The sequence below is a fragment of the Mytilus edulis genome, chromosome 3 (assembly GCF_963676685.1).
Source record: "Mytilus edulis chromosome 3, xbMytEdul2.2, whole genome shotgun sequence".
Taxonomy (NCBI): Eukaryota; Metazoa; Mollusca; class Bivalvia; order Mytilida; family Mytilidae; genus Mytilus; species Mytilus edulis.
The window spans coordinates 54,749,492-54,891,376 of NC_092346.1; the positions used below are offsets into that span (position 1 = coordinate 54,749,492).

General features: G+C 32.2%; 6 protein-coding genes and 3 long non-coding RNA genes across 10 annotated transcripts; 4 read left to right on the plus strand and 5 right to left on the minus strand.

The window, feature by feature from the left end:
- Positions 1–11,209: 11,209 nt before the first annotated feature.
- LOC139516866 (vam6/Vps39-like protein) lies at positions 11,210–47,226 on the minus strand. The gene is made up of 26 exons (XM_071307244.1): positions 47,020–47,226; positions 42,872–42,946; positions 42,486–42,553; positions 41,390–41,432; positions 40,980–41,074; positions 37,675–37,746; positions 35,997–36,032; positions 35,313–35,405; positions 34,598–34,781; positions 33,948–34,068; positions 33,549–33,666; positions 32,902–33,031; positions 32,002–32,144; positions 31,434–31,580; positions 30,209–30,350; positions 29,688–29,774; positions 28,877–28,950; positions 28,170–28,268; positions 27,674–27,791; positions 27,103–27,231; positions 25,779–25,881; positions 25,515–25,560; positions 24,448–24,597; positions 21,944–22,078; positions 19,034–19,125; positions 11,210–11,540 (listed from the first exon to the last, which is right to left on the minus strand). The coding sequence occupies exons 1-26, from the start codon at positions 47,090–47,092 to the stop codon at positions 11,462–11,464; spliced, it is 2,652 nt and encodes an 883-aa protein (XP_071163345.1). The 5' UTR covers positions 47,093–47,226; the 3' UTR covers positions 11,210–11,461.
- Positions 47,227–52,989: 5,763 nt separating this feature from the next.
- On the minus strand, positions 52,990–73,002 carry LOC139516867 (DDB1- and CUL4-associated factor 5-like). Its single transcript, XM_071307245.1, has 9 exons — positions 72,611–73,002; positions 69,711–69,854; positions 66,208–66,244; positions 64,989–65,128; positions 58,377–58,506; positions 57,558–57,771; positions 57,073–57,139; positions 56,361–56,479; positions 52,990–54,819 (listed from the first exon to the last, which is right to left on the minus strand). Exons 1-9 carry the CDS (start codon positions 72,837–72,839, stop codon positions 53,695–53,697), a joined length of 2,205 nt encoding a protein of 734 aa, XP_071163346.1. The 5' UTR covers positions 72,840–73,002; the 3' UTR covers positions 52,990–53,694.
- Positions 73,003–87,802: 14,800 nt separating this feature from the next.
- Positions 87,803–106,915, minus strand: LOC139516875 (uncharacterized). Of its 2 annotated transcripts, none has more exons than XM_071307296.1 (5): positions 106,802–106,912; positions 100,605–100,678; positions 89,858–90,933; positions 89,147–89,320; positions 87,803–88,183 (listed from the first exon to the last, which is right to left on the minus strand). In XM_071307296.1, the coding sequence occupies exons 3-4, from the start codon at positions 90,920–90,922 to the stop codon at positions 89,309–89,311; spliced, it is 1,077 nt and encodes a 358-aa protein (XP_071163397.1). In that variant the 5' UTR covers positions 90,923–90,933; positions 100,605–100,678; positions 106,802–106,912; the 3' UTR covers positions 87,803–88,183; positions 89,147–89,308. The 2 variants fall into 2 exon arrangements, with proteins under 2 accessions (XP_071163397.1, XP_071163396.1); XM_071307295.1 differs by having other exon boundaries at positions 88,026–88,183; positions 88,985–89,320; positions 106,802–106,915.
- On the minus strand, positions 92,898–93,359 carry LOC139515319 (uncharacterized). Its single transcript, XM_071304886.1, has one exon. The coding sequence runs from the start codon at positions 93,357–93,359 to the stop codon at positions 92,898–92,900; it is 462 nt and encodes a 153-aa protein (XP_071160987.1).
- LOC139516874 (uncharacterized) lies at positions 103,203–106,220 on the minus strand. The gene has a single exon (XM_071307294.1). It carries the CDS (start codon positions 105,462–105,464, stop codon positions 104,154–104,156), a length of 1,311 nt encoding a protein of 436 aa, XP_071163395.1. The 5' UTR covers positions 105,465–106,220; the 3' UTR covers positions 103,203–104,153.
- Positions 106,916–106,950: 35 nt separating the features above from the next.
- On the plus strand, positions 106,951–108,932 carry LOC139516876 (uncharacterized). Its single transcript, XM_071307297.1, has 2 exons — positions 106,951–107,191; positions 108,736–108,932. The coding sequence occupies exons 1-2, from the start codon at positions 107,002–107,004 to the stop codon at positions 108,846–108,848; spliced, it is 303 nt and encodes a 100-aa protein (XP_071163398.1). The 5' UTR covers positions 106,951–107,001; the 3' UTR covers positions 108,849–108,932.
- A 2,652-nt stretch (positions 108,933–111,584) lies between these two features.
- On the plus strand, positions 111,585–113,501 carry LOC139516877 (uncharacterized). Its single transcript, XR_011663036.1, has 2 exons — positions 111,585–111,722; positions 113,005–113,501. It is a non-coding gene; the product is annotated as an uncharacterized lncRNA (long non-coding RNA).
- A 9,459-nt stretch (positions 113,502–122,960) lies between these two features.
- On the plus strand, positions 122,961–125,412 carry LOC139516878 (uncharacterized). The gene is made up of 4 exons (XR_011663037.1): positions 122,961–123,735; positions 124,092–124,159; positions 124,464–124,526; positions 125,100–125,412. It is a non-coding gene; the product is annotated as an uncharacterized lncRNA (long non-coding RNA).
- Positions 125,413–126,628: 1,216 nt separating this feature from the next.
- On the plus strand, positions 126,629–139,147 carry LOC139516868 (uncharacterized). Its single transcript, XR_011663035.1, has 3 exons — positions 126,629–126,717; positions 131,471–131,534; positions 138,212–139,147. It is a non-coding gene; the product is annotated as an uncharacterized lncRNA (long non-coding RNA).
- The last annotated feature ends 2,738 nt before the right edge of the window (positions 139,148–141,885 follow it).

Genomic DNA, 141,885 nt, shown 5'->3' on the forward strand with positions numbered 1-141,885 from the left:
CTCATAAATCGAAAATAAACTGACAACGCCATGGCTAAAAATGAAAAGGACAAACAGAAAAACAATAGTTCACACGACACAACATAGAAAACTAAAGAATAAACAACAAGAACCCCACCAAAAACTAAGGGTGATCTCAGGTGCTCCGAAGGGATGATTTCATCTTCACAAGTTGGAACTCTTGATTTAATAGCTTCCTTGTGAGCAACAACCCTCTATCTAGAAAATCATGATAGGAAATGCAAGCACGGTAATATCGTCTCAATTGGGAGATATATACACCGTATGCAGGTGCTGCTGGAATGTTGCTACTTAGAAATAGAAAGTTCACAATTGGAAAGCTGAAATCATCTCTTTTGTCGTAAAGTTTTGTTTTCAATCGACCCTCATTGTCAATTTCTAGATGTAAGTCAAGATATGAGGCCGACTTAACTGTATCTGTTGTATCCTTTGTCTGTAGTTCAATGGGATAGATGCGTTCGACATAGTCACCAAATTTTGAATTATTTAGTGAAAGAACATCATCTATTTAGCGCAAAGTAGAGTTAAAGGATATTGCTAGCTTCTTATCTTTCTTCCTAAGAAGTTCCTGTATGAAGTCAGCTTCATAATAATAAAGAAACAAGTCGGCAAGAAGAGGGGCACAATTCGTTCCCATTGGAATGCCGATAGTCTTTGAAAAACACGTCCTCCGAACGTAACAAATATGTTGTCAATCAAGAAATCAAGCATCTTGATAATGTCAATTTCAGAGAATTTTTTGTTTGAATCAAAGGGATCCATTTCAAAGAAGGATTTATCCCTTCCTAAGACAAGATACTTGTATCTTCGTTGGTCATGTTTTTTTTATGAAACAAAGCAATACCAACTTTTTCAATTTGTCTTTTAGTTTGGAATGTGGAATACTTGTTTACAGTGTGGAAAAATCAAATGTTTTAATACTATTACAAGATGAAAGAGAGTTAGATTGTATGTACTAGATCTTTGGAATTTTTAAGCATCTACATCTGATTCACGCCACCTCTAGAACAGGCAGTTTCACAATAACTTTGAAGCCCGTCTTTGATTGCTGATAAAATAGATGTTAATAATTTAGAAAGAGGTTTCGTGGAGCACTTGGAAGACCCAGAAACATACCGTTGTTTGTAAGGACACTTATGCAGTGTAGATATCCAATACAGTGATGTCATGTTCAACGATTCCACTCAAATTCTCATATATTTTATTTATAACATACTAAAACGTACTATACTATATCCAATTTTACGAGCTCATTTTACAAAACGTCTAAAGTAACAATGTCTAAAATAATAAATTAAAAACGCATGGAATCGATTATATGTATTAACATTTCGCCGTGTATTTTTGTCTAGACGTCATCTAATGAAACATCGAGATGACTTCCGAAGACTGCCGACGGACATATAAGCCGATATCAACGTAAATATGTCCGGATAGCCACTACGTGCAATTGAACTTTTCTACGTCTGTTTGATTTTATATAGGTTAGCAGTATATTCAACATTGTCATAAAGCGCGGAGGTTTGGCTATCCACAAAACCAGGTTCAACCCACCATTTTTTCTTAAAATGTCCTGTATCAGGTCAGGAATATGGCAGTTGTTATCTAATGGTTCGTTTCTATGTATGTTGCATTGTTGTTTGTTTTTTGTTGCACCTAACATGCTAAGTGTTCTATTGTTTCGTTGTTTTCCCCTTTTAGTTGAGGTGTTTCCATCGATTTTAGTTTGTAATCGATATTTGTTTTCTCTCAATCGTTTTATGACTTTGATCAGCGGTATACTACTGTGCCTTAATTTAACATCTATTTTTATTAATTTTACCTGTATTTGAAAATCATTTTTTGTCGATTGAATTAGTAAATTAAATGGTTCATCGTTTCACTTTCAATGTTGACATTTTTTTTAACTTCAAATAGCTAAATACACGCGTAACCACCTCCAGCTATGAGATTACATTGAAGGTCACATGAATACGGATTTTATGCAAGTGAAAAATTCAATAGTGCTGTTTTTCTTTAGCTTATTTTGACGAAATTGAACTTAATCGAATACTAAAGGTGAATTATTATTTCACTTTCATTAATGATTGAACAAACAAATAACAAAAATCATATTGTGATATTTTATATTTCACGTAGCTAATGCCCCTTTTAAGGAGGTGTCGCTCAACTTTTAAAAAATAGATGTAAGTCTTGAAATAATTCAGGATTTAAAAGAAAAAATGCCAACCATTTTAACAATTGTCTGTTAAATCTTTCCTGTTGTTTTTAATATACTTCCTGATGAAGGTTTAGTGCCAGTGCCAGTTTCACGAGTTTGCTTTAGCGTCCAATGTCAAATATTGACAATGAGGGTACATTGGATAGGAATGCAGTCTTGCAACAGGCAACCTTGGTTACTGCATTGGACTTCTAAAGGTTCCTGATTCGATTCCCGTTCCGGGATGAAAATTTCAGAAACTGAATTTTCGGTTCTCCCTTGACACCATTTGCGAGTATGGTCTTGAGGAAACGGTGATAGTCCGTCGAAAGGGGACGATAAATGGCTGACCCGTGTTAAGAAAGAGCCATATCTCTTGCACGTAAAAGACACCCTTGTAGATTTCGAAAAAAGTAGGCTAATGCCGCTACAAGGCAGAACTCGCACCCGCAAAATGGAAAGGGATTAATATAAGTTGCAAAACTTGTTTCCCAATCCACTATAAATAAATATGTTTAAACTAACAGGCAACCTACACACCATCGCACTCAAATGTTCTTTACAGTCTTCCGTACACACTCTCTCTCACACTACACGAGGCATCACGGATTTAACGTTCACATTCTGACCAAAACAGCCGGCAAACGGACGCTACACTTTGGAAAGCGTTTTACTGTCGGTTGGAAGAAGACCAAGGGAAGACTTCAATTCCCCATTCAAACATTGGGAGGTATTGACAAAGACTATACAATATATAATCATAATGTTGTTGTTTAATGATTTCTTTTTATTCAATAAAACAACAATTTTCCTGAAACAAGTAAGGCTTATTGTTTTATCGTTTGAATTATTTTGCATTTGTCATCTCGGGTCTTTTTTTAAACCAAAATATCATCAAGGATATGTATAGTGACACTATACAAACCCTTGATATCATCATTATTTTTTTCTTTTTCTCTGTAAAGAAAAAGAATCAAATGCATTCATTAACCATGTCCAAAACCTTACTGTGTCTACATTCTTTTTTTTCAACACAGTGTGACTTACACAATTGTACCGCGATTTCGCGGGCATCTTCTAGTTTGTTCTATTCAAGTAGATTTAGACGGACCTTCATCGAGTTTGGTCATATGCTGTGATACGTAACAATACAGAATAAAGTCGACTATTAAAGGGACACATTTAGTTCCAATTGGAATACCTATTGTTTGTATACAACTGTCAACTAACTTTATTGCCGAAATTTATTGATTGTTGGTTTTTTAACGTGCAGGGGCAAATATTTCTTTCATGCATGTCAAAGACAAAGATACATTAACAATAAATACAATAGGTAGTTACTTAAACAGAGGCCGTCCGGGATGGAGGACAGAGAAAAGTTAGACTGACACTGGAAAATGATTGTATATGTTATAAAGGTAGAAATATTTTGCCTTGCATCAGGCCACATAAAAAAAACCTTCAACGATTGTTGCAATGTTTTTTAACGTGCAGTGCGCGATATATACTTTCGTTGAAAGGCATCACCGATGCCGATAAACTTGGTCTCCGGTTATCCATGGCAAAAAAATCCCTATGATTTGTAACTCATATGAAGCCTTTCTTTGAACTGAGAAAGATAAATATGTTCGATGCACTTATAAGAACTGTGATGAGAAGATCAAAACTGTAAATTTTCTCTGCGATAACATCATGTTCGTTACTAGTAGTTAAATCCGTAGAACAACATAAATGATCACAAATGTTTTGAAAATACTGCAATCGACGTGAATTTTGGTGGATTTCAAGAAAAATGTATGCACCAATTCAACGAATATACTGTTGGTATTATAACGATAAAGTGTGTATAGTATACAATAAAATGTTATCTAACGTTTTATGTTTAATTATAGTTGATTACAACCAATGCGTCACAGGATAGATTGTCTAGCATTTCTTAGTACTTGGATCTCTTAAAATGTGTAATTGTTCGGATGCTTCTTACATTTTGTTGAGTAGATGATTAGGGTTATTTTCTTATGCTTACATGGTTATTACTATATATTTAGATACATAACCTTCAGGAAACATCCGATCAAATTAAGAATAATGTATACAACTTTTAAAACTCTGTATAGATCTGCATATGTTTATTGTTTGCAGATGGCAATCTTTTTTACAGTACTTGAGCAAACACTTGTACAAAAAAGCAAGTGAGCTAACTAAGTCCTACTTTACAAGCATTTGAAAATTAGCTCTAATAGGTGATGGACTTAATTTTAGCTGACACCAGAGTGACCAGACTGCATTCTGTTTTCGTGTATAATGTATTAGTCCCAGTTGTCACATTTATATTTGATGCGCTGCTGGTTACTAGTATACAGTTTACGGTTCAGAAATAGAAAACAGAAACAACTTTTGCAACGTTACGTTCTCTGCTATAGAATTAGGGATTTGATTTTGAAAAAGCCATGCATATAGATGATAAAAAAGTGACGGTACTTTGTAAGATAGGAGGATTGGGTTTATCATTGTTATATACATAAAAATTATATACATTCATGGATCTACAATCTGTCGATACTTGGCATTGCACAAGGTCATGTTTTTCTTTGACTGTTTGTGGCGTCTTACACTAAATCAATTGGATGTTGGATGTGTACTGATTGATAATTTAGTCTTAGATGCATAATTTTTTTAATTAGTTGTTAGTGGCTTTGAACTAGCTGTCAGTAACAGCGAGTACTCTCTGAGTTGTACTTATAGTGGGGGGGGGGGGGGGGGGGGTGTCTATAGTCTTTTTGTTGTTGCGATGTACAAGTACCTGGCCACGTCCACTTGTATTTGTAGTATTTCTATTTTTATCCATCTGATGAGTTGAGCCTTTTTCAACTGATTTTTATAGTTCGTTCTTATGTTGTATACTGTAACACCACTGTCCAAGGTTAGTGGAGGGTTGGGATCCCGCTAACATGTTTAACCCCGCCACATTCTGTATGTATGTGCCTGTCAAAAGTCAGGAGCCTGTAATTAAGTGGTTGTCGATTGTTTATGTGTTACCTATTTGTTTTTCGTTCATTTTTTGTACATAAATTAGGCCGGTTTTTTTTTGTTTGAATTGTTTTACATTGGGTTTTTTCGGGGCCTATTATAGCTGACTATGCGGTATGGGCTTTGCTCATTGTTGAAGTCCGTACGGTGACCTATAGTTTTTTTTTTTGTGTATGAAGAGTTGTCTCATTGGCAATAATACCACATCTTCTTTTTTATATTTATCAAACTAGAGTGTCTAGTCAAGTAGTCAAACGTTTGTGAAAGTTGTTTTGGGTAAGCATGTTTGATAGATGTTTAAAAAAAATGTTTAGGTGGCACAACATACTTAGCTTTCTCGTATAATGTTCGTGACTATCGCAAGTGTTTTGCCATCATGGTTTTTCCAGTCTATTTACTATACATGTAAACTGTGAAGGCATTCAATCACGTAATTATACTGGGTTTTGCTGCTGCTGCTGAACTTTAAATCCCCAATGCTACCATCCAACCAACAGCTTGTTTCAAATGTGTAATTGTACTGCTGGTTAACTTCCAGTCCTCAATGGAACCATCCAACTAAAAGTTTATTTCCACTGGTGAAATATCATTTAGCAATGGTACGTACCATCCAATAAACGACTTGTTTCCAATGGTTCTGGTGCCGATTATGAACTATCGGTCCTCAGTGATAGCATCCAATCAACAGCTTGTTTTCACGGGGATATTGTGCTGCTGGTGAACTATCAGTTCTCAATGAAAACGTCCAACCAAAAGCTTGTTCCACTGGTGAACTATCAGTTCTCAATGGTACTATCCAATAAACGACTTGTTTCCAATGGTAGTGGTGCCGTTTATGAACTATCCGTCTGTCCATCAATCATTCCGGCAAATAAGGTTTCCTCGCTGTTTTCTTCATGCTTGAAAATATTGATTTGATATTTGGTGTATTGTTTTATTATGACAAGTTACAGGTCAAGTTTGATTTTCACGATTTTAGCTTTTTTCCTTGTTCAGTTAAAGCCTTTTCCCTAGAATTAAATTTTTGATTAAATACTTATTGATTACTAGTATTAGATTGCTGTTCAAATGGAAATATCTAATTTTTTACAAGATTTGTAAAAGAGATTGTTTTAAGATAAATGACATTTTGGATTTTTTCCCTTTTCTTTGGTAAATTGTCTGAAGAATTCAGTGGTAGTTTTGTTTGTTATTTTATAAAGATTACACCATGACAAGTTATAGATCAAGTTAGAATTTCGTTCCATTACAATGAAATTGTATCCGGGAGTGGACTATGCTTGCCATGCAATACTCACATCAGGCTTGTTTCCACTTGGTTGTGGTGCTCCTGGTCAACTATCAGTGCTTTAAGGTACTATCCAACCAACAGTTTGCTTCCACTTGGTTATGGCGCTGCTGGTCAACTATCAGTCCTCAATGGTACTATCCAACAAACAGTTTGCGTCCACTTGGTTGTGGTGCTGCTGGTCAACTATCAGTCCACAATGGTACTATCCAACAAACAGTTTGCTTCCACTTGGTTATGGCGCTGCTGGTCAACTATCAGTCCTCAATGGTACTATCCAACAAACAGTTTGCGTCCACTTGGTTGTGGTGCTGCTGGTCAACTATCAGTCCTCAATAATACTATCCAACTAGCAGTCTGCTTCCACTTGGTTTTGGTGCTGCTGGTCAACTATCAGTCCTCAATGGCACTATCCAATCAACAGTTTGCTTCCACTTGGTTGTGGCGCTGCTGGTCAACTATCAGTCCTCAATGGTACTATCCAAACAACATTTAATTTTGCTTCCACTTGGTTATGGCGCTGCTGGTCAACTATCAGTGCTTTAAGGTACTATCCAACCAACAGTTTGCTTCCACTTGGTTGTGGCGCTGCTGGTCAACTATCAGTCCTCAATGGTACTATCCAAACAACAGTTTGCTTCCACTTGGTTATGGCGCTGCTGGTCAACTATCAGTGCTTTAAGGTACTATCCAACCAACAGTTTGCTTCCACTTGGTTGTGGCGCTGCTGGTGAACTATCAGTCCTCAATGGTACTATCCAAACAACAGTTTGCTTCCACTTGGTTGTGGCGCTGCTGGTCAACTATCAGTGCTTTAAGGTACTATCCAACCAACAGTTTGCTTCCACTTGGTTGTGGCGCTGCTGGTGAACTATCAGTCCTCAATGGTACTATCCAAACAACAGTTTACTTCCACTTGGTTGTGGTGCTGCTGGTCAACTATCAGTGCTTTAAGGTACTATCCAACCAACAGTTTGCTTCCACTTGGTTGTGGCGCTGCTGGTGAACTATCAGTCCTCAATGGTACTATCCAACCAACAGTTTGCTTCCACTTGGTTGTGGCGCTGCTGGTCAACTATCAGTCCTCAATGGTACTATCCAAACAACAGTTTGCTTCCACTTGGTTGTGGCGCTGCTGGTGAACTATCAGTCCTCAATGGTACTATCCAAACAACAGTTTGCTTCCACTTGGTTGTGGCGCTGCTGGTCAACTATCAGTCCTCAATGGTACTATCCAAACAACAGTTTGCTTCCACTTGGTTGTGGCGCTGCTGGTCAACTATCAGTCCTCAATGGTACTATCCAACCAACAGTTTGCTTCCACTTGGTTGTGGTGCTGCTGGTCAACTATCAGTGCTTTAAGGTACTATCCAACCAACAGTTTGCTTCCACTTGGTTGTGTCGCTGCTGGTCAACTATCAGTGCTTTAAGGTACTATCCAACCAACAGTTTGCTTCCACTTGGTTGTGGTGCTGCTGGTCAACTATCAGTGCTTTAAGGTACTATCCAACCAACAGTTTGCTTCCACTTGGTTGTGTCGCTGCTGGTCAACTATCAGTTCTTAATGGTACTATTCAACCAACAGTTTGCTTCCTCTTGGTTGTGGCGCTGCTGGTCAACTATCAGTCCTCAATGGTACTATACAACGAACAGTTTGCTTCCACTTGGTTATGGCGCTGCTGGTCAACTATCAGTCCTCACTGGTACTATCAATCAAACAGCTTGTTTCTACACAGTTGTGGTGTTGCTGGTCAACTATCAGTACTTAATGGTACTATCCAACCAACAGTTTGCTTTCACTTGGTTGTGGCGCTGCTGTTCAACTATCAGTGCTTTAAGGTACTTTCCAACCAACAGCTTGCTTCCACTTGGTTGTGGTGCCGCTGTTCAACTATCAGTGCTTAAAGGTACTATCCAACCAACAGTTTGCTTCCACTTGGTTGTGGTGCTGCTGGTCAACTATCAGTACTCAACGGTACCATTTAACTAACAGCTTGTTTCCACTGGGTTGTGGGGCTTCTGGTGAAATATCAGTCCCCAATGGAACTATCCAATCAACGTATTGCTATGCTGTTTTGCTATGATACTGTTACTGTATATTCAGTTTATAAAAATGGGTTTGTATCAAAACTAAGTAAGTGACTTCTCCTGGCAAAACTAAAGACATTAGTATTCTGTTAGGTCCTTTCTAAGGATGGATGATTTGAACATCCTGTAGTATATACCAGTGGTGCATTTCAAAGTAAGGATATGTTAATTTATATCATTATGAACACTACTTTTTACAAGATTGATACACTGAGACTGAATCTCAACATGCTAGTTCACAAGGGAAAAATCACAAGGTAATAGTCAAAATGAAGCCAGGCTCATTATTTGAACTCTTGAAATGACCTGTTTTGGATCTTACTCCTAAATACTGTGTACTTAGAAGAGATGATGATGGTAGATGGATTTTTAATGTTCAGTGGCAAATTAAATGCATATTCAGGAAATGAACATTTAAATTGGACATTAACCTTGCTTTGTACTAGACTGACACACTGAGGTGGTTTTTGAATGTGCTAGTTAACAAGACAAGAGTCTGCAGGATAACATCACCTTCCCTTGTGATTCACTCTTACTCAAAATCAAAAAGTCTTTGCTTTTACTCCTAATGCAAAGGGCTCAAGTAAAGAATCAGCAAATACCAATTTTCTAGTATTTGGTTAGGTAAGGCTGGGGATAGAAATCATAATCTAGCATTCTTTTAGGTTAGCACACTTTAAATACACCATGGAGGCAGCTAGGTGCTTTTTAAATTTGATACTCTTCTCTTTTGTATTTATATGGATTGAAATAATATTCATGAGTATTCCATACATGTATCACACATTATAAAATTGGTATTCTTCATTTAAATAGGGTTAAGGTCTTTTTACATGATTACAGTTTAGGTAAGGTATCGGGTATCTAGTTAGTGTTCAAAAAGTCTTTTTTGGTTGTTTCAGCAATCAAGTGGTTACACATAATGTATACATTTTGGATACATATTTGTTCAGAATATGCTATCTAATATCTACCATTATGTTATCCTTCTCCATACAATATTCTGAAGTCCTTCGTTTTTTTTTCATTATCGAATGCCAAGCACTTAGCTGAGAAGCAGCACATGCTAGATTTAAAGTCTTGTTTTAGAAATAACATCAATTTCATACTTGAGAGCAGTAATTATAGGCCACATTGAATATATATAGTCGAATTATGTAAATATGCAATGGTGTAGATTCCATCAAGATGACAGAGGCAGCTAAAAGAGCAGCTTTTTATAAATTAGGAGTCTAACTTGGTCAAAGGCATATCATTATATCTATGACGAAAATAAACACACCTGTTACATAATTTAATAGATCCCTATGATTGAAATAAGAAAATTGATAGGATTTTATTGATAGTCAATAGACACCTGACTCAGCAGATTCAGAAATCAAGCTATAATATGGGATTAAGGAAACCATGATCTTTTTTTTTCATTGATTGTAGCTGTAAATAACATATTATGATATAAATTTAACTATATGACCAGAAGGATAGGATTGGATTGGAATCTTTTTTGGTGAATGAGGTAGCATATTACATTCTTTGGCTCAACTGTAGTGCAAATAACATTTTGAGAAATCAGGAAGGATCAAATGCTTTAAAAGCCGATGACCAATTGAATATTAAAGCAAAGAAGTAAGATGAGATATAGGTTCTCAAGATCATCTTGTTTGAATAAATGATGTCAGGCATGCATCATGTTGGGGGCTTTTAAAGCCAACTATGCTGTATGGGGTTTTCTCATTGTTGAAGACTGTATGGCCTATAATTGCTTAACACAACCTCATTTTAATTCTGACATTGGCAATAATATCACATCTCCTCATTTTGATATTTATATATTTCCCAAACAGTACCTTAAAAGGTACCATCTACTGTATCAATGATTAAGATTCTGAAGGGGTTAAAATTATATTCATTTTCATTAGTAAAACAGTACTTTGAAATGATAATTTCTGAAATTTAATCATTTTATATTATTTGCTTTATAATTCGGTGAAAATGAGAGGATTTAATATAAGAAGATTCACCAAGCAGGACAATGACACTAGTAAATTACACTTATACTTGTAGGGAATTTTTTTATTGACTTTAGTTCCAATGCTTTTAGTTAACATTTGTAGATATGAACAAATAATCAATAATAATTGTAATAGGCATATTATGGGTCCCTATATATAAACTAGCTCATATTGCAAATGTAAGTTCACAAAATATCATGTGATTTCATTTGTACAATGTATAACAAAATACAAGATGAATGATTATGATCATAATCTAAGATTTAACACCTGTTCACATGTAAATGTATAGACATGTATTGACTGATAGCTTGGGGTTTGACATCTTAACAAATCTTTCATGCATATTCAAGACAAAATATATATATGGTGTAGTGGCAGATTGATGGGGTAGGGGGCAGGTCCCCTCATCAAGATACATATATTTTTTAATGTACAGTTTTTTTTAAATGTTGCTTTCTCAGCTTTGAGTAGTTTGGAACGCTCCCTTCTTTTTTTTCCAAAATCCTGGACTTGCATTCAGTGGATGAATTTTAGGTTGTTGAACTTCTAGCAAAAGAGATCATAAGATTGCATAAGAGATTTTTTTATTATAAATAGAATCATACGTCAGTGTAAATATTACATAATACATTAAAAGCCATACATGTAATTTATATATATCACATGGTTAATCAACCATACAGAATTACTTTGCATTTGTAATCCATAAAATGTCATCTATAATTGGAACTTTCACATCCTGTTATATCTATAATGATTAGTCTCACAGAATGTTGAATCCTTTCAATCTAAGTCCTTAATATGATTAGCCATCTGTCGTCAATCTTCTGGACATTTATTAGGATCTTTACAGCAATAATAGTGAACAATCACACCATTGGGATATCTCACAAATGCACTGAAAAACAAAGAATAGATAATTAGTAGAAAAGTAAAATAATCAATTGTTATTATAAAATGATATATTTATGATTGCATTGAGATTTTTTTATGAGTAGTTTGGCACTTTCTTCTCCTGTTACTATGCATATAGAAATATTATGGTGATGTTAGCTATCTGTTGTTGAACAGGTCAATTACGTTAATCATTTTTACTCTAGCAAATTATTTATGCGTTTATAAATAATTCATTAACAAATAAACTGCATGAATATTTTAAAATAAAACTTTAGAACAAACAATAATTCATATCCAAAAAAATAACTTTCTCTTAAAACAGATCTTTAGAATATAATAACAGGGCAATTAACAAAAATCAGACCCCAAAAAACCCATATGATTTTTGCATAAGTATCATCTTCTCAAAACTTTTTTTTGAGATATATGCTATAGTCTATCTCAAGTTATTTTTCTATAATTATTGATTTTACTTTATTAAAGTTTACAATAGTTTCACATGCATCCAATAGTTGAAATGAATCTAATCATTTGAATGAATTTCATGTAATTAGACAAACATAACATGTCAGGAAGATTGAGCACCTACTATTGAATAAACAAACAAATTGTTTTAACAATAATTGGTAAATTTTTACAGTCAAATAACAAGGCATCATAAAGTAATGTTGAAGGAAGGTAAAATAGGGATATTTTTACTCCAAAGTCAAGAGGTTTGACCTCTTTTTCAGAAAATATTGGAAAATATGTTTGAAAGCTCTCAATCATTTATATGGAGAAATAACGCCTGTTAATTTTTGAATAGCACAATATGCAAACATCAAAAATATGAATAAGAAGATGTGGTATGAGTGCCAATGCGGCATCTCTCCATCCTATATGGATGAATTTTGGGGTGCATATACATGCTTTTAAACAATACCCAAATAGTGGACAACATGGTGATAATATAATGTAGCTATATTATAAAGCTATAAACTATGTAAATAAATCTATAAACTTCTGAACATGTTGTATAATTCAACCTTGATATTTACATGTAATACACATTTATTAAGTCTGTTCAGAGGATGTGTATTTCCCAGGAGTTATAAAATAACAATAAGTAAGCAATTTTCCATCCCAGTTAATCCAACAATTCTCATTCAGAAGCTGCCAGTCTACTACTGTTTTGTATACCTTAACAACACAGACAGGTTAATGTCCTGAGAATGGCTTGGAGCTACAGATGACCATGTGTGGTCATTATCTGGACATAAAAATCAATGATAACTGTATAAGTATTCTACACAGTGTTGTATGCAAGACTTGTCAATGTTATACAGTAGCTGTCAACTTCAGGCATATACTTGACAGTATTTCATTTCATACAACTTCCTCATCTTACAATTAACAGATTTTAACTAATTGAACTACTGAAGACAGAGATCAGAAAAAATACAGTAGTCTATATGATTGCCTAAGTAAAAAGTAAAATATAATTTCTTCAATATCCCTTGCCATGTATGTAAAGTAAAAGTCATTGTATACAGTCACAAACTAAAATTTGAAGGTTAACCAAATTTTTCATATCAGATTATGACACAATGCTTATCTTTGCTAGCGAAGATGCACAAAAACCACAATGCTAAAACAATAGTCAGCATGTAATTTTGCAAGAGTTAACATTTATAATAAAAAAGCAGTTATAATAAGCTTTTTTGGTCAAATTTACCAGACCAACCATTTGAGGTTAGAAAGAGGGTCAACCAAAATAGCATTACCCTTCTTCTATGGTTTTACTACTCAGCTAATACACTATACATGGGCCCATCCTGTTACTTATTACATGTGTGTTTAAAACTATTTGTATTTATTTCTTTTTGATAACTGCACATTTCTTATGTACTGAGACTTATTGGTAACCAAGGATTTATACTTATTATTTTGTAAGTCCAGGTAAAATCCAATGATAAAATTCAAATGACAATATACAGATGTCATCTATGTTATTTTAGGTATGCAACAAATATAGATTTAATCATTAGTCATAGGCAGGGACATTTATTGTAAAATTTTCTGTTCAAACTTTTTCTTATGAAACATATGCAGCATCTGCATTTTTTTTTTACATGGACTCATTTTTCAAAAACTGGATAATTGGTTATCGTATATAGTTATCAAGTTTATTCAGTTGATCTAAAGTTACACTTTAAGTTTTGCAGGAGTTTTTAGGCTTTATATAGGTAAACGGACAGAAAGTCACAGGTTATATATACCTACAATTCTTCGATAGGGACTTTCCTTTTTGAATTTACTCAGATTTCAGTATTTTTGTAATTTTACTTTTTAGTGCAACTTTTCAGAGGTTGTCTGTCCTATAGTCCTCACATTTGGTTATGACATCAAGTTTAAATGCATTTATTCAAATATTTTTGCATGTGTTAGGCCTTTGAAATTTTTAAATGCATATTACATAACATCTTGTGAATAAAACTTCAACAGTCTCTGTCTAGGAAGAGTGTCTAAGAGCTCTATTAATATATATGGTATAATTCTTGGCCATGTTGTGTAGAATCATAAGTATGGCTTGCCCGTTTTAATACTCTTACCAAATATAGACTAACTCTATATGGTGCAGTAAGTTACTGGTAATCTCTTTCTTAACCTCTTGTTCAAGGTGCATAAACATTAACAGACTCTAAACTTGAATTAAACCCAATTATAATGCTAGAACATGCCGTGCTCCTCACAGATAAAAATACATCTACCTGTTTATTTTACCTGTTTGTTTACATTTCCTCCTTCTCAATAATGCATATATAAATACAAGATAATAAACCTGAATAGAAATATAACCTTCAAGCCAAATATCTGAGTCACAACCCAGCTATAAAATGTAATTGCCTTATTGATTTTACCCAGCTATAATGGGATGGTTAGTCAAACATAATTTTCAGAAGTCAGTTGCTTTAAAAGCCATAAAAACAGGTTGTAACACTCAATAGCAGTTATTTGTGGTAGTTATTATAGAACCTTGATTAAACCACAATAATGAACTATTTATCACTCGGTGGAGCTTAATTCAGAACATAATTGATTCTGTGAAATTGGTTAAACATTTCCTGTAATTTACATAGAAATTAAACAAGATGATATTTAAGTAATTAATGATGCTTTCATTTTTTTTCAAAGTTATCTTAACCCAGATCTCAGAAAATTCTGAGAATAAGCAAGGTTGATTGGATTATTAAAACCATATATGTTCTTTATATGAAAAAAACATCTTGTGAAATAAATGAATGAAATCGACAAATCTTAGTCATCCTGTAATTTCTATTATTAAACAAGAGCAAAGCAAATTCGTAAGAACTAATGGAGTAAATGATGATTATTTGTTAAAAATGAGAATGCTAAACTAATGTTCTATGTACATCAATAACATTCAAACTGTTTCTATGCATCCGCAAAAATACATAAAATGTGTTTTAATGTTACAATTTATCATAAACACCAATTTCTTATTTTCTCTGTCATATTTCACTTTCTATATTAACCAATCGAAAGCTGATCCAAAAATAAAATCAATATAAATACAAGTATATTGCATTTTGCTTTCAATATATTAGCTATATATTACACATATGCCTAAATTGCTTTTGCATACCATTTCTTAATTCATAATGTCTTTCAATGGATACTCTTTAAGTGTGCCTTTTTTAACAACTAAGTAGTTTTGTGATCATGCCTTAGAACTTTCCATATATACATATATATTTGTTTCTCAATTAAAGAAAAGACATGTACATTAAACTCCATTCAACCTGCAGTGTGCACAATTACAAATAAACCCCATTCATGCACATCTTAATGGATTTATTTCTGTAATAATCATTGAAGTTCATTAACTCATCTTAGTTGAATCCAGGGTTTTTCTCCTTACATAGATCAATAATTTGACATTACTGTCTGACAGAACTATTGTTATATTGTGTACATCTTCATAGGCATTGCATTTCAGTTGATTTATTATATGTCTGTGTGTAGACATACATTCTATAGTTAGCTGGAAGAAGAGACAATACAAACTTTGGTTGCAGAATAAGGGAAGTAACCCACATCTAAATTTGGTCTTTTCTATTGAAAGTTGCTAATACATTGTTCAAATTTCAAGGTTTTTCTAAATTTTCATAAATATCAAAAGATAACCAATCTAAAAACACAGGCTTTTCCCAGTTTTAACGAAGAAATGCAATCCTTTATAATTTAACTAGTTTCAAAGTATTGCCAAACAAGAAAAGGTATGCCAAAACAGGGGAACAAAAATCATTTTTAAAGGGCAATTACTACTTGAGTCTTCTGAAAATTTCCGCTATTTGACCTAATTGTAGGTCTTGTTATGCTGATAAATTTTTCTGTTTATAGTTTTTCTTTATCTACTAGAGTTTTTGGTCAAAAATTAGAAAAATAAACATATACATGAATGGATGTTCCCTTAGGGACAATAGCTCTTTAGGAGTTACTGACAATTTCAGATAAGTTGAATGTTTTGTGGATCTGGTAATACCGATCTTATTCTATGTCTAAAGATATACTCTATTTATTCATTTCAAAGGTAATTGGAAAAAATGGTAAAAAATAATCATTTTAAAAAGGAGCAAAAACTTCAATAAGCAATATATCGTGTTAGGGGTCATCCATAATTGTCAACCATTTTCCAAAGTGTACAAAGCATACACTTTTTCAATCCCCCACCCTCCCTCAAAAAGTGTACATCAACCATTTTCAGATTTCAAGAGAAGGCGCAATCATTTTTGATAAAAAAAAATATCCTGTCTATCATAGTATAGTTTAATATAGAAATTTGCATTGAAAAAAAACTGAAACATATCTGACTGTTTTATAAAGTGATTAAACTAGAGGCTCTCAAGAGCCTGTATCGCTCACCTGACTCTACTTGGGTTTTTGAAATCATATAAAAACAGATAAAATTTGGCTACACAGTAAAAACACTTGGCCAGCACCTCATAAAGAAAGGACTATGCATGCTATGTTTGATTTCATTCAATTCCGTGGTTCTTTAGAAGAAGACTTTTGTATGCATTTCCCATAGGGTCCTATGTTAAACTAAGCCCCCCGCTGGCAGCCATCTTGGATGATGGATCGGAGACAAAGTAACAACACTTGGTCAGCATCTCATAAGGAACATTCATGCTATGTTCGGTTTCATTCCATTTAGTGGTTCTCTAAAAGATGTAATTTGTATGCATTTCCCATAGGGTCCTATGTTAAACTAAGCCCCCCGCTGGAGACGATCTTGGATGATGGATCAGCTACAAAGTAACAACACTTGGTCAGCACCTCATAAGAAACATTTATGCCATGTTTGGTTTCATTCCATTTAGTTGTTCTCTAAAAGAAGTCATTTGTATGCATTTCCCATAGGGTCCTATGTTAAACTAAGTCCCCCACTGGCGGCTATCTTGGATGATGGATCGGCTACAAAGTAACAACACTTGGTCAGCACCTCATAAGGAACATTTATGCCATGTTTGGTTTCATTCTATTCAGTGGTTATCTAGAAGAAGTCATTTGTATGCATTTCCGATAGGGTCCTATGTTAAACTAAGTCCCCCGCTGGTAGCCATCTTGGATGATGGATCGGCTACAAAGTAACAACACTTGGTCAGCACCTCATAAGGAACATTTATGCCATGTTTGGTTTCATTCTATTCAGTGGTTCTCTAGAAGAAGTAATTTGTATGCATTTCCCATAGGGTCCTATGTTAAACTAAGTCCCCCGCTGGTAGCCATCTTGGATGATGGATCGGCTACAAAGTAACAACACTTGGTCAACACCTCATAAGGAACATTCATGTCATGCTTGGTTTCATTCCATTTAGTCATTTGTATGCATTTCCCATAGGGTCCTATGTTAAACTAAGTCCCCCGCTGGCGGCCATCTTGGATGATGGATCAGCTACAAAGTAACAACACTTGGTCAGCACCTCATAAGGAACATTCATGTCATGTTTGGTTTTATTCCATTCAGTGGTTCTCTAGAAGAAGTCATTTGTATGCATTTCCCATAGGGTCCTATGTTAAACTAAGTCCTCCACTGGCGGCCGTCTTGGATGATGGATCGGCTACAAAGTAACAACACTTGGTCAGCACCTCATAAGGAACATTTATGCCATGTTTGGTTTCATTCTATTCAGTGGTTCTCTAGAAGAAGTCATTTGTATGCATTTCCCATAGGGTCCTATGTTAAACTAAGTCCCCCGCTGGTAGCCATCTTGGATGATGGATCGGCTACAAAGTAACAACACTTGGTCAACACCTCATAAGGAACATTCATGTCATGCTTGGTTTCATTCCATTTAGTCATTTGTATGCATTTCCCATAGGGTCCTATGTTAAACTAAGTCCCCCGCTGGCGGCCATCTTGGATGATGGATCAGCTACAAAGTAACAACACTTGGTCAGCACCTCATAAGGAACATTCATGTCATGATTGGTTTTATTCCATTCAGTGGTTCTCTAGAAGAAGTCATTTGTATGCATTTCCCATAGGGTCCTATGTTAAACTAAGTCCTCCGCTCTCGGCCATCTTGGATGATGGATCGGCTACAAAGTAACAACACTTGGTCAGCACCTCATAAGGAACATTCATGCCATGTTTTATTTCATTCAATTCAATGGTTCTCTAGAAGAAGTTCAAAATGTAAAAAGTTAACAACGACGACGACGGACAACAGACGACGGACGCCAAGTGATGAGAAAAGCTCACTTGGCCCTTCGGGCCAGGTGAGCTAAAAAAAGGGTACCATAAAAATGTTGATTTTTTAACCCCTCCCCCCAAGTGTACCTTTTGTACACTTTAGAAAATAGTTGACAATTATGGATAACCCCTTAGTAGATCTTGACATTCAGAATATTTTGTCCTATCAAATTTTCTCTTTAAATTTGATAGAACATTTAACCTCTATGGTCCATTTTAACTTTGCAATCATATTGGATACACCAAAGATGTTTTTTGCCAAGTTTGGTTCAGTTTGGCCCAATAATTTCACTGTTATCAATAGCAGATGACTAACAAGTTGAAGGTAAATGATTCAGTATTATAACCAACATAAGTATTGCAGTCGTCTATGCTGTTATGAAAATGAAAATATGTTTCCTTCTATAAGATCGTGTATTTTATTACTAACAATTTATGTGTCTGTTCTGAACCAAATATAAGAATTCAGCTAAGAGGTTATATATTATTCAGGAAAACAATTCATGTTGCAAACATATTGACTGCTTTATCAATACATTTTTTGTATTTACTATAACTTTTAACCACCCTCCTTTCTACAAACTGTCACATGATTTGTTGAAGTAGTGAAACACAGTAAGAAAATTACATGTGAATTGATTTGGTTTGCATGGATAAAAGGTTGAGACAATTACGTAATCTGTTCCAAAATTTTTGATATCAGGTGACAAAATTAACGTATGAGAAACAATTACCTGTTTCCTAGTCTCTTCTTGCAAACTTTACATATTTTCTCATCATTTACAACTACTTTAGCTTTTTGGTAAAACATTCTTTGTTCATGAACCTGAAACAAAGACAAATAATTTTGTTTTTAAATATGTATATATATAATATATATACAACTCGTCTAAACATCAACCCAACAATGTTAGATCTGTAAATGTGCTTTCGCAAATTTTTGGTTCTTCCCTCGCCGGGATTCAAACCCATGTTACTGTGATATCGTGACACCAAATCGCCTGCACTGCAGCCGTCCCGCTAGACCACACGACCACCTGGGCTCTCAATAAAAGAGCTTTCGCTGGCCGTGTGTTACCTTTCCTCGTCAGTTTTAATCTAGCGGCGTACTACAGTACATGATATATAAAGCATGAAGATGTATATATATATAATTTTCATTGAAAGTAACATTTAATGCATATGTAGTACTGAACAGTACACAAAAGATCAATTCATTATCTTTTCTGTTTTTATTCTCATTAAAACATCAGGAAGAAAATTTTTATGATATTTTTTATTTTCTCTGACCAGTCTAAAAGATTCATTTGATAAAACAAATTGCAACGCGATCAGAATTTTGAATTGGACTGCAATAGGTTACTTTCAAGTTACAGGAATAACATACAATTGTCATCACATTATTTTTGCCATACTTGATGCAGACAACATAGAATATTCAACATTTCAATGTACCGTTTATAAAATCAATATATTCCAGTTTGATGAAAACTGAATATCTGAGTGAATTTTCCAAGTCCAAGGACCATAACTCTGCCCAAAAAATCATCAGACCAAAACATTGATTGATTGATTGTTGGTTGCTTTACGCCGCATTAGCACAAAAAGGCTATAACCAAAACAAAATTTAAACTTAATCTGTAACTTGTCATGTTAAAACAATATATTTAATATAAAATCAATATCTACAAGCTCAAAAAAAGTGTGGAAAACTGATTTGCTAGACTGATAGATGGACAGGCAGACAGAAGACGGACATAATGCAAACCATAAGTCCACTTCGAACTTGTCGGTTGAGGACTTATAGAGATCATCTAGTTTTAAGTTCATTTTAAAAACCTATTCTACCCTAAAAGCAATTATTGAGATCTTTTAATAAGACAAAAAGAAAAAAAATATATTACATGTATTGATTATTTCAGAAAATTACATTTCCAGGATTTAAATACTTTAAATTTTACTGTTGAAAGTGGAAAAATATTGTATTGCACTAGAAATTTGTGGTAGACTAAATGATCTAATGATTTTATACAATATGCAGACAAATTTAATCCTTCTTTTCAGATAGTCTGCAAAAAGGTTGCCTTTTCTGTGACTTCACTGTAGAAATTTGAGAGAAAAGCAATTCATAATTAAATTTTGACCTATATAAAGAACTGAGATTAAATGAAACAAACGATAAATAAATAAAAATAATCAACAGGTCAGGAAAAAATAAATTAGCTAAGAATCAGAGAATCTATGTTTATCAAACTTACAAAGGGAACTTTGGTTACAGACAACAGATTTTTCTTTATCTTAATCTAAACCATACTTTATAAACTGATCTAATTACCAAAACTTGATATGAAACACCAGAAAAGAAGTCAAGGTTATATAGCTGATGTCAAATATGCACTTACAATTATATTGATTCTTTAGAGCATATATAGTTAACCTAGCTATAACTTATAATTACTGAGAAACTGAATGTATCCTAGTAATTTTTGTGAACCAAAGAGCCATAAAATTGAGGTCAAGGTCAAAGGAACTCTGACATGCATTTTCACTTTAAATTGAGCATAAACAATTGATATAATTGATCCATTACTCGAAGATTAAGATGTAACTACTTACAAGTACTTTAAAATGTGAATTACATAACTATGAAAATAATTGATTGTTGATGGATAAATGTCAAGTGGAAAATATTGCATGCATAATTTTGAAAGGAAGGTGTTAACATAAAAATCATTTAGGTTAATATTTTGAAAAGGTGAGTCAATAAGGAGGACAGGTTTTTTTTGCCACTGGGAAAAGGGGGCACTCAATTAATTAGGTCAGAAACGTTGGTTTGCAACAAGACATATAACAATTTGAATCCCTCAAAGATTTTTTCAGAGTTGTTAAATTGTAAGGTGCTTAGATTTTTGAGTTATTTTCTCTTTACAGATAGACATGGTTGTGTATGCCTACATCTTCCACAGCATAAAGATAAAACCCTTTACACAGTTGTTACTTTACGACAGAAGCAACTCAGGTTACCATTTTCTGCACCCTCTATCCAAAATCAATTTATTCTAATAGGACAAATACAGTATTTTTATAAGTCGAAGCGTGCAAAATTACTGTAAAAAAGTTTGGCTGTTCCCGTTTCCTCCTCAAGGAGTCTGTGCATTGCAGTTCATATTTGATAAGTTTAAAAACTACGAGCAGGGTAAATATATGTTGTTTCATAAAAATATATAATAAGAGTTTATGATAGCTGCTTAACTGTATATATTTTAAGGATAACGATGGAAATAAAGTAAATACAAACAGTAAGTTCGTGCGCATGTGTCAAACATATTTTGTGCTCATTAGAACACGGCTTTGTTTACAAAGCGTAAAAAGGACGTCATATTAGAATGTCCATTATCAAGATAAATTTGTTTTTAAATACCCTTCACATAATTCATGTACAGTAATAGTACATATTATAATGATTCCATTGACCATCAACTCTGCAAATAACATGTATTTTGTATAAATTCTTTAATTTTAAAGTTAAGACATAAATTCTTCCTTTTTAAATGATAATACAAATTGATGTCTAGATAAAAAAATATAATATTCATACATTACAGACGGCAATAAACTGAAATTATGCATACTCAAATTCTTACCTGTAGATTTTCAGCATATAACATACTTTTTAACACTTGACAATCTCTCTTTATTGTTGCTTGGTGTTCCATTACTTTTTCTAAATATCTCAATATTTCAGCAACAGGAGTACTTGTGGGTAATAGTTCTAAAGTCTGAAAATAACCTTGAAATATTAGGAGAGAAGTCTACATTCTTAAAACTACCATTTTTGGAAGACAGTAAGAGACAGGTAAAACTATTCACTCTTATCCCAAATCAAATGCTTTAGAAACATGGAGATCCTCACAGCACACAGCTGCTGAAAACTGACAATTTTCTAAAAGACAAAGAGTAAAAGAAAGCTGAAATTGCTAAACAGGAAATATTATTGTGAAAACATGTACACAATTTTGTTTAGGGGCCAGCTGAAGCCCACTGGTGTAAGATTTTCTTGCTGCATTGAAGTCCCATTGGTGGCCTTGTGCTGATGCTTACTCCTTTGGATGAGTTTTTTTCCTCTTTGAAACATTTTCTTTTTCCATTCATAATTTTATATAATATTACCAAAATTAAAATACTGTGAATTCATTATTGTTCCTGTACTAATCTAAATAAATTAATTTAAATATTTAAGTTTTGGGATACTTTGTTGCAGCAAGTCTTAACTCAATATTACTTTTATCTTGATGCAGATGTTCATGGAATGATATTTCTAGCGAAACAATATGGCATATTATCTTACCTCCTATACATTTATAGGAATATGATTGGTTAAAAGCGTCAGTGTGGAGACTGTTTAATTTCCATATAAGGTTAGAAGGGAGGCAGAGCTTATTTCAACACACGGTTAGTAGTGGAGTCACGACTTTGGCACTAATTGATTATTTTAATGTATTGAAGGTTCTGTTTAATATTGTGATATCAAGGTTGTTGATATTAAATTGTTATTGCTGACATCAGTATTTTTGTGCAGACCAATGGAAGTAGGTTATTAAAACTGAACACTTAAACACTTTAATATAACTAGAGGCTCTAAAGAGCCTTTGTCGCTCACCTTGGTCTATGTGCAAGCAGCATATTAAACAAAGGACACATATTATAGACGAAAACAGAATTCATGATAAAATTGTGTTTTGGTGATGATGATGTGTTTGTCAATCTCATTTTACTGAACATTCTTGCTGTTTACAATTTTCTCTATCTATAATGAACTTGGTTCAGAAGTTTCAAAGGAAAACATTTTGTAAAAGTTTACAAAAATTTACATAATTTACGAAAATTGTTTAAAATTTACTATAGAGTAATAACTCCTTAAGGGGTCAATTGACTGTTTTGGTAAAGTTGACTTTTTGTAGATCTTACTTTGCTATACATATTAAATTGCTGTTTACAGTTTATCTCTATCTATAATAATATTTAAAATAATAACAAAAAACTGCAAAATTTTTCTTAAAATTACCAATTCAGGGGCAGCAACCCAACAACTGGTTGCCTGATTTGTCTAAAAATTTCAGGACTGTTAGATCTTGACTTTATGAACAATTTTACTACTATCAGATTTGCTCTAAATGCTTTGGTCTCGGATATATTAGCCAAAAGCTGCATTTTACCCCTATGTACTTTTTTTAGCCATGTTGGCCATCTTGGTTATTGGGCTGGGTCATCGGACACATTTTTTAAACTAGAAACCCGAATGATTATTGTGGTCAATTTTGGTTAAATTTGTTTCAGACGGAAGATTTTTTTTTTTTATAAAGATTTCTAAAATTTTGAAAAATTGTTAAAATTGACTATAAAGGGCACTAACTCCTTAAGGGATCAACTGACAATTTTGGTCATGTTGACTTATTTGTAGATCTTACTTTGCTGAACATTATTGCTGTAAACAGTTTATCTGCAACCCAACAACAGAATGTCCAATTTATCTGAAAATTTCAGGGCAAATAGATCTTGACCTGATAAACAATTTAAATTCTTGTTAGATTTGCTCTTAATGCTTTGGTTTCAGAGATATAAGCCAAAATCTACATTTTACCCCTATGTTCTATTTTTAGCCATGGCTTGGTTGGTTGGTCGGGTCAATGGACACATTTTCCACCAGATACTCCAATGATGATTTTGGCCAAGTTTGGTTAAATTTGTCCCAGTAGTTTCAGAGGAGAAGATTTTTGTAAAAGTAATGAGAATAGCTCACTTGGCCATTTGGGCTAGGTGAGCTTAAAATAAGAAGATGTGGTATGATTGCAAATGAGACAATTTTTGTCTAAATTCGACAAATGAAGATAGTTAGTAAGATAAATTCGTTACATAGTGTGTAGGGGAGAAGGGCCCAATAATCTGCATGGACACTAGATGTGCCAATGTTACTTCAAACAATACCAAATATCATCTATACACTATTAATGCTGTCCCTTAAGCTACCCTTACCAAATATTTAAACAAATCGTTGACATGGACATCACTGACAGTTCTGAAATCAGCAGGTCTAAGTCTCATCTTCACATATAAACAAGACAAAAACCTTTAGCTCAGTGATACTTACTTTAGAGACATCAATTTTAGCAGCATGTTCCTGTAACAGTCTGAAGGCTGCTGTCATATTTTGTTGAGGCTTAATGCCCTGACTAGCTGACATTCCTAATGAAGATGATGGAGGAGGTTGAAGATACATTTTTAATAAATAATAATACACCTGTAAATAGATAAAATAAAAATAGGTAAGAATTGATGATTCTCATATCCAACCAGGTGCTCCGCAGGGCGCAGCTTTATACAACCACAGAAGTCGAACCCTGAACATCAGAACAATTGAAATACAAATACACAACTTTCTGTCCTGAAACTAGATATATGCTGTTTTTGGCCCCTTTGGGCCCCTAATTCTTAAACCTTTTGGACCATAACTCCCCAAATCAATCCCAAGCTGCCTTTTGTGGTTATTAACATTGTGTTAAAATTTTATTGATTTCTTTTTACTCATTCAAAAGTTATTATTCGGAAACAATCTGTCTTCGGACGACGCTGACGACGACGTGATACCAATATACGACCAAAAAACTATTAATCAAGGATCACCACAGAAAAAAATTTCAAGTGCAGAGCTAATAAAGTAATTGTTTTATCTTAATTTAAGACTACAGAAAAGTTAATTATTGTCTTTTATTAATATGCATTTGAACTAATTAAGAATTGGTTTCTAGACTTATTTTGATAATTTTAAAAATTTAAGGTTCATTCTGAGAGAATCAAGTTTGATGCTTGAAATTCAAGTCTTGTGCAATAACTCAGGGATAGTGGAGCACCACTCTGAATGGCCTGTGGTGCTCCTTGATGGATGATAGTCCTGAAATTAGCATTTTGGACTTATAGTTACATTCTATTATGTGTTGAACTAGCTTTGGTCATTTATAAAGTAAAAAGAACTAAAATTATCATAAATGTTGCAAAGAAAAGAGTTTCAAAATCTTTCATTCTAATAAAAGATTAACTAATGAATAAATATTGAAATCTGAATATTTAAACATTGTTTTGACAGAGATATACATTAAGTTGAAGTCAAGTGTATAAAAATAATAATCAAAATCAAAAATAGATAAAAATCAAACTTACATCTTTATTTCCTTCACGCCCTCTGTCAAAATAATTCAAACAGTACCTAAAAAATAGAGGATTAAAGCAAAATTTATATGTGTATTCAGAATAAAAAAAGTTAGGATAACTTTTAACAAATGATTCTAACTCGCCTCATGATAGTAAACAGGCATTTTTACGTTTTCCTTACTAATTATTTATTTGGTATTTGAATCACTATTTCAGACTATTTCTTTATAACTGGAGAATCAATGTATATCTATTGAAAATTGCAATTGTTACCTTTTGGCTAGAGTATCATCTCTTAAAATATGAACATAAATTCCTAATGCTTGTTCATGTCTGTCTAATCTACCCAGTAATATGGCTCTTTCTTCATAAAAACCTAAAACAAAGCAAACATAGAAAACATAAATCTTTCAAACAAGTTATCCAAAGTCCTCAATAGCAACAAAATCAACTTTCTTATATTAAGTTATAAAAGTATAAATTGTATGTTAATATGTTTTGAATTTACAAAAAAATAAAATTTCCTTGTCAAAAAGGGACATAAAGATACTACCACTGCATCAAGAGTGATACCATAGCATTCACTAGATACTTTTAATTTTTAAGGTGACTCAGGTGTCTTCCTTTATCTTGGATTTTGAAGTAGCAGATAACAGTTGGTCTAGATCTTTAACGACATGAGCAAATTTTGAGAGAAGTATTTACTTCATGTGAACTACGTTTAATAAAAATATGTGTTTTATCATATTTACAGCTGTAACTTCTAAAATACACCATGTTTGTATTTGATTAATTTTTGTTTAGAAATTTGCCAAATAAGAGGAGATAACTCTGGGCCCAGTTGTTCAAAAGTGTCGTTAAGCTAACAACTAGTTAAGCCTAACAACTCGTTAAGTTTTAATATTGTTGTTAGTTAATTTCTGTGTTAAATTATGTTGTTCAAAAAATATATAACGACTGTGTTAACTAACAACTTGTTAAAAAATTTAACAACTGATTAATTAAACGTTTTCCCATAATTCCCCAAAATTCCTCCACTTCCTGTTTAACAATGGCTGAACAACAAACCCCCAACAAGAAACTAGCTTAACGACACCTTTGAACAACTGGGCCCAGATTGTAGGGGAGTTAACCCAGACAAAGCAAATTTTACAATAGAAAGTGTTGTGAATTTTCCTATTTCAATATATAGCAAGAAAACAAGTTTGGTGACCCCATATTTTTTTTCTTATCTGAAAGCATATTGAAGAGCTATCTTCTCACATTTTTATATTAAAATTCAATGGTGAAGTTTCTTTTTATCACACAACATTGGATTTTCCATGCATAATCTATACAAAATCTGGCAATTTTGCACAACCTGTTGCGTGAAAAAAAAGTCCAGTGACCCATACATTTTATAATATTTTTGAAAAAAAAGCATGATAAAAACTTCATTTTGACAAATTTAAAAAAGTTCTATGGATTTTTAGTAAGACAACCACCTTAAATTTATAACATAAGGCTAACTGAGCTTTAATTTTTTTTTCTTTCAATTCAAATTCAATTCAAAACACATTATGCCTAGAGTTATCTTAAATAACTTTGATATACGAACCATCTATTGGAAACCTAGTAAGAAGTCTTTCTGGCATATAATATTGAGAACGCTCCAAGTAATCTATTAGTTTTCTTCTATATTCTCCAAGCTTGTCAGGTTCTTGGCCTGCTTTGGATGGTAGATGTCCTGAATGAAAATATACATGATTATGTTTAGATTTCCAAAGTTATTTTCACAAAATATCACAGCTAATATTAATATAAACAATAAATTGCCTTGCCCTCTTACAAGTTACTTTAACAAGTAAATTACTCAGGTCCATCTTACAGAAACACCCCAAAACATCAAAGATATTTTAAAGTCTAAACATGCTTATTCAAAAACACAATATCCCAACAACATCATTGTTGACAGAATGTCAACAAATCTGTTAATTGTGACTGATAAACACAAAACCTCCTAAAGTTCTTATATCCCTTGTGAATTTCTGATCTAAAGGGGTACATAAATTACCATCCAAAAGTCCTACATGATTAACCGTCCTAAAGTTACAGTCTAAAATCCCCACATGAATTACCGTCCTTAAGTCTGCAATGAATAACCTTCCTTAAAGTCTCACATGATTTACCTTCTGGCAGTGACTGTAAATATTCTGTCATCAATACTTGTACTTTCTCTCTGAGGGACTGAGCTAACATATTATGAAATTCTGGTGTCACATCTCCACATTCCGTTATTATATGTTCCTGTGGATAAAAAGATAAAATTTTATCACACAAGAAATCATCAATGAAATAGAAGTTCAACTGTTTTTTCTTAATGTATGTCACTAGAAAACGTGTAGGATTTTTAGAATAACAAACGAGAAATCTGCTTAAAAATTATGGTCACAAAAATGGCTGTACGCCACAGCAATAAAGCAATAAAAAGTTTAATAAACTACATAATGAGTTTGTAAAATACTGATGGCCTACTTAAAAAAAAATTAAACTTAACTGATATTTACATTGGTTTGAATGTTGTAAATATTCCTATAAAGCAAACTGGGCATTACAATTTTTTTTCTCATAAAATTCTATTACTAATGTTTAAATACTAAATAATGTATATATTATATGACAAACCAAATAAGCAATGGCAAGGTCTTTAGAAATCTTTTCTAAATACTCCAAAACTTTAAATCTTGGCAAGGTTTCCACTTCTGGTAAATCTTCAGTAAATATCTATATCAAACAAAATACTTAATGAAATTATATAGTTATTCTCATACCAATAAAATTTACCTAGATAAATGTACAGGTAAAAGAAACACCATTTACTTGTACACAATTTTCCACATTACAATATATTACTGGTATATTAATGTCAGTTTTATTAACAAAGCTTTGAAATAATCCTTTCTTCCATGTTATTTTTTGAAAATAATGTTGAAGAGAATTATATATACTGTACTTAGATCTACTTAAATGTATTTGTTATGATTTTGAAATTCACATTATTATAAATTTTAAAGACTGCACACACCGTAATAATCCTATATGACAGCCATGTTGACCTTGCAAGGAACACATATACCAAACATAGTTACCATATTACACATAGTAAGTGAGAAATTCACATAACAAAAAAAACTTAAGCTTTTTTTCAAGCAGTCGCTGAACCATGAAAAATAGTTTCCTGACGAAGGACAAGGTATGAAGCCTTCAGGTCCTCTAAATATAAAGCTTAATACAAAAAGTTTATGCTGCTGCCAGATTGTAATCCCTATGTCTCACATTCTGCATATTTTGTTCCAAGCATGACAGTAAAAATAATAATTGACCAAATTTACCTTTAAGCCATCTTCTGGATGTTCTTTCAACACCCATTCAGCGTATTCAAATATTAGTTTTAAATGATCAGCACCTACAAATACAAACAAATACAATGCAAGATCTTATAGAATAAATAAATAAAACAAAGGCTGTCAGATTGACAGCAAATCAGATCTTCCTCATTAGTCAAAAATAAACTGACAACACCATGGCTAAAAAAGAAATGTTTTAAACATAACTTAATATTATCAACATATTGCAAAGTATACCTAGACAAAGTGATGCCCCTGCTCTCCACTGAAGTAACTGTATTATAACAAAGTCAATGTAGGACAGCTTAAACCCGAAAAATAAACAAAGTTCAACTATCTTCCAAAAGAGCAATTATTAATAAATAAAATCAAAATCTTGACAACATGCATACCTTCAATATATGTTCAAACAGCCAGCAAAGTGAGAACTTCCTAGGATCAAAAATGTAGGAGGAGTTATATGGAAACACTCTTATTATGCAAGTAATACTCCCAAAAATGACAAAGTTCAACTATCTACCATAAGAGCAAATAAAAAAAGATAAAAACCTTGACCACATGCACACCCACAATAAACAGACAGCAAAGTTAAAACTTCCTAGGATTCAAACTGAAGGAGAAGTTATGTGGAATGACTGTATACCAATAATAGGAAAGATGGACTGAATAGGAAGGATGGACGGACAGGAGTAAAACAATATACCCTCCAACTTGAGGGGGCATACAAAACTCAATTAGTTTTTGTTCATACTCTGATAATACTTCAAACTATCTTAAACTTTCCATGATTTAATACCTAAATGCTGTAAATATTGCACTGTCCTGTCATGGCCTTTGAGAGGTGAGTTTGGTCTGGCAGCTTGTTTCATCAATAAATGTAAAGCTAGAAATAGAAATAAAAATTGTTAATTTTTTCTATCAATAATAAAATATCCAAATTAATTTCAGATTTTATGTTGCTGATTCATATTTGATTTTTTTTGATTGTGCACTTCTAATGCTCTGTATTTATGTGTTATCTCACTGATGATTGGAACAAATCTCTAGCAATTAAAAAATAATGTATGACAAATTCCATTTGCAAAAAAATAAGTTTGAGCAATTATCAAAATTGAGTTTATTAAGGTAAGGTAAAAAAAAAAAAACACCCCAAGAAATGGACAGTGATACAAAATAAACTCTGGAATAAATTCATAAGCAGAAGAATAACATTTCCAAATGTGATTGAATTTTTTTTAAGTTAATGGTAAATTTTGCTAAAACAATATCCTACAGTGAATTTTTATTTATAAGGAAATTGAAATTAATTTCAATTACCCTTTTCATGTAATCCTTTCTTTTCATAAAGAATGATTAGTTCACTAAATTTTTCCTTTTTCTTGAGTATTTTTTCACTCTCTTCCACATGGCAGCTATTGTCTTTCAATCTTAACAAAGGTGCCACCAAAGCATCATTTGTCTGTAAATATAAAATAAAACTTTGACTTTAAAATATAATGTATTAGTATAAATGTCACAAAATGAGAAACTGCAGGTACTCTATAACACCAAAAATAGTATACATATAAAGAGGGTTGTCATTCAGTAAAACAGATTAAACCTAAATTTGATTCAATCATATTCTCCAAACTTATGTTTGACTACTTTTCAAATTTTCTTTCAAAATGAATCATAAAAAAATGTCAAGCTATAGACACTTTTATTAAATAGGAGTTCCAAAAGGTGTACCCTTTTAGGTCGAAATATCACATTTAAAATTGTCTCAGGTAACTAGTCACTTGTAGGCAATCTATACGATTCTTAACTGATCTGATTCTTGTTTTTTAAAGGTAACACACTTGAAAGAGTTTATTACCTTTGAACCTCTACAAACTATAAGTAGGAAAATCAAGCTTCTCAATAATTCATATTAGTGTTGGTCACAAATTGCCTTATAAATCCAATGAAATTCTTCCTGTTAATTGTGTTGTTAAAATATCTTGAAATTTTTATATTTTTGTCAACAGGTCAAATATAAAATTGAGAAAGGAAATGGGGAATGTGTCAAAGCGACAACAACCCTACCATAGAGCAGACAACAGCCGAAGGCCACCAATGGGTCTTCAATGTAGCGAAAACTCCCGCACCTAAAGGCAGTCTTCAGCTGGCCCCTTAAAAACATGTATACTAGTACAGTGATAATGGACGTCATACTAAACTTTGAATTATACACAAGAAACTAAAATTAAAAATTATACAAGACTAACAAAGGCCAGAGGATCCTGACTTGGGACAGGCGCAAAATTGCGGCGAGGTTAAACATGTTTATTAGATCTCAACCCTCCCCCTATACCTCTAGCCAATGTAGAAAAGTAAACTCATAACAATACGCACAATAAAATTCAGTTCAAGAGATGTCCGAGTCCGATGTCAGAAGATGTAACCAAAGAAAAGAAATAAAATGACAATAATATATAAATAACAAGTATATATTTTGTCTAAATTTATGAAAATTAAATGAGACAAAACTATTTTTTGGGTATCCCCTTTAAATTGTACTAACCTGAATGTAGCATTTAAGTAGCGTTGTATCAATGATTTGACTCAGCTGTTTCTTAGATTTGATTGTAGTGTTGCCTTCTTGAATAGCAATAGTACTCAGTTCTTTATTTGATTCTTTGGAAATATCACTAAGTAGTTCATTCCTTTTCTGAAATCAGTCAAATTTAGTAAGTATGTGTGAACAAATGTATCATAAAATAGGGCCGATAAAATATAATGCATTGTTTCCTCTAATTACATAGACTACTGAAATGTCATCAAAATAATTAGACTTAAAAAGTTATTGAAATGGAAACAAGACAGGAATATTTAAGAAATTACTTTCCATTTAAATCAAACATATGAAATTTACACAGATCGTTGATTTCATTCGTTTTATTGATTTGCATCATACTGCAAAAAGTTGTTTTAAGAGGTTGTCAATCTTTAAGACTTTTAAGGAGCTTGTTTTTCCAGAGAAAAGAGTGCAAAAAAATGTTTCTCAGATTAACAGACTTATTATGGACAAATACAGTGATTGTAATTAGCCCCTTCTCCAACGTGGGGTTATAATAAGTATGTTAACTTACTTGAGTGAGATAATCCTGTAGTGCTGACAAAGCTTTTTCTAACTCCCCTCCTTCTAAATCTGGAGGCTTTTTAGGATATTCAAGCTGTTTCCTGAATTCATGAGGTAACAAGTTGGGATACAGTCCAATAACATGTGACGGATCTGAAATAAAGTAACATTAGTTTTTGTTGTTACATTGGTTGCAATGAAGTACTGGAATTACCCATACAAAATAAAACAGAAATTTAATATGTAAAATAAATCTTGAAGTTTCTCTCCTCTGACGTCATTCAACAAAAGGTGGTGTGAAGGTAGCTGCATCAAAACAAATTGAGAACTCCTTGAAAAGATATAGTACATTGCATTTCTAACTTTGTTTATACACAAAGTAGATGTTATAAAAAGAATAACTTATCTAAGATTTCAATGTAAAAACTATTCAACTTTTCACCTCATTATTATCCAAATAATTTCTGATAATATCAATAAAATTTCATTCAAACTAGTTTTACAGTGATGCCAGTGTATCATACTTGTTTTCTATCACTTCAAACGTGTTATAATTGCATTCATTTTTATCACAGAATGCAGACAGGATAATAAAAAAATGGTCATTTTACATGAAAAAGTATATCTACTTCATGATAAACTTGTATTAATTCACGATTAGAATTATGTGGTTAATTTATTGAGCAGTTCTGATAATTTTTCAGTCAGAAGCCACCAAATTTAATAAATCTCGTAAAGTCTCGTGGAGTCTGAGATTTTATCAATTTTCTACTGAAAAGCCTATAAGATTCATTTCCAGTTAGATATACATTGTACTGTTCCCAGAATCAATCATAAGAATAAAGCCAATTTTATTTGTTCAACCCTATAATTATCAAGGAATAAAACAAACCATCACATTCCTTATTACCTGTGCCAAGTTTAACAAATATCTGCATTGATTCTTCAAATCTGTGTTGACAGAATAAATCAAAGGCATACAAATTCTTTATATTATGTACTCTCTTCTGTTTTTCTTCATCCTGCTCGTCTGTCATTTCCTAAATACAAAATTTTATTATAGTATCAACAATATACATTACTTTAAGTCCATCCACTTTTATCAAACTTAACTAGAAACAGTAAAATTAACAAGAGGTAACACATTATCATCCGTTGTTTGAAATAATTTATAAACTTGAGATAGCCATTTCTTGAAAATCATGTTACAAGGTACCAATGGGAACAGGCAATTTTAGAATTTCACTGAGATTTCACTGTACTTGACATCTAACCATAGTGGAAAATGCCTTCCTCGTGTCCAATTAATGTCTTTTTGGAACAGACCTAAGGTAATGAGATTGAGATCTAACAAAAATTATAGACTTTCGAATTCATGCACATATCAGTAAATTATCTATGTCACTATGCTTATGTAATAAAAGTAAGAACTGATTGTTTGATGACGTCATTTACGCCCATTGACCCAAGGTTGGCTGGTGTTACTCGTTCATAAAAAACCAACTTGACATTGGTGTATTTGGTTCATTTTCTACAAGAATTCTGTTGAATACTTACAGCTAAACGTAAAGCCAGTTCAAATTCATGGTTTTCTAACAACTGTCTTATCTGATATGCTATAGGCATGGGACATATCCTCCATATAAAGTTTATAGAAGCTACATAAATGTTGCCACTGAAAAATAATTTTTGCCCTCATAACGATATGCTATATTATTTTCTGTGAAGTATATGAATATCCTTTAAAGATGAATTCTATGATTTTTGCAAATAAATGCCTATTTGAAACAATGCTGTTTTTTTTTTCATAACATTGCTCATATCTTATCATGTATAAACGTTTAAACATTAGCAGAATATTAAATATATTGAAGTATTCATTATTTCCACATTTAACATTTTTTTTCCTTCTAAGTACTGATGGTACATGCTTATTTTTAACAACAGAATAGTTACCTCCCTTGGCATATGAATTTTGCATGTTGCAGTTCCTTCTGTTGTATCAACAATTTAGTTTCTATAGTTCTAACTTCAATAAACTTTGGAAGAATGCCAATAATATATGGAGGATTGTTTTCTGTAAAAAACAAAAAATCAACATTTTAGTACTTCAGTATAAAGGTGACAGATGTTAATCAAAGTTTTAAAATTCAACTGTTTCCAGTGGATTAATATCATACCACGCTTGATGTAGTTGTGAAATCAATAGTTTTACAATAAAATATGTTTGTGTGTTTGTCTTTTTTCTTTTGGCCATGGCATTATCTGTTCATCTTCAACTTATGACCTTTCATTGTTCCAAATGGTATAGTTTGGTTTGTCAATTTTAATGGAATTCCCCTTTTTTAATTGACCTTGGAGTTTTTGTTAATGATTTTCTCCTTTTATAACATTGATTCATCAACTTCCCGCTATATTTTTGTTACATTGAAAGCGTTTACATCTTTAATTTAACTTGTCTTCCTTGTACCATTTCTTTTCCATACATCCATCTAATTATAATCAAACTATTTATACTGATATTATAGTCCAGTTTAAAACCTAAGTATGTAAAATTTCTATGAGTGTATGTATATTGACATGAAACAATCTATGTTGATATGTACCTATTTGTGTTGGAATTCCAGTCCAGTTAATAGGATTTTTCTGCGTCGGCTGGCCCTCAGAGTCTATGAGTATTGACATATTATCCCTTCCAAGCATTAATCTATCATTTGCTACTTTGGTTATCACAGGTTCATGTTGAGTGTTGCCAAGGGGAAATAACTCCTTGATATCGCCTGAGTTTATCTACAATAGCATTAAAACTAAGTTTGCAGCTTTGTTATCAGTTTTTTTATTTTATACAATTAACATAAGAGATAAGATTGTTTTTTCAAATAAATAATATATGTTTAAACCACATCTATAATTTACTCATGAGATATGTGTATTTATCAATGTGTACAGTTACTTATATGTTTTTTATTTTCTAAACTGCATGCTTTTCAACTCACCAACACTTAAAGGTTTTGTTCTAACCAAGTTAACTTAACAGGTTTTTTCTACTACTTATTGAATAAAACACTCCAAATTCAAAAATGTGAATTTAAGTGTCAGGTTTACTTTGTACAAATTGTGACTTGGATGAAAAGTTGTGTCATTAGCACTCATACCACATCTTCTTATATAAAATGATTTTTATCATCAAAGAATATAAAAGACAGTTGGTAATATTTCATTGACAGTGTCTCAAATTGGCTTTCTATTCTATATATGGAAAGTACTCAACAGCATTAACTAAAAGACTGTATACTTTTAGAAAAAACAGTAGCCACTTACTTTGACTAGAAAATAGTCTCTTCTAAATCCAACACATATAGATTCTTTACACCAACACATACATCGGGGTACATCATATAAGTTCATCTCAGTCTGAAAAATGACAAAAATTTTATTATCTTAATTTTCTTTCAAATGACAAATTTTTAATAGGCTTTTTCTTAATCAAACATGCTGATAGACCCTTATATTGTACCACTGATTTGTGATCTGAGAAAATGTATTTGTGCAATGTGATGTATAATGCATGGCATCAATTCTGAACATCATGGCATAAAGGTTAATCAGTTGTTATTACTTCAATCACCTTACCATGCAATGAACATTTTGATTTTCTTACTCCAAATCATTTGTTGTCTGCTGGTTTTGTTAAAGTTAAGTGATCTGATCTTTAAATGGAAGCAAACTGACAAGGTGTTTTTTCAGACATAAGAAAGATGAGAAATGTTTTGATGCCTACAAAATTGACTAAACCACATTACAATAGCTTGTCTGTTAAAGTCAGATGATCTGTTCCTGCACATTTTGAACTCTTTATTTACTCTTCTACTTGACTTTTTGGGATAGTTGATGTTGGTTTAAATGTGTCATCATGTGCAGTATCTGGTTTTTTTTTCTTTCTATCTACTACGGTAATATTATTTTTAAAAATTATATTGCTTGAAACATTTTACAGTGACTTACCAGATCTTGAAAATTCCTGTTTTTCCAGAAGCTCACCTATCAAGATATTTCAGAATTATTCATAACAACATAAAGCTACTTTCAATCACAGTTTCATTTTGGTGTATTACAGGTATTACTATATAATTAAAGAAGAAGGTATAATAAGGCAACTTTTTAGGCACCTTTAATTCAAATATCAAAAAAGTATCATAAATCTACCGATTTCATTCTTCATATCCAGGTGTGTTGATAAGTCGTTATCCTAAGGCTATTTTTTTCTTATTTTTTCTGTAGACTTAGCTTTCATTTTTTATTACCATGCATTGTCAAGCTTGGTAACTCATAATTGTTTCTCAGTAACTCAATGTACCATGCTGTCCCATACTGAACCTTCTGACCTTGTTTGTTTACATTCAAATGTCAATGGCGTCAAAATCGCGTGATGTCAAATCGTTCTACCCAATCAAATTGCTCTACTGTCAATTAGGGTTTTTTTCAGTCTATGGCAATTACATTATTTCTTTGTGGGATATTGCTTTAAACTAGTTTGCAATAATTTGGGGTTTTATTCAACAGGAAACCTCATTTTTTGCCATCCCTTTCGACATCAAAGGAATTTTGTATGAATATTTACCTACAGTCATGATGGTCAGAATATTTATCTTTTTATAATGAATAAAAAAAAAATCTATGAAAAATAAATGTAAATTGTTTTTTATTAACCTTCTCTATATTCCTGTACAAAATTATGACATGGACATCGTTTTTTCATATAGTGTTCCTTTCATTTTGGTTGGGCTTTTTTCGCGGGAAAATCGCGAAAGACGTAAGGAGCATGTCGTTTTAAAATTCCTAAAAATACGATTTGCTTGACCTGTATTGACTGCCACCAGACTGATGATGCTGAATGGAATGTACACAAAGCAATGGAGGCCTGAAGTGGGATTTTGTGAAGTTCTAGAATGTTTTTAGACATTTGGAAGTCGGGATAGAAACAGGCATTAGAAAATTGGCATTTTTTAGCTATAATTGAGAACAACAATGAAAACTTACCTTAAGAAATGTTTTTTTTATTAAAAAGTGCAGAAAAAACGTATTCTGCACTGTTTTGCTACGTCGGAAGTAGCGTAGTGACGTCAATGTGTAGTTTCCCCATGTGTTAAGTTCAAACACAAATACCTAACGAAATGACAAGATGACCGATTTTAGACTACGGTAGAATATGTTCAAAAGATATCAGTCTATTAGACATCAGTTTTAAAATACTTTTGAATTGTGTCTTCCATGTTTGAATTAAGGCTTCAAATCTTGCATTTCATGATAAACTGCAAAAACTGTCAAATTTTGAGATCTTGCCAAGGGATTAATCAAACAGATATTTTGTGACAAGCTGTCTGACATATACAAAGATATAAAAATGACTGCCCTCATGGCAATACAAATCAACATTATTTTAGTATAATAATATAACATTGACTACAGATGTAACCAAATATACCATACAAATTCACCAGTGGAACATTGTTTCCAAAAGTCGTGGTGTTTTCATCATGTTAACATGTTCTTACTATTTTGAAAGTTTTGTCATACAATAAAAGAATTTAAAATTATGAAATAACCATACACTTCATACATTTGCTATCCATTTTGTTGTATACATATTCTTCTAAATCTAAAAGACTATTGAAATACATACTTGCAGTTTTCTTTTGACAGAGACACACATTCTCAACACATGATTTTCTTCTCCACTCAAACTCTTTTGAGTCTGTGAAAGGAAATAGTAAATATTATATACACAGTCTGGCAGACAGGTCAGATCAAGGAGACTTAACTCTTGGCTATTAGCGTCACATGCTGTCAGATTGTAGGGTATAAAATTAATTCATTCCTCATCCTGTACTTCAAATAATAATCACACCCAATAAATTACTAATAAAAGACATTATTAAGTATGTATAACTTAATTTCTGTATTTTTATGCATAAGAAGTTTGGATTTTTGTTTCTGGCAATGGTGAAAACCTAATGTTGGCCAGTAAAAGTCAACTGAGCCTTGTCAGACAGACCAACATATCTTACAATCATTCTATACACCAAGTAGTAAACTTGTTATTTATAATAATTGATAAAATGGCTTAAATAGAGGTAGAGCAGGCAAAGCTAAAAAATGTAACCAAGTATTATTGATAATTCTATTTTTATTCTATTTTTTATTTCAATATTAAAGTTTACCAGAGCGTTCTTGTGATGTTATAATCAGCAGCAACCTTGCTGACAATATGAATAATATTAAAAAGTTCCATCTCTCAATATGTGCCACTAATTTTACCACTGTGCATTGAAACTTACCTGCAGTTAGTTTATACATGTATTAACTAAAGAGAAAAGTTGAGTTCTATCAATAGTCTTTGAATAGAACAGGAAGATATTTCTTTAAAGGGAAAATTCGCAAAAAAATAAAAATTTGATATTATGTTCATCCTAAATAAATAAGCATATTCTCAAAATATTAAAGCTTTATTTGTCTAGATAACTGAGTTATTAGATTTTTAAAATCGACTCTAGATTCTCGGCAAGACGCCATCTTGAAAACTAATGACCACGGATATCTAATTACCACAAAGTCCTAGTACACGGCATGACATGTCCGTTAATCAGTGTTAATATGACTTGTCAAGCTGATGGATTTTCTACCCGACCAAGTAATGTAAGCTGAAGAAGTCTACATAGTTTTCAAGATCATCAAATCAAGTAATGCTTCACTAAGATTGATAAGAATAATTTAAAAAATACTTTAAAAAACATCTTAATTTTTTAAGAGGGTTTTAAAATATTCAACGTACAATGCTGAGGTCAGGTTAAAAAGCTGTAAATGACATAATATCGTACAATGGTTTTAGCTGGTCAATAAATTTACATTTTTGGCACCCAGATACAGTATCAAGTATTGTATGAATTATGCTATAATAATGTTAAAGTAGTCTCAATAAAAGTGAAAAAAAAGTCCGGCGATACTTATTATAAACTGAGATTTATCTCCTATGTAAAAGTTTTTTTAAATGCTTTTTTTTCTAACGTATATTTTTAGTTTATTTTGGGTTTTTACCTAACTTGACCCTCGTTCAAAAACTTGTCTTCTTGTAATCAGCATGGCTTAATTCAGGTAATTACCGGGGTATTGTAAATGTGACATATTCGGGTATTCTAACGGTCGACTTCCTGGGAGGCTTGTTTAATTTAATACACAATGAACAAGGTCAATGAATCACTTGCGTGATCGCGAGTGAACCAGGTGTGCACAGGTAAAATTTATAAAATATACCATAGCAATATAAAACTGTACGTGATATACGGCCTGTGTACAAAATCTAACAATTTTTTTAAGAGTGATTGTAAGAATACGTATAGATTATCCCAATGTTATCTAATTTCAATTTTACTTTTATTTATATTTCAGCACCTATTCTTCCGTTTTTATATATAATTTTTGGTCCCGTTATTTTATATAAGTAATTCGTCTAGTTTTTATCCTCACATATGTGACTTCATTTTCACTCTAGAAAACAGTGGTATATTTTGAAATGAATGCCCTTTTATTTTAATAACTGTTCATTCATTTTACATGTGAAATAAGAATATCAATTTGTAAACTTCGGACTATACAAATGCAGAATATACTGTGCAGGTTTGCTTTCGTCTAACGAGTCATATAAAAACAAGCACGCTCAAATCAAAATATAAAAATATGTGAGTAAAAGTTAACTTGAACAGCAAAATTAACAACCTTTGATCTCGAGTGTATTGGTAATAAATGTATGTATTTTTATAGTATAGCTCCTTCCATAATCCAAATGATATCAGATAATTATTTTTCATAAGATTAACCCTTCCGACCTCACTTAAATCTGAGACTGTGTTGTAGTAGTCTCAGCTAAAATCTAATGCCAAACGCTAGAAGTAAAAATGTAATACAGGTACACCTTTCTTTGATCATGGCTTTCAAATGTCTAAATTTAAGTGTTCCCGTTCATTTTTGTCTTTATAAGACAATTAAAATGCTTTTGTAAAACTAGTTCTATTTTCCCTTTTTAAAAAACATAAATAAATCATAAGAGTGTATATAATTTTATTCCGAAAACCAAGGATTTGTATAGTGAGACACTATACAAATCCTTGCTTTAACCGGTTCATTTTTTTAGTTTAGTTACTTATTTGAATTCAAATCAAATAATAGCATCACATATAATTAAATAATTCCACGGCGATTCACTTGTATTTGTCAACACCTTGAAAATGTATTTTAATTTGTGTATTAAACGCGACCTCCAGTCTTATAATCCACTGATCCGAATAGACAGTCGCACCTGGCACGGAGTGCCCTAGAGGCCAAGCTAATTAACAATCTGCAAATAACCTTTTACCTTCACAAGTATTGTCGGAGAATAATACACACATCGCATCAACCTAGATAATAACGTAGATAGTAAAAGGTCAATAAGCGTAACCTATATATTGTCGTAACAGTTTAAAGTTATATACTTCAATTTATTCACTTTATGAGTATGAAAAAGCATATATTAAAGCAAAATAATAATAATAAAAATATCTTGTGCTGTCTACAAAAATAAATCGAAATATTTAGGGAAATATAGAAAAATTATCTCATGAACGTGTACAACTGCACGTCTGTGCGTTTTATTTTCTTATTATCGGATGGTTATTAGATATAGCATAAGTCATCGGCGCGCTTACGATTACGTTAAAATATAGTTAAACACCAAGACTTTTAATGATTGTATTTTAAATCCCGGCATGCAAAAACCAGGAGAAAACGTCACGACCTACAGGAAGTAGTTAATATTTTTTCATTAATTATTGAATTTCTCCTTTATTACTGCACATATAGCGATAAAACTTTGTGAATATATATATTATGTCATAATGAACATATTTAAACCATAAGTAAAAAATCGTGAATTTTCCCTTTAATAATTCATACCTGTACATCCAAAGCAAACAAGTTTGCTCCTCTGGTTTTGTTGATACATGTGATGAGGTTAAAGCTCTGCAGATCATGGACACTGACTACATTATCTAAAATAAATGGAAAATAAAGATGCAACTTGTAAATAAACTGAAATTCAAAATATGTTAAATCAAACTGTACAAGACGAATTGTGCCTTATTTACATGTTATGAAAAAATCTTTACATTCATTTAAAAAAAGATATTCAGTTCATGTGTGTTCTGCATTTTGTAAAAAATTATATGTCTTTTATCTTAAGTTATGGTTCCAGTTTCACTTTGTCATTATTTGTTATATGAATCTATTTCCCCTTTCGATATAATGTTCCTGAATACCCATTGATATTTCCACCTGGTTTAAATTGTAAAAAGTGTTAACAATACCTGAAAGACTAATCAGAATATGGAGCTGTGGAACAGCAGACAGCTGTAAAAGTAAAGAAGTAAGACTTAATATAATTACACTCTTGTTTACCAAGAGCCAGTTCTGAGGTCTAAACTATAACTTTGACAGCAGTTCCAATTATAATTCGATATGTTTTTTGTGTACTTGTATATATACTCTTCTTTAGTTCTATGGAAATATATCCCTTTCCGAACCCATTGTATAAAAAAATTTAATCAACGTGTGGTTGCCGGTGATCTCAGAGAATGATTGGCTGAGTCAAAGGGTCATCTCCTTTCTCAGCTCCCTGAAATGATCAAAATGTTCTAACAGGTGTTAAAGAATTGACAACTTCGTGGAAAGTGGAAGGCACTCGAAGGGGATTTTGGTTTAGAAAAGAAGGTTTATCTTTTAATCATTAGACAAACAGATTATTACATAGTAACGCGTGCATTATCGGATTTATCCAATCTCAATAGTTAATTATAAATTTTAAAGTCCTCGCCGAGGCTCGGACTTTAAAATTGATAATTTAACTATCTCGATTGAATAAATCTGATAATCCACTTGTATCAATGTAATAATCTATATTAGTCTATTAGAAATTGATTACCTTTTTTTTGTTCAGTATCTTATATTATGTGATATAACAGACCAAACATTTGGACCCTTAAACAAAACAAAATCAACTTATTACTTTAATTTCAATACCAAATATTTCTTGTCTTCCAAGGAAAAGATATGTTGCCTACCATTTAAAAATAATATAAGGCATTGGTCCATTAATGCACAGTTTTTACAAAATTAAACATGAGTAAAAACCTTTCCTAAAGAGATATTCCATTTCGAATAATGACAACTCCCTACATTTGTAAAACCTGAGGTTGGATGTAAACCTTTAAGCACTCTGAAATTGGATCATTTCTGTAGTTCTTAGTAGCTCGTCTTCCATGTGTAAAGGTCATAGACTGTCATTATATGTCACATCCACCTTTTTCATTGTTAATTTGTCCTTCATATAAACAAATCCAATTCAACAGGGAGCTGACACTTTTTTTTGCCTGTCTTAATTCAGAATGAGATTAGTTTTTTTACCTGTGTAATTGGCTTTTTGGCAAAATTTTTGTTTGATCTTTCCAATTGTACATCAAACTTTGATTCACCTGAAATATAAACAAATAATTATGAACAACCGATATAATCAAAATAATCAGAAAAAAAAGGATTGAAATAATACATCCAGCTTACAATATTGTTCAAATTTAGATACAAGAGTCTTGGTCATGGTAGGTTAATATAGACTAGAGTGATACTTTTTTTGAGTTTCAATCAATGCATGACACCTAGATTAAATATAGACATTTTGTCTATGGATACAATATAATACAAAGTGTCATTGGTTGACTGCTAAAAAAGTAAAATAAATGTAAAATTATAATATTTTGTAAATATTTTAGCAAGCAAATTTAAATGATATTTACCAGCCGCTCCAGATTTTCTTTTGATTCTATACTGTAACAAGTGGCTCTCTTTTGTACCAACAAGTAAAATGTCATCTAAAATAGTGGGAAAAAAAAAAATTATATCACTAACTGCTTGTGAAACAGGTCATAAAGATGCTCTTTCATCCTCTTGTAAAAATGAGTGTAAACAGGAGAAACCTGACAAAGTCATGTAGTTACTATTTGAACAATGTCTCAATATCGTAGTTTGATAATAAATTAGAAATCATTATGGTAGATACAATCATAACAATGTTACGATTAAAACCAGCTTAAAGTACTCACAATGGATTTTGAAGTTTGATAGTCATAGATTCATCATTCGAACGCATTTTCGTCATAATTGATATAAATTGCCATCAAAAACTTTCAATAATTTCTATTAAAATATAAAACTTTATTCAAAACGTTCAGAGATGTCTTCACCAGTTAAACAGGTTCCTGAACTGTGCGCTACACATGCATGAAAGTATTCTTATGACTATTTATAGACCCTGATAAAAAACTTAAAATACGAAATCATTTAGAATCATATATCTCTTACTAATGGAATTTAAACCGAAAAATTATAATTTCCTGATGAATCCGGACTCGTTTTGAATTTATCATCCACGTGTCACTTCCAGTTTTCATTTCATTTTAAAAGCATGCGCATTAATACATATACAAACTCGTGACTTGCGATTTGGAACAAGAACATTTATTAAATAATAATTAAACGACCTAGATGGTTCTCCATTTTTTTATGAGAGAACAGTATCAAATATCAGTTTCATAACGGTAACATATAGAACAAGAGTGCACAGTTTAAAATGTCTCGCCTTCTTTCCTAATCATTGTCATTGATATTATGTTGATAGTCCTAAATATAAAGCTTTATTACAAATGTCACATAAATCTAACCAAGAAAACTAAACATTGACCAATGGCCCATGAAAATGAGGTCAAGGTCAAATGAACCATGCCACGCAGGCATGTACAGCTAACAATTTTTCCGTACAACAAATAATGTTGATCTATCACTTATAGTTTAAGAAAAACAGACCAAAACACAAAAATTAACATTGAGCAATGAACTGTGAAAATGAGGTCAAGGTCAATTAAACCTGCGCGACTGACAAATAGATCATAAAAAATTTCCATACATCAGTAACCCTACCGTCACTACTTTTTTCGGCTTAAAATAGCCTACCCTAAAGATCTTATTGTCATTTTTCATTAAGCACTGTTGAAGTCAGAATGTTGCTCCCAATAGACTCAATGTAAAAAAAACCTATAAAATACAAAAAATCCCTACATGTACCTACCTACCCTAACTTTTTTTCAGATGTAACGGGAACCATACATACTTTTTTATTTGGCCTGACCACCAAAACTTAACCTTGTTCATTGATCCATGAAATGAGGTCAAGATCAAGTGAAAACTGTCTGACCAGCATGAGGACCTTGCAAGGTACGCACATACCTAATATAGTTATCTATTACTTACAGAAATGTATAATAAGAGAGAATTTAACATTACAAAAAAATCTTAACTTTTTTTTCAAGTAGTCACTGAACCATGAAAATAAGGTCAAAGACATTGGACATGTGACTGACAGAAAATTCGTAACATGGGGCATCCATATACAAAGTATGAAGCATCTAGGTCTTCCACCTTCTTAAATATAAAGCTTTTAAAAAGTTAGCTAATGCCGTCACTGTATCTGCCGGATTACTATCCCTATGTCGAGCTTTCTGCAACAAAAGTTGCAGGCTCAACAAGAACTCCACTTCAGTTCTCCTTCGAAAATAGTGGAATAAATTACTTTTGGAGTGTCAAGAACTCGTTGGAAGTACTTGATAAATTGCATGCTTATATTGGTGATTTTGAATCTGTTCAAAATTTGATTTTTCTACCCTGTATACCACATTGCCTCACATTCTCATTAAGAAAAAATTCACACACCTAATTAAATGGGCATTCAAAAAATCAGAATGTGAATATATATGTTCAAACTCTTTTAGGTCATTTTTTAGTAGCAATAAACAAAAAAACTATGTTAATTGGACATGCTTTGATACTATATATGCCCTTGAATTTTTACTAGATAACATTTTTGTTCGCTTTGGGGATTCTGTATATCGTCAGATTATCGGAATTCCAATGGGGACTAACTGTGCACCACTTATTGCGGACCTGTTTTTGTATTGTTATGAGTTACAATTTATGACAAAAATAAGCAAAGACCCATCGAAACAACATCTGATAAACAAATTTAATAATACTTTTAGATATTTGGATGATATTTTGGCTCTCAATAATGACGACTTCAGTATGTATATTAATGAAATTTATCCTGTTGAACTTACTTTAAATAAAGCTAATACTAACAATGACCACTGCCCTTTTCTCGATCTTGATATCTATATCACTAATGGAAAGCTGAATACTAAAATTTATGATAAAAGAGACGATTTTTCATTTCCTATCGTTAATTATCCGTTTTTAGATGGTGACGTTCCCTTGTCACCATCTTACGGTGTTTATATATCTCAACTTGTATGATTCGCTCGTGTATGTAACAATGTTTTAGATTTTAACGAGAGAAATTTATGTATTACTGAAAAATTATTACACCAGGGTTTTCGATATCACAAACTAGTCAAAACATTTACTAAATTTTATCATCGGTATAAAGACATCATTCGTAAATATAGCTCAACATGCAGACTTCTAATACTTTCAGGTATTTCACATCCGATTTTTTATGGAAATATTCTTTATAAAGCACAAAGGTGTCAGTATTCACCTCAGAAACTTACAAAACCTTTGAATAGACTTATTAAGAAGGGATATAATTACGATACTGTTGTCAAGTCATTAAAGATTGCATATTTTGGCGTTAATATTGAGTCACTGATAAGGTCTTTGCATCGGAACTAAACACATTTATTCTAAAAACAGTTGTTGGCATGACACGGGTTATGTTCTTCTCATATATGTTATGATGGTATGATACTAAACCCCTAACGGGAAGGATTGTGCCTGATGTTCATATGATGAAATCATAATCTTTCAGTCAGTTTAATTGAAGTCTGGAGCTAGCATGTCAGTTAACTGCTAGTAGTCTGTTGTTATTTATGTATTATTGTCATTTTGTTTATTTTCTTTGGTTACATCTTCTGACATCAGACTCGGACTTCTCTTGAACTGAATTTTGATGTGCGTATTGTTATGCGTTTACTTTTCTACATTGGTTAGAGGTATAGGGGGAGGGTTGAGATCTCACAAACATGTTTAACCCCGCCGCATTTTTGCGCCTGTCCCAAGTCAGGAGCCTCTGGCCTTTGTTAGTCTTGTATTATTTTAATTTTAGTTTCTTGTGTACAATTTGGAAATTAGTATGGCGTTCATTATCACTGGACTAGTATATATTTGTTTAGGGGCCAGCTGAAGGACGCCTCCGGGTGCGGGAATTTCTCGCTACATTGAATACCTGTTGGTGACCCTCTGCTGTTGTTTTTTATTTGGTTGGGTTGTTGTCTCTTTGACACATTCCCCATTTCCATTCTCAATTCTATTATATGAAAGAAATAGAATTATCCGAATTCAGAAAACTCTCGCATTTATCAAAACTGGGGAATTCCCTCCGATGTGTTTCTAAATTTATAAAAACACTAAATATATATACTGCTTAATTCTGATTTTCTGTGTTGTTAAAAACATGCATATAAGTCAAGGGAAATATCAAACATAAAGATTATGAGAAGAACATTACAGGAAAGTTGTTTAAGTTCAATCCTTTTGCTTGTTTTTACCTTTTCATAAGAATCTGAGATTTTGCTGAATGTTTAGAATAAAACGGTTGATGTGAGGGCATAGAGCCCTGAGTCAATGGTATAAGTCTACAGATTGCTTGAAAGCAGATATCAAAGCAGTCTGTAGACTTAAAAATTGCACTCATCACGTACTCTTTATCAAATTCATATAAATACATTTAGGGGGAATATGAAGTGAATGTGTTTATTTAAATCTGAAAGTTATTTTTGTAAGTATTGTGAAGATTCATCTTAAAATTAACTAAACATGTCACACTGTCAATAAATATTGAACAGGAAATCCCAGGAAATAAATCATGTCATACCATGGCACGTTATAGATTCGATTTTTAACGGTAGTTTTTCAAGAAGTGATATGGCCTCATATGCGTCGTGCATCACGACGATTTATGGCACAAATATACAGTGAATCTATGGCATTTTGTTGCAAAATTCAGCTAAAAAAACATCTACTGCTACTTTTCATGTGATAATCATTTCAAGTCTCCAACAGAGAAGAGTTCTCAAATCACTAAAAACCAAAAGTAACCATCTTGAACATAGACAAGAACGGTCTAAATTGGCTTAACACATACATTTAGACAAATGAGTGTCTGGAGTCAGTTTCACAAAAAAAAACTTAAGACTAAGATTTATCTTATAAATTTTCAAGTATACTGAATTGTTCATGACTTACGATCAATCTTAGTTGTAAGATTTTTTTTGGGAAAACCGACTCCTTGAGAGGGGTCCTTTAATTCTTTATTCATAAATTTTATAAGCCATTTTATCTATTCTTAATTTGGCCAATATTTGGGAAACCCTGAGAGGATAAAGGATCCCTATAGTTTTTATTAAGTCTGTGAGTCCGTCGGACAGTCAATAATATTTACAAGCGCAAAAACTCCAAAACTCAAAGGTATATATAGGAGGCCAGAGAAATTTTGTACAGCTTTTTTGCATATGTAAATGTGCATATGTTTAATTTTTTCATAATTATATTTTGCTCATAATAAGGGGACAACAATTTGATATTCTGGGGAGGGGGGGGGGGGGGGGGGGGGGGGGGGCAGGAGGATTTTGAAAATGAATATAAACTCAGCCTTGATAATCACAAAAAATGAATGGTTTTTGTTCTGTGGTAGTTTGAAAATAAATTACCTGACTTGCAATCACAGTATTGAAAAAATAAATAACTCAGTAGGTCTAATTGAAAGTATAGGATGGCATCAGATTCTTCATAAATTCATCTTCTTTTTTTTTAAATCGGGAAACACTTCCCTAATCTTTTAATAATAAAAGTATAAATATTATTTAAATATACTGGAAACGTCTGAAAATTAGTTTCATTTAACTTTAGGTATATTTACTCAGGAACACTTACCTCACTTTTATTACAGGGCAGTAACTACAATGTAGGAAATTTCAAAACCAAACGCTCAACTCCATATCAAATTGTGATCACAAGGAATGCCTTGCAAGAAGGAAGTTATGTTCTCCCTCAGACGTAGCCCCTGATTTTTCGGGATCAATGTTTCTTTTTTATTTGTCTTTTGTTCATTGATTGCCCTTCTGTATCCTGTTAGTGTTGTATTCCTTTTGTAATTTAGTAATTTTGTTCTTAACTTGATCATGATTTAAAAAAAAAACCAGAAGCCACAGACTTAACTATGTGAATAACATGTTTGCTTTTAATGCATATTGGTCTTTTGGTGTTGTCCTTAGAAACTTAAGTCTTACACTGAATTAATACATTTTGCTTTGAGACCAAAATATGGTCAAAAAATTATTAAAATAGAACTTGCATTTTCAGATTAAGAAAGGGGGTATGGGGAACACCCAAAAAGCATGATTTTTCATCATTTGTTCTATAGCTTTTTGGGCCTTCAGTTGCTCCAAAACCCATAAAAAAAATTTGTTTGCCAATACTTTTAAAAAAGGTTAGATACAACCAAACTTTAATACTGTGTATGTATAGAATACATGTATATATGCAGTTGGGAATAAAGAAGATTCATTTCTCAGAGGATGATGATTAATTCTGATTAAATGGTACATAATGACTTGACTATACATGTATTATTTATAATAAACAAATAATTTAAAAATTGTATGTTTTCGAATATTATAAATATAGTTGTGAAAATAAATAGATGAATAATCAGTCCCTTGCTTTAATGAAAATGAAAAATCTTACTTCAATAGTGCAGAAAAAAGATAACCTGTCCGTTCCCAAAAATAAATAACTGATCCAAAACAAATCCTCCTGCCCCCCCCCCCCCCCCCCCTTTTGAAATTCCTTTTATAATAACAAAAGCTTCAAAAATATTGGTAGGAGGCTAAAGTTAAAAGAGGTGCTAAAAACATTGCCCAAAACAAAATGTTTTCTCCTTTGATCATTTGGTAGTGAGAACATTTTTACATATTTTCTATACATGTACTGATTAGAAAATTGTGAGGTTTTTATGCTTACAATGCGATTTGATTGATTGATTGATTTTTTTAAACACCACTTTAAGCACTATTGCAGTCAGTTTTTATTGGTGGAGGATGTTAGAGTGACTGGAACGAACCTGCGTCATTTGGTAGGAAAACTGACAATCCTAAGTTCATAAGTCAATTACAATTAGAGACGAATGCACCTACCATGTGTGTGATTTGAACTAAGAACCTCAGTGTTGACAGGGTAGTGATACAGTAGTTTGACTACTTATACCCCTCTGGTCCTGTGGTAGGTTGGACATGGTATTCTATACATGTACTAATTAGAAATTGTGAGGTACTGCAGATGCTTATAATGTGAACATATAGTCATATAACTTGTTACATGTATAATGTATGTGGAACTTTCAAGTGTTTAATAAAAATTTTGTATAGATTGTATTGGTTAATTCAACTTTTTCATATAACCTATATTTGTAGGTAGCTTTATTGTGATACCAACTTGATTCAGTCATGAATAGATTGTATACATCCTTTTATTGACTTTTTTGATGAAATAATCACATTGCTTCATATTACCCATGCAACATCGACTTGCACCGAAATTTCTTAGTTTTGAGATCATCCACTTATTGTTTGTTCTATGACTAGACTCACCTTTGTTTGAAATCTTGTCTTTGGTTAATATTAAATAAGTTTTTTTACTAAAAATTAAGTCCTGTCATTTTTGTTAAAATCTCTTTAAGCTTGTAATTGTATAATAGAATGAAATTCAAAACAGTGTGGCTGTGGCCATTGATTGACACATCAAATTCATCCATTGACTGGGACAATTTACGTGAACGTATGTCTGTAACGACCACTGTTAACGACATTTAAACTGTGGGGTCACTCACCAAAGGTTTCTTAACGCCTTTAATTATAAAATAATTCGAAAAACTAATCAGGAATAACCTTTATGTTTTGATTTATATAATTGGTATAAATCAAACATCGTGTTATTTCTGATTAATTTTTCGAATTACTTTATTAAGGTGTTGAGAACCTTTGGTGACCCCATAGTTTTAGTGAGCAGTGGTCATTACATACAAACGTTCACCTAAATTTTCCCAGTCAATGGATGAATTTAATGTGTCAATCAATGGCCACAGCCACATTGTTTTGAATTTCATTCTAATTTAGCATGCTGAGCATCATTTGTCAATGTAAAGGAAACTGAGTTCCATAAATTTTTATCTTGTGTGTCTTTTATTTTTGTTGTCGTGTACTTTAATACTTATATTTCACTTTGTGCTTTGATGATGCACAAGTTGACATGTAATGACCATTATCGTTTTGGCTCATAATCATAAGAAAATAAGCTTTTTTATTAAGCACCTCTTAGACTACTCTATTACACAGTTTTAGTTAAACATTCTGTCATTAACTATGAATTATGTCCTTCAATTTTCCTCAGGGTGAAGAAGGGGTGAAACTTCACATTTTTTTTATAACATGTTCTGTACTACATTCCTATAAAAAAAAAGTCTACAGTGGTTTATTTTGTTGATAATGCATTATAACAAAGCAGCTTTATACTAAAATATTCTACATTTAAAAAATGTCTACCTTAAACCTAGAACTGTGAGAATTAAGTTATGGCATCCATTAATTTTAAATCAAATTTTGCTTGTAATGTAAATCTCTTTTTTTTCTGATATTGCAATTTATTTTTCTTCAAATATAAAACTTCTTCAAGGACTTCCATCTTAAAATTAACAAAATATCCATGATATCAAGTCAAAGTTTCTCGTACAACCTGTTTATTAGTGTACTAAAACTATTAAGAACCAGATACAGCAATTGATTCAATATATATAGGAAAAAGTTATGAAGCAGCATTAAAATATTTTTTGGCAAGTTTTTGCTTACAGTTATAGGATTTTGAGCACAAAAAATAGAAAAGAAAAAAAATAATGGTCAACTGTTTTCTACTTATTGTGCCTTTTATGGCAGATATAAGTCTTTTCCTAGCTGCTTACCCCTAAATCATATCTATGGAATCAGGATACATCTACTCAAAAAGATTCTGCTTTGAAGTTTCAAAAAATATACTGAAAATGGATCAATCAAATCCAAAAATTCCTTCTTTTGACTTGGGTTTTAATCAATTCTAAAGCAGATAAATATACCAAATTACATGTAGAAACTTATATATAAATCCAATATTAGGCAATACCATTCTGCCAAAAAAAGGTCCATGTTAGTAAAGAATATCATTGTAACTGTCTATGTATACCATCAAGTCATTGCAACATGAAGAATTCCTGTTCAAGATGAACAATTAAACCCGACATTATGACCTTTACTCGACACATAACCATGTTTCTTTGGACCAATTGGGCTAAAAGATTATACTCTGAGGTTTAAATAAAACTGACTCTTTAATTCATTTCATGATTTTAATATTTTCTAGAATCTTTTATGAAGCATACTTTACTAAAATTTTACACAAATATAAAAAATTCTACTTGAATTTGTACTTAAATTATAAAGTATTAACAAAATCATATTGTACAAAATACTGTTTACTAGTATATGTTATAAATGCTGTTATCCCAACAGAACTACATCACAATTTTTCTTTACGGTTTCAACATTAATGATCCACATTACATATTTAATGTAAAAAAATAGAAAACTGGCTTTGGAAAGGAAAAAAAGGTCCTGTACATGCATGAAATATTTGCCACTGTAGTGACTGGATGTCAAGCAACCAACAATCAATTGATGAAGAAAACTTGAAAGATTTTTTTTTTAAATCTGGATAATCATAATTTTAGTGAATATGGCCACTATTGTACATTAAATTGAAATACAAGTTTTAACAAATACTTGTGGTAAAATATTTAAATGACAAACAATTTTAAGACTATTTTAGTGATAACAACTGGTTTGCTGGCCTGTAAGTCAATTTAGGTGATGGGAATAAGAAGTAACTTTTTTTCTAAAGTTTTAAGGGCCAAAAAGAGGTGCATACTATGTATGACTGTATTTTATATAGACCATAGGACTGTATACCATAAATGCATATTTTTTTATTTTCCTTTATTTTGTGCAAAATACATATTGGAACCACAGAAAAAACCTGATAAGTCTGTTACCATTCTATCCACCGTGAAATTGTTTTTCTAACAAAAATTTGACTGATAATATATATGTAGATTATGGTTTGCATATGTTCAAACCCTTGTCAAATTTATTTTGAATAATTTTATCAAATCAGTCAAACCAAAAATAAGTAACTGAACAACTTTGAGATTAAAGAGCTTCATAAGTGCATGATACAGAAGTCTTGAACTCTTTATAAGATCGAGAAGAATATTTTGAACAGATAGCATAGGAACATCTACATTGAAAACTTTACTATAGTAACTTTAAAGTTGTATCTACTATGGATTCATCATTTTTCTAAGGACACTAATTTTTGTGAATTTTCTAGGGATAGGTATATTGAGATTTCAAATGTCCAATAAAAAACAATTTTTTACAAGGCTTGCCAATCTAATCAAGGAAAATTGCACGTATTGGTAGCCTCGAAAATAAACAAAATCCACAGTAAATGGATCCCAATATAAATGCCTTACAGTATTTCTGATAACATTTATTCAACATGCACATCTTCATTTCACACATCTATAAATGCCAATGCAAATGCATACCAAATTTTATTAAATTTCATCTGTTTAAACTGTAAGTTTCCTAAAACAAGTGTTGATAAAATCATAAAAACCTGCATTTTATGACTAATGAAACTAAATTTGAAAACTATTTACAACTGTTAGCATTTCTATAACAGACAAAAATATATAACATTTATATAAGTTAGTGTATTTTTAATGAGAAAAATACATATTGGATTCAATAAATGCCTGAACATATTAACTAAAATGGTTGACAATTGCTAACATATAGATTTCATTAAACAAAACAAAAACAAAAAATATAACTTAACAAACAGGTTTATAATTCTGATGAAAAATAAAACAATAACATAAGTTAGGATTTATTAAAGATCATTAAAGCCACATCACAAAGTACAGACCGAAGAATTTTCTTTCAACTGGTGATAATTGTATAGATTAAAGAACTTTAGCTATTTATTGGAGGGGGAAAATATAATAATATGTACATCTAATTTCAAGTCTTGCAGACCAGTCTGAATTTAAACAATTATTTCAATCTGCACTCAGTACAAATCATACATAATGTCTTATTTCTCAGATCCATTCCTACTCTATTCTTATTTCGAAATGAAAAATATCATTTATATTACTTAATGTGTAATTCAAATTTTGGACAAAAAATGAGGCCTCATCATACCTTTGTTTTAGATGAAAAAATACTAAACACTTATTTCATTACTATTTTTTATAATGTATTAGTACAAATTGATCATGTTGATAGAATATGAATGACAGCTGAGATTATAAGTACTACTTTATATTCTCCTAACAATATTACAACGTACATACATGTATGATAATGAAAGACAAATGGCATAAAATAATGATTTCATTTTAATTATCTTCAGTTTTACTGTGACTTCGATACTTTCTTGAAGCAGTTTTATTTTTTAATCTTTTGAATCCATTTTGCTGGCCATTAACTTCAGGTTCATTATTTTTGGGACCTTCACCATTTTCTACATTTTCAAAACAGTCTGAAGACGCACTAGCCAAGGATTTTGAACACGATGGCTGATTTTCTGCTTCATGCAAGTATGGTCCCATATCCTCTGCACTGTTTTTACGTTTATTATTTTCTTCACATTTTGAATTTTCAGTTAAATTTTCACATGCTGCATTTTTATGAATACTGTTTTTCTCGTTTTCTTCTAAACTTTCAGTATCATTTATATCTGAATCACTATTTAAAGCACTATCTCTCAACAGTTTTAATCTTTTTAACTGTAAGCGATTTCTCTGTCTATGAGCAGACAGCATATTTAGTGAGTGACCTTGAACTTGTTCCCTATTAGTAGAACTCTCACTTGCTGTGTTTTTGTCTTTTTCACTGTCACTAGAATCTGAACTGTATGTGACCAAAGGTCTCTTTCTTTTAGTCTTTCCATTAAGTTTTCTTTGCTTGCATCTTTCTTTTATCAGCTTTTCTATAATCTTCCCACCTTGAAGAGAATTATTTTCAGGGTCTGAATCATTGTCCGAACTACTGGAAATCTCACTGTATTGGTCAGCATGACCATCAAGAGACCTAGAATTAGCAGCACTAGCAAAGGTCACAGAAAAAGAATTAACAGATGAATCCTCCTGACCATTTTCTTGGTTAAGAGTACTTGAAGTTCTGTTTTGTGTAACATGCCCTGGATCATGACTATCTGAATCTGAGAAATCAGAATCGTGTATATTTTCAATTCTATCCAATAATTCTCCATCACTACTAGCAAAGTCTTCACTGGAACTGAACCCCTCCAGTTCTCTTTGTACTAATGAATCAAAGAAAGCTAGCATTCGAGGATCTTCCTCTACTGATTGGCTGGAATAATCATGTGTCATCACATGACCAGTTTGTAATACAAGGTTAATATATTCTTCATGTGAGTAAGCAGGTCTAACTGAATTCTTCTTGACAGAATGGGAATCTATTCCTCCTTCTGATGTCGGCACTGGAAATGGACTCCATACCTGTGAAAAGTTAGTAATCAGGTAAAGAACAAAGTAAGCATTCAGCTCATTTAAAACCTTATCCAAATTATTTTAGCTACTGAGGATTCATATATTTGGTGGTTCCAATTTTCATAGATTTAAGTAGAATTGTATTTTCATGGATATTGAATTTCATGATTTTGCCAGTTTGCATGAAAGCCTATAGAAAATTCATACTTTGTTGAATAAGGTTAATATTTACCCACAAAATAAACAAAAATTGGTTTCCCATACAGTAATGAATAGACAGTATTTAATATGGCAACTGTGTTAATTAAATTATCATGTGAACCATATGCTCCTCTACTCCCTTGAACCAAGCAATCTAAACATTAAATTTAACATAAAGCATGAAGAATTTATATATTAAGTTTAACTGAAATCAATTCAGTGATTATGAAAATAATGCAAACTGCTAACAAATCAGTTTTATACAACTGATTCCCTGAATGTATGAACATTGTATTTATGAGGATAAAAAAAATACATCAAACGCTGTCTCATGTCCACTTTGCCTATTAGGTAAGTGGTTGCAAAAAAAGTTATTTAAAGCTCTGACTAATAGACAGAAGATGTCCTCTAACTGGGACTAACAGTTAAACAGCAGGGATACCAACTTATAGACAGAAGATGTCCTCTAACTAGGACTAACAGTTAAACAGCAGGGATACCAACTTATAGACAGAAGATGTCCTCTAACTGGGACTAACAGTTAAACAGCAGGGATACCAACTTATAGACAGAAGATGTCCTCTAACTGGGACTAACAGTTAAACAGCAGGGATACCAACTTATAGACAGAAGATGTTCTCTAACTGGGACTAACAGTTAAACAGCAGGGATACCAACTTATAGACAGAAGATGTCCTCTAACTAGGACTAACAGTTAAACAGCAGGGATACCAACTTATAGACAGAAGATGTCCTCTAACTGGGACTAACAGTTAAACAGCAGGAATACCAACTTATAGACAGAAGATGTCCTCTAACTGGGACTAACAGTTAAACAGCAGGGATACCAACTTATAGACAGAAGATGTCCTCTAACTGGGACTAACAGTTAAACAGCAGGGATACCAACTTATCTTATAGACAGAAGATGTCCTCTAACTGGGACTAACAGTTAAACAGCAGGGATACCAACTTATAGACAGAAGATGTCCTCTAACTGGGACTAACAGTTAAACAGCAGGGATACCAACTTATAGACAGAAGATGTCCTCTAACTGGGACTAACAGTACTAGTTAAACAGCAGGGATACCAACTTATAGACAGAAGATGTCCTCTAACTGGGACTAACAGTTAAACAGCAGGGATACCAACTTATAGACAGAAGATGTCCTCTAACTGGGACTAACAGTTAAACAGCAGGGATACCAACTTAAAGAAATGCACTGTCACTTCAAATGAAACATCTTTGGTTTTGATTTGAAATTAACGATTGGAATTTTGAAAACAAGGATTGAAATTAATTATAAAATCTGTCATTCATTAACAATTATTTTTTAATAAAATTTACCTTGATAGATTTTTCAACACCAGAAGATAAGATCAGATGATTGGCTGCATTAAATCTCACTTGATTTACAATAGATCTATGTCCCTGTAATACCATGTGTGCATCGTTTACAAACTGCCCTTAAAAAAAAGATAATCTTTCAAAATAGGCTGCTTTATGTAAAAATCATACAGTATTCAATTCAAAATATGGCTGTATCGATCCTTGATAAAAAGTTAGTTGTTGAGATTATTTTAAATGTAAATTTTAACTAAAATATGGAATATAGATTCTGGCTTCTCCTTTTATCATAATATTTATTGATTGATTGGTGTTTGGTGCCACTTTTAAAACTAAAAAAAAAAGAGCTATTTCATGGCATTTATAATTATTATTGTTGGAGGATGCTGGAGTGCCCAGATCGATAAAATGGTAAAAAGATCAGCAAACCTATATTTAAAACTTGATGCAGTCTTAATACCACTTCAAGAAGTTTCTGGCCTTTTTCAAGACCAAGAACATTCAATAAATACTATTTCTCTTTTATTTCAATTATCATAATTTTGTCTTATGCATGTTCGTCCATTATCAATTCTTTTCAAAGGCAATGTGTACCAAAATATTTCTGTATCAAAGTATTAGGTTAATGTTACATCCCTTAAAATTCATAAAGACAAAAATCAAATTTGTAATCAACGATTAAAAGTTCTTTTAAGCATCATTCCTGACTTACTTTTTGATAAATCATCAGGTATCTTCCACATGTATAGATTACAGTCATCAGATCCAGACAGTACATACTGTAAAAATGGAAAAAAATAAATGCAAGGCATAGAGAAATGCAAATTTTAAAGTCCTTCTACTTATTGAAATATAATGCTAAATATGAAACTAAGGCCATGGTCACCTCACATATATTAAATATGCACCTTTAACTCACTAATTTAGCTATGACAATAAGGTTTACAACCAAAGCCAATTGTAATCAACTTCTTAAACAACTGGGAATTTTTATAATATTACATTTAAAGACACATTTTTGAAAACTTGGTAATTCAAAACATTTTCTATTCATTCTCATTTAAATAAACCTAACTTATAAGTATAATATTTGATGAATATGGGAAAGTGCCTACAGTTTATATAGACAGAAGATTAATCTTAAATACTTCAAACCTTCCAAAAATTTGGGGCACAATCAACCAACTTAATATTTACCTGATCTCTATCTCCAGCAAATGAGCAGCTTTTCATTGTACAAGAGTTGTAATATCCAGCATGGTCAAATTCACATAGAGGAAAGGGACTTTTTATGTCATATAAAACTGGAGGAAGACGTCTTCTTAGTGCTAACAGTCTGTCTCCCATCTTACTGATACAGACACTCATACAACTCTGCTGTACTAAACCACTACCATATCTCAATAAACAACTGAAAATAAATTATCATACTTAATATATTAAAAGAAATGTTTTAATCATTTTCAAGTGTTATATTTCCTTGTTATATTAACAAGTTACTATTTTCATGATTCACCTGTAGTTATGAATGACAAGTTTAGTAAACTATTTGGTCATCCTATAGGCTATAAGTAGATGTAACTCATGAAAAATATATGGGGAATGTGTCCATGGGACACAGATGATGCCTCTACTTGCATATCATATAAAGCTATAAAGGGACATAACTGAAGAACAGTAAAAGTTACACTACCTAAATTTTTACTAGATCTGAGTTTTGTGCTTAATAAGTAGTGTATAAGTTTCATAACATTCAGTTGAGGTAAACTTAAGTAAGAGAATAGAAATGAAGTTCAGCTATTTTTCCATTTGTAAAAGAGCATTACTTCAGAACAATAATAATGGCACCACCAAAATTCATACTTGATCTGTGTTTTATGGTAATAAGCAATGTGTGTAAGTTTCATAACATAACACAACAATGTGATACCAATATATGATTGCCTTTTTTTTTGTGGTTGTAAAAAAATCACAGAAATTGAACAAAATTTATTACACAAAATCTCTAAAGATTACCTTCCAGGTTTCCTTATATCCCATAATCCAATGCCCTCTTTAGCATTAGCTGTTGCAAGCAGACGTGGTTCTACTGGGTTATATGCAACTGCATGCATCGATGAAGTGTAATTTGCCAAACAGAATGGTTCTGTAAGAAAAACATGACAACTTTATTATATGCATTCAATAGTTCATCAAAGAAACTAAAAAACAAGTATTATCTAAATAAAGACATCAGTATTTACGACATTGGCTTGTATTGTGCACATTTAATGGCAAATCAAAGCAAATGCCAGAAATTCATACAAAGTGGCACTGAATATTTCAAAGCATACTTGATATTTACGATCATCAGCCAAAATATAAGACACTTTTAGATTTTTAAGCCATAAGACCATATGAGAGGCCAAACACATGACCTTGTTATTCCTTCTCCTTTTTATACGAAGATCATCTCTTACTAAGTTGAGAATCTGGACTCTTTGTCAAAATGAGAATTATAAAAAATATAGAACAGAAATAAGGAATGTGTCAAAAAGACAACAACCTGACAAGATTGTTAAACACTAGTTCTCCGTTAAAGCGCCCAACGTCAGAGTAAAAAATGATAAAATATAAATTGCAGCAAAACTTGTTTATAAAGAACATAGAACATCTTCATAGTGTATTCTATCCACCCTATAAATTTTAGCATGTAATGTTCTACCGTTAATTTGTAATGATCGAGACAGTTTAGATGAAAAAACAATAAAAAAAAACATTTAACGTCATTTTATTTCCTTTGACGTCGTGATTTTCAATGCCAAAATGCTAAAAAAAAAATATTAATTCACGTAAACTTTTATTTCTTTTTTCTTGTTAGCTGAAATTTAAGTATGATATTCAGTCATGTCTGCATTATTATTATATATATATCATGTATATATAAGTTTTTTTTTATCTCATTAACACAAATTAGGGTGATAAATCTTCAAAAAGTTTTTTCTGTGCGAACTTGTACGATAAACAATCGACTCAGCATATCAGTCTTGTACAAAGCAAGATAAATAATAAAATCGTATAAACATGCTTTCAACACGAATACTCATATAATTTGCCACTGAATCCTCCTCCTTTTCGTCATCATCCTATTTACCAATCTGTGTTACCATGAATTATAATTGATGTGGTCATATTGATATCGAAAACATATATATAAATCAACTGTTTTAATTTCAAAATGCACAAGTATGGCGTATAACGCATGAATTTCTTGCTTTGAACTGTTTTGAAAAATTTCTTCGAAGCCGAAGCACAACCCTTGTATGATCTTGTATCTTTGATAGGTTACTTCCTTTGATATTCCTTAATACCTTTTTGTTCTATGTATTGCAAATTTGAAAAAAATAGGAGAGACGAGAAGTTTCTATTTATTCTACTAATAAAGATAGTCGGCAAGATAAATTCGTGACACAGTGTTTAGTGACCTAATACGATATATACAGGGTCAGTAAATTCCATATGAGGTTCTATTTTCGCTCAAATCCCTTATGGAATTTTCCGACCCCGTATTTATTGTATAAGGTCACTAAGGGAGCTACCATTTGATTTTTAGGGGGGGGGGGGGGGGGGGGTTAGGATGAAAAATGTTGTCCTGCATTTTTTTTTAGTTGTAATCTCTGTCCTGCCTTTTTATTTTTCACTCTATTCAGTCCTGCCTTTTTTTATTGGTTTATCCTGACTTTTTTTACCTAAATTGTCATTGCCTTTTTTTTTTTGCAAAGTGTCTCATCCTGCCTTTTTTTTTACTCAAAACTCCTGTCCTGCCTATTTTTTTCAAATTTCATCCTAGCCCCCCTCCCCCCCCCCATAAAAATCAAATGGTAGCTCCCTAACACACTGTGTAACTTATAATATCTGACTAGAATTTAAACGAATCACTTATTTGAAAAGGTTTACACTTTGTATATTAATACAATTTTAGAGGAGATATGATTTTTTGATTGATGTTTTCTGAACGTACAGTGACAAATATTTCATGCAGATTTATGACCGGGAGAAGAATATTCAAAAAAAAAATAAGATGTTACATGCGTTGTCGTTGATAAAGAATTTAAAAAGGTTCAATAAAAATATATAAAAAAAACAATGATGAGAGAGACACGACAAAAAAATTATCCAGCAAAATATAAAATATTAAATCATTATTCATATATATTTTATTCATCCTCTTTGGTGGTTAGTTGTTGACTATTAATCTCGCAACTTTGATTTGTAGACAACCAGTAACGACCACAGTTTCTTTTTGTAGATCCTCTTATACTAATATAACAGTGCATCGTATTCCGTTTGAATATCATATACTTTTTTTTTAGTTATTTGAAATAATTCAAGATATAGGAGGTGGTTTATAGATTAAAAAATAATTTTGAAACTTAAGAATATGGTGAATTGAAAATAACAGAAATAAATGATTTAAAGATTAATGAAACTTTACGTTTTCTGCATATTAAATTCATTATTGACAATATTCTAGTAGATCATTTCGAAAGAAACGTTGATCTTTCAAATTGGTTGTAAACGCTACTGGTCAAATGAAATAAGCGATGCAAATTTTATACATTCATATAAGCATCATTGTTTTTCGCCAAAATCACGATCTTGCATGAGTTAACTTTCATTTCGTTTCCTATTGTAGGCAAATTTAACCTTACATTGTTCACGTGCATTGCGTCAGCAATTATTTAATTTTATTCACCTGAAAAAAAAAATAGTTCGTGACAGATGTCAGATCACGATAATCCGATAAGCAACAAAATGATCTGCAATAGTGGCCGAAAAAAAAAAACAAGTTAGAAATTCCATGCGTCCGAAGCGAGCACTATTTTTGATTTATCTTCATCATTTACGCCCAGCGACAAGTATTTTGAAATCCAAAGATATGAAAGAATAGAGAGTTGATGAGCTATATGCCGAAAATGACACACAAAAAATATTCAAATCAGTCGAATGTAACATTGATTGATAGAGTATAAAACCATAGGTATCTTTCTAATTCCAAAATATATAAATTGACCATTGATTGGAATTGTAAGGATTTACAGAACCAAAACATTGTCATAATTCGTACGTCTTAAATTTTCATACTGATGCTCGAGGACGGAAGACATTGTCTTCAATATTATAGGGTATAACATTTTTAGCTCACCTGGCCTAAAAGGCCATGTGAGCTTTTCTCATCACTTGGCGTCCGTCGTCGTCGTCGTCGATGTCGTCGTCGTTAACAATTTTTCAAACATCTTCTCCTCTGAAACTACTGAATGGATTTGAATGAAACTTAACATGATTGTTCCTTAGTATATCCTGCACAAAATGTGCGCTTCGATTTTTGATCCGTCAAAAAACATGGCCGCCGTTACTTAAAATAGAACATAGAGGTCAAATGCAGTTTTTGGCTTATATCTCAAAAACGAAAGCATTTCGAGCAAATCTGACATGGGGTAAAAATGTTCATTAGGTCAAGATCTATCAGCCCTGAAATTTTCAGATGAATCAAACAAACCATGATTGTTGGGTTGCTGCCACTTAATTGGTAATTTTAAGGAAATTTTGCAGTTTTTGGTCACTATCTTGAATATTATTATAGATAAAGATAAACTGTAAACAGCAAAAAAGATCAGCAAAGTAAGATCTACAAATAAGTTAATATGACCAAAATTGTCAATTGACCCCTTAAGGGGTTATTGTCCTTTAATGACAATTTTTCACAATTTGTTCATCATATTTGCTAACTTTAAAAAATCTTCTCCTCTGAAACTACTGAATGGATTTGGTTAAAACTTAGCATGGTTGTTCCTTAGATTATCCTGCACAAAGTGTGTGCTTTGATTTTTGATCCGTCAAAAAACATGGCCCCCGTTACTTAAAATAGAACATAGGGGTCAAATGCAGTTTTTGGCTTATATCTCAAAAACGAAAGCATTAAGAGCAAATCTGACATGGAGTAAAAATGTTCATAAGGTCAATATCTATCAGCCCTGAAATTTTCAGATGAATCAAACATCCAATTGTTGGGTTGCTGCCACTTAATTGGTAATTTTAAGGAAATTTTGCAGTTTTTGGTCATTATCTTGAATATTATTATAGATAAAGATAAACTGTAAACAGCAAATATGATCAGCAAAGTAAGATCTACAAATAAGTCAATTTGACCAAAATTGTCAATTGACCTCTTTAGGAGTTATTGCCCTTTAAAGACTTTTTTCACAATTTGTTCATCATGTTGACTTACTTTAAAAAATCTTCTCTTATGAAACTGCTGTATCAATTTCAGCCAAACTTAGGCTAAATGAGTTTCAGAGTTTCAGAGTATCTAGTATAAATTTTATATTTCATTTCCTTGTATGTCAAGAAACATAGCTCCTATGGCTAAAATAGAACATAGGAGAAAATTATTTTTTTTTGCTTTTGAAGAAAATAGGACGATTCAAAGAACATTTAAATAAATTGAAAAGCCAAAATAATCATTGATGAGAGATTAAACCAAAAAAATTCAGGTGAGCGATTCAGGCTCTTGAGAGCCTCTTGTTTTAGTACCAACACATATTAAATATATTTCATTATTCACCAAAAAATTGATTGATAAGCAATGTTTCTTTCTATATTTTGTTGGACAGATGAGTAATCAATGATAAAATCGTTTTGGTGATCAAATTTTTATTTTATCCGATTTCTCTTAATGTCGGTTAGCTACCGGTACTGTCACTGTTATCAAACTGAACGTTCAGCTCCTCATTACCAGTACCTCGAATCACAAGGAAAATATGATGAAATATACCTCATATCATCTTTACTTTTGTTTATGATCCCAGCTATCCAACTTATTTCGAAGAATTTGAAATACTTTTTTTTTCTCCAAGTTTTATACTTATTTCAAACGTGGTATCATTTATGCAGTACAGTGACAGAATAAAAAAGAGGGGCTATACGGAGAAGTGTCGTCATACTTATGTTGTTGATACAGACAAGACAATATATATTGTCAAAATTTTATATACGGAATTTTTGAAATGCAGGAACTGAACCCAAGAATTTTACAGAGAAGGGCATATATTTCTAACTGAATAGAGAAAAATGGCCAAAAGAATTACAGAATGCAGAAATGTAGATCTCCTCCCCTAATACAGACCGTAATATATATATAGAATTGTGACGGATAGTTTTGTTTAATCTATATCTTACTCCTTTTAATTCCGAAAAGAATGTTGTACAAGGTGTTGTTAATTAATGTAACGGAATTTATATCGGGCCCTTTCAATCGATGTCATACTTTCGATGAAAGCTAAAAGCTTCTCTGCTTGTGCAACACGAAAAAAGAAAGAGCAATGTTTATAGCTTCTTGCAATTGCATACTTGTTAAATCGTATTGAATTCGGTATCAAATTTATATTAATCATAAAGCTTCATATCTTGAATATTGAAAACAGGTATAAATTATTTACATGCATTACGATTGATATAAAAACATCCGGTTCGTTTTTTTTTTTTTCTTCATCTAGATTTGAGAAAGAAGCAACTTTGTTGCACTCAAACAATTATGGACCAAACAATAGATTTATAAAAAATGTTACATGTTGTCTTCTTATGTCGTCTGGATTACAATATATTATTGATTTGTAAGTGATATATCCGCCATCCATTATAACTATCTAATATGTTTATTTGGCACGCCATACTCGATAAAAGTGCGGACGTGATAGAAAGCACTCTTTACCAAAATATCAACGGAGATTACATTCCACGGAGGTTACATTTCGACGATTTCGTCATTTATGAACCATAATATGTATATTTAAAGATCGGAGTTAAACTAAAATTTAATGTTGACATCCATATCGATCTGTTGAATGTGAAATTTGTTTTCATAATTTATGTTTTTTTAAGAATTGGCCATTCCACGGAGATTACACGCTTAACAAATCTCTGCAGTTTTCAACTTTGCTTCGTTTTTCAGACTGATGTAACTTGGAATAAATGACCATTGTTATAAACAACATTATTTATGGTAACCTTATGATCAAATTTAACTCATATTACACTCTATACTGTACTAAATATTTTGTCCTGCTTGGTCTTTTATCCATCAATGGTCATCAATGGAAATTTCAGCTTTTCGAAGAAAACATTATGGACGGCCAGTACGATCACGATCGTTGTGCAATATGTACTAAACTTTATAAAAATTAAAAATATAGATAATAAAGAATTCTAAAATTCTCAAATATAAGTATAACAAGCTACGGGTATATAACTGGAAGTCGTTGGGTTTGCTTTCTTACGGAGGGACAAAATAACGTCATAAAATGGGCGCTTTAACGGAGAACCAGTGTAAAGCTGTTATCCTTATGCTAGCAAATTACTTTTTTGGTTGGATTGCTTGCTTTGTTTGTTTAAATGTTAGCTCAAGCATTGTAATAAAGATTGACATCTTCAAACAATATATATAGGCATAATTAAACATAGAAGTATCATGTTTAAATTTTATTGGAAGTTATTCCAATTACAATTGAACACTATACAAACAAAGCCAGCAAACTAACCAAAGTCTTGATCTACTTGCATTTGGAAATTAGCTCTAAACAGAATAATTACCTGTACTAGCTGGTTCTCTTATATCAAACACTAAAATCCTTCCATCATCACAGGCACTGGCAAACACATTGACATTGTTAGGGTCTGATGTCAGTCCATACACTGCATCATCATGCATGAACACATCTAAGGTGGCACCACTAGAATAGATTGGAGTTTTCATTATGTTTCTTTTACATCTTTATACAATAAATCTGAGGATGTAGCATTTAGATGCAGTAGCCATTTTTTTTTTTTTTTAAATGTGAGACAATTAATTTTCAAACAGATATTTTGTTGATATTTCTGTCATTATGGCAGTATGAAACTTAGATTGTAATTTCTGCTGTCTTCTTCAATGCTGATTTTGTGTTTTAACAATATGGAATTTTTTACATTGTGTGAGCACTTGTTCACTGCTGGATGCGCTATAAGGACCATTTTTGGATACAGTGTATTTAACTGATGTCTTGTGTTTAACCATTATCACCTTTCAATTGCTCAATGTAGCATCAATCAATTTATAAACATAATTTTTACAGCCATTTGCATTGAGTGTGTAAGCACGGGTAATATCTTTGGTTCTCTTGCTTGTTAGGTTAAGTAAATTATCCTCCTTTAAGAGTAGACTAGTCCAACAGATAACCAATCTACTGTGGATTCATTAATATTCGTTGGATATCAATTTTCGTGGATTTCGTGGGTACTAAGGAACCACGAATTCAAATATTCAAGGAACTACATATTTTGTAAAGGATTGTATGCAGACTTGGTAAAAACCATGAAATTAAATATCCACAAACAGCAAGTTTTCCTCAAACCACAAAAATTGGTACACACGAAAATAAAAAGTATTTGTCTGTCTGCTACTTTAAAAGGAGGGTAACTTATAATGAATTCACAGTTCAGCTAACAAGCAAGCTAACTAAACATATTACCTTTATCCACACATTCAATGCAATCGGCTGTAAATGTCTGATCAAAATTTAATAGTTAATCTTTATATTTTCTCCCAATCTTGAGAAAGAAATCAAAATTTCAAATGAAAGTTTAAGCTTTAAAATGTTTTCTGCTGTGATTTTATATTTTTTTAATATTTTATTTATAAAGATCATTCATACATTTATTGTTGTTTTTGTTTTACTGTTAGATTCAGTATCTAAGACAAAATCAATGTATGATAATCAGTATTTGAAAAAGTTTTAAATCAAGCCATGAAATTATATACATTTTTAATTACCTTTCAATGTCATGCACAAGGACTTGTTCATCATTACCTAAAATATAAATAGAATGATTTGTTGCTTTACTTGTTAATTTGGTACCCAACACTTTCACTAAAATTAATTTGGCTCGTTTAATTTTCATAAAATTTTGTTAAAGTATTTACTTTGACCCTTTAACAAAAATATAAAAATATGAAAAATTTTGAACCAACCGTTTTGCCAGAAAAAATACACTGGTTATATAGCAATTTGACAAACACCAATTTTGATCATTGAGAAGCTTAATATTCTTTTTACAACACAACGTAATTAAAATGTTTAGCTGACTTTACAGAGTTATCTCCCTGTAGTGTTAGGTATCACCTTAATTTGCCGTTTCAAAATCTAAAGGACTATGGAGAATCTCATTGTTTGTACACCAAATGAAAATAATGTTATGTTATTGGTTCAATTTCCATTGTTTATAGCGTTTTAAACCAATCACAATGTTTTGGTGTTCGCTTTTGAAAATATAACCCAGAATGCATTAGATTTTGAAACGGCGAATTAGGAACACTGTTATAAGGTCAAGCATGCAGACCTGAATGTTTACTTTTGAATAATTTTAAACAATTTTACAGAGTTCTGAATACCAGTAGATGTGATGAATTACTAATATAACATTGTCTTTTCTATCAAAATTCAGTTTTTAAGCAATCAAGTGAAAAAAGTAATCACTGCTAAGTATCAACAACACTGCATGTATCAAATGAGATAAATTTGTATGAAAGGAAATTCATTATGTATAATATATTATTTATAGCTTTATGCAAATCTATGCAAAATTTAGAATACCGCTTTAAAAGGGATAAGAAACTGATGGGAATTGAAAAAGAGAGAGGGAATAGACCATTTTTTCAACTGATCACTTTACATAGGGAAGAAGTGATACTGTCCCTGAATGCATGCATGATGTTCACTAAAACCAAAGGTTTCGACCAAAATGCAAAAAAATCAAAAGTGGTCTGGTGACGAAATGACAATTGGAACATGTCAGTATCTATCATCATGCATCTGTGAGACACATATTACATAAGATTTTATTAGATGATCACAAACTCTGTGTAATTAAAATGAGAATGCCAAAGATATAACAACCCGACAAAAAAGCAGATAACAGTTGAAGGCAACCACTGGATCTTCACTGCAAAGAGAAAATCCAGCACTAAGAGGTGGTCCTCTAAATAAAAATGTGAACTAGTTCAGTGGTAATGGACGTCGTAAACAGCTCCAAAACATATAAATGAACTAAAATTATAATAAAACCAGATGCTCCGCAGGGCGCAGCTTTATACGACCGCAGAGGTTGAACCCTGAACGGTTGGGGCAAGTATGGACACAACATTCAAGCTGGATTCAGCTCTAAATTTGGATTGTGATTAAATAGTTGACACAGCATAGGTTTCTGACACAGAATGAATGTGTTCTAATGAACTTAAAATTTTTGTTTTCTCTTAGAGCAATTCACTATGCTGTTGAATATTAATCCTCTCAAAAAATGTTTGAAGAAATTTTCTTTTTTATTTATGAAATTTCAAATGAGAAAAATTGAACCCAATTTTTTTAATCACATCCCCCTTTCCCTTATTCCAAAACTAATCTCAATTAAAATTTCTAATGGAGTTTGCAACAATAACTACTCATTTAAATACATCATAAAATATTAAGATGTAAAAAAACTGCTTGTTATCACTGAATGGTAAAGATTATTTTAATTTATCAGTTGGTAGTAAAAAGTGAATATACATTGTATATTGTATATAACAAAGATTTAAGTTGATTCTGGACAAAGAAAGATAACTCCAATTAAAAAAAAATCTTGCTATTGCACAATATTTTGCAATTAGATATTTCTTGCTTACTATTCTGGACAAAGAAAGATAACTCTAATTAAAAAAAAATTTGCTATTTCACAATATTGTGCAATTAGATATTTCTTGCCATTGAGCAATACTGTGCAAATGAAAAGACTTGCTATTGCACAATACTTAATATAATAATTTTAGATCCTGATTTGGACCAACTTGAAAACTGGGCCCATAATAAAAAATCTAAGTACATTTTTGGATTCAGCATATCAAAGAACCCCAAGATTTCAATTTTTGTTAAAATCAGACTAAGTTTAATTTTGGACCCTTTGGACTTTAGTGTAGACCAATTTGAAAACAGGACCAAAAATGAAGAATCTACATACACAGTTAGATTTGGTATATCAAAGAACCCCATTTATTCAATTTTTGATGAAATCAAACAAAGTTTAATTTTGGACCCCGATTTGGACCAACTTGAAAACTGGGCCAATAATCAAGAATCTAAGTACATTTTTAGATTCAGCATATCAAAGAACCTAACTGATTCATTTTTTGTCAAAATCAAACTAAGTTTAATTTTGGACCCTTTGGACCTTAATGTAGACCAATTTGAAAACGGGACCAAAAGTTAAGAATCTACATACACAGTCATGACAGTTAGATTCGGCATATCAAAGAACCCCAATTATTCAATTTTGATGAAATCAAACAAAGTTTAATTTTGGACCCTTTGGGCCCCTTATTCTGTTGGGACCAAAACTCCCAAAATCAATACCAACCTTCCTTTTATGGTCATAAACCTTGTGTTTAAATTTCATAGATTTCTATTTACTTATACTAACGTTATGGTGCGAAAACCAAGAAAAATGCTTATTTGGGTCCCTTTTTGGCCCCTAATTCCTAAACTGTTGGGACCTTAACTCCCAAAATCAATACCAACCTTCCTTTTGTAGTCATTAACATTGTGTTTAAATTTCATTGATTTCTATTTACTTAAACTAAAGTTATTGTGCGAAAACCAAGAATAGTGCTTATTTGGGCCCTTTTTTGGCCCCTAATTCCTAAACTGTTGAAACCAAAACTCCCAAAATCAATCCCAAGCGTTCTGTTGTGGTCATAAACCTTGTGTCAAAATTTCATAGATTTCTATTAACTTAAACTAAAGTTATAGTGCGAAAACCAAGAAAATGCTTATTTGGGCCCTTTTTGGCCCCTTATTCCTAAAATGTTGGGACCAAAACTCCCAAAATCAATACCAACCTTCCTTTTGTGGTCATAAACCTTGTGTTAAAATTTCATAGATTTCCATTCACTTTTACTAAAGTTAGAGTGCGAAAACTAAAAGTATTCGGACGACGACGACGACGCCAACGTGATAGCAATATACGACGAAAAATTTTTCAAATTTTGCGGTCGTATAAAAAATACAAGACTAAGGCCAGGGGCTTCTGACTCCAAACAGGTGCAAAAGTGTAGGGGTGTTTAACATGTTTTGTGAAATATCAGCCCTCCCCTATACCTCTACTCTAGCCAATGTAGAATTTAAAGAAACACACAGCAAAATGCACAGTAAAACTCTGAGTCTGATGTGAGAATAGGTAATAAAAGAAACTAAGCAAAATGACAATGATACATAATAATGATACATAAATATGTTTGATACTTACCACCAGAAAATATCTTCTTGTTGTCATGATCAAAAGCAATACAGAAGATGTTACTATTATGTTCTCCTTTCATTATCTTAGGAGAACCTATATCTGACAGGGCTTTCTCTACGTTCCACATTAACACTCTTCTGTCATCACCACCTTGAAATAAAAAAAAAAGTAACCTTTAATTGTGTAATGCGTATTCAAGATACATTTTTGTATTTGATGTACAATGTATCAAGCAGTTTTCCCATCAGCTCCAAACTAGGAGGTTAAAAAATTTATTTATGTTACTTGACAACATCAATGGTTGTTTTTGCAATTAAGTTTATCAAAAGGTTGTAGGTATTCCAAATGGCACACTGTGACACATTTCATCTCTCTTATTGCACTCTATAAAGCAAAAAACTTTTGTATTTAACATGTACATTCTTAAAATTCAGTCTGGATTTAAATTTTTTTAAGATATCAGTAGTAATGTCAAACCTTAAAAGAAATTTTATAAAACTTGCATAGAAACTTGTTCATGAACTAGAGAAAAATAAGTATAGAAGAAAAAGAAGGAGAATGGCATGTCATCCAAGTCACAATTTTTAGGCGCAAGATACATGCATGTTCATATACATGTAAAATGCCTAAAAGTAGATTTGACAAACACCACTTAAAATAAGCACAAATTTCAAATAGCTTTTTCATCAAGAGAAGATGTAACAGAAAAAGAACTCAAAGACAAGTGTAAGATGATAGGAACTTATCCAACTATGCAGAAATAAATATCACAGAAAATGGAGTAACCAAACTACTGAACTGTTAAACTTAAACATACACAAAGCTGCGGGGCTACATAATATAACACCTAGAATTTTGAAAGAACTGTCCTCTGAGATATCACCCATCCTAACTCTGATAATTAAAGAGTTGTACAATACCGGGGAAGTACCACAAATATGGAGATCAGCAAATATATGTCCCATCTTTAAGAAAGGTAAAAAAATTGAAGCAGTGAATTATAGACCTGTGTCACTGACTTGCATTGCCTGCAAACTAATGGAACACATTGTCACTAGCAACATCATGGCTCATGATGACAAATACAACATCTTAAATCCCTTACAACATGATTTCCGTAAAGGACTGTCCTGCGACACCCAGCTAGTTGAATTCATAGATGACGTCTCCAAAAACCTTGATCTAGGTCAACAAACAGATTGTCTAATTATGGATTTCAGCAAAGCATTCGACAAAGTGTCCCACAGCCTACTAACACACAAACTTGACCATTATGGTATAAAAGGGCAGACCAACATTTTGATCCAAATTTTTCTTAGAGACCGGAAACAAGCTGTAGTTGTAGAAGGAGAATCATCAGGATACATAGATGTAGAATCTGGGGTGCCACAAGGTTCAGTATTAGGCCTCAGCTAGTTCCTATATATATTATATCAATGACATGCCAGAAAACATCAAATCAACTGTAAGATTATTTGCAGATGACACTATTGCATATCTTACTATAACATCAGATGTTGATGGACTCCACCTTCAAGACGACCTTAATAAACTGGCATTATGGGAACAAACCTGGAAAATGAGTTTCCAACCTGAAAAAGGTAATGTGCTTACTTTCACTAGAAAGAGAGAACCAACCATAAACAAATATGTACTCCAAGGCCATGAACTTCAACATGTGACAGTAGCCAAATATCTAGGTGTTTCTATAACGTCAGATATGAAGTGGAGTGGACACATTACAACCATCTGCAAGAAAGCAAACAACACTACTAGCTTCCTCAAAAGAAACCTGAATATTCGAAACTCAACACTAAAAGAAAGAACATATAAAGCACTAGTGCGACCGATCGTAGAATATGCCTGTACGACTTGGAATCCCTATTTAAAGGAGGATATTCACCAAATTGAGATGGTTCAGCTAAGGGCTGCAAGATGTGTTGAAAACCGATACCACAACACCTCATCTGTCACAGACATGCTAGAAAAATTAGAATAGGCATCACTCGAAGAACGAAGGAAAAAATCAAGATTAGTATTATTACACAAATAAAATTGTACATGGACTAGTCAAAGTAGATGCCTCTGATAGACTAATTAAACCAACAAGACTTGGTCGAAACATGCATAGTGGTTCCTTCCAAATACCATGATGCAGCACAGTTGCACAGGGAATCATTCTATCCAAGGAGTATACGAGACTGGAATGCCCTACCCACCAATACTGTCATGGCTAAGAGTCTTGAATCATTCAAGACTGAATTAACTGATTAATCTATATCAGTTTGATTTTACTAGCACAATATTATTTTTCTTGTACAGCACCACTTGTCTGTTTTTGTGATATTTTTTTTAATTTTGATAAATTCCTTGTAAATTAGCGTATGCGCAAACTGTAGTTTGACCAAAAGTGGCAGAATAATCAGAAATGATGACGGCCACCAAACGGCAGAAGCAGAAACACTGTTGAAGAAGACATCCTGTTTGAATTGTAACTGTTAAAGTTGATTTCGTGAGTCCATGTACCCCCCCCCCCCCCCCTTGGAAATTCTTGGCTATGGGACTGCAGCCCTGAAAGGGTCAATCCCAAAATCCCGAGCTTAAAAACACCCGATCATAAGGCCCGATAAAGCTCCTATCCCCCTCAATTTATAATCTACCAAAAGGGAGGTTTGGCACCCTGCAAGCGCCCACCCCATCCCCTCCCCCTAAATCCACCTCTGAAGAAGCAGTCACAGGCGAAGACATAGGGTGTTCTGTAAGAACATTGAACAGTTTTAATTATATCTGGATTTGGTAAACACTTCTTTCTAAGACAAAAGATAAAAGGGGCATAACCACTGAACCAGTATAGTCTAGTCACTATAGTATAATACTGTAGACATGAATTAAACAACAACAAATACCTGAAGACATAAATTGTCCTCCTTGGTGTGAGAACTCTATTGCATTTACACATCCATAATGTGCTTTAAGTTCTCTCTTGAACAAGTTTTTTGCTAAGCTGGTTCTGTGCCTCATAAATTTGTCTGATGAAGTATTTGGTTGAGTGTTACCAATTTCTCTTCTTCCAATAAAGCCAATCGGATCACATGCTGAAGATAAACAGTTTTGCCTGAAACTTCTGAATGCCATTTTTGACAATTTTCAGGCACATACGTCAAAGTATCGATTCTACTCAGAAATAAATATGCATTCCTTTCCGGAGAGCCGACTTGTCATCGGTTATTTACTAAATTATTTCCCCTGAAAAAAATACGCAAATTAATATGATATTAAGGTAAACCCCGAGGATCCCGCAATCTCCCGCCAAATTTCGGGAGTTTTCTTCTACAGCTATGTATAAATATAAATATGTTGAAATAACTATTTTTGAGATTTTCGCCATCGGTCAACCCTTTTTTTGTGTCACTGGTATTAAAAAAATCAAATTCTCTTTGGAAAAAAAACCCACTTTTAATACCGTTATCAACCAATCAGTCTAGCCTCAGGCAGCACTCGCACCCGCAAAGTGGAAATTAATTGCTAGTTGCAAAACTTGTTTCCCAATCCACTATAAATAAATATGTTTAAACTAATCTAGCCTAAACAAAGAAAAGTTAACTCACAGTGCCGTTTGAATAATCCCATAAAAAGGGTGATGATCTCCGGCACTCCAGATTTATGACTAGTAGTGGCATCAGAGACATATAGTATCCGATATGTCTCTGGTGGCATCAATAAATTGAATATGTCAACCAACTCGTTTTAGCGTTCATAATTTTTATTAGATGATGACTTCACTTCAGTTCGACGGTTTGTTCAATATGTTTCCTGTAAGCAGCAATCCTCTGACTAGAAAATCCTAATATGAAACGCTTCTCTGAAATACCGGATTACCTGGGAGATGTATACTCCATGTGCAGGTGCTGGTTGAATTTTGCTACACCTAAGTTGATAGTCATCAAAGTTTGAATTATTTTGTGAGAGGATATAATCTATATAGCGTAATGTGAAGTTAAGTTAAGTTATAGTTGTGTTTTTTTTTTTTATTATTCATGAGAAGCTTCTGTATTTATGAATTCCGCATCTCAATTGTGTATAAATGATCGAGTAGACAAGAATAGGAGCACAATAAGGACCCATAGTATTACCGATTATTTTCTTAAAAACACATCCTTTTTAAGAAAAGTAATATCGATGTTGACTTGTCAATAGACAAATCAGTCGTCTTGATGATTTCAGTCTCAGAGAAATAAAAATGTATGGCAAATTTTATTCATACATCGAGCCAGAATTTTATACTAAAACAAATACCGTATGATTTCATTACACGGAATATGAACTAAATTTGCTCATATTATATGTTCATATGATTTTAAAAATCCAAAATTCTAGCCATGCACAAGAGTGATCAAGTGAAATAACCCAATTCAAAGTTGTACTTGCATGTGTAACTTTAAATGATGAATATTTTAGTACCTTGCCGTGTTCTAAGCAACACATACATGTGCGGATCATACCGTGAATGACTTTGTTCAATTTTTATCTACTAATTATACCCCCGCTTTAAAAAAGGGGGGGTATACTGTTTTACCTCTGTCTGTCAGTCCGTCCGTCAGTCCGTCCGTCCATCAGTCCGTCAGTCCATCAGTCCGTCAGTCAGTCCGTCCCATGAAACTTTCGTCACATTTTTCTCAGGAACTACACATCCAACCTTTCTGTAATTTGGTATCAACATTTACTAGAACACACCCGCGAAATCGCGGGCATTCAAAGCGTAGTTTCAAGTATGTAAAGTGTTTTTGGAAGAATTTTGTAAAATATTGAATGACTGGAGAATTTCAGCAAAAGTATCATAAGTCATAGGTTATTCCAATTTTTGGTTTTCTATCAATTTCAATATGAACATACATTTAGTATGATTTATGAACATTTAAGTAAGGATCCTCCTGTAATTCAGTGGTTGTGTTACATATTTGTTTTTCGTTCATTTTTTGTACATAAATAAAGCCGCTAGTTTTTTGGTTTGAATTGTTTTACATTGTCTGTTAGGGGCCTTTTAAAGCTGAGTGTGCGGTATGGGCTTTGCTCGTTGTTGAAGGTCGTACGGTGACCTATAGTTGTTAATTTCTGTGTCATATTGGTCTCTTGTGGAGAGTTGTCTCAACATGGCAATCATACCACATCTTCTTCTTTTTGTAATCAATGAATTTTGTAAAAGATTTAATGACTGGAGAATTTCAGAAAAGGTATCAAAAGTTCACATGAATATTTTTAGCGCTTATCTGTATATTATGAACATTCATTACTATATAGTGTATTTACTTTCAATTCTAAGTTTACTAATCGATCCATGGTGGTCATTGATATAGTATACAGACTCTCTCTATTTAATAAACTCTGTGACCACCGTGGATAGTAAACTTGAAAATGATAGCAGATAGATTCTGAAAATACACTTTATTCTTTGTATATTTATGTTCAAAGTATACAGAAAAACGCAAACCGGAAGTCTAATCTGACTTAAAATTATCTCCAATGACGGGACAATATCCGGATGCCTTTTTTCTCGTTTTTCTCCCAAAATAACTCAATCTGAATAATCATATGAATGGATGACAAATGCGACTCTACACTGTAACTATAGGACACAGAGGCGTGTTGATTAATTTATTGTGGAAAGAAGAGAAGCGACACCCAAAATGAGGTCTTCTCGTTTAATAGTATAGATATATGTCAGCAGTTCAGTTCAGTTTCTTGTATATTCCTCCATTAAATGTGGAGCACTACCCAAAGGGTATAGTTTGAGCAACTATTTACACCTTAAACCATAGGGAAACAATTTATTATATTATATACAGATGACTGAATTTGGTTATAATGATCACTAAATAATAGATATCATAATTAATTCATAGGATTGTCATCATAAAGTTTTTAAAAAATATATAATGATTTATATGTGCTAGGGTGTAGGAAAATGTTAAAAAAACAACTGCATATACATGTATTTACATGTATGTCAGCCATACCGTGTGATGCGTTTTCAGATTCATCACTTGACAACTTCCTGTTTACCGAACACTTGTCTGATTTTACACACGATAGCCAAGTTGAAAATTTTCGTCACATTTTTCTCAGGAACTACAATACAAGGATTTCTGAAATTTGGTTTCAGGATTTATATAAGTCAGCTACACCGTGTGATGCGTTTTCAGATTCATCACTCGACAACTTCCTGTTTACCGAACACTTGCATATTTTTACACTATTAATATTATCCACTTGCGGCGGGGGTATCATCAGTGAGCAGTAGCTCGCAGTTTCACTTGTTGGTTCTGTAGGAGTGGTTCAACAGAGTTTTGAGCGAGGAATTTTGCAGGGCCGTAACTACATTGAAGCAAATGAGGCAAATGCCTCATGTTGGAAATTTCAAAAAAAAAAAAAAAAAAAAAAAAAAAAAAACGAAACAAAAGATTGTCTTCATATCAAATTGTTTTCACGGAAAGTGATTTGCAAGACGCAAGTTCTATTTACTCTCAGATGTCGCCCTTGCATGTTTATCGTGGTCCATGTTTCTATTTTATTTTTAGTTTTCAGAGTTGATGGTCTATTGTTTGTACTTCTGTGTCCCGGGTTTGTCTTTTGTTCATTTATTGTCCTACTTTATGACTATATAGATATAGGAAGATGTGGTGTGAGTGCCAATGAGACAACTCTCCATCCAAATAGTCTGAGTGTTGATTTTCATTTGTAAACGTGTGGTTTTGCAATGTTGCATGTCAACCAATGTCCAGACATTGTACGAAAAAATATTTTAAGAATATTTACGATGCTACTGGACACAAAAAAATATGGTCGTTTCTGCATGGAGAATTGAACTTGATATCAAAGAATACAAAACTGTCTCTTTTTGTTGTAGATAAAACTAGATAGCTGACATAGTTTAAATTAAAGTAAGACCACCAATTTCTCGGTATCAAATCATCTATAAAAACATCAATGTATTCACCGTGAAGAACGCCACATGCGGGGTGTCGGCTATGTTTGACATGGGGTGGCAATTTTGAAGCGACGAAAAAGTAAGAAGGTAAGTTCAAGCATCAAAATTTCTTATTTCTAGAACTCTCAGTACCATATAATGTATTGCACGGAAGGAACCGCAACATAATCTATTTCCTGAAAGCAGAAGCAGTCGTTTTCAGTGCTCAGTTTTCTCAAACACCTCGCCCTAGTTTTCCGTGTTGCAGATTTTGAGGCTTTATATGCAAATTTCGGTAGAAAAAACTACTTTACACAGCCATCCCCCGTATCATTTAGATAGAATTGTATTCCTCTCATTGACTTTTACCAAATACCAGTTTCTTAGTTAAAATTAATTGGTTTTAAAACTGTTATTCATCAAAATATAAAGTGTCGCTCGGGGTGTCAGATTTTGCGTCGCAAGGGGTAGAGGCTTGTCATAAAAAAATACATATTTGCTTGTAAATTAGTCTTCATATGATACATTTTATTTCAAACACATCTACTTTACCATGACAAAACAAGGATTTTTCATTTTGCCTGTTTTTGGTCTAATAAAATATATGCTTTTGATTTCATTCACATCTACTTTACCATGACAAAATAAGAATTTTTCATTTTGCCTGTTTTTGGTCTAATAAAATATATGCTTTTGAATTCATTCACATCTACTTTACCATGACAAAATAAGAATTTTTCATTTTGCCTGTTTTTGGTCTAATAAAATATATGCTTTTGATTTCATTCACATCTACTTTACCATGACAAAATAAGGGTTTTCCATTTTGCCTGTTTTTGGTCTTATAAAACATGTGCTTTTGATTTCATTCATAGTAAAAAAGAATGGCTTAAAATATTTAGTTTTCAAGCTGGTAAACGATTTCTTTTCCTTTTCAGTCACTATCATGGTAAAAAAAAGTCAAGGCTATGGCTCAATAAACCAAAACATCACAAAATAGTCCTCAATATAAGATATGCCCGAAGCCTCCACCAGCCAAAATGCATCATAGTTCATCAGCAGGTTCATCTAAAAAGCACTCGTGCACGCCGCAAAAATCCATTACTCCTAAAAGAATTAGAACACTCTCTCCAATGAAACACTCACCGGCATCTTTTTCAGCGAATGACAACACAACTTCAAGTAATCCTGAAGACGATGATACTACAATTGTCAATGAGAAAACAACGACTTGTACACAATATACAACGGAACAGGTTTACAAGAAAAAATGATTCAAGACAGTTATTTCGTTCGTAATCGCCCATCTAGGTTTTCTGTTACACATCTATCATATCATATCTACTTTGAAGGTCTACTCTGACTATATACATATCTCTAAACGAACCGGAATTGAATAAAATTTGAAGAATTTGATGTAACCTGTGTTTTTCTGGGTTGAATTTCTGTTACATTTATGTTCCTATTTGTGTAGGTGTGTTTCAATTAAAAAGTATCAGATAGAGATCGATTTATAAGAAAATGTATTCTTTTTTTTTATGACAAGCCTCTATACCCCTTGCGACGCAAAATCTGACACCCCGGGCGACACTTTATATTTTGATAAACAGTTTTAAAACCAATTAATTTTAACTAAGAAACTGGTATTTGGTATCAGTCAATGAAAGGAATACAATTCTATATAAATGATACGGAGGGTAGCTGTGTAAAGTAGTTTTTTATACCGAAATTTGCATATAAAGCCTCAAAATCTGCAACACGGAAAACTAGGGCGAGGTGTTTGAGAAAACTGAGCACTGAAAACGACTGCTTCTGCTTTCAGGAAATAGATTATGTTGCGGTTCCTTCCGTGCAATACATTATATGGTACTGAAAGTTCTAGAAATAAGAAATTTTGATGCTTGAACTTACCTTCTTACTTTTTCGTCGCTTCAAAATTGCCACCCCATGTCAAACATAGCCGACACCCCGCAAGTGGCGTTCTACACGGTGGTATTGCCATGTGATCTTTTACATTAAAGGGTTAAACTTGCATTAAGTCGTGTTTAGACCCTTTAACAGAAAATAAAAGAAGATGGAGTAAATGTGCACGGGACCTAATCTCACACAAAATTAATGCATAGAAAATATACAAATGATTAATGGTCAAAGTTTTTATTCTTGTTCTTCATCTTGATAGTTTCTGGAGGGTCTTCAACAATAAAAGAATCATTAATACCATAAAACAAGGTTAAGATGATCCTTAGTGTCGACTTTAGCAGTACTAGTACTTAAAGTAAACTACTGCACTGTCACTATATATAAATCTAGTCACAAAAAAAAATCACCAAAGTCTAAGAACAATACGAAACAAAGAACAGACAGACTTGAGCGGCCCCCAGAAGCTCTGAGAAAAATAAAGCAAAATCGTGCATTCTGAGCGTTCCCTGAATCTTTCTTACATTGAAACGCAATTTATTTTTAGCGCTTATTTGACAATATTCTGGTCTTAAAGCAAAAACATAGATTCATTGTAATTTAAGACTTTTACGGGTTTTACGGGGACAACATTAAAAGTAGACCGATATGAAGGATAAAGCAAAAATCGTAATTCTCACAATAATTAAAATCGCATCTGTCTGTCTGTTCTTTGTTTCGTATTGTTCTTAGACTTTGGTGATTTTTTTTTGTGACTAGATTTATATATAGTGACAGTGCAGTAGTTTACTTTAAGTACTAGTACTGCTAAAGTCGACACTAAGGATCATCTTAACCTTGTTTTACGGTATTAATGATTCTTTTATTGTTGAAGACCCTCCAGAAACTATCAAGATGAAGAACAAGAATAAAAACTTTGACCATTAATCATTTGTATATTTTCTATGCATTAATTTTGTGTTAGATTAGGTCCCGTGCACAAGACCCCTCGCCAAAACTTTTTCGCCTCGCTACACTCGGCGAATATATTTTGCCTCACTATTTAAAGAGGCTAGTTACGGCCCTGAATTTTGGCATGTTAAAACATCTTGAACGAACCAAATAAGACCAGACATTACAAAAAATATTCCATGAAAAATACAAAATTATTAGAAACGTCGGATGTACCGGGATGTGTTTTTCATGCGAAAATTGAGGCCCCTCATGGGGGGTCCTAGTAATCACATAATCACCATTTTTTTGCCAATATAATCACATAATCATTAAATATTTGCTTATCTTTAGTAATCAAATAATCATAAACTAAAAATACAGTCCTAGGTAATCAAATAATCATGAAATATTTGGCTTAATAATCAAATAATCATTAAAAAAACGGCCAAGTAATCACATAATCAAAAACCCCATGAGGGCCCTCAAAATTGAATGAATGTAAATGAAAAACAACAAACACGTAGTGTATAGTGTTTCCATTTCTACATGACCCACAGTAAAATGAATTAAAAAGACGGTCTAAAATAACAACGGACAAGTGTCTCACAGGGGCACTCGGTTAGCAGATTAAAAAAAAAATAATCAATGTTTTTTAAACATTTTTTTTTTAGTATTTCCTGTCTATTTGTATTACTTTATTGACGTATTTGACGATGACATCAATATTTCTTTGTTTCTAGCAATGTGCAGTACACTATCCATATATGTATTCTGTAGTACAAGAGTCAATTTAGACGTTCTAAAAAGCAAAGAACTATTTATTGGGTTACTAAAACGGAATGACGTTCTCTACCATCTTTTTGGAATTGTCTTTAATTTTCCACTTATTTTAATTTTAGCTTTTAGATATCGATTTTTAGCCCATCCATCTTCCATTGACTGCTCTTTGGTCTTTTTCGAAAACCGTTATAAATAGTTTAATCTGACCAGGCAAAACTATGATGTTCTCTAAATTGTCCATCAATGTAAAAACTGTCAGGGGACTTCTTTTACGAGTTATTGCCCTTGAATGACAAATTTTAGGATTTATTCTCCTTTTTATCTACCATCTTGATAGGATTTATTCTCCTTTTTATCTACTATCTTGATAGGATTTATTCTCCTTTTTATCTACTATCTTGATAGGATTTATTCTCCTTTTTATCTACTATCTTGATAGGATTTATTCTCCTTTTTATCTACTACCTTGAAAACTGTATTGTATACAGAGAAACTTTAAATAGCAAAACTGATCAGCAAGACAAGGTGTAGTTGAAATCGCCAATAAACTCCTTATTAGAGTTATTGCCTTTTGATGACGATTTTTTCATCTTTTTTTTTTTTGCATTTTATCTTGCAAATAATAATATAATGATAGAAACTTATAAAAAGCAAAAATGATCAGCAAGAGAAGACAAAGTCTTCAATTAAGAACTAATAATAATAATTCTTTATTTAAAGAGGGTTACACAGTTAGCTGTAAAGCTAATCTTCCCTGAGGACCTCATAAAATACAATGAAATATAACAAACAATTACAAAATATCAAACAGACACACATACATGAATAATGAAATAAAAAATTGTTATGAAATATACAATTTTCAAAACAGGTAACAGTTACAAATTCATATATGACATGTATAGTATTGGCATCAACAATATCATAAGTTTGAGTAAGTGTGTGAAAATTATTATTCATATAAAAAACGCACAGCTTCTTAATGTTCCATCAAGTAATTTTTTAAATCTTTTTTGAATGAGCTTGTACTTGAGGTTGATTTTTTCAGGGATATTGGTAAGTTATTCCATAAATTAGATCCTGAATATATAAAAGAGGGGGGGCAAGGGGTTTAGCTGTTATGCTGTTATGGGGCATTTTAATTCTTTGTTATCTGTTATTTTGAAAATACATTTGCTGTTAGCTGTTATTGTCTTATTCTTTGTTAGCTGTTATTGGGCTTTTAGTTTTTTTGTTATCAGTTATTTTGATAATGTATTTGCTGTTAACTGTTATTGAAAATTGGAATGTTAGCATTTTTTTGACAGCCAAAATTCGGTAGAAATTGAAGATCATTGGACATTGGAGTCTACCACTACTAATATGTTGGTCTCGTATTCAGAGAAGGATTCCATTAACATATACCCATCACAGAAGTGAGGTCCAGGACAATATTCCAGTATATCTTAGGCAGTAACCATTTGATTTTCTGGGGGGGGCTATGGTTTTTTTTGGAAAAAAAAGTTTGTTTCCAGTTTTTGGAGAAAAAAATAATTTGTTTTTGATTCTGAGAAAAAAAAATTGTTTGTTTCACCCTCAGCTGCCACTATATGTAATGCTAAAATTGAAAGAAAAAAATTGTTTTCGATTTGTCGCAAAAAAAATAGAATGCTTTTCGCCGCAGGCGAAAAAAAAAGTTTGTACAGAAAAAAAAACCATAGCCCCTCCCAGAAAATCAAATGGTTGCTGCCTTATGATTATCCTTTGTAATACATTCCATTTTTTTGGAACATTTATTTAGAATGATCTTATTCTTTTGTATGAGGATAATGTTCCTTGTTTCCCGTACGAACATATTAAATTAGAACAATTCTTAATATGACAAAAAGGAAAACATATGGCCAGGGATATCTGACAAGGATCTCAATTAAAGACTAGGTCCTTACAACCAGTTAACCTTTTATATTATATGGTATAGACTCAGCTCCTTTCAAAGCAGAACCAAATACATTGTACAATAAAAGTTCCCACCATGTACTGGGTTCCGAAGCTGCACATAACTGTATATATACAATACATCAAAGTTTCATAAGAACTGCTGAAAACATTTTTGAGTTATTGTCCGAAAACTGGAAAGTACCATCTTTTTATGGCCCCGCAACGAAGTTGTCGGTGCCATATAGTTTTACCCTTGTTTCATGAATAAACCCCTTAACTGAATAACATAAAATCGAAAATTAATAAAAATCGAAAGGGCGCTTACAATAGATATAAACAATTCAGCAGAGTTTCGTGATAACTGCTGAAAACGTTTTTGTGTTAATGTCTGAAAACTAGAAAATCCCCCCTTTTTAATTAATAAAGCAACTTAACTCGGAAACGTAAAATCTAAAATTTATAAAAATTGAAAGGGAGTTCATGTCAATAGATATAAACAAAAGGGATTTTTGAGATATTAGCAGAAAACTGAAGAAAAAAACCCACCATTTTTATTGAGTAAAACCCTATTACTCAGAAACTTAAAATCTAAAATTTAAAAAAACGATAGGGAGCTCACGTCAATAAATATAAACAATTCCCCAAAGTTTTATGTAAAATGGTTAAAGAGTGTTTGAGTTAATGTCCAACATGTTGACGACGGACGGACACAAATATACCAAATACATATATCTAGATACATAATTCTAAAAAACATTTTCATAGAAAATGGAATTCATTACAAAGGATTATACCCGTAATAAGAAATACTTGATTTGTCAAGGACCCGACTTATTTTAATATTTCATTTACTGTTATCTGTTTTTGTCCATTTTAATTCCTTGTTATCTGTTATAAGCCAAATCAATTTGCTGTTTTGCTGTTATTGGGACTCCCCTTGCCCCCCCCCCCCCCCCCCCCCCCCCCCATAAAAGATTTCTAATAAAGCTCTGTTTTGGCTTTTGTAACTTGTAAATTTTTGCAAGAGGCATTTCTCAAACAATATTGGTTTATTTCTGGCATTTCTTTAAACTTTTCAGTGAGATATACAGGGGCTTCATTCTTAAGGCATTTATGCATCAAAACTGATTTGTGGTATGAGATTCTGTTCTCTACTGTCATCCATCCAAGCTGTTTAAACAGTGGAGCTGATGATGAAAGTGGATCAGCATCTAAAATAAGTCTTGCAGCCCTTTTTTTCAATTTTATTATTCTGACTAGCTCATTTTTAGCACAACCACTCCAAATAATACAACAATAATCTATCAGTGGGAGAATATAACCATTATAAAATAATTTTCTTAGATCAATATTTAGAAATTTCTTGATTTTAGAGAGTAAAAAAATTCTTAATGAAATTGATGAACATAAGTAATTATAAATAACTAGAGGATCTAAAGAGCATGTGCCACTCACCTTGGTATATGTGCATATTCAACAAATGACACAGATGGATTCATGACAAAATTCTGTTTTGTTAATGGTGATGTGTTTTATAATGAACTTGGATCAATAGTTACAATGGAAAATATTCTGTAAAAAGTTACAAAATTTATGAAAATTGACTATAAAGGGCAATAACTGCTTAAAGGGTCAATTGACCATTTTGTTCATGTCGACTTATTTTTAGGTCTTACTTTGCTGTACATTATTGTTGTTAACAGTTCAGTGTTCTAGCTACAAAGTTTAACAGGGCGCAGCGCCAGCCCTTTTTTTTTGACGTTTATCTCTATCTATAATAATATTCAAGATAATAACCAAAGGCTGCAAAAGTCTAAAAATTACCAATTAAATCAGAGGCAGAAACCAACAACAAGTTGCCTGAATGGTCTGAAAAATTTCAGGGCAGATAGATCTTGGCGTTATGAACATTTTTTATCATTTCAGATTTTCTCAATGCTTTGGTCTCAGAGATATTAGCCAAAAACTGCATTTGACCCCTATGTTCCATTTTTAGCCATGTCAGCAATATTGGTTCACAGGCGCGGTAAGCGGACACAATTTCAAAACTAGATACCCTAATGATGATTGTGGATAAGTTTGGTTAAATTTGTCCTCTTAGTTTGAGAGGAGAAGATTTTTGTAAAAGATAACAAAAATTTATGAAAAGTTGTTAAAAAATGTCTATAAAGTGCAATAACTCCTTAAGGAGTTAATTAACCATTTTGGTCATGTTGACTTATTTGTAGATCTTACTTTGCTGAACATTATTGCTGTTTACAGTTTATCTCTATCTATAATAACATTTAAGATAAAAACAAAAAAACGGCAAAATTTCCTTAAAATTACCATAATAGGGACAGTAACCTAACAACCAAATGTCTGATTCATCTGAAAATTTCAGTGCAGATAGATCTTGACCTGATAAACAATCTTGGTTTGTGGGCAGGGTCATGGGACACATTTTTTAAACTAGATACTATTATGATGATTGTGGACAAGTTTGGTTACATTTTGTCTTAGAAGTTTCAGATGGGAAGATTTTTTCTAAAAGATAAGAAAAATTGATAAACTTGACTATAAAGGGCAATAACTCCTTAAGGGGTCAAATGACCATTTTGGTCATTTGACTTATTTGTAGATCTTTAATTATACTTTGCTGAACATTATTGCTGTTTACAGTTAATCTCTATCTATAATAATATTCAAGATAATAACCAAAAACAGCAAAATTTCCTTAAAATTACCAATTAAGGGGTAGCAACCCCCTAACCAGTTGTCCGATTTATCTGAAAATTTCAGGGCACATATATCTTGACTTGATAAACAATTTTAACCCTGTCAGATTTGTTTTAAATCCTTTGGTTTCAAAGATATAAAGCCAAAATCTACATTTTACCCCTATGTTCTATATTTAGCCATAGGGGCCATCTTGGTTGGCTGTGTCAAGGGACACATGTTTTAAACTACATACCCTAATGATGATTGTGGACAAGTTCGGTTAAATTTGCCTTAGTAGTTTCAGAGTAGAAGATTTTTATTCTATCTTTAGCCATGGCGGCAATCTTGGTTGGTTGGCTGGGTCACTGCACACATTTTTAAAACTAGATACCCTAATAATGATTGTGGCTAAGTTTGGTTAAATTTGGTCCAGTAGTTTCAGAGGAGAAGATTTTTGTAAAAGATTACAAAAATTTACGAAAAAATGGTAAAAAATGATTATAAAGGGCAATAACTCCTTAAGGGGTCAACTGACAATTTTAATCATTTGACATATTTGTAGATCTTACTTTGATGTACATTAATGATGTTTACAGTTTATCTCTATCTATAATAGTATTCAAGATAATAACCAAAAACGGCAAAATTTCCTTTAAAATTACCAATTGGAGGGCAGTAACCCAACAACCAGTTGTCGGATTCATCTGAAAATTGCAGGGCAGATAGATCTTGTCAGACTTGCTCTAAATTCTTTGGTTTCAGAGATAAAAGCCAAAATCTACATTTGACCCCTATGTTCTATTTTTAGCCATGGCGGCCATTTTGGTTGGTTGGCCAGGTCATCAGACACCTTTTTTAAAAGAGGGACGAAAGATACCAGAGGGACCATTAAACTCATAAATTGAAAATAAGCTGACAAGGCCATGGCTAAAAATGAAAAGGACAAACAGACAAACATAGTACACATGACATAACATAGAAAACTAAAGAAAAAACAACACGAACCCAACCAAAAACAAGGGGCGATTTCAGGATGTTGCAGAAGGGTGAGCAGATCCTGCTCCACATGTGGCACCCGTCATGTTGCTTATGAAATATCAAATCCAGTAAATAGTCTAATTCGGTAGGTCACATTTATAAAAGGGATTGTAGTTACCACGTGAGGAACATATCTGATATCATTTGTTAAACGGTTATTCCATAACGGTCAACCAACTTGTGATGGCGTTAAACTAGATACCCCAATGATGATTGTGGCCAAGTTTGGATTAATTTGGCCCAGTAGTTTCAAAGGAGAAGATTTGTGTAAAAGATTACAAAAATGTACGAAAAATTTAAAAATTGACTATAAAGGGCAATAACTCGTTAAGGGGTCAAATGACCATTTTGATCATGATGACTTATTTGTAGATCTTACTTTGCTAAACATTATTGCTGTTTATAGATTATCTCTATCTATAATAGTATTCAAGATATAACCAAAAACAGCAAAATTTCCTTAAAATTACCAATTCAGGGTCAGCAACCAAACAACTGGTTGTCTGATTCATCTAAAACTTTTAAGGCAGATAGATCTTGTGTTGATAAACAGATTTTACCCTGTCAGATTTGCCCTAAATTCTTTGGTTTCAGAGATATAAGCCAAAATCTACATTTTACCCCTATGTTCTATTTTTAGCCATGGCACTCATCTTGGTTGGTTGGCCAGGTCACTGGACACATTTTTTTTTAAATAGATACCCCAATGATGATTGTAGCCAAGTTTGGTTTAATTTGGCTTAGTAGTTTCATCAGAGAAGATTTTTGTAAAAGATTACAAAAATTTAGGAAAAATTGTTAAAAATTGACTATAAAGGGCAATAACTCCTTAAGGGGTAAATTGACCATTTTGATCATGTTTATTTATTTGTAGATCTTACTTTGCTTAACATCATTACTGTTCACAGTTTACCTTTATCTATAACGATGTTCAAGATAATAACCAAAAACGGAAAAATTTCCTTAAATTTACCGATTTTGGGACAGCAACCCAACAATGGGTTCTCCAATTCATCTGAAAATTTCAGAGCAGATAGATCTTGACCTAATTAACAATTTTACCCCGTCAAATTTGCTCTAAATGCTTATGTTTCAGTAATGTAAGCCAAAATCTACATTTTACCCCGTATGTTCTATTTTTAGCCATGGTGGTCATCTTGGTTTGTTGGCCGGGTCTATTTTAAACTAGATACACCAATGATGACTGTGGCCAAGTTTGGTTTAATTTGGCCCAAAAGTTTCAGAGGAGAAGATTTTTGTAAAAGTTAACGAAGACGGACAAGGACAATGGACGCAAAGTGATGAGAAAAGCCATGAATGCCAAATTGCCTCTTTTGGATTACTAAACTTTAAGTGTCTTTTTCACTGTTGCTGATTTTTTTTAAAATTTGGGCCGTGCTCCTATCTGACCATTTTAGACTTATTATTTTTATTGTCCCTTTGATATCCTTACTTAGATATAAGAAGATGAGGTATGAGTGGATTGAGACAACTCTCCATTCAAGTCACAATTTGTAAAAGTAAATCATTATAGATCAAGGTAGACCGTACAGCCTTGAACACAGAGCTTTCGCTCACACCTAACAGCAAGCTATAAAGGGCCCCAAAAATGACTAGTGTAAAACCATTCAAACAGGAAAACCAACAGTCTAATCTATATAAATAAACAGAAACACTAATGAACCACATCAACAAACAACAACTACTGAACATAAGATCCCAGGCTAAGGACAGGTGCAAACAAATGCAGCAGGTTGATACAGATAGAAATTTAAACAAAGATAAAATTCATATTTTAGTTTTGGAATGAATAAGGAGATTTTTAATTCCATACTTAAGTCGATGAAGCTGTATTTACTGACAATTTATATTGGTTATGTTGCAGCGAAGTACTGTCGTCTATCAAACTTTATTTCGTATCCATGAATTATAAATCTAAAGCTGATATTTTCTTATTTTTACTTTATATTCTAAAAGCAGATATAATGTTGAAATCATAGCCAAAACAATTGCTGACCATTGCTCTCTGCCCAAATTGAAGTATTTTTAGTAAGACTAAAATATTAAAACAATTCTGTATAAATTTATAGTGTATTTGTTTGTCACATATACTAAAATAATTAACATATAATCTGAGAAATATTAATAGGAACACCATTGTTCATTTCTGATGATACACTTCAAATGGAATTATAGACTGTACTTAAATTTATGGCTCCTGTTGAAGTATCTGAAAGACAAGATTATGTAAAATTATTATGTTTTGGCATAAAAATGTTTTGAGGGAGGGAAGACAAATTGTTGTTATTGTTTAACACCATTATGGTCAAAATAGATTAGAGTTCATACCCTGACAAATAAAAAAGACTGCAATACATTTAGGTATAAAATGCAAGTGATGAGGTGAACATATTATATTTATCTGTAGTAAAGAAATGTCTTCTTTGATTTAATTTTAGTTGAGACTTTTCCCTTGGCTGCTATGGGAAGACAGTCTGGTTTATTTTCTCATTAGACTACAGTGGATTCACTTTTTTTTGTGGGTACCAATTATTGTCAATTGAGGAAAAATTGCGTTTTTGTGAATATTTTGATTTCACGGTTTTTAAAAAGTCTGCATACATCCCTCCAGAAAATTTGTATTTGTTTAAATAAATGGCTCACCTGTTACCATGAAATCTACAAAAATTGATATCCAACAAATAATAATGATGCCGCTGTGTGGTACAAGCAAGCCATATAAAAAATCCTTAATTGATCATTGTAAAGAAATACATGAATTTACATCAGTCTTTAGCAAATGAACATAGCTTTGAAAATTATTTTTTTCTAGAGAATAGCAGCCAACTGTATAAGAAGTTGGATTCTTTAAAAGGAATTTGTATACTTTGCCATGGTTTCAAGGGATAAGAACTCTTACTCCATTGTACTCAAATTATGTCAATGGAAAGCTCTTTTTGGAGAAAACAATGTTTCAATATTGTGCTATGATATTGTGTTTTCCCTGGTAATTAAACTTTGATTATCTTACCAGATGGAAATTGTGATATTTTTCTAACTGCCTTGATTACTGTTCTAATTGTTCTCTCTTAAACCTCAACACTTAGTTCAAAATAAATATCTCTATATATCCCATGAATTCTGATTGGCTGATATAAAATATTTCTATCTACATGTAGTATATGTTACTGACTACTTAGCTAAGTGTCTGTCTCTGTATACCAGGACATTTTTCTGCTCCAGTTAGATGGTCGTTTTCTTTGAAAGATTGTATAATAAGTTAATAACTGAGGCCATCATAATCACAAGTAATGAATCCATTGTATTTGTACCATCTAAACAGGATACGTTAAATTCATTTGTTCACCTGGAAAATAAAAAAATAATTTGCTTTCAACTTGATATCAAGTAGAAATGTAAGCTATTTCAGGGTTCTCACTAACAATTTTTTAAAGGCGAGTCCAGGGACTTGTCAATTTTGACCATTGCGAGGCTACAAGTGCGATATTGCTTTACAATTTATCATTTCTTTCTCCGCTTAGACTCCATGACAAAGAAATGACATCATATTTAGATTACTTTTAAACTTTTGCTATAAAATGAAGAAATGTGTGCTATGTTGATCAAATATTTTCAATCTTGATACATCTTAGGACTTGCAAGTTTTGAAAATGATCAGTCCAGACCGATTTTCATGAGTCTTGGACTCAGACTCACCTTAGTGAGAACCGTGTATTTCTCACTAATATCCCAGCTTTCAATATTCCTTAAACAGGAAGTTGAAGAGCAATGGATATGAAAGTGTATTCATATGTAGTTCCTTAGAAATGGGACAGTTTTTTAGTCAGTATTGTAACCACTATTGAACAAAATTAAACAATCATATCAAGGCTTTATAACTTACATTGTATGTTGAAACTTCCTTTGAGTTTTGGAGATCTTTTTGCAAACTGGCGATGATATTTCTCTGCTGTGAAATTTTACCAATGAGCTCCTCTCGTGACATGAAGCAATGCTTATATTTGTGTGACATGTAATTTGGAGTGTTGCCATCACTTAGCTTTTTTTTCTTTTCAAGTCTTTGTTTTCGCTGCCTAAGAATGAGTCGAAGATGAGAACATGATGAGCATCGGATATATCTGTTCCCTTGCACTAGCAACAAACAACTGACACTGCGAACTGTTGAAGAGTAAGTAAGAGTGCCTTTCATAGCACCAAAATCATGTTCTTTAAAACCTTGACAACTGTCAGCATCTGTTACATGCTCTATGGTGCTCCCAACTGGAGTAATACTTCTATCATGTGTATCTAGTAACTCTTGCTCATAGTTCCCACAACAAACAGAATAACTCCTTAACTTTGACAATAGTCTCTCAATGCTAGTTATATTGTCAAACACACTTGGTAGTCCTAACCATATGTCATGTTCACTGCTTAGTTCAATGTTGTGAACATATACCTTAGCTGTAAAATCTCTGCTGATCATTATAGTTGACTTTACCGATACATTTTTAGTTGATGGATAAAGTTCGATAATTTGTAAATTATCCCCTGTAGAATTATATATATATGGTGAAGTTACAATAGTATAAACTGTCTTTTTTAATGTGTCATAAGGGTCTTCTGGTATGCATTCAATTGAAGTTGTTACATACTCTTCTTGGTATCCAAGTTCAATATATTCATTATTAACATCTTCTGTTTTGTCATCTAAATAAAGTTCGGCAACTATCTGGTTGTCTGCCAAATATGAATGATCCAAGGCGACTGAATGCACATTATCAAAAGCGACTGAATTCACATTGTTGCATATATTTATAAGCTCTTCTATTTCAGACTGCAAAAGATCTTCATCATGTGTATTGTCTGGCTGAATTATTTCAGTTTCAACTTTGTCTTTCCGTAATTTACCAGTTCCACGTCTTTTCCTTTGACTTGGCACATTCTGCCTCTTCTTTCTCTTAGGCATCCTATAAAACTCTGAGGAAAAAATGCATTTTTATAAATCCAAGGTTATTTAAATGGGCATTATTATATACATGTAATATTCAAGAATTATGGTGGTTTAATTTAAAACATTAAAATAAGTTAGCACTGTTATGTACATGTATGAACCTAAAATAGTATTGTATGTCAAATTATATTTTAACTACATATAGTTCAGTGTGTCTTAAACTTCCACTTGCGGAAAGCTATTTAGAAATATTATAAGCAAGCTCAACTAATATTGTGGTCACCTGCTTTTGAAGTGTCAATAGCACATGAATATTAAGTCTGCATATGTTGTTTCTATGTGCATTTTCATAAACAATGAAATCCTAGTGCCTAATCTGTATATCATATTGACCATTGACACCTTTTATGCAACCCTGACTGCAGAGATAATTGTTTCTTGGCATGTCAGAAATTAATGCCTGACATGTGTCAGTGATGCACATTTAACACTTTTTGTACATTCATTAGAAATTCTTGATTTTTATTAGATTACATTTTATTTAGTGTTCAAATTCAGACATTCACTGATGACTTTTGACATCAGGATCCCAAAATATTGATTGTATTTGAGCAACAGATAATAAATGTAAACACTCCCAATATCAACAGCAAAAACACAACCATACTGTCATATATAATCTGAATGCTAATTAGACTTTGTCCTGAACTGGGATACAAAAGGTAAAATGCCATAACATAACTCCCACAATATTATCAGCATTCTCCAATCCAGTAGCTTCAGTTTTTATTCAGCAAAATGTAATGATGTTTGCAGTCAAAAAATTTCATTGAGGGCAAACAGTTGGAAACTGTAGACCGATCAAATAGTTCAATGCTTTCAAATTGAAAAATAGTAAAAATACTGTGTATTTATTTTATATAGCAAATGATAACTGAGGTATAATAAATGTTTCTACATTTTGCTTCCATTTTCTAAATTTTCACTTTATTATTTTTTAAAATATTATTTCTTTCAAATAAAAATTTAGATTGGAAATGGGGAATGTGTCAAAGAGACAACAACTGACTAAAGAGCAGACAACAGCCGAAGGCCACCAATGGGCCTTTGAAGAAGCGAGAAATTCCTGCACCCTGAGGAGTGCTTCAGCTGGCCCCTAAACAAAAATGTATACTAGTTCAGTGATAATGAAGGTGGCATCATGCCAACAACTGGTTTAGAATAGATGTGTTTATTTCCGATGCAAAGACCCTATGAGCGAATCAATATTTAAGCCAAAATATGCAATCTTTAATGTCCTGACAACAGTATCCCTTCTTATACCGTAAGTCTATTTTAACCCTTTCCTCAATAATGAAGCTTTTTGACGCCACCCCCTTTACTCCATAATGACGCCTTTTGACGCCTGTGTAGTACCTCAGTTGAAACGCTTTGACTAGGAAATGTTTGCATCAAACTTAATAAAATTTGTATCCAATATGAAAAGGACATTCCTAAGAATATCTGACTTAAATTTATTTGATGAAATATTTGTTTTTCGCAATGCATCAATAGTTTAAAGCATTTTTTTTTGCATCTAATTGAAAAATCCTATGCAAATCAAGTATGCATAAAAAAAAAATCCATTGAGGAAAGGGTTAAAGGTTTTGTTAGCTTTTAAGGTGAATGTCGACATTTTGGTGCTGTGTGGAATAAACTAAATAAGTCGTATGTGTACTTTGCGTTGTGTTTACTATGCGTATAATATTTACAATGGCGAAGCCCATACAAGGTGTAAGCAACGTCACAAACATGTGAACGTAAATACGGGAAACGTAACGTTATAACTTCGAACTATTCTCAACATACTGGGGCCCGCAAAGTGTATTTATATGTACAAAACAATAGAATATTACTTTAAATGTTCATCAATAAAGAAAAAAAAGAAATTTTTACACTTGCAGGAATTACTGTCTCTTCAAAACACATAAATAGGAATTTGAATTAAACTTTAACGAGTCCATGATTTTATTCTTTTCTTTGCACGAATTGATGCCTTCCGCATGGGCAATGTTCTTGTCGGTATTTCTTCGTTGTTTGGTTTTTCCATATATTCGTCAGATGGTTTTACTTCGTTTATTTCTAGAGGATAGAGTTTGACAATCGGACGTGAAGTTCGGCCACTGTTCGTTCTGATTATCGCCGAATGCACTAAACCATCGTTACCAGTAACAACTTCCTCCACTACTGCTGTTTTCCATTTAATTCGTGGTTTATCGTCATGCACTTGAACTACATCTCCTACTTTAATGTTAATCTTATTGTCTCCAGTCTTTTTATGAAATTCTCGAAGTGAGGTTAAGTACTCAAATTTCCAACTGTTCCAAAAATGTTCGATAAGTGTAGATAATCTTTGAGCACGTTTTGAAATATCTGAAGCAGTCAATGTATATGTTTCGTTAATGTTGTCCATTTTGGTACGTGGATACGGTAATGTTGTAACTCGGCGTCCATACAACAGGTGCACGGGTGTTAACGGTTCACTATCAATAATGTCTGTAGAAACATATGTTAGTGGTCGGTCGTTAAGAGTTTCATTGCAAATGCTAGATAAAATGTTGTCAACATATAATTGATTATCTGTCCATATACCTTAAGCATTTTGGGATCTTGACTTAATTTTCGAATGACGTTTTCAGTTCTTCGTTTCGTAACGAAGAAGTTGGTAGGCAAGGGTTCATGATCTGGTTTCCATGGCAACTTTGCTATGTACTTGTTTTCTCGAAATTCGATTGCTGACTTTTGATATGTTCCCATATAGTCTACTGTTTCAACATCTGTCGTGTTGTTATCTATTCCTAACGACTCTAATTTCCAAAATCTTTCTAAATTGAACTCCTCTGGTTTGTGCGATGTCAATATGTTGTACAAACCTACATTACTCTGTTGACGATTAGACGTCGGAATTGGACCAGACAACAAATAACCAAGTTTGGATTTTACGGCGGTTGGACCATTTCCTCTTAATATTGTATCCTCTACGAAATCCCAATAGAAATCAGCTCCGATGAGCAAGGAAATTTCAAAAGAAGAGTTGTCTTCTGTAAACGGATGAGCTAAACGTAATCCTTACAGGTACTTGAATTCTCGTATGCCATTACCGATGTAATTGCTTAACGGGCTGGCGATGTTCGGTACTACTAGAACCTCAACTGGAATTTTCGTTCTATTTATCGACTCTACGTATACGCGTGCTCTTGACAAATGACGGACTTTGCTGTCGGTACTTCCAAATGCCGATAAATGTATGGTTTCTGTTCCTAGTATTTCTAAATCTATTTTCGACGCTAACTCCTCGGTAACAAAAGAGCGCTGTGCTCCTTCATCAAACAAAATGTGCGTATCAACATATCGATTTCCCCCAACTGGTGCAACGGCAGTTTTTAGAAGCACGTTCGAACGGAATTTTTCTTCAGACGAATGAAAACTTGCCGCGATCAATGTATTTTCGCTATCATCAACGACGGCATTTACTAACGTTTGCTTATCATTAGTACATGTATTTTCATGGGCAGAGACTTGTGTGGTGCTTTTTATGGCACTGGCGGCAGCGAAATTTCGATTTACAATCTACGGAACGGTGTGATCCTAAGCAGTTAAAACATAACTTCTTCTCTTTGACGATTGATAGGCGTGTGTTGTTATCTGTAACATTTGGGCATTTTGCAGGGTCATGTAAATTCTGGCAGAATATGCAAGGTTTTTGTCGATTATTTTGTGTTTGTCTCTCACGGTTAGTGTTGGATAATCGGTTGAAATTACCAACCGATTATCTATTACAATCGTTTGACAGCAACCAACCGACTATCGGTTATAATCGCATCAGAATACTTTGCCCTTTTTTTAAATGAAATCATGCATTTTAGTCTCATTGGTCATGTCTAATGTGTATATTCCATTTCATTGCAGAGTTTTATATGTTAATATTTGATCTTCTGTTTCCTTTTCATATTTTATTTAGCAATTATAAAAATGAATTAATTAGAATCCAGATTCAGATTGAACATATTTTATCTCATAATTACAACATTAATTACCAAGAGTGACACTAACTTTTCTAAATTTCAATGGTGTAACTCACATTATAATTTCAATAACTTAGCAGTATAAACATTTGAATGTTTCACAGTAAGAAAAGATATATATAAAGTATTTTATTTTAAGAAATTTAAGATTAACAGAAAAAAATAAAACAATGCATTTGCATTGAAATATATACAGTAAACAAAGAGGATCCAGCCAATGTCTGTTAATTCGTGTAGAATGCTTTTTTTTTCACTTTATGATCATCATTTTTCTGTCAATTGTGTCAAGCGAGCGTCTGAACTTATAATTGCAAAAATGCGGAATTATTACATAGTTGAACCGTATCCGATCCGTGATTCTAATGTATTTCAATGGCGGACAAATTTCAGAAAATTTACAAACATAAACGATGTTTGACAAGCAATTTGGGAAGGAATATGACGCTTTTGACGCTACTAATGGATAAAACATTAATAAAAGGCAATTTGCGACACGCTCTAATGAAGTAAAGAAATTATTTTGTCTAAAATCTGAAGGATTTCATGTACGCTCTCAAGTAACAAGTATCCGGTATTGAGAGAGTATTTCATACAAAGTTATTTATTTTAAAGATCAATCTGTATATATATAGTCAATACTTTTGTCACGTTTTAAAGGGGAAAAAATGGTTTTGTCTTTAATTATAGGATGTTTGACATTGTTATTGTCATCCACTGATATTTTTTGTTGCAATTTGTTTGACTGAGCAAATAAAATTCAAACCGCAAACGGACCGGAAGTTGATACGCAAAAAGTCCGGAAACTATAGCGACAATCGATTGAACAAAATCCCAATCGATTATCGACATCGTGAGGCCCAACCAACTGATTTCCGACTTATTCCGATCATCGGAACAACACTACTCACGGTTATCGAATGTAACTTCTTTACTTGGTGTACCTTTTCTATTAGCGCTTGTCAAAAACGATGCGGTCATTGCAGTAGGCTGCATTGAATCCATAAACGACGACGAGCGTTGTCCAGCTTCAATTATAGTGATTTCTTTCAAAATTCCACGTCTCAAATCAATCAATTCCCAATTATCGGAACCGTTTTCACGAGCTAAGTGTTGTCGTATTTCTGACGGAAGCTTGTTCAGTATTATCGGAATAAGTAATGCACCATACGATTCTCCGGAGCGGCCTAACGATTAAAGACCTCTTATATATGCCTCTAACTTGTCGTAATAAACACGTAGACTGAGTAGGTTGTTTTGTGGTGCTCTAAGTTCTAGCATAGCTTGCATATAAGCATTTGTAATCTTATGCGATTGTCCGAAACGCTCCTTTAAAAGTTTAATAGCTTCCATGTAATTTGAGTTTGTGAGCGGTAATTTGATTTTTATGGGGGGGGGGGCTAGGATGAAATTTGAAAAAAATAGGCAGGACAGGAGTTTTGAGTAAAAAAAAAAGGCAGGATGAGACACTTTGCAAAAAAAAAAGGCAGGATGACAATTTAGGTAAAAAAAGTCAGGATAAACTAATAAAAAAACTACAGGCTCTCAAGAGCCTGTGTCGCTCACCTGTTACTGTGTTTACTGATGCCGTCCATCTTCGTTGGTAGGCAGGGTCATTAGACACTTTTTTTAAATAGATATCCTAGTATTATGATTGTGGCCAAGTTTGGTTAAATTTGTCCAAGTAGTTTTAGAAAAGATTTTTATATAAGTTACAAAAATGACAAAAAGTTGTTCAATATTGACTATAAAGGGCAATAACTCCTTAAGGGGTCCTCTTACAATTTGATCATGCTGACTTATTTGTAGATCTTACTTTGCTGAACATTATTGCTGTTTATAGTTTATCTCTATCTATAATAGTATTCAAGATAATAACCAAAAACTGCAAAATTTCCTTAAAATTACCCATTTTAGGGCAGCAACCCAACAACAGGTTGTCAGATTCATCTGAAAATTTGTGAGGGGATATATCTTATTCTGATGGACATTTAAATCTTGAAAGATTTGCCCTTAATGTCTTAGTTTCAAAGATATAAAGCAAAAACTGCTTTTTACCACTATGTTCTAATTTAAGCCATGTCGGCCATTTTGTTTGGTAGGCTGGGTCATCGGACACATTTTTTAAACTATAAACCACAATGATAATTGTGGCCAAGTTTGGTTAAATTTGGCAAAGCAGTTTTAGAGAAGAAGATGTTTAGAAAAGTTGCAAACCAGATGCTCCGCAGGGCGTAGCTTTATACGACCGCAGAGGTTGAACCCTGAACGGTTAGGGCAAGTATGGACACAACATTCAAGCTGGATTCAGCTCTAAATTTGGATTGTGATTAAATAGTTGACACAGCATAGGTTTCTGACACAGAATAAATGTGTTCTAATGAACTTAAAATTTTTGTTTCTCTTAGAGCAATTCACTATGCTGTTGAATATTAATCCTCTCAAAAAAATGTTTGAAGAAATTTTCTTTTTTATTTATGAAATTTCAAATGAGAAAAATTGAACCCAATTTTTTTAATCACATCCCCCTTTCCCTTATTCCAAAACTAATCTCAATTAAAATTTCTAATGGAGTTTGCAACAATAACTACTCATTTAAATACATCATAAAATATTAAGATGTAAAAAAACTGCTTGTTATCACTGAATGGTAAAGATTATTTTAATTTATCAGTTGGTAGTAAAAAGTGAATATACATTGTATATTGTATATAACAAAGATTTAAGTTGATTCTGGACAAAGAAAGATAACTCCAATTAAAAAAAAATCTTGCTATTGCACAATATTTTGCAATTAGATATTTCTTGCTTACTATTCTGGACAAAGAAAGATAACTCTAATTAAAAAAAATTTGATATTTCACAATATTGTGCAATTAGATATTTCTTGCCATTGCCCAATACTGTGCAATTGAAAAGACTTGCTATTGCACAATACTTAATATAATAATTTTAGATCCTGATTTGAACCAACTTGAAAACTGGGCCCATAATAAAAAATCTAAGTACATTTTTGGATTCAGCATATCAAAGAACTTCAAGATTTCAATTTTTGTTAAAATCAGACTAAGTTTAATTTTGGACCCTTTGGACTTTAGTGTAGACCAATTTGAAAACAGGACCAAAAATGAAGAATCTACATACACAGTTAGATTTGGTATATCAAAGAACCACATTTATTCAATTTTTGATGAAATCAAACAAAGTTTAATTTTGGACCCCGATTTGGACCAACTTGAAAACTGGGCCAATAATCAAGAATCTAAGTACATTTTTAGATTCAGCATATCAAAGAACCTAACTGATTCATTTTTTGTCAAAATCAAACTAAGTTTAATTTTGGACCCTTTGGACCTTAATGTAGACCAATTTGAAAACGGGACCAAAAGTTAAGAATCTACATACACAGTCATATATATTGACAGTTAGATTCAGCATATCAAAGAACCCCAATTATTCAATTTTGATGAAATCAAACAAAAGTTTAATTTTGGACCCTTTGGGCCCCTTATTATGTTGGGACCAAAACTCCCAAAATCAAACCCAACCTTTCTTTTATGGTCATAAACCTTGTGTTTAAATTTCATAGATTTCTATTTACTTATACTAACGTTATGGTGCGAAAACCAAGAAAAATGCTTATTTGGGTCCCTTTTTGGCCCCTAATTCCTAAACTGTTGGGACCTAAACTCCCAAAATCAATACCAACCTTCCTTTTGTAGTCATTAACATTGTGTTTAAATTTCATTGATTTCTATTTACTTAAACTAATGTTATTGTGCGAAAACCAAGAATAATGCTTATTTGGGCCCTTTTTTGGCCCCTAATTCCTAAACTGTTGAGACCAAAACTCCCAAAATCAATCCCAACCGTTCTTTTGTGGTCATAAACCTTGTGTCAAAATTTCATAGATTTCTATTAACTTAAACTAAAGTTATAGTGCGAAAACCAAGAAAATGCTTATTTGGGCCCTTTTTGGCCCCTAATTCCTAAAATGTTGGGACCAAAACTCCCAAAATCAATACCAACCTTCCTTTTGTGGTCATAAACCTTGTGTTAAAATTTCATAGATTTCCATTCACTTTTACTAAAGTTAGAGTGCGAAAACTAAAAGTATTCGGACGCCGACGCCAACGTGATAGCAATATACGACGAAAATTTTTTCAAAATTTGCGGTCGTATAAAAATGACGAAAAGTTGTTAAAAATTGACTATAAAGGGCAATAACTCTTTAAGGGGTTGACTGACAATTTTGGTCATGTTGACTTATTTGTAGGTCATACTTTGCTGAACATTATTGCTGTTTACAGTTTATATCTATCTATAACAGTATTCAAGATAATTACCAAAAACTGCAAAATTTTCTTAAAATAACCATTTCAGGGGCAGCAACCCAACAACAGGTTGTCCGATTCGTCTGAAAATTTCAGGGCAGATAGATCTTGACCTGATCAACAATTTTACCCCATGTCAGATTTGCTCTAAATGCTTTGGTTACAAAGATATAAGCCAAAATATACATTTTACCCCTGTGTTCTATTTATAGCCATGGCGGCCATCTTGGTTGGTTGGCCAGGTCACGCCACACATTTTTTAAACTAGATACCCCAAGGATGATTGTGGCCAAGTTTGGTAGAATTTGGCCCAGTAGTTTCAGAGGAGAAGATTTTTGTAAAAGTTTACGGACGACGGACGCCAAGTGATGAGAAAAGCTCACTTGACCTTTCAGGTCAGGTGAGCTAAAAAGGCAGGACAGAATAGAGTGAAAAATAAAAAGGCAGGACAGAGATTACAACTAAAAAAAAATGCAGGACAAAATTTTTCATCCTAGCCCCCCCATAAAAATCAAATGGTAGCTCCCTAACCCGTCAATAGTTCTTGCAGCATCATTAACAAGCTGGGATTTTAAATAACTAAATTTCTGTACGTCTGTGAGTGTTACATTGTAATGGACGGAAGATTCAAAAGAATCCCAAAATGTTTGCCAAGTCAGAATTTCTCTGTTAAACATGGGTAGTGTAAGTTTCGGCAAATGGTGATTTTGGTTGCTAGGTTGCTGAACAGGATACATTTGTGTTGTGTACGGAACAGAACTGTGTTGATTAATGTTTTCAAAAGTGTGAGAAGGTAATGCGTGATCATGCTTTGGGATATCATTATCAGTACATAATTTGTTTGCGAATGTTTTCCGTAAATGTCGTATTTTGGTGTTCAAAAAGAATTTGTACTCATCTGCATTTAGAATTTCTTCCTCGATGTCCTCCTCCTTTAAAGAATTCATAATATCTTCGTCCAATGCACTAATAATTTTCTGTTTTTGAATCAATGTTTCTTAAAGTTCATCACTTTCTTCATTGTCCAAGTTTGAATCATCTTCCGTTTTTCGTAAAAGTCTCTTTACTGCACTTTTGTGACCAGCTCTGACTGCTTTTAGCCACAAACATGTGAACGTAAATACGGGAAACGTAACGTTATAACTTCGAACTATTCTCAACAGGTGCTTGTCAAGAATACCATAACCATAAAAAATTGGAACCCTACATGACAACTGTATAGCTTTTAATAATTACTATGTTTTAATAAAAATCTTGGCTGACTTAATAAATATAAATAGACATATAATATTTGAAACTTACCTGAATATTACTACTTCTCACTCAATTGTAAGCAAATCAGTCATACTGCTGAGTCAATGAAAAAATCTGTAGACCTGAAAGAACAAATGAACACATTGAGTAGTACATCAAATGCATATGTACCAGAAATGTAAGGTCTAACTGTTAGTGTAAATGATTTAAAAGTTATACATATAAATATGTGAGTGTCAGAGCGTGTTTGTTAGTGTGTATGAATTTATTGTTATATTTTAGTAGTGCTGATATTATATTTTAGAGAGTGAAAATGTGCATTTAGTGTCATTGTTTTGTTATTTGATTGCAATAAAGAATAATGGATACTCATATAACTTGATTTTTTTTTTTATCTACACACAACTATTCAAAATATTGTCAACTTTAAGAAAAATATATTGACTATTTTGGATAGTACAAAAAATAATGATGAAAATAAATTTCAGATCGTTTATTTGGAGACTTTGGTGGAAAGGTTTGCAAGGTTATTTCTTATTTTCTTCCAAGCAGAAGGTTACTCCGTCGGGCGTAGCTAGAAACCAAGTCAAAATCCCGCATGAAAAAGTGGAAGTCGCGGACCTCGGACCAATGCTAATTTGCACCCCTGACTCCAAATTGAAAAGATCATAATTTCGTCTTCTAATTTGAAATTGCCGCCAACAGCATGAATAGTTGAACTTATTATATAATAGACTAATGACATAGTAGTACTATATATTGATGACAAACAATTTTCCTACGACTTTTGCCATTTGGGAAATCTAAACTACTTGTCTTAAGAGATTTTCTGCAATTAAATAATTCATACAATTGTTCTTTTGTCATCTTAGCCAAAAACACAGGTCATAATAAACTACACAAGGATTCCTAATGAGCACAACTTCCTATGTGTAACTTCAAAACTTTTGGGTCATTCGACAATCATTTAAGTTTTTTCTGGCATATTTTTTGTAATCCAGAATAAAAAGTATTAAAAAAGTATTCTATTAGATATAATTAACATACATGTAGTATCCAGCTAGATAATAACAATGGCAAATATTTCAGCATTTATTGGGTAGAACACAAATCTAGGGTGCTCGCATAATGCAGCTTAACTGCATAAAAACAAGTGTTATATAGAAGCCTCTGATGTTACCTGAAATAAAAATACAATTAATTATTATTATATACACCAAACAAAAGATCGAACTACAAAATGTATAAAGACCTTGTTGATTACGTAACTTTAATTAATCAGCATTTGATTGAATTAAATGATTACAAGCAGAGATATTGTTGGCTTTATTCAAAACTACCTCTACCCTTTTTTATTGGGAAAATATGCTCAATTTTCATCCATTTGGGAAATTTAGAATAAACCATGAATTTGACTGAAACTTCAATTTACAGACCCCCTTTCAAGAGTCAAACCCTGCTTTGAAATAAGACCCCTTTTTGTCAGTGATGACACACAAACAGACCCTTTAATCTGCACATATACTCATTTTAGGCATGAAAAATGTATAAATGTGTGTCTTTCAGTTTATATTCGTGCACAATTACTAAATTATTTATTATTCTACTTTGAAAAATAAAGCGGCTGGATGATCGAGACTATAAGGGCATACGATACTGTAATGACATTGCTAACGTAAAATGTAACTTTCACGACGTCAAACTATGACATATCAAGAAAAGAATCATTTTTCAACTGATTTTTATCATTCAAACTGATTTAATTTGAAAACCAGTGCATGGACCCCTATTTTTTAAAACGACATTTTGTTTCATTTTGCAGGGAGATTATGTGGACCAAATTTTATTAAACTGTAAATAGTGTATTTTTTTTTAATTTTGATAAATGTACAGCAAAAAATTATGTTTTTTCTCAATTCATGATCATTTGATATATATGAGTTATTTCTGAATAAAAAATGCATATATGTTTAGGATACTTTAAAATACAGAAATTACAAATTATTTAACATCAAACTGTAAATACGGGATCAAACTGTATCGTATGCCCTTAACTGGTACTCCAATACTTCACTTATCTGTTGTCATCCATCATCGACACTTTTTGCAAATTACGTTTATACTGTTCAAATTTGTCACACATTCCTCCATATAGTGAATATAGTTTATTCATACTTTATTATGGGGCTGGATCAACTTTGGGTCGGATCGATGTGTGCCGAATGGACTTGGGCCAGATTGACTTGGAGCCTGATCTGTTTGGGGCGGGAAGGAACGGATACCAATTTTGCCATAGTGGTTCAGTTTGTTAAGTAATCTGCAGTTTGTGACTTTGTCCACTTGATCTTTCCCTGATTTGAGTTGTGAGGGTTGTCTCTAAAGACGAATCAAGTTGACTTCATAGACGTTTGACTTGACCTATTGACGGTCAAAGTTGTCTTCATGGACAGTCTGAGTTGACACATTTTCGGTCTGAGTTGACATATTTTCGGTCTGATTTGGCTCAGTCCTATTTGTCTCCAAGTCGAGTTGTGTTTAATTTCTATCCAAAAGCAAAGACATGAAGCTCTTTAGCACCATGATTGAAGAATCAAACTCAGAGTTTACTTTTGTGTTGAAGGCTTGATAGGTTTTATGTTACAATATCCTCCACTCCCCAAAGTTCGTCCACCTAACGAATATCGCGGTGCATTTTCAGATACGTTTCCCGTATATTCCCGATAATTTGCAGTAATAAAGATTCAATAAAATTCTAATCTTTGGCATGAAAAAGAATCAACAGAAGACCGTAGTATAACGGAAATGCAAAAGTGAACACTTACTTGAAATCAATGCCTGTTCTACTTTCGCCCCTCAAGTTCGTCCACCGGATGTACAACCTTGTAACGTCACACAGGTTAGGCCAAACACATTGCATTTTCGCATTTTTTGTTCAAAGTTAATTTAAAAGGGTAAGTATTGAAAAAAATCAACAAAAATTAAATAATTAACAATAAAATTTTCAACAAGTAATTATAACAAGAAACTTTGGCAAAATTGTCTATTCCATGTCTTTGCAATGCATGCAGTAAAACTTGGTATTTCTCCTCACAGCCCTCAATTCTGTACAATATTTCAGATGTGTCCAGTGCTTGCACCTATAATTGTCACACTGCACCCATTTGGTAAGTTCAACACCAACCCCAAGTCTAATTTGTTTTGGGGTAAACTGTTTACACACACAGCATAATTCGACTTCTGGAATGTCTTCATCGTCTGTATCGCTGAAGTCCATGGAATCATCAAGGTATATGTGACTAGGTCCTGGTTTTGGAGACTTGTGACTAGGTCCTGGTTTATTAGTTATGTTGCTAGGTCCAAGTTTAGTGTGGCTAGGTCCTGATGTAAGTGATGAAGCAGAAGTGGACGTATTCTTTTTATTTTGTTTTCCAGTTTTCTTACAACTCTGGTTGCTTGGTTTATTTTTTCCTTGGTTTTCAACGTGCTGTTTAACCTTTTCTGCTACCTCACTTTCAGTTATTGGCATACCAGAGACAATCTTTCCAAGTGTTTTTCTTTCTTTCTTGTCATTTTCGGACTTCATTTTTTTTAGTTTGTTTATTCGTTCCGCAAAGAAGTGTGGTACATCAGTATCATGGTCTTGCATATCTTCAACAACATCAGTCCAATCACAGCACTTTTAACAGCTTCTGTTACTTCTCTATTCATATCAACTTCGACTAATTCGACTTCTTGCATTTGGATCTCATCTGTTTTTGGTTCATCTGTAGTTTCTGTAGTTTCTTTACATTCCTCATTTCTTGTAAATACCTCTGATGGTTTCAGTTGATCTTGGTTGATGACAGTCTTATCCAAGGGGTATATTCCAGTCTTTCTAAATGCCGACTGAAGGTTTTCTGGGCACAGTGCTTTCTGGTATGCTTTGCAGGCTAGTTCACATATATTATATTTGGTTATTACTGAGGAGTTTTTACGTATGGTTTTGTGACATTCATTATCGTAAATACGCTGCAACGGCCCATAACATCCAACATCCAAAGGTTGTAAAATATGTGAGGTATGAGCTGGTAAGACGTGAATGATGATGTGATGTTCCTGTGCCCATTCAATTATATCAACTGCTACATGTGATTTATGTCCGTCGAGGAGAAGAAGTACGTTGTCATTGTTTCTACCAGGGATGTATTTAAGAAAATGATCTGTTAAATATTGTCTGAATATGTTGGTATTGGACCATCCTGAGTCTGATACTGCACCAACAGCACCAGGTGTTGCACCTTTCATCAATTCATTATTCAATCTTTTCCCTTCAAAAACAAAATATGGAGGAACAGCAAATCCTGAGGCACTGCCACATCCAAGTATGGTGGTAGTACTAGACCTTCCAGATGTTACTGATGATGTGGTACATTCAATTCCAGATACAACATTAGGTGGTTTGTGATTCAGTGTTATACCCTTCTCATCAACATTAAATATGAGATGTGGTTTATCTTGAAGATTGTATTTTAGGACGACTTCCGTTAAGCTTGCAAAGTATTTTTCAACATTAGCAACAGAACCACATTTTGCACGAAGAATCTCCAAACTTCTAGGTTTCACCACTCTAAGTTCTGGCCATCTTTTTATGAAACCCTCAAACCATCTCAAGGTAAATTCTTCACTCCTTGGTTTTATTTTGATTGTGTGGGCAAAATCAGTAGCTAGATCTGTAACTTCTTGTCTAGTGTACCCATATCCATATGAAGCCATGGACTTTACATGTTCCACAATGCGTGCCTCCTCTTCAAGCGAAAAGACAGGTGCCCTTCCAGTGGTGACACAATCTGGACTTATTTTGCCAGTGATTCTATCACGTAGAGTTTGCCTTGGGACATTAAATTGAAGAGCTGCTTTTCTTTGTGACATTTCATTATTCTTTACTGATATGTATGCATTTGTCAAAGCCGTGGGACTGTACAACCTGTACTTTTTATCATGTCTGAGGAAGGTAGGTTTAGCCTGAAATGTAATGAGATGTCTTTTGTTTATTGCTGTATTTTTTGTTTTAACATTGTGTATGTGTGTATATCTATTTATTTGTATGTAAAGTGTAAAGTCTCAGCTAGATTTTGAGCCCTCTATTGTAAATATTGGTCTGGAAATAACAAAGCCTTAGCTTTTTTAGCAACCGTGATGCTGTGGGAAAAATCACATTCAGTAGTAGAAGCCATTTTATAGCGATAATTCATCATTTTTCCCGAATTTTTCATATTCTGTGCAAAAAATTCATTAAAATTTCCATATTTGTAAGATACGATTTTTACGTATGCTTGGCCTGACATACTTTTATAGGTCATCAGTCATGATCACTGGAATGTAAACAAATCGGCAACTCAGTTGAGAAGGGATTTCCCCTGTGTTTTACTATTAAAAAATCCATTTAAAGAAAGATAGAAAAGGGAATTAGTAAAAATGGCGGTTTTGACAAAGATTTTTTTATTTTTATGATAATTTACCTGTTTCAATCTCATGTTTTGGTTTCACTTTTCCGCGTTGTTCTTTACTATATATAGAACGCTGATCAGCTGGTAAGTGACGTCACGGGTCTTCCGCATGCGCGATAAATGAAAACAATGATGGTGGACGAACTTGCGGGTGGGACGAACTTGGGGGGTTGAAGGATAAATTATAAGGGGACATTTTAAAAATTTCCTGCAAAAATATCATTCACCTAATCATGCTAATGAACTCCTCAAAATCATTTACTATTTATTTTCAGACATTTTATTTTTTCCCCATTTGCTCAGAAATCTACTTCCTTTTTCTGGTCTCGTTTGTATGAGACTTTGAGTATAATATATATTTATCAAGTCTAGTAAAATATAGGAAGGAACGCAATACCAATTTCATTTTTATTAATTTCTTGATATGAAAGAAAGTTACCTAATGTCAGATAGCGTTTCTTTGTTTACATTGCATATGACGTCATAACTTAAATAACGTCACAACTAAAATCCCTAACAACGGAACCAAAATCGGAAACATTATGGTATTTCCGTTTCTTTTTTTTTAAACAAATATTTAGGTTATAAAAAAATAATTCATACAGACTTCGTCCCCATTTAGAGGTAATGCCTGCCGCATATTATGGATAGATAAATAAATAGCTAAAGGCTCATGGGCTTCATGAAAGCTTGATAGGTTTTATGTTACAAATAAATCATACAGTATCTGTAATCAAAGAGAATACTAGTATGCCATACCATAATCTCTCGTATCTCTAAATATTCTCAATTCACAATTCATCAATTCTGTGAAATCAAATTTTTAACTGGGCGCAGCCATTTTTAAGAATGATTGTATCGAGCGGTTTGATTGGTCATCTGTCAGCTTATCCAATGGTAAATGGTTTTACTAACTGCAACATAAATAATAAACAAATGCACATGGTCACAGTTTCGGAATGACAACAATAACAGCTACACTACATTTAAAGACAGGGGAAAAGAAAGAATTTTCTTACAGCTGCCTCAATAACGAAGGAAATGTCTCTCTCACTGAAATACATAAATCATCTGTTATCTTACAACAAAAACTAAACACTGAGTTGACAACTCTTGTAGAAGAAGAAAAATCAAAGCTTTCCAAATTAGGTACATTTTGTATTTTTTTTTTTTTTTTAAACTGTAGAAAGCAATTTTTTAATGAAGATGGCAATGATATTGAATTTTTAAAATGTCCGAACTCACAAGTAATAAAGTATCAAAAAGCATTAAATATAATAAAAGCATTAAAAATTGTAAAGTTTAATAAATTAAAGAAAAATTGAAATTAACTTTAAAAGCAACCTCAATGCGCCGGAAAGTAATCTTCAAATTGTTAATGGTTTTCTGTACCTTAAGATGAAGAAGAACTCGCATTTGAACTACATAATACATGTATGTAGTCCAAATCATTGTCAAGAATCAGTTCAATCTGTAATGTGCATGCGTTTCTGGCCATAGGTTTTATTTATGGAATCTGTTTATTGAAGTCAACATAAAATACATTTCAATTGTAGATTTAAACATTTTCTTATAAAACAAATGGTTTGACCTTTGTCTGTATTATGTTCTTTAATATTTTAGCAAACAAAATATATGTAACATAAATATCTTTTTAAAGGTGGGGAGACCAAACTCCGTGTAGCATATTCCAACAGTAGACAAACAATTGACTTTAAAGAGTAAGAAACATATCCTGATCCATGTAGTTAAAGGAATAACGAATAAGAGATAAAACTCTCTGTGCTTTAATGAAAATATTATGTACAGGCAGTGCAGCTATTATGTTTTTCATACTTTAAATTTGACTGAAAGTTACTCCAAAATCCTTGTCTGCATTCAGTTAAGATAAAGCTATCAAATTTTCTGAATCATCTAACATGGTAGAACAATATTGTTTGTCATTGTCAGAATTAATATGTAATAATTTACATTTAGTAGCATTAAATTTAAATTTCCAGGTGTTTGACCATTTACATATATGTACATAAACTATCAAAATTTTCCTGTAATATGCTGCACTCATTATTTGACAAGACTTTAGAATATATTTTACAGTCATTAGCAAACATTTTCATTATACTGTCTACTTCACATCTAGTTGGATGTCCTCAATAAAAGTTTATGATCAAGTTAAAAAGTTTTATACAATCAATACAGTTATTATTCTGAAGAACCATTATTTGTTTATTGTTTAGTTTTTTTTATTATGAGTTGAATAAATACATTGTTATTAATCTGCCTTTCAAAGGGAACCTTGATTACTTAATAAAATTATCTGTACCTATTTGTACAATATTGAACAGCCCTGTGTTTTACAATTATAATCTATTAGAAAATGATACATTTTGTCGATTTTGGTGATACATTTTACATGTATTACTTAAAATTAATCCAGAAATGCTAACCAAAAATCTGGAATCTCATGAGAAATGGATAAGAGTTGGCAGTTACTGAAAATAGAGCATTTACATAAGTATTACTATATCTACAATTGTTCTTTTGATAATAGTAAAAATTGAGAATGGAAATGAAGAATGTGTCACAGACAACAATCTGACCATATAACAGATAACAGCCGAAGGCCATCTATGAGTATATAGTTAGATATATATAAAGATTTGGCTTATACTTAAAATACATTTTTTTGATAGGTGGAAAGTCTGCAGATACTATTAAGGATGAAGAGGAAAATTATGATGAGGATGATGATGAAGATGAAGAAGATGAATTATCTCCTCCTGATCAAAAGAGACAAAAAACATAACATGACTTATTTAAATTATATTTTATAAGATGTACACATAGATGAAGTTTAATACTGTATAACAATTAAATGTGATGAACAAAATGCATATAAAATAAAGTTTTTCATTAAAATAATAATAATAAATAATAATAATAATAAATCTATTTTATTATTGTGTCACATATTGATTGACATACATATCATACAACAATATTAAAACATACATAGAACAATCAATACCCAGCTATATCATTTGGCTTATGAGACACATTGCACAAAATATATATACATGTTCTTAAAAATCCAACGATACCTTGAAATACTGTATTTTTAAAACTAATAACTATGATTTTAGAGTATTTTCAACATAATGAATAAAACTTAAGTAAAAATATTTAAAAATGTTTCGTAAAAAAAATATTTACCTTAATACATCTAAAACTTCACACATACATAGATCTAAACCTTCACACATATATATGTGAAAATATTTACATTAAGATATTGCGGGGGGGGAAATCAACTGATATGCATAATTTAAATAAACTCATTGAATTAAAATAATTGTCCACTGTTAAAAATTTAAGTAAAAAATTTATGTCGAATCTTTACATTCTTATCTTATCATACATTGTCATATGCAAGGCAATGAAAATTATCTTATAAAATTTTAAATTTTAAAATGAAATGCAATTTCACAAACAAAGACAGTATGATATTTAATGCATTGACAACAACAGTCGATGATGCCCCTCAATTCTTTTTTACACTCATAAAATAAGATACCGGTAATAATGGCATCATTTATAAACTACTGTAATTTTGAATTGAATGGATAAGAGCAAGAAGAACAAATAGGTTAAATGAGTAAACAAGGAATATTTACTGAGAAAAAATATAGAAAAAAGTGCCTATGGTTAGAAGCCTTTTAATTCAAAGTTTGTTGTTTGTGGGTGTATATCATATTTTATTTTTTAATTGGTTATGCATACAATAATGGTCTACAGTTTTTCCATCATGCTTGAATATATTGATTTGATAATTGGTATGTCGGTTAATGATGATAAGTTACAGACCAAGTTCAAATTTTGTTCCAGCTAGATGGATTTGTGCAGGAGTTATGGTCCTAAGTACAGATCAATGGACTTCAATGGAATTTACTCAAATAATCAGTTTTCTGTACTTCTTTCTGTCATGCTTGAAAATATTGATTGGATAGGAGACTATGTATTGCCATGCAATACTCTCAGAACGCTTGTTTATATTATTTAAAAATCTCTGACTGCCAAGATATATTGAAAGTTGACCAACATCATCATGAAATATATCTAGTTTGAATGTTTATTAGGTTCTCCCACAAATAATAAATTTTAAGTTTGTTTCTTTAAGAAAAATAATTATTTAATGAATTTGTTTCTTTAAGAAAAATAATTATTTAATGAAACTTGTCACAGCTTTGGTTGATTCCATAATTGCTCTGCTTTATATTCCCAGTTTACATTGCTCCAATACAAAAAAGTATGATACCGTACAAAGTCTTACATATTAAAAACGAGGATGTGGTATGATTTTCAATGAGACAACTCGCCACCTAGGTTGTTTTCTTTTTAGATATTAAGTACCATATCTTGGACCTGGACAACCAGCTTAATGCTTATTTTGTCTGAATACCAGTTGCTTTCAAAAGTAGAAGGTATATAAAACAAAAACAACAAAAACCACTTTAAATACAAATCTTTAATCCAAGAAATCAAATACTTCTTGAATATGAATTTTTTTTAATCATGAACATCAGATTGTTTAATAAAATAAGAAATGAAAACCTATGAAAAAGAGCTGACTAAGAACCCATTGACATTTGAATCAAGAAAAGATAATGGATAGGCCACATACTGTGAAAACCAACAACCATCATTACATGGCAGCCACTTAAATGTAACCCTCATGGAAAAAACAGAGGAGTTCAGGAAGACCAAGAAATAACTCATCCAACCAATTCAAAGATGAAACTCTTTTGTTTTCATTAGGACATCAAAATCATGTAAAGGTAAATTTATACTTAATTTGAAACTTTTATAGTATTTTTTTAACTAAGCTAACCCAAATATCAGTTGTTATACACATACTCATTGAAATGTTTTGGCCAATATCATGCATAGTTTACCTACATCCTAATGCAGGTTCTTGGGTTATTAAGTTTAAGGTTATACTGTTCTTAGATTTAAATGCGCCTTCAAGGCAATTCTTTATGATCTGAGCAAAAATCTGTTACTCAATTTTGTACACCTTTGTCAGGTTAAAATACTTTTCTACCCAGCCAGTTACTGTAGTGTGAAGTGAGTAGATTTTAGTGTAAAGATTTTATTACCTGTATGATCATGTGATCAACAGGTTATAATTTGGCTCCAAATCAGTATTGATCTTTACATGGACAAAGACCTATATTTTTTTCTTTTAACTTTTTTGGAACATGAAATATTTTTGAAAGTTTATATTGAGGATTTGAAGGTAATATTTACTTATTATTAATTACTTCAATGTCAATGAATGTGATGTGCTTTGAATTTTAAACTTCCAGTAAATTACTTTTGAAGTATTGAATAATTTCACAATTTTTTCATACAGAATTAGGTTTGATGTGAAACAAAGTGATGACTTTATATCATTTCTTCAAGTTGATTGATTTACAAGAGATTCAAAATGTCTGCATGTCAAAAGTTATATCTTTAATTGTTTTAATATTAAATGTTTCTTTTTCAGTTCTTGGATACTGAACTTACAGTTATCGAAATCTAGATTGGTATTCAGATGCATTTAGGAAAGCAAGACAGTATATCAACTTCATTACACAAATGTGTTGATTTTTCTCAATGGTAGACCAAATGTTTACAGGTATAGTCAAATAGTTTGTGAAGCCTTATCCCGCTTACACTATGTACGTAAGCAATTCTCATTTTTTTGTTATTTCCCAGGTTCCGCTAGACCTCATTTCCCATTTCACAACACAATAACTTGACTTTCATGTGTCACGCTTACAAAAAATCGGCAATCCCGCGTCATTCTTACGGCTTAGACCCCAATGAGACCCACTTACAGGTTAATCAGATAATACATTGTACTATCTATACATTAACAATCATATTCTACGTTTCTTTGGTGATTAAAAAAATATACCTAAATTATTTAATTCATTAATATTTGAGACTTGCATCCCAACTCCTTTGTTCTACCAAGGGTAATCTAAGCTGGATCAACCCTACTAGATCACCATAGCTTGAGTTTTCTTGTTTTGCATGCTTTCCTTTGTTCTATAACAAAAAAACTTTGAATTATTTATACAGAAAAGACTAAGTATTAAAATTATGTGATGAAAAAATCCAATGTCTGCTGGGAATCGAACTCAAGACCTTCAGCAAATAAACCCACTACTCCCACCCCTTCACCAGGACGACTAGATACACTGAATGCTATTTTAACATACTTAAACACTGTGCTCTAGGCTCAATAAGAGTATATACTATATAATGTTATATAAAGTATATTATAAGGATTATGGGGCCATCGGGAGGATCTTACACAGATATAGCAATTGTATTAGTTTGTTTGCTGTTGAATTTCTCCAATACTTCTTTTTATTATGCCCCATTTATAGGCATTAAGTTTTCTGGTCTGTGTGTCTGTTGGTTTGTCCATCTGTCCCGCTTCAGGTTAAAGTTTTTGGTTGGGGTGGTTTTTGATGAAGTTTAAGTTCAATCAATTTGGAACTTAGTGCACATATTCCCTATCATATGATCTTTCTGATTTTAATGCCAACGTTCCAATGAACATAGAAAATGATAGTGTGGATGGGGCATCAGTGTACTTGGAACACATACTTGTTCAAGAACTTTTCTTAAATTTGATTACCATTAAAAATGGGTATTCATCTTCGATAGAGCTAGTGCTACAGTTTAATAGAAAACAAAGGATATGGAGTATTGCAGGATTACATGTACATTAATATTTGGTGGGATATTTGTATTCTTTTTGAAATAAATGTATTAGAAATTAGGTGAAATATAACATTGATTAGAGGAGATTAACCAATATGACTATCTTAGATTGAATAAATATTTTATAAATAATGTTCAATTAAAATGTTCATCCTTTCAAATATTAAAAAAAAATATTTCAGAGGCACCAAACAACAGCGTAGAGAGCAAAACAGTATTGGATGATCTTGAAGAATAAGCAATGTGTACAGAAAGACAGCTATCTCTGTGGTTACCAGAGTATGGTAAGAACAGCATCTATAATCATACTTGGTGAGTATCAGGATGAAATAAATTTTTGATTAGATCATCATTATGAAAAAAAAAGAGTACAGGGTAAACATCGAGGCAGCAACCTATAAAAAAACAGAAATCTTCAGGTCTATACACTGTTGATTATACAATAAGTGAAGTTGCAAATCATCCAAAGTCTTACAGAGTTGTGAACAAATTTTTACAGATTAAGAAGAACTTACCGTATATGAACACCAAATTCTGACAGGCACATGAGCATGTTGCAGGACTAAACATGTTTTTTTTTATCTCTCAAAGTTCACCCCTAATAATGGATAGAAAATTTCATTTAGAGAACTTTCTTATATTGAAGGGGTTTCAATTTTGAATTCCCTTATATAAGTTTTTTTTTTTTTTAAATACTAGATGCAATCATTGAATAACAAAATTTTTCAAATCTATGATTTGACACCAAGAGAAAAACGTCCCTCTTATTATATCATTTAACACTTCCTCATGGACCTTTAAGACTATTTCAAGACCTCTGGTAAATTTTCAAATTTTCGCAAGTGAATGGAAGTTGTATTAATGAACATTACCTTAAATCAATGGGAGATAACTTTGACCATATGGATTGTAAATTTGAAAACTCATATCTGTGGGGGAAAAAAATGATTATCATTTCATTCTGACTAGCAAACTTTTATTTTCATTTGTTTTTGGGATAGAAATTAATACTTTTCCTACAGTTAAGCAACTATTGCCTTTTTTATTAATGTTTTTTTTATCTAATTTTTACAAAGTTGTGTCATATATATATATATATATCAATTCTATTTTACTTATTTTATGAATTGTATTTCAAGACATGATAAATTCATCCAAAAGGTGTATGCTTTTTCCATTTTGTGGTTTTTATTTGAAAGAGAAGAAACAAAATTTTATTATAACCAAGACATTTAATTTTCCACAATAAAATTTCAAAGGGATTTGGTGTAGGATGCCATTCTTCTAACAAAACCACAGCATGGAGACCTTCAACCACACACTAACATGTCAAATGTGTATCCTACATCTTAAACCAATATTATTTTATTAAATGTTCAAATACAAGACAAACTTTAATTTAAAAGACTTACTTATTTCTACTCTGTTGAGACTATGTCACTAACACTGCACTTTGACTGATACACGAAGACAAACAACATATTTATTGAAGTTAAATGGCACAAGTGACTAGTGTTGACTTGGTTAAGGACATGGAAAGCAAATTGTCATTGATGGTAGTTTTATGGGCCTTGAGTCTCAAAGAACCCTATGTTCAATAGTTCCATTGATATGTTCAGTGCCTTATTAATGCTAAACATCTGATTGACTTTGACTGAAGACTTTATTTTTAGTTTCTGCAGAGTATAAATGAGTTTGATCAAAACACAGTAAAGCATATTCTAATTGTTAAGGAGATTTGATTTCAATATTTGATATAGTTTTAACCATTTTCTACTATTGGTAGCAAGGCTTTAATAGGGTTATGTACAAGAATACACTTTTTTCACCAATAGATTGTCACGGTTACTCAATAAACATTAAAGAATCCAACTTATTTGTAAAGCTAAGCTTGAGGTTGATATGATAGACACACTAAGTAGAGATAAAAAAAAAACATTTGAAGCTTGAAATTGTTACCAAAATTACCTAATTATCTTGTGTATTTTAGCCAGCTTCCAATCAATTTTTCAAAGTATGAAACAAAACCATTTAGAATATTTGTCACTTTAAGAGGCATTTGCTATGATTAAGACAAAAAATAACAGCATTTCTTTTTTTATAAACATTAAAAAAGTTAAATAATTAAGGCATAATTTGCTGTTAACAGCCAGTTTGATTAAATTTTGTAAAAATGAGTTCCAAAAAATTTCAGATTGATGATTGTCATCCAATTTAATTCAACCTTATTTTGGCCTGCAACATTCAGTTCACCCATAGTAGTTTATGGTTGCTCAGCTTAGTCAGATTTAAAAAAAAAAAGAAGGGTATTTTAAAGTACAAAAAAAAAGAAAATTGGAGCCACCACAAAGAACACTTGCTGACAGATTTTGCACACAAAAATTATTCTTTCACGGGTAAAACTCAAATGTTTATGCTTCCTCTTTTGACTAGCTTGAGTGCATTTATTTGAAAAGTATAAATCTTATGTTGTTATTTGACAGCAGTAACATCGCCAAAATTTATTTCATTTTTTTATTTTAAATATATGAATAAAAAGATGGGGTATGAATTCCAATATAAAGACAACTCTCAATCTAAGTCACAACGTATAAAATGTTAACAATTATAGGCCAAAGAACAGTCTTCAGCACATAGCCTTGACACACAACAAACAACAAGCTATAAAGGATCCCAAAATGACTAGTGTAAAACAATTATAACTGGAAAACCAACAGTCTAATCTATATAAAAAATGAGAAACACTTATGAACCACACCAACAAACAGCAACCACTGAACAACAGCTGCATGAAATGCAGATACAAATATTGAGATATTATCAAAAAAGTTTTAAAAGTTACTTCAAAGAATAAAAAATAAGGATGGTTGATCCATTTTACGTTTACGTTTTTGTTTGTGTAATGTTGTATAAATGTTTATATTTCATTTCAGTGTTCTGCCACAAATGTTTAATGTATAATTTTGATTTTTGCAGATGATGCAGGGGGATGTTACAGTCATAGACCTTGAATAGACTCCGTTGTACTAGACCAGGGAGGGTAGCACAAAGTTCTCGTAATGCTATACAATAGTAACAAGATCATTCTACTCTGAGATTGTTAAAGGGCCTGTTTGATAGAAGTGACGCCAACGTTCTCCAACACTACTAATTTTTAAATTTGTTTTTATTGCAGATGCAGCTGAGGGTATTTCAGTCATAGAATTTAAATATGACTCAATTGTAGCAGACCAGGAAGAGTGGCAAATAGATTTCTGGGAGTCTATATTTTTTAAGGAAGTGACAAAATTTTCTCCAACAAACCACTAATCTTTATTATTTATATCCATTTCAGAATTCCTACAAAGATGTATAGGTATACAGTATTTATTAATTCTGACTCTATTTGCATTTTGGTTTGTCTTTAAAAAATGCCATGTGGTATTAATGTCAATGGGATAAAACACACTGAAAAATCAACTACAATACCTGAATACCTCATGTTTAGTAGCCAACTACATGATGGGAACAGAAATCTTTTGAGTGAGAAATCATTGGTACCTGGTGTAATTTGAAACTGAACTCCTTGGAACACAAAATATAATCTTCCTCACAAAATTTTACACATGAAACATCTTTTTTTCCATCTTTTTGGCATGAGCAGCACACAAGTAGAAGGTATCCATGTCCTAGACATCTGGGAATGGCTTATTTCTAATAGTACTTTCACAATTTTCCTCCATATTCAAACAGCCAGGTATAATGATCAATAGAGACATAAAAATGAAGAAAACTAAGTATCCAACTATTTTAAACCATAGGTTAAAAAGGAAAACACATAACCAAAAGAAATAGTCTACAAAAAACTACACTGAAAACAAAATTGTACATCACCAACCAAAGACCAGGAATGATCTCAGGCTCTAAGCACCAACCCAACCAAAAACCAGGGATGATCTCAGCAGGCACTGAGCACCAAACTAATGACAGGGTGTTCACCAGCCCCTCAGAATAGTAAGTACTGTATATGATATGTTAAGTAATTTACAAATTGGCAAAATTAAATGTTTTTTTTTTACATTTATTTTTCCATTTTTTCTATCAAAAATTGTCAAAATGCAACATTAATCTTTTGTATGTTTTTTTTTTTCAATTCTAATTCAATTTAATTCTATATAAAATGTTTAACTTATTGGAAATTTTTACTTCCATTGAATTATTAAAAATAATGAATTATAAGTTTTTTTTAATTAACTTTTATGAACTTATTCAAAAAGGAATTTGCAAACCTTTTTCATGCATGAAATAATTAAATTATTAAATGTGTTAAATAATAGATCAAAAATAACAAATTTCTATGTAAAGCATATGATACTATTAATTTTTACATTTAAACTGTTCCAAAATTTAATAATGTACCTTTTTGTACAGAAAATATTAAAGTAAAGTAAAACAATGACTCAGTCTGACTACATGAAAACACTGATATCTTAAATGACCGTTGAGAACAAATAAAATCCAATGAGAAGGGGAGATAACTTGTATGAAATGGGGAAACCAATTTGAAGCAGTATTTCAACTAATTGATCCAATTATGCTATAAATCTGTAAAGTAGTAACATGATGCCTCAAGATAAAAGTCGTGCATATTTTACCCTAAAGAAAGTTGGTGGAGTGGGGGGTTGTTATACCAAGGTTATTTCAGTATGGTATATTGCTTGAATGTGATGTTATCTGAAATGAAACCCATTCACCCAGGTGAAAAAGCCTACTCCCCTTCTTTATCGTAAAGAGTTTCTACTGGTAAATTAAGATACATATTTGAAGTGCCGGTACTTAGTAATTACAAAAAATATGATTGGGTTTAGATTAGTTGAATTACATATTTTTATGATGAGCAATTTGTAAATGTAAAAGTTTTTATCTTTTTAAATTAACATAGAAACATTATTATTTTGTCCATGATAGCCAAGGAAATAACATCTTTTTTTAAATTCTGATAATGTCAAGATAGGTATTCAAATATTTAAATATAAAAACAAGTAGAAGTTCCTACATATTACATTCTTGTCCATGGAAAATTGATGTTTCATTTTATTTTAAAACAAACCAACAAAAAATTAGTTTAATAATAATACATGTTTGACCTTTAATGGTTTACTTTTATTAATTGTTATTTGGATGGAGAGTTGTCTCATTGGCACTCACACCACATCTTCCTATATCTATTAGATTATAAATTTTATCAATGAAATTTTATGTTTTGGGGAAAAAAGTGTCCTTTTTAGTGTGCAATTCATTAGTACATTGTAAAATGTAGTTAGAGTTTTGACCCCCCCCTCCCAAAAGAAATAATTCATGCATTTAATAGTGATGCACAGTTAATATAAATTACTGTAAAAAATGTACCCCATTTATTTACAATTGAACTAAATTTTCATCTGGAATTCAGTTAAATGATTTGTACATAATTATACCCCCGCTTTAAAATAAAATTCTAGCTTTTGACAACAGACTGTCTTCAGATCAAATGATCTATAGATATTTTAAGACGTTTTAAGACATTATCTTGTTAGCTTTGTCAGGGATTTTTGGGTGGTTGAAAATAGGTTTGCAAAAAAATACATGCCATTTTGTTTGTGGTACATTTACTATAGTAAAAAAAAAATATTTCAGATTTATAAATAATTCATGTATTTTTTGTTTTATTTTGATGCATTGTGACTGTCAAATTGAAGAAAACATTTGTACTTGAAACCAATTAAACACATGGTCAAGTGCATTCAAAGTTTAGTAGCTGAACATAAAGTTTGTTTTTGTAGACTAAGCAAATATCAAATGATCATTTCAGAAATACATTGAGCTTTGAGCGCTGCGTCTCTAGTACTCTCTACTAATATTTAACATAGCTTGCAGTTGGGTCTGGTTGTGTCTTCTGTTTTGTTCTTTGGATTGTTCTGTGGTTTTCAAGTATTCAGGATATGGTGTTTTGCATTCTAAGGAATCTTTATATGTAATTCTGAAATGAAATGTATTTGATATTTTACAGTCATTAATATAAAAAAAAATGTAAAGTCATAACACTGCATTGAACTTTGAATCTGCACAGAAGTTTGGAATTCTCAAAATTATGTTAAAAGCAGGGAATGATATTGTATTTATTTTATTTCTTTAAAATTATATTTGGATATCGTTTTCTTCAAAGCATTTGATTGCTAACAAGGTAATGGTGAAGTAAAAGTAACATTTTAAAATTATAAATAAATTGGATGGATCTCTTGTCTGAAATACAATCACTTAATAATGCTTTGACTAAAAGGGAAAAACCATTGTTTTGATAATTTCCAATATCCCCAAAACCTTCATTCTGAGTTATCTGAAACTATCAACATTTACTAAAGTTAATTAAAGTAATCATTCCTAATATCGTGTAAACATCTCTTTTTTTTTGCTTCAAGTATCTAAACCTTGGGTTAATTTTCAACTCCTACTTCTAGGTTTTCATTCAGACATTTTTACCAATTCTTCCTAAAAGTCCATGATTTTATTTTTGTGAAATCTGAAAATTGTGGTTCACATGAATCCACAAAAGATAATTAACTCGACAATGATCAAGAAATAATGAATCCACAGTATTTTCTTTTTGCTTACAACATACTTGTAATCAAATTTCATCATCAAGCTTTAAAACCAGTTTTATGTTTTAAGGGAGATAACTTGCTTCAATTTTGATTTTATCATCAGATTCAAATTTCAAGATACAAAAAATGATTTTTTTGGAACAGGCTATTTTTTATGTCTACTTTGTGTCCATTTGGCATAAGCTTTTACTGAATTCACTGTGATTTGATTCTATTTAAAAATGCATTATAACTATTTTGTTAATAATTACCAGAACATAATTGACAACTTAATGTTTTAATTTGACTTTTCATCACATTTAACAATTGCTCATCATAAATTTTGGACTGATCCTTTGAAATTTTATTTTCAAAAAGATATCCTGGCTAATCCATTATCCAACAGGAATTTCTGAGGGCTTTACTTTAATAGGGATCCTATTTCAGCCATTAGAACAAAGTAGTTTCCCATTAATTCATAGTATTTCTTAAACTGCTTTATTTTAACAGGTATCATAATCAAGATTTGCATACAATAAAACAAGCAATTTGAATATAGATTAGAACCTAAATCAGACTTTGGGATTTCAATAATTGCTTTTTAATCACTTAATGATGTTAAAGAAAACCTATTATAGTTTTTTCTTGGGGTCTGTTGGTTCTCCCAATAGTCAAAAAGAGCTGTTTCCTGTCAACTTCCAAGCAAGGACTGAAGGTCATAAACTGGGCAATCAATTAAACGCAGGACTTCGGGAATGTCCGGAGAGCTGACAACCTTGCTTCGGAAGTTGGTGTCCTGAAAGTCTGTATATTGACTACAGCTGGTTCTATTTTGGCTGTTATCCATTTAAGGCACCAGTCATTTCCAAGAGTTATCTTGTGTCAGTCCATCTCTGTTATTGTCAAGATATCAGTGTTTTCTTTCTTTTCCAAAAGAAGTCATTAAAAGCAGTCTTTATGAAAAAACATTTTTTGATAACACCTTTTGGAACAAAAAACATCACTTTTGTAAATGTCAATTTAGGAACTATTTTTCTTCCAACTATTGTATTTTAAAAAACAAAATCATCACGTGGAATTTGAATTTTGACAATTATTTTGAATTATAAAGAATCAGTATTTTTATCATTTCTTCGAGTTTAACAATTTTTTTAACTACTTTTTGTCTTTCATTCTACATAGTACCTGTACCATATTACATCATATTTGTATTCTTTTCATTTCAGTGTTTCTTGTACTACAAAACTTCACAGAAAGATTTCACACAAGTTAAAGCTGTGTACCTACTAGTATCATATTGCTAGAGGAATTTTCCCAAAATTTGTGAATTAATTTTTTGTATCAAAATTTACAAAGACAGTTCAATTTTACCAATTTTATGTAAATAATCTGCAAATCTGAAAATTGACTCAACATTTCACAAAAAGTTGTGCACTTGTTACTGTGGAATTGTATGCTAATTTTTTCCCACTTTTCAGTACTTGGGAACTTCATGATTTTTTCATCTAAAAATTTCAATAGAACGTAACAATTTTTGTTTTTATACGACCGCAAATTTTGAAAAAATTTTCGTCGTATATTGCTATCACGTTGGCGTCGGCGTCGTCGTCGTCGTCGTCCGGCGTCCTAATACTTTTAGTTTTCGCACTCTAACTTTAGTAAAAGTGAATGGAAATCTATGAAATTTTAACACAAGGTTTATGACCACAAAAGGAAGGTTGGTATTGATTTTGGGAGTTTTGGTCCCAACATTTTAGGAATTAGGGGCCAAAAAGGTCCCAAATAAGCATTTTCTTGGTTTTCGCACTATAACTTTAGTTTAAGTTAATAGAAATCTATGAAATTTTGACACAAGGTTTATGACCACAAAAGAACGGTTGGGATTGATTTTGGGAGTTTTGGTCTCAACAGTTTAGGAATTAGGGGCCAAAAAAGGGCCCAAATAAGCATTATTCTTGGTTTTCGCACAATAACATTAGTTTAAGTAAATAGAAATCAATGAAATTTAAACACAATGTTAATGACTACAAAAGGAAGGTTGGTATTGATTTTGGGAGTTTAGGTCCCAACAGTTTAGGAATTAGGGGCCAAAAAGGGACCCAAATAAGCATTTTTCTTGGTTTTCGCACCATAACGTTAGTATAAGTAAATAGAAATCTATGAAATTTAAACACAAGGTTTATGACCATAAAAGAAAGGTTGGGTTTGATTTTGGGAGTTTTGGTCCCAACATAATAAGGGGCCCAAAGGGTCCAAAATTAAACTTTTGTTTGATTTCATCAAAATTGAATAATTGGGGTTCTTTGATATGCTGAATCTAACTGTCATGACTGTGTATGTAGATTCTTAACTTTTGGTCCCGTTTTCAAATTGGTCTACATTAAGGTCCAAAGGGTCCAAAATTAAACTTAGTTTGATTTTGACAAAAAATGAATCAGTTAGGTTCTTTGATATGCTGAATCTAAAAATGTACTTAGATTCTTGATTATTGGCCATGTTTTCAAGTTGGTCCAAATCGGGGTCCAAAATTAAACTTTGTTTGATTTCATCAAAAATTGAATAAATGGGGTTCTTTGATATACCAAATCTAACTGTGTATGTAGATTCTTCATTTTTGGTCCTGTTTTCAAATTGGTCTACACTAAAGTCCAAAGGGTCCAAAATTAAACTTAGTCTGATTTTAACAAAAATTGAAATCTTGAAGTTCTTTGATATGCTGAATTCAAAAATGTACTTAGATTTTTTATTATGGGCCCAGTTTTCAAGTTGGTCCAAATCAGGATCTAAAATTATTATATTAAGTATTGTGCAATAGCAAGTCTTTTCAATTGCACAGTATTGCGCAATGGCAAGAAATATCTAATTGCACAATATTGTGAAATATCAAAAAAAAAATTAATTACAGTTATCTTTCTTTGTCCAGAATAGTAAGCAAGAAATATCTAATTGCAAAATATTGTGCAATAGCAAGATTTTTTTTTAATTGGAGTTATCTTTCTTTGTCCAGAATCAACTTAAATCTTTGTTATATACAATATACAATGTATATTCACTTTTTACTACCAACTGATAAATTAAAATAATCTTTACCATTCAGTGATAACAAGCAGTTTTTTTACATCTTAATATTTTATGATGTATTTAAATGAGTAGTTATTGTTGCAAACTCCATTAGAAATTTTAATTGAGATTAGTTTTGGAATAAGGGAAAGGGGGATGTGATTAAAAAAATTGGGTTCAATTTTTCTCATTTGAAATTTCATAAATAAAAAAGAAAATTTCTTCAAACATTTTTTTGAGAGGATTAATATTCAACAGCATAGTGAATTGCTCTAAGAGAAACAAAAATTTTAAGTTCATTAGAACACATTCATTCTGTGTCAGAAACCTATGCTGTGTCAACTATTTAATCACAATCCAAATTTAGAGCTGAATCCAGCTTGAATGTTGTGTCCATACTTGCCCTAACCGTTCAGGGTTCAACCTCTGCGGTCGTATAAAGCTACGCCCTGCGAAGCATCTGGTTAACCCTTATCTTCGGAACTTTAGAGAGAGTTTGTCAATCTATTGAGGTTGATCATCATTCCCCATTTTTATATTTCCATATATTCAAATTCTAGAATTGACCATTCTACATTGTTTAGGAAAAATTTGCAAAACTCAGCTATTTGAGACTTTGATCATTTTTTGGAATATACACGACTACTTTGTGCATGATAAGTAAACCATACGAGAAGAGATATTTTATTAAACTATGCTTCAAAATATAGAAAAAAATGTTGGTGATTTATGTGTTTTTCGACAATTACTTTTCTGTCCTTATTCATTACATTTGTATAAGTATTTACATATCAGATGTCTGCTAACTCTATATTAGAGCTTTGTAAAAAAATAATGTAAACAAAGTTCTAAATAATAATTTTAATGGGAAAGTGAAAATTGTGGGGTACCATAAACATTTGGTAAATTTTCAAAATGCAAGTTACTTGTTTAACGCACATCTGGTATTTTATAGCCTTTTATGAATGAATTCAATAAATTATTTGTATTATACTAGTATATGAAAAATACTCCAGTAGCCTTGAACGGAAAAAGAAAATGAGAGATGCGTTGGAACATTTTTGTGACAATTGTATATTTTATCAACTTGAACACAAAGGACATTTCATTTAGTGGATAAAACAGATTCAGTCAGCTGATCAGAACCAAAACCTATGTTGGAAAGCAGATAAAAGCAGCCAAGTTAGCAGCTCCCAGGAAGATGGTTAAATAAATCTTCTACCAAGTCTGAGGCTTTACTAAGAAAATAATAAGGTACAAACAAGATTTTAAAAGTTAAAAAAAGCAATATTTAAATGATGAAACAACTTTATGGGGAGACTAGTACAATGAACATGAAGATTTTATCATTAAATGGGAGATAATTCATTGTAAAATATGCAAATGATTTGTGTATTTGAAGAATAAAATATGTTTAAACTTGGGGATCTTTTGTGGAGTTGAGATTCAATTCATAAATTTTGTTTTTCCGTCTTTTATATTAATTTTACAAACAGTTACTGTCTTTCATGTTATACATGTACAAATGTATACTTGTAGTAAGAAATCAAAAGCAAGTAAATGTTGGAAAAATGAAATTTGATAATAATTTGTTGATTTTAATATTTTAGGTTGTTTCTTTGAGATGTTTTCATGGTGTGGGAATAAGACTTGGTGGTCTGGTACAGCTAATATGTAGGTAGGTACCAGTATACTGTTCTGAAAAAGTAAATGAGTTGTAAAATTTGGAAATATTGAATGCTTTAGTCTTGATAGTTTATAAGAGTTTGTATTCTACTCTTTCTTTTATCAGTACAAATATATGACTTTTTGTAAATTGAAAGATCTAACTCAATTTAGATTGGTTGTTGGATTGCAGTCTAGTCAATTATGTTCTGAACATCTATAACACGTATATAACCAATTTCTATTTAATTTGCATACAGTATACCAACAGAGATCCTCTAAATAATTTTGTTATGACTAAGCATTTTATATTTCAGGTTAGCATCATGCTTTTCTGTAAGGATTGAGGCTGAGAATGGCCATTGGAGCTGACTTTTATGGTAAGAACCAATACATAGATTTATGAACTATTTAGCTGTGAGCATGTAAATAGCTTATATTTTTATTATGTTACAAAGTAGATCTTACATTTTAACTTTTCTTGATTTTTAACTGTAAACATAATCTCAAAGGAGATATCTAGATAAATAAGGGAAACCAAACAATTATACACTTTGTTAGAAAATCTTGCTATCTGTTTTTCAGTTGTCTAAATTGTCCCCATATATAAAAATAAATGAGATGTGGTATGTCATTGCCAATGAAATAACTATCTCACAGAGACTTAAGGATGTGGATGTAAGCAACAAATGGTCACTGTATGGCTTTCAACAATGGGCAATACCAACAACAATGAAATAAAAACAAATATGTCAGACATCATCCAACTATTTGTTTGTCAATTCAATATTTTGCTAATAAAGACTTGTGGTTTAAATTTATGTCAACGCATCTCTTCAAAACAAAGTAAAAGAACTATTATATGCATCATAAGCGGAATGCTTAGACAATTATTGGTTTGCATTTAATATTATAGTGACAGATTTGTTTAAGAATTTATATTTCTTTTTCAGGTAACGTTAACTGTGGCTGCATTAGTTGTCGTGTGACAAAAACTTTAAGAGTAAAGAATTTAATTCAGACAATTTTGTGTATTTTTGAAAAAAAAATTTAATTTTTTAACCAAAAAAAAAAAAATATGTAAAGATTCTCTATTTACAGCAAGTTTGAAAGTTTTAAGCTAACTTTATTGTTCAGATACCATTCATTATCCCCCCTGAATTAGATTTAATCTATAATTGATACTTTGAAAATGAAGAGAAAGGGACAATTTTACAATTTTACTTGACCTACTTTCTATATCTTTATATTGGTCCATGTGCAGTCAAAATATTTAAAATGGAGAATCTTAAAAAAAAAAAAAAAAAAAAATTGTTTTATTGAAATGTATTTTTTGGGTTTTCTGAATTGTTAGATATATATATATTTTTTTGTCCATCTTTTTATTATTTTTAGCAGTGTTTTTAACAACTAAAACGATTGATTTTTTTATGCTAAAGGACATATGTTGGTGGCCAATTTTTTTATTGGCTGAGAAAGTGACAAGTCTTGAGTAATCGGAGAGAATCACCAAGACCCAAAGGAGAAAATTGCATAAAATTATTGTTTGATAAAAACTGATACAAAAAAGAATGAAATTTAGATAATTTTTTGTGTATTTTTAAAGAAAAAAAATTTGTAAAGATTCTCCATTTTCAGCAAGATTGGAAGTTGTAGGCGAACTAGATAGTTCAAGTTCTATTCATGATTTCTGCCCTGTTAAATAGATTGAATTAATACTTTATAAAAGATGGGAAATGAACAAATTTTACAATTTTACTTGTAGACCTACTTTAGATATCTTTATAACGGTCCAAGTGTAGTCAAAACATTTAAAGTAGGTTTAGAATGGAGAATCTAAAAAAAAAAGAAGAAAGAAAAGAAAGAAAAGAAAGAAAGAAAAAAAGAAAAAAAGAAAAAGAAAAAAATATCATCTTATTGAAATGTAATTTTTGTTTTTTTCTAGATTGTTAGATATATGTTTTTCCAATTTTTTGTTAATTTTAGCATTGTTTAAGCTATAAAAAAAACAACGCCACTTTCAGCAGCTCCAAGGAAGATGGTCAATTGAATCTTCAACCAAGTCTGAGGCTATTCCATGAAAAATTAGAAGGCAAGTTTATTTAAGACAAACTTTTTCTAGACATATTTGATAAAAAGTGCATATTAAGACAACAACATTTTCTGCAAGAAAAACATCAGAAGAATTTATTTACCCCATTAATATTTAATATTTTCAGGTACCAGGTACAGTAAAAGGAATTTCTATTACAATAACAATAGTTCATTCTGAGATAGGAATTAAATTTAAAGGGGAGACTAGTGCATTTAACAGCAATATTTGATCATTCAACTCATTGTAAAAAATTCAAATCATAAACCTTTGACTATTTTTCAAGTTTTATACAAATTTTTAAAAATGTGTTGATTTTATATTGGTTCACGAAGTTAGAAATCAGAACAATTTTAAAGTAAATTCTAGGTTGAAAGATTTGTAAAAAAAATATGTATAATTTTTTTTTAGGTACTTTCTGATACATGTTTTCATGGTGTGGGAATAAGACTTGGTGGTCTATTACTGCTAAAACGTAGGTAGGTACCAGTATGTAAATCCTGTTTAAAAAAATGTATTTATAAGATTTTTTTTGAAATAAATGTATATTCCTAGGCTTTGAGGTTTGTAAGACTTCGGTAAAAAATATTCTCTTTCTTCTATCAGAACCGTTATGAGTAAAGGACAAGGGTTCACTTGGCAAAATATGACTGTGAATTTTAACTTTTATCATATATTATCAAAAATGCCCCAAATGGTTCTTAAATGGATACATTTCAAGAGCCTCAATTTCATATTACATGGTAGCTCCATATTTACCTCGTTTTGGCAATATTATCAAAATGCCATGATTTTGTACATTTTAAGAATACCTTGGCCGCAATGTATGATCCAAAATGTTTAGTAACCAATTGGTGCCAAGGGTTATATCTAAATTGTACTGAAAATTTCTGGATCAGGGAAAGTGAATTATGGCAAAAACTGTTGTGAATTGTTGAAAAAGTAGACTGTAACTGGTATTATAACAAAAGTAATGCATAATCAATGGGTCATAACTTCATAATTTTTGTCGAGCCTGCAACTTTTGTTGCAGAAAGCTCGACATAGGGATAGTGATCCGGCGGCGGCGGCTACGGCGGCGGCGGCTACGGCGGCGGCGTTAGCTAACTTCTTAAAAGGTTTATATTTTAGAAGGTGAAAGACCTGGATGCTTCATACTTTGTATATAGATGCCTCATGTTACGAAGTTTCCGTCAGTCACATGTCCAATGTCCTTGACCTCATTTTCATGGTTCAGTGACCACTTGAATAAAAAGTTCAGAATTTTTGTAATGTTGAATTCTCTCTTATTATAAGTAATAGGATAACTATATTTGGTATGTGCGTACCTTGCAAGTTCCTCATGCCCGTCAGACAGTTTTCACTTGACCTCGACCTCATTTCATGGATCAGTGAACAAGGTTAAGTTTTGGTGGTCAAGTCCATATCTCAGATACTATAAGCAATAGGGCTAGTATATTTGGTGTTTGGAAGGACTGGAAGGTGTACATGTCCAACTGGCAGGTGTCATCTGACCTTGACCTCATTTTCATGGTTCAGTGGTTATAGTTAAGTTTTTGTGTTTTGGTCTGTTTTTCTCATACTTTATGCAATAGGTCTACTATATTTGTTGTATGGAATGATTGTAAGGTGTGCATGTCTAGTGGGCAGATGTCATGTGACCTTGACCTCATTTTCATGGTTCAGTGGTCAAAGTTAAGTTTTTAAGTTTTGGTCTTTTTATCTAATATTATATGCCAAAGGTCAGCTATATTTGGTGTATGGAAATATATTATGATCTATATGTCAGTCCCGCAGGTTTATTTGACCATGACCTCAATTGCACGGTTCATTGCACAGTGTTAAGTTTTTGTGTTTTGGTCTATTTTTCTTAAACTATAAGTAATAGGTCAACTATATTTGTTGTATGGAAGCTTTGTTAGCTGTACATGTCTGTCTGGCATGGTTCATCTGACCTTGACCTCATTTTCATGGTTCATTGGTCTTTGTTTAGCTATCTTGGTTAATGTTAAGTTTATGTGACAGTTGTAATAAAGCTTTATACTTAAGACTTTCAACATAATATCAATGATTAGTAAAGAAGGCGAGACATTTCAGTGTGTGCACTCTTGTGTTCATTAATGAAAGTGAACCTGTGTGTGGCTGAAGCCCGCCTTTGAGTGCGGTATTTTCTTGCTGTGTTGAAGACCAATCTGCAATTTGGTCGGGTTGTTATCTCTTTGACATATTCCCCATTTCCATTTTTGTCGAGCCTGCAACTTTTGTTGCAGAAAGCTCGATATAGGGATAGTGTTCCGGCGGCGGCGGTGTTAGCTCACTTCTTAAAAGCTTTATATTTTAGAAGATGGAAGACCTGGATGCTTCATACTTTGTATATAGATGCCTCATGTTACGAAGTTTCCGTCAGTCACATGTCCAATGTCCTTGACCTCATTTTCATGGTTCAGTGACCACTTGAAAAAAAAGTTCAGATTTTTTGTAATGTTGAATTCTCTCTTATTATAAGTAATAGGATAACTATATTTGGTATGTGACCATAAAAGGAAGGTTGGGTTTGATTTTGGGAGGTTTGGTCCCAACAGTTTAGGAATAAGGGGCCAAAAGGGGCCAAAATTGAACTTTGTTTGATTTCATCAAAAATTGAATAATTGGGGTTCTTTGATATGCCGAATCTAACTGTGTATGTAGATTCTTAATTTTAGGTCCCGTTTTCAAATTGGTCTACATTAAGGTCCAAAGGGTCCAAAATTAAACTTAGTTTGATTTTAACAAGAATTGAATCCTTGGGGTTCTTTGATATGCTGAATCTAAAAATGTACTTAGATTTTTTATTATTGGCCCAGTTTTCAAGTTGGTCTAAATCGGGGTCCAAAATTAAACTTTGTTTGATTTCATCAAAAATTGAATAATTGGGGCTCTTTGATATGCCAAATCTAACTGTGTATGTAGATTCTTAATTTTTGGTCCCGTTTTCAAATTGGTCTACATTAAAGTCCAAAGGGTCCAAAATTAAACTAAGTTTGATTTTAACAAAAATTGAATTTTTGGGCTTTTTTGATATGCTGAATCTAAACATATACTTAGATTTTTGATTATGGGCCCAGTTTTCAAGTTGGTTCAAGTCAGGATCCAAAATTATTATATTAAGTATTGTGCAATAGCAAGAAATCTTCAATTGCACAGTATTGTGCAATAGCAAGCAATTTTCAATTGCACAGTATTGCGCAATAGCAAGAAATCTTCAATTGCACAGTATTGCGCAATAGCAAATATTTTCAATTGCACAGTATTGCGCAATAGCAAGAAATATCTAATTGCACAATATTGTGCAATAGCAAGAAATTTTCAATTGGAGTTATCTTTCTTTGTCCAGAATAGTAGTTGAATCAACTTAAATCATTGTTTTATACAATATACAATGTATATTCACTTTTACTACCAACTGATAAATTAAAACAATCTTTACCATTCAGTGATAACAAGCACTTTATTTTACATTTTAATATTTTATGATGTATTTAAATGAGTAGTTATTGTTGCAAACTCCATTAGGAATTTGAATTGAGATCAGTTTTGGAAAAAGGGAAAGGGGGATGTGAAAAAAAATGGGGGGGGGGGGGGTTAAATTTTTCTCATTTCAGATTTCATAAATAAAAAGAAAATTTCTTCAAACATTTTTTTGAGAGAATTAATATTCAACAGCATAGTGAATTGCTCAAAGGCAAAAAAAATATTTTAAGTTCATTAGACCACATTCATTCTGTGTCAGAAACCTATGCTGTGTCAACTATTTAATCACAATCCAAATTTAGAGCTGAATCCAGCTTAAATGTTGTGTCTATACTTGCCCCAACTATTCAGGGTTCAACCTCTGCGGTCGTATATAGCTGCGCCCTGCGGAGCATCTGGTTGTGTTTTGATCTGTTTTTCTCATACTTTATGCAATAGGTCTACTATATTTGTTGTATGGAATAATTGTAAGGTGAACATGTCTAGCGGACAGATGTCATCTGACCTTGACCTCATTTTCATGGTTCAGTGGTCAAAGTTAAGTTTTTTGAGTTTTGGTCTTTTTATCTGATACTATACGCCATAGGTCAACTATATTTAGTGTATGGAAATATTTTATGATTTATATATTAGTCGCGCAGGTTTTATTTGACCTTGACCTCATTTTCACGGTTCATTGCTCAGTCTTAAGTTTTTGTGTTTTGGTCTATTTTTCTTAAACTATAAGTATTAGGTCAACTATATTTGTTTTATGGAAGCATTGTTAGCTGTACATGTCAGCCTGACATGGTTCATCTGACCTTGACCTCATTTTCATGGTTCATTGGTCTTTGTTTAGTTATCTTGGTTAATGTAACGTTTATGTGACAGTTGTAATAAAGCTTTATACTTAGGACTATCAACATAATATCAATGATTAGTAAAGAAGGCGAGACATTTCAGTGTGTGCACTCTTGTTATATGATTTGCATATAAGGAAATAGGTTGATATGATTGGTCAAGAGGACTTCCGGTATTGACATTGTTTATTTTTCGATAGACAACCTTGACTGAACTTCTTTTCGTAACTAATGTAAACAAGATTGTGGCCAAAATTACACAATCTGGTTCAACTTTCACAAAATTTATTTTCACTCTGCGTTAATCGTTAAATTAAATAATGAACACAAGACATTTCATTGACTGCTAATAACAGTTTTGTATTTTATTTTTTTATCAAATAGCAAATTTCATGAAGGACATATTTTTGCGTTAACAAACAAATATATTCATGCGCCAGGACAGTTCAATGACAAAAGGCGTTTTACCAAAAGTAATTTTATATTTAAAGGTGCTAAAAAGACGTTATTTTGTATTTATAATGATGCCACAACAATTTCAATATCAAATTTTTAGTATTTGGGCCTGATTTATAAAACATTATTTAAACATTAGTGCCAATTTAAGACCTTTTTGAACCTACCCTAATAAAGATCTGAATTGACTGCATGAAAGTTTGTTAGGTTGTTGTATAGATGTTAATATAAGACGAAGATGTGGTAGGATTGTTAATGAGACAACTCTTCACAAGAGACCAAATGACACAGAAATTTACTATAGTTCACTTTACTTGATCCATTTGTTCTCAAAATCTGTTTCACATGTATTCTATATAATAAAGATGCAGTATACCAAAAGAAATCCTTTAAACAGTTGTGAATAACTAAGCATTTCATATTTCAGGTTAGCACCACAGCTTGTCTGTATGGATTGAGGCTGGGAAGGGTCATTGGAGCTGACTTTTATTGTAAGAACCAAAAAATAGATTAATGAACAATTCAGCTAAGAGCATGTAAACGCCATAGATTTTTATAATGTACAGATTTAGATCTGACATTTAATGTTTTTCTAAGTTAATAGTTTTATATATAATCTGTAATGGAGTAGCAATATAAGAACGTTAGGGAAGTCAAAAATTAAAATGGCAGACATCTTATTTCTCTTATTAAGTTTTTTAACAACTAAAATTGTCCCATTATATAAAAATATGGAGATGTGGTATGATAACCAACTACACAACTATCAATAAGAGGCAAAATTATCTAGATATACGCAACTTAGGGTCAGTGTAGGACCTTTCACAATGAGCAAAAACCATACAACTGTATACTAGTATTTAGAAATTATTGATAGGCTTTTATTGATGTAGATAATGCAACTGGTAGAATATCACAATAATAAGAACTCATCTTCTTATAACTGATGCAGATTTTCCTAAATTCACAATAATTAATCTTGCATATAATTATTTATTCAATCAATAAAAATGACACAAATAAATCCATGCAATAATTTCCTAATTTACAGTATTGGTTTATAGTAAGCTATAAAAGACCCTGACATGACAAAATGTGAAATAATTCAAACAAAGGGCCAACAAGAAAACCGTGTCATTGATTTATGAGAAAGAATAAACATGACAAATATCAACCATTGATTAGCTTTTTCATCCTTTTTATACGACCACGAAAAAATTTTGCAAACATATATTGGTATGACGTTGGCGTCGTCGTTGTCATCCAAAGACACATTGGTTTTCGCACTATAACTTTAGATTAAGTACATAGAAATCTATGAAATTGATACACAAGGTTTATGACCACAAAAGGAAGGTTGTGATTGATTTTGGAAGTTTTTGTCCCAACAGTTTAGGAATAAGGGGCCAAAAAGGGGCCCAAATAAGCATTTTTCTTGGTTTTCGCACCATAACTTTAGTTTAAGTAAATAGAAATCTATGACAATTAAACATAAGGATTATGACCACAAAAAGAAGGTTGAGATTGATTTTGGGAGTTTTGTTCCCAACAGTTTAGGAATTAGGGCCCAAAGGGTCCAAATAAAACTTTGTTTGATTTCATCAAAAATTGAATAATTGGGGTTCTTTGATATGCCGAATCTAACTGTGTATGTAGATTCTTAATCTTTGGTCCTGTTTTCAAATTGGTCTACATTAAGGTCCAAAGGGTCCAAATTTAAACTTGGGTTTGATTTTAACAAAAATTGAATTCTTGGGGTTCTTTGATATGCAGAATCTAGGTATGTACTTAGATTTTTGATTATGGGCCCAGTTTTCAAGTTGGTCCAAATCGGGGTCCCAAATTAAACTATGTTTGATATCAACAAAAATTGAATTCTTGGGATTTTTTTTTATATGCTGAATCTAAACATGTACTTATATTTTTGATTATAGGCCCAGTTTTCAAGTTGGTCCAAATCGGGGTCCAAAATTAAACTTTGTTTGATTTCATCAAAAATTGAATAATTGGGGTTCTTTGATATGCTGAATCTAACCATGTATTTAGATTTTTTGTCGAGCCTGCAACTTTTGTTGCAGAAAGCTCGACATAGGGATAGTGATCCGGCGGCGGTGTTAGCTCACTTCTTAAAAGCTTTATATTTCAGAAGGTGGAAGACCTGGATGCTTCATACTTTGTATATAGATGCTTCATGTTACGAAGTTTCCGTCAGTCACATGTCCAATGTCCTTGACCTCATTTTCATGGTTCAGTGACCACTTGAAAAAAAAGTTCAAATTTTTTGTAATGTTGAATTCTCTCTTATTATAAGTAATAGGATAACTATATTTGGTATGTGCGTACCTTGCAAGGTCCTCATGTCTGTCAGACAGTTTTCACTTGACCTCGACCTCATTTCATGGATCAGTGATCAAGGTTAAGTTTTGGTGATCAAGTCCATATCTCAGATACTATAAGCAATAGGGCTAGTATATTCGGTGTATGGAAGGACTGTAAGGTGTACATGTCCAACTGGCAGGTGTCATCTGACCTTGACCTCATTTTCATGGTTCAGTGGTTATAGTTAAATTTTTGTGTTTTTGTCTGTTTTCTCATACTATATGCAATAGGTCTACTATATTTGTTGTATGGAATGATGGTAAGGTGTACATGTCTAGCGGGCAGATGTCATGTGACCTTGACCTCATTTTCATGGTTCAGTGGTCAAAGTTAAGTTTTTGAGTTTTGGACTTTTTATCTAATACTGTATGCCATAGGTCAACTATATTTGGTGTACGGAAATATTTTATGATCTTTATGTCAGTCGTGCTGGTTTTATTTGACGGTGACCTCATTTTCACGGTTCATTGCACAGTGTTAAGTTTTTGTGTTTGGTCTATTTTTTGTCGAGCCTGCAACTTTTGTTGCAGAAAGCTCGACATAGGGATAGTGATCCGGCGGCGGCGGCGGCGGCGGCAGTGTTAGCTCACTTCTTAAAAGCTTTATATTTTAGAAGGTGGAAGACCTGGATGCTTCATACTTTGTATATAGATGCTTCATGTTACGAAGTTTCCGTCAGTCACATGTCCAATGTCCTTGACCTCATTTTCATGGTTCAGTGACCACTTGAAAAAAAAGTTCAAATTTTTTGTAATGTTGAATTCTCTCTTATTATAAGTAATAGGATAACTATATTTGATATGTGCGTACCTTGCAAGGTCCTCATGTCTGTCAGACAGTTTTCACTTGACCTCGACCTCATTTCATGGATCAGTGAACAAGGTTAAGTTTTGGTGGTCAAGTCCATATCTCAGATACTATAAGCAATAGGGCTAGTATATTCAGTGTATGGAAGGACTGTAAGGTGTACATGTCCAACTGGCAGGTGTCATCTGACCTTGACCTCATTTTCATGGTTCAGTGGTTTAAGTTAAATTTTTGTGTTTTGGTCTGTTTTTCTCATACTATATGCAATAGGTCTACTATATTTGTTGTTTGGAATGATTGTAAGGTGTACATGTCTAGCGGGCAGATGTCATGTGACCTTGACCTTATATTCATGGTTCAGTGGTCAAAGTTAAGTTTTTGAGTTTTGGTCTTTTTATCTAATACTATATGCCATAGGTCAACTATATTTGGTGTATGGAAATATTTTATGATCTTAATGTCAGTCGCGCAGGTTTTATTTGACCGTGACCTCATTTTCACGGTTCATTGCACAGTGTTAAGTTTTTGTGTTTGGTCTATTTTTTGTCGAGCCTGCAACTTTTGTTGCAGAAAGCTCGACATAGGGATAGTGATCCGACGGCGGCGGCGGCGGCGGCGGTGTTAGCTCACTTCTTAAAAGCTTTATATTTTAGAAGGTGGAAGACCTGGATGCTTCATACTTTGTATATAGATGCTTCATGTTACGAAGTTTCCGTCAGTCACATGTCCAATGTCCTTGACCTCATTTTCATGGTTCAGTGACCACTTGAAAAAAAAGTTCAAATTTTTTGTAATGTTGAATTCTCTCTTATTATAAGTAATAGGATAACTATATTTGATATGTGCGTACCTTGCAAGGTCCTCATGTCTGTCAGACAGTTTTCACTTGACCTCGACCTCATTTCATGGATCAGTGAACAAGGTTAAGTTTTGGTGGTCAAGTCCATATCTCAGATACTATAAGCAATAGGGCTAGTATATTCAGTGTATGGAAGGACTGTAAGGTGTACATGTCCAACTGGCAGGTGTCATCTGACCTTGACCTCATTTTCATGGTTCAGTGGTTTAAGTTAAATTTTTGTGTTTTGGTCTGTTTTTCTCATACTATATGCAATAGGTCTACTATATTTGTTGTTTGGAATGATTGTAAGGTGTACATGTCTAGCGGGCAGATGTCATGTGACCTTGACCTTATATTCATGGTTCAGTGGTCAAAGTTAAGTTTTTGAGTTTTGGTCTTTTTATCTAATACTATATGCCATAGGTCAACTATATTTGGTGTATGGAAATATTTTATGATCTTAATGTCAGTCGCGCAGGTTTTATTTGACCGTGACCTCATTTTCACGGTTCATTGCACAGTGTTAAGTTTTTGTGTTTGGTCTATTTTTTGTCGAGCCTGCAACTTTTGTTGCAGAAAGCTCGACATAGGGATAGTGATCCGGCGGCGGCGGCGGCGGCGGCGGCGGCGGCGGTGTTAGCTCACTTCTTAAAAGCTTTATATTTTAGAAGGTGGAAGACCTGGATGCTTCATACTTTGTATATAGATGCTTCATGTTACGAAGTTTCCGTCAGTCACATGTCCAATGTCCTTGACCTCATTTTCATGGTTCAGTGACCACTTGAAAAAAAAGTTCAAATTTTTTGTAATGTTGAATTCTCTCTTATTATAAGTAATAGGATAACTATATTTGATATGTGCGTACCTTGCAAGGTCCTCATGTCTGTCAGACAGTTTTCACTTGACCTCGACCTCATTTCATGGATCAGTGAACAAGGTTAAGTTTTGGTGGTCAAGTCCATATCTCAGATACTATAAGCAATAGGGCTAGTATATTCAGTGTATGGAAGGACTGTAAGGTGTACATGTCCAACTGGCAGGTGTCATCTGACCTTGACCTCATTTTCATGGTTCAGTGGTTTAAGTTAAATTTTTGTGTTTTGGTCTGTTTTTCTCATACTATATGCAATAGGTCTACTATATTTGTTGTTTGGAATGATTGTAAGGTGTACATGTCTAGCGGGCAGATGTCATGTGACCTTGACCTTATATTCATGGTTCAGTGGTCAAAGTTAAGTTTTTGAGTTTTGGTCTTTTTATCTAATACTATATGCCATAGGTCAACTATATTTGGTGTATGGAAATATTTTATGATCTTAATGTCAGTCGCGCAGGTTTTATTTGACCGTGACCTCATTTTCACGGTTCATTGCACAGTGTTAAGTTTTTGTGTTTTGGTCTATTTTTCTTAAACTATAAGTAATGTGTCAACTATATATGTTGTATAGAAGCATTGTTAGCTGTACATGTCTGCCTGGCATGGTTTATCTGACCTTGACCTAATTTTCAAGGTTCGTTGGTCTTTGTTTAGTTATCTTGGTTAATGTTAAGTTTATGTGACAGTGGTAATAAATTAAAGCTTAGCTTTATACTTTGGACTATCAACATAATATCAATGATTAGTATAGAAGGCGAGACATTTCAGTGTGTGCACTCTTGTCTTAAACTATAAGTAATGGGTCAAATATATATGTTGTATAGAAGCATTGTTAGCTGTACATGTCTGCCTGGCATGGTTCATCTGACCTTGACCTCATTTTCAAGGTTCATTGGTCTTTGTTTAGTTATCTTGGTTAATGTTAAGTTTATGAGACAGTTGTAATAAAACTAAGCTTTATACTTAGGACTATCAACATAATATCAATGATTAGTATAGAAGGCGAGACATTTCAGCGTGTGCACTCTTGTGATATTTGGGCCCGGTTATCAAATTGGTCCACTTTCAGGTCTAAAGGTTCCAAAATTGATCTTTATTTGATTTCATCAAAAATTGAATTCTTGGAGTTCTTTGATATGCTGAATCTAACCATGTATTTAGATTTTTGATATTTGGGCCCAGTTATCAAATTGGTCCACCTTGAGGTCTAAAGGGTCCAAAATTGATCTTTATTTGATTTCATCAAAAATTGAATTCTTGGAGTTCTTTGATATGCTGAATCTAACCATGTATTTAGATTTTGGATATTGGACCATAATAGGTAAATGTCCAATTAAGGGCATACGATACAGTTACAGGGAAGGTAATGATGTTGCTAACGTAAAATGTTATTTTCGCGACGTCAAACTCTGACATATCGGGAAAAGATGCAATTTTCGACTGATTTTTACCATTCAAACTGATTTAATTTGAAAACGAGTGCATGGACCCCTATTTTTTAAAACAGCATTATGTTTCATTTTGCAAGGAGATTATGTGACCCAAATTTTATAAAACTGTAAATAGCGCAATTTTTTTAATTTTGATAAACATGCAGCAAAAAATGACGTTTTTCTCTATTCATGAACATTTGATAAATATAGAGTTATTTCGGAATAAAAATTGCATAATTTTTAATGATACTTATAAAATACAGAAATTACCGATTATTTAACAAAAACCATTTTGTGTTTATCTTTTAAAACAAAAAAGTTATGTGTTTCTTTCGAAAAAGAAAATATGGACACAAATCTGAATTTTGAGCAAATATACAAAATTTCGACCTTATTTTACTCAAAAAGTAGCACATGAAGGTATATTTTTTATTACATATTTGATTTAATCAGGTAAAAAATAGCCTATATGCAAATTTTCATCAACTTGTAAATACAGGTTCAAAACTGTATCGTATGCCCTTAAAAAATTTTAAGTTTAAGTTCTTAGACCACATTTATTCTGTGTCAGAAATCTATATTGTGTCAACTATTTAATCACAATCCAAATTCAGAGCTGTATCAAGCTTGAATGTTGTGTCCATACTTGCCCCAACTGTTCAGGGTTCGAACTCTGCAGTAGTATAAAGCTGCACCCTGCGGAGCATTTGGTTTGCTTATAAAGTGAAAGAAATGCATATATGCATTTCATAATTGTATTAAATATTGTTTATATTTTTATATAGTTTTGACAAATATGTTGAAGAAAGTACATGTATATTTCTTTTTCAGGAAACTTTAACTGTGGCTGCAGCATAGAAGGAACATGTGATATAGCTCTGATCAGTAAAGAATGTAATTCAGACTATTTTTGTGTATGTTTGAGCAAATGTATTTTTTATAAAAAAAAATAAAACAATTGTAAAGATTCTCCATTTTCAACATGTTTAGAAGTAACTTATATTTGAAATTTCAAAATTTTCTATTTCTATTTATCCTAAGTTGAACATTTTACTTGTAAATCTACATAAGATATTTTAATTAGGGTTTCTGTCTATACATAACGCTTTCAGTAGGTTTAAAATGAAGAATCTAAAAAAAAAAAAAAAAAAAAAAAAAAAACTATGTTATTCAAATTTGTTTAGTTTTCTTGGATTTCCTGAATTGTTAGATATATATTTTTCCTAATTTATATGTTTTTTGGATTTTGATCTGAGTTTTTAGCTAGGAAGTACAGATTATTTTACCAGAAGCATAGTAAAGGAACATCTTGATTGATAGATTTTTTATGTGAAATGCCACATCAGCCTGATATTTTATATCTTGATGGCCATTTTTTTCTTGATTGAGATAGTCAAGAGTAACAGGAGATTACCACAAGCTAAAGGAATCTGCAAAATAAGATTTATCTTTGTTTAATTTGTAATGATGTGTTAAAGAGGAAAATGTCTGTATTTGAATAGCTTAGTCTTCCATCCAAAACTCCAATACGATATAATCTGAAAAGTGGATCCCTGGATTATGTATACTGGGTTGGGTTTCGATAAAACACGGCATTAAATGTTTTATAAGAACAAGACTTGGAATACTACAGTGATTTTATAAGATTGACATATTTTGGTTCCTATGGCACCTTCATGAGGATTAAAACTACAGAAGAGTACAAAAAGAGGGACGAAAGATACCAAAGGGACAGTCAAACTCATAAATCCAAAACAAACTGACAACGCCATGGCTAAAAATGAAAAAGACAAACAGAAAAACAATAGTACACACGACACAACATAGAAAACTTAAAGAATAAACAACACAAACCCCACCAAAAACTAGGGGTGATCTCATGTTGTAGTGAAAATTTGCATTTCACAATGTCACCATCAGGATAAATATAAATGGGGAGTGAAGGTAGATGTGAAAAATAACTGGATCAAGAATGTTAAATAAAATATGATTCTGTTTTGGATGACATTTGACTTGGCTTGCAATTATGTACCATTTACTACACTGGATGTAGTACAGACTTGCAGTCCCGTACCATTTCAACACTGGAAGAAGTTTATTTGTCTGAGCGAAGCCAATTGGAAGTATGTACCTCTAAGTGAAGCTAATTGGGAGCACATACCCTCTGTCTTGTTGCGAAGCTGATTGAAAGCAGTACATATATACCTCTGTCTGCTAGAGCTAATTAGAAGCAGTACCCTTGACAGAGTGGTCCCAATTAGAAGCAGTAACTCTGAGCGAAGCCAGTTGGAAGCATGTACCTCTGCAAAATTTGATTAAACACTATTCAACAAATTTTATTCAACATTCTTTTTAAAGTTTACTTCATACCTTCTTTCAATTTTTATTTATTATTATTCCCCCTATTGACATTGTGAAGTGCAAATTATCACTTCACCATTTTGTACTCTTCTGATGCAGTTCTGTAGAAATTAAACATGCCAACATAGTTAATTACTCCTACAATCCCTGAAGTATTATTATAAGGGCTTTAGAATTATCATAAATGAATCTTTTATAGACCATTCAAATAAAAAAAAATTAACATGCATTTTGCTTATTATTTATTTTACTGGGAATATCACTCAATGTAACTTTGAATGTAAAATACAATAAGTATTTTTTTTTTTAGCTCACTGTTATGAGGGAACAGAGCTTTAGCCATCACATGGCATTCATTATCGTCTGGTGTAAACTTTTTCAAGCATCTTCTCTGAAACTACAGAACCAATTCCAACCAAACTTAAGCTGTATGATCCTTAGGGTATCTAGGATAAAGTTTGTGTTTTATTTTCCTTTTAAAAAAAAAAGGCCACAATGACTTAAAATTTAACATAGGGGTAAAAAGCATTTTTTGGCTTATATCTCGAAACTTTCAGATTATCATCTGTAACTAATCGCAGTGTGTATTTTAATTTTTTATACTGAAATTTCGGGGTTCCCTATTAAAATGAATGTTTTTTTTTTAATTTTTAACTTGGGAAGCATCTCATAAAAATATTTCATCAGGTGAAGAATAGGTTGGCTTGAATGTTTTTGTTTGTGTTTTTGTGTTTATATTATGTTTTTGTGTTTATATTATGCTTTTTATCTTGTTTTTATTAATATGATCTCATTATAAAAAAAAATCATTACATAAACAAGAATTCTCAATATAAACTATTTTAAGACACTAATTATTACCACTGTACTTTCAAATCAGGGGCGTAGCTAGAAAGAAACGATGTGGAAGCAACTACTGCCGAGCGGAGCGAGTCGAAAAAATTTTGGGACCCTATTATGCAGAATTTTTTTTTTTCGGTTTTCGGTCATAGGACGGTTAAAAGAGGACCTATATGTAGATAAAAATTTATGAATGTAAAACTATTAATAAATCTTATGAATATAGTAATACATAAACAACACATATTTGTGATACAGAATTTACTCAAAATTGTCCAAAATCTGCTCTTCGGGTCTGGGCAGAAACAAACTTCTCTATTACTTTGTCAACATTCACACTGAAATCCCGATGAATATGCAGTAATGCTATGTAACTTTCGTTGTTGATTGTTGATCGTACATTTGTTTTCAATTACATACGTAGTACCGTGACTGATAGATGAGGGCCCTCATGGGGTTTTTGATTATGTGATTACTTGGCCGTTTTTTTAATGATTATTTGATTATTAAGCCAAATATTTCATGATTATTTGATTACCTAGGACTGTATTTTTAGTTTATGATTATTTGATTACTAAAGATAAGCAAATATTTAATGATTATGTGATTATATTGGCAAAAAAATGATGATTATATGTGATTACTAGGACCCCCCCCCCCCATGAGGGGCCTCATAGATCTCAGGGCCATCATGGCATGGTAGCACTCGCGAGATGTTATAAACCATCGTACGTGTTCGGCAACGAGCGACCTGCCAATTGAATTCGTCAAAATTACATGCTAGGTCAGTTTCGTATGTTTCAGACAATATTGAGATTTGTTCGTTTGTGATATTTCCTACAACACGATGAAGCAGCACAAAGAAGCGATTTTCTGATAACTTGACGCGACTCCACTCTCCAGTTGCCTTATCATATGATCTATGAACGCAAAAAATAATGAAACTTTCCAATACTGTTTTGGCGTGGTTGCAGGGTGATTGGCTCCGGTAGTCTGTCAACCACATCGCCTCGGCATATTTTCAACAATATCGAAGGGATCTGATAATTCTAATGCCGATTGGTACATCTCATTCCAAACTGATGTACTGTACACTGTAAAATGTGCTCCAAAACTACATATCTTAGACTGAGTATTACAAATTCAAAAGTAAAAATCTTGTAAAAGATACAAGTAACCTTCCGATTTTGTCATAATCTCAAAAAAAAATTATTTTGAAACCAAATGTCGTTATTTAATGAGATTTCATCAATTAAAAAAAGTGACAACATAGGTGTTTCCTTGAACATTCAATTTATAAATTT

What these genes read in the sequence shown, in the direction of transcription:
- LOC139516866 (XM_071307244.1), bottom strand. Translation starts at nt 47,092, where the DNA reads ATGCACGACGCATATGAGGCCATATCACTTCTTGAAAAACTACCGTTA. An exon ending in AAGAAAATCTGGAGCGGCTG is followed by an intron (nt 42,554 to 42,871) that starts GTAAATATCATT and finishes TTTATATTTCAG; the next exon opens with GTGAATCAAAGTTTGATGTA. An exon ending in TTTACAGTCACTGCCAGAAG is followed by an intron (nt 27,232 to 27,673) that starts GTAAATCATGTG and finishes ATTTTCATTCAG; the next exon opens with GACATCTACCATCCAAAGCA.
- LOC139516867 (XM_071307245.1), bottom strand. Translation starts at nt 72,839, where the DNA reads ATGGCATTCAGAAGTTTCAGGCAAAACTGTTTATCTTCAGCATGTGAT. An exon ending in AAGAGAACCAGCTAGTACAG is followed by an intron (nt 58,507 to 64,988) that starts GTAATTATTCTG and finishes TTTTTCTTACAG; the next exon opens with AACCATTCTGTTTGGCAAAT. An exon ending in TTGCTGGAGATAGAGATCAG is followed by an intron (nt 57,140 to 57,557) that starts GTAAATATTAAG and finishes CCATTTTTACAG; the next exon opens with TATGTACTGTCTGGATCTGA.
- LOC139516875 (XM_071307296.1), bottom strand. Translation starts at nt 90,922, where the DNA reads ATGCCTAAGAGAAAGAAGAGGCAGAATGTGCCAAGTCAAAGGAAAAGA.
- LOC139515319 (XM_071304886.1), bottom strand. Translation starts at nt 93,359, where the DNA reads ATGGACAACATTAACGAAACATATACATTGACTGCTTCAGATATTTCA.
- LOC139516874 (XM_071307294.1), bottom strand. Translation starts at nt 105,464, where the DNA reads ATGTCACAAAGAAAAGCAGCTCTTCAATTTAATGTCCCAAGGCAAACT.
- LOC139516876 (XM_071307297.1), top strand. Translation starts at nt 107,002, where the DNA reads ATGACAACAATAACAGCTACACTACATTTAAAGACAGGGGAAAAGAAA. An exon ending in ATCAAAGCTTTCCAAATTAG is followed by an intron (nt 107,192 to 108,735) that starts GTACATTTTGTA and finishes TTTTTTTGATAG; the next exon opens with GTGGAAAGTCTGCAGATACT.